The 144,179-nt window shown below is 42.3% G+C and overlaps 1 protein-coding gene across 2 annotated transcripts; it reads left to right on the top strand.

Annotated features, from left to right (window-relative positions):
- The first annotated feature begins 24,951 nt into the window (after positions 1-24,951).
- ORAI2 (ORAI calcium release-activated calcium modulator 2) lies at positions 24,952-117,354 on the top strand. Of its 2 annotated transcripts, XM_073616666.1 has the most exons (4): positions 24,952-25,200; positions 60,563-60,681; positions 72,166-72,402; positions 106,155-117,354. In XM_073616666.1, the coding sequence occupies exons 2-4, from the start codon at positions 60,679-60,681 to the stop codon at positions 106,701-106,703; spliced, it is 789 nt and encodes a 262-aa protein (XP_073472767.1). In that variant the 5' UTR covers positions 24,952-25,200; positions 60,563-60,678; the 3' UTR covers positions 106,704-117,354. The 2 variants fall into 2 exon arrangements, with proteins under 2 accessions (XP_073472767.1, XP_073472768.1); XM_073616667.1 differs by lacking the exon at positions 60,563-60,681 and having other exon boundaries at positions 24,953-25,200.
- Positions 117,355-144,179: the final 26,825 nt, after the last annotated feature.

Here is a 144,179-nt window from a genome sequence, read left to right on the forward strand (position 1 = left end):
TCTCACATGGAACTGGAGTGAGCACTTATTCTTATTCAGAAGGTATGTGGAAAGAAAAAATATGCCACCACATAGTGCAGATAAAAAAGGGATGTTTTTTATTGCTAAAAAAACTTTACAATAAAAACGTGATCACAACAAGATAAAAAAGAAATGGGCAACATGGAAGAGGATAAAATGTCCCAGAATTACGGCTCTCGCAGACCTTTTTTCTTTAAGAAGCTCTCTTGTTTTCCACTCATTACCTGTATTATCTGCACCTGTTTGAACTTGTTACCTGTAAAAAAGACACCTGTCCACACACTCAATCAAACAGACTCCAACCTCTCCACAATGGCCAAGACCAGAGAGCTGTGTAAGGACATCAGGGATAATATTGTAGAAATGCACATGGCTGGGATGGGCTACAGGACAATATGCAAGCAGCTTGGTGAGAAGGCAGCAACTGTTGGTGCAATTATTTGAAAATGGAAGAAGTTCAAGATGATGATCAGTCTCTCTTGGTCTGGGGGTCCATGCAAGATCTCACCTCTTGGGGCATCAATAATGATGAGGAAGGTGCGGGATCAGCCCAGAACTTTACGGCAGGACCTGGTCAATGACCTGAAGAGAGCTAGGATCATAGTCTCAAAGAAAACCATTAGTAACACACTTCGCCGTCATGGATTAAAATCCTGCAGTGCATGCAAGGTCACCCTGCTCAAGCCAGCGCATGGCCAGGCCCATCTGAAGTTTGCCAGTGACCATCTGGATGATCCAGAGGAGGAATGGGAGAAGGTCATGTGGTCTGATGAGACAAAAATAGAGCTTTTTGGTCTAAACTCCACTCGCTTGTGTTTGGAGGAAGAAGAAGGATGAGTACAACCCCAAGAACACCATCCCAACCTTGAAGCATTGAGGTGGAAACATCATTCTTTGGGGCTGATTTTCTGCAAAGGGGACAGATTACAGACCTCTACATGCTTTGTAAGTAGGAAAACCTGAAAAATCGGCAGTGCATCAAATACATGTTCTCCCTACTGTATTTATCTTAATACAGCATACTGTTTATTTGCAACACCTCTCCTGAAGAAGCCTTTGGTGGCGAGATATGTTAAGAAAACTAATCTGTGTAGCTGTTACTAAAAAGAGACATTAGACCTTATGCTGTAATTTTGTGATGTCAGTGATTTTATATGGTTTTATGTGACCCAATAAAATTGTTATATGTTTTAAGAAATTGATTGTTTAGGTGGGTGAGTACTTAAAAAGTCCCACTCATTTTTTGTTGTACTCTATATGTCTCTTTAGGAAAGGCAATGAACCATTGAGATTCTGATATCTGCTTACATTCATGTTATTCTGATATTTTTGATAGTTATGGTTTGATGTATTGTATGCTGTTTTTTTTTTTTTACAAAAAAATACATACATACAGAAGAAAAAAAGATACTGAGAATTATAGCAAAGCTACAAAAAAAGAGAAGTGTTATTATGCAGTGTCTACACATACTGAATAAGAACATGTACTGAGAAAATACAGTAGATATACACTGTATACAGTATATGCTCAAAAAAGTAAAACAAATGTATGTATAGAGTGTATACTGTGTGTGCGTGTGTATGTGTGTATATATATATATATATATATATATATATATATATATACATACACACACACGGTATCTCACAAAAGTGAGTACACCCCTCACAATTTTGTAAATATTTTATTATATCTTTTCATGTGACAGCACTGACGAAATGACATTTTGCTACAATGTAAAGTAATGAGTGTACAGCTTGTATTACAGTGTACATTTGCTGTCCCCTCAAAATAACTCAACACACAGCCAATGTCTTTTATTTTCACTTTCAATAATAATGGTACATAGGACAAATAGAGAGGATGAATCTACTTAACAGGGACACAGACAGCAATAAAAACTGACAGGTGCCTCTAATCCCTCTCCACTCTATCCAAAACTAAAAAAAAAGTTTTGTCTTTAGTATTTATGTATGCAATAAATAAACTAAACAGTTACTCAACTTGGGCTTTCAGTTGATGAAACGTCTTCATGGGTAAAGCATATAACATAGATTGATGCGCTCTGATACAAAGTTCAATCAATGTGAGAAAATAATTTTTTGTGCTAAAAAACCAATGTGAAAAAAATTGCTACCAAATCGCTAAAAAATCGCATATATATAAAATTGCAAATATATGAAAAAATCGCAAATATTTAAAAACTGTGTTCCTCCAGTTATACAAATCCACTGGAAGTGGTGCGATATCTCCAAAGTAAACTAAGCAACAATTGTGTATAAATATACTAAAAATGCGTTTACAAATAGTAATCAATCCAAATTAGTGCCAATAAATAAATAAATTAGATATATTCCCTGTGATAAGTGTTGAATCCTCCGTAATAAAAAATAAATAAATGATAAACTTATAAAGGTGCAATATAAATACAATTGATGAGTATAAATAGATAAATAGTGCCAATAGAATCTGATTAAATATAGATGATTAAATTCATGAGATAGGATAAGTAGCAGGTGACAGTTCAATCCTCAGTAATCTGGGATATCTGGATTTCTGCAGTACTTATTTGTTCATCCTCTGAGCTATTTCTTCCACAGCCACAATGAATGGTAATTTTCTCAGTATCAAGTGGTTTTATGTAAAATAAACAAAGAGAGAAAACATTGCGCAATATTGTTACAATAAAAGTTCACAGGCAAAACAGCACAGGGATACACTCACGTGTGCCTGACTTGTTTTAGGCATGCATAAAAGCAGATAGGCAGATCTCAGCTGGCTTGTATGGACAAGGCTTGCTATGCAAGCTGCTGCTGCTTGATACAATGTATTCAGCAGACTGTGTCCTAGGCTCCTCCCACGCGTTACATCACTGACACGTCTTCATGGTTCTTTGCTCAGTCCAACAACTTTCTCCAAAGATGACAGCCCTGCAGACCAATTTGATGCAGCGTGCGGAGTATGGTCTGAGCACTGACAGGCTGACCCCCCACCCATTCATCCTCTGCAGCAATGCTAGCAGCACTCACACAACCTTTGTATATGATGCTGAGCACGTGCACTCAACTTCTTTGGTCGACCATGGCGAAGCCTGTTCTGAGTGGAACCTGTCCTGTTAAACCACTGTATGGTCTTGGCCACCGTGCTGCAGCTCAGTTTCAGGGTCTTGGCAATCTTCTTATACCTAGGCCATCTTTATGTAGAGCAACAATTCTTTTTTTCAGATCCTCAGAGTTCTTTGCCATGAGGTGCCATGTTGAAATTCCAGTGACGAATGAGAGCGATAACACCAAATTTAACACACATGCTCACCATTCACACCGAGACCTTGTAACACTAACAAATCACATGACACCGGGGACGGAAAATGGCCAATTGGGCCCAATTTGGACATGTTCACTTAGGGGTGTACTCACTTTTGTTGCCAGTGGTTTAGACATTAATGGCTGTGTGTTGAGTCATTTTGAGGGGACAGCAAATTTACACTCTTATACAAACTGTACACTCACTACTTTACATTGTAGCAAAGTGTCATTTCTTCATTACACACACACACACACACACACATATATATATATATATATATATATATATATACACACACACACATATACAGACATCCCAACATGACAAAACTCATTTCAGGGAGGTGGCAAACCAATTTCAGGGAGGTGGCGCCCTTTCGCGCCGTTCCCCTCCCCCCCCAATTTAACACATCTAGAGGATGATCGAATGAAATGGAATCAGTATACACAGGTTTACTTCTTCTGAGAGATATTAAAGGAACACTCTAACCACCATGACCACTTCAGTGATTTGAAGTGATCAAGGTGGTAGGAGTCAGTATGTGGGATGGCATGAATATACTAAGGTGGTCTAATGATTGGCTTCTAACAGGGAGGGCTACACAGAGATCAAAATTTAGCCGTTCCCTGCTAAACTGAATTTTGATGTGTGTGCACCCAACTTTACCGAATTCCTTGCTTCAGCTGGCTTTTTACAGCGCTGACTGGTTCCCCACAGCGCCTGTGTATGTTTTACTGATTATGGTCACACCCCATAGTCAGACAGTATGGAGTCTTTCACTTACCTGTTCCTGGAAACAGGTAAGTGAAAGACTCTATTCCCCCCCCCACACACACCTCAAGATTGGATTTTTATTTTTTTGATTGCTGGAGTTGGGCTGTATTATGGAACCACATCCTTTGCTGTTATTGCTCAAATTCCTGAATATGTTAGGAATATACTGGGACTTTTCAGGTGCTACAGAGATATTCTACATACACATATATTAAACAGAATGATTTTGTGAAATGCATCCACCTGAAAAGCCCCATTATATTCCTAACACATTCTGGGATTTTACTTTCACTTTTCACCATACATGTCCTGCTGAGGTACAGGACAAGTTTTCAGCACAGATTTATACAGTGTGGAAGGCAGAACAATTGGGACTCAAAGGATAAGAATGTCATCTGTTATCCAGCCTGTTATCTTGCCTTGGGAAGAGCTCTGGTGACTGTGTTCTTCTGCTTGCTCTGTCCTCCCTGGGGAGGAGAGAAGATGGTGCTGACAGGAACACAAGACAAGCAGAGATCAAGCTTCTCCTTTCTGGACATTACTCTGCAATGCTCTCAAGCCGTTCCTCCTTATCCATGGACCCGAGGGGATGTGTTATCTGAACAGTGGCATGTCCAGGCTCGTGGTGTGACACTCTCCTCCTCTCTTGCTCGCTCAGCCGTGTGACAGGCTCAGTGTCCAGTCCGCACTAGTTGTCAGTGCTGTGCTGACATTTCACATCCTCGGCTCCAGCTCCTCTTCTCTCTCGGCGCCGAAAATTCAGAGCTTCTCAAGAGCCAATGAGAGAGGAGGGGTGTGGATTGAAGGCAGAGAAACCAACCAGGATCGGAAGATTATACTACAGCAGACAGCCTGACACCGCCCCCACCCTGTACTCTCACTGAGGATCGGCCCTGCCGGGAGATTGCAGGGCACTCGTGGGTGTCCAGGAGCCGCTCCTGAAATGCGGGAGTCTCCTGCACCTCGCGGGAGACTTGAGATGTCTGTATATATATATATATATATATATATATATATATATATATATATATACACACACACAGTTGTGCTCAAAAGTTTGCATGCCCTGGCAGAAATTGTGAAATTTTGGCACTAATATTGAAAATATGACTGATTGTGCCAAAAAAAATTATTTTATTTAAGGATAGTGATCATATGAAGACAGCAAATTTACACTATTATACAAGCTGTACACATTGTAGCAAAGTGTAATTTCTTCAGTGTTGTCACATGAAAAGATATAATAAAATATTTACAAAAATGTGAGGGGTGTACATACCCTGGAATATTTGGCCTTGGTACAGACAAAGTGACACACACCAGTTAAAATGGCAATTAAAGATTAATTTCCTACATCTGTGGCTTTGTATCACAGTGTAAATTTGCTGTCCCCTCAAAATAACTCAATACACAGCCATTAGGGTCTAAACCACTGGCAACAAAAGCGAGTACACCCCTAAGTGAAAATGTCCAAATTGGGCCCAATTAGCCATTTTCCCTCCCCGGTGTCATGTGAATCCTTAGTGTTACAAGGACTCAGATGTGAATGGGGAGCAGGTGTGTTAAATTTGGTGTTATCGCTCTCACTCTCTCATTCTGGTCATTGCAGGTTCAACATGGCATTTCATGGCAAAGAACTCTCTGAGGATCTGAAAAAAAGAATTGTTGCTCTACATAAAGATGGCCTAGGCTATAAGAAGATTGCCAAGACCCTAAAACTGAGCTGCAGCACGGTGGCCAAGACCATACCGCGGTTTAACAGGACAGATTCCACTCAGAACAGGCCTCGCCATGGTCGACCAAAGAAGTTGAGTGCACATGCTTAGCGTCATATCCAGAGGTTGTCTTTGGGAAATAGACATATGAGTGCTGCCAGCATTACAGCAGAGGTTGAAGGAGTGGGGGTTCAGCCTGTCAGTGCTCAGACCATATGTCTCACACTGCATCAAATTGGTCTGCATGGCTGTCGTCCCAGAAGGAAGCCTCTTCCAAAGATGTTGCACAAGAAAGCCTGCAAAGAGTTTGCTGAAGACAAGCAGACTAAGGACATGGATTGCTGGAACCATGTATTGTGGTCTGATGAGACCAAGATAAACGTATTCAGTTCAGATGGTGTCAAGCGTGTGTGGCGGCAACCAGGTGAGGAGTACAAAGACAAGTGTGTCTTGCCTACAGTCAAGCATGGTGGTGGGAGTTTCATGGTCTGGGGCTGCATGAGTGCTGGCAGCACTGAGGATCTAAAGTTCATTGAGGGAACCATGAATGCCAACAAGTACTGCGACATACTGAAGCAGAGCATGATCCCCTCCCTTCAGAGACTGGGCCGCAGGGCAGTATTCCAACATGATAACGACCTCAAATACACCTCCAAGACAACAACTGTCTTGCTAAAGAATCTGAGGGTAAAGGTGATTGACTGGCCAAGCATGTCTCCAGACATAAACCCTATTGAGCATCTTTGGGGCATCCTCAAACGGAGTAAGCTCTCTAACATCCCCCAGATCTGTGATGTCGTCATGGAAGAGTAGAAGAGGACTCCAGTGGCAACCTGTGAAGCTCTGGTGAACTCCATGCCCAAGAGCATTAAGGAAGTGCTGGAAAATAATGATGGCCACACAAAATATTGCACTTTGGGCCCAATTTGGACATTTTCACTTAGGGGTGTACTCACTTTTGTTGCCAGCGGTTTAGAAATTAATGGCTATGTGTTGAGTTATTTTCAGGGGGCAGCAAATTTACACTATTATACAAGCTGTGCACATTGTAGCAAAGTGTAATTTCTTCAGTGTTGTCACATGAAAAGATATAATAAAATATTTACAAAAATGTGAGGGGTGTACTCACTTTTGTGATATATATATATATATATATATATATATATACAGTAAGAGGCAGACTTGATGGGCCACTTGGTCTTTTTCTGCCATCACTCTTCTATGGTTCTGTTTTACTGAGCACTTTGGCTGCAGCATGGGTGCAGTGCAGTGTACCCGCAGTTCTGGTTCAGATTAGCTGTGCCTTGCCATAGACTTCCATTATGTCCTGCGGTTTTGGTGCAAAAGTGCTGCATACCAAAACACAGCTGTTCAATGTGAAGCTGCCCTTAGGCACCGGAGAGGTATTACAATGCAGTACATGCACATACAAAATCAGAAGAGATATGAGAATTTCACCCAACCTACACAATAAGGGAAGTATTGCTATGCAGTGTCTGTACATACAGAATCAGAAGCGATACTGAGAATTACATCTACATACCAAGAGAAGTGTTAGGGCTCATTCAGATGAGTGTTGACACACATTCTGCATGCTGATCCACTCTTTACTGCCTCTACATCTGCTTTGGAGTAGCCTGTCCTGTGGAGGTCCATACATATACAGAGGCTGCATGGCTATAGTCAGACACAGCCCCCTGTCAAAATTTGACTTGTGTACAGGAGCAGGTGCATAGATCTGAATGCAGACAGCGTGCGTTCGGATCCGTGCACCTGCTCCTGCCTGCATGTCAAAGTTTGACATGTGGTTTTGTCTGCATTCACCTCTATAAGCTGCCTGCACGCAGCTCGAAAGAGGATGTAAATGCAGCAAACAGGAGATCAGCATGCAGGATGGGTGTCATCGCCTGTCTGAATTAACCCTTACTATGCAGTGTCAACACTGCTGGATTACCAGATAGGCAGAGTAGGTTCCGGCCTATGGGCCCCATGCTAATTAAGGGCCCCCGCAACAACGGTCCTAGGGGGTGAATAAGGTTCAGGGGGGCAGTGTTTTCAATATGAAACCAAAATTAGGAACACGGGGACATGACCTCAAACTAACTGTAGGAAAGTTCAAAACTAATCTTAGAAAGTATTATTTTACTGAAAGGGTAGTTGATATTTGAAATAAACTTCCAGCAGAGGTAGTGAGATAGTCAACAGTAAATGGCTTCAAACATGCTTGGAACAAGCATAGATCTATATTAAGACAAAAAGTTGACAAAAAACAAAACACACAAACAAACAAAAAAAAAATGGGCAGACTTGATTGACTACTTGGTCTTTTTTTGGCCATCACTTTTCTGTGTTTCTATGAATCAAAATATTATTGATTTGATCTTGAAAGAAACTTACAATGATGCCTTCTTAAAGCAGAGTTCCACCCAAGAGTGAAACTTCTTCGCATTTGTCTCCTCTCCCCCTCCGGTGCCACAATTGGCACCTTTCGGGGGGGAGGGGGGACAAAAGACAGGTATCCTGTTCCCACTTCCGGGAGTCCGGGCCATGGCCCACTCTCCCTGTCGCCGGGCCATTAGGAGAGAGGAGCGGGGCCTCGCGCATGCGCAGTAGGGCTCCCGGCGTGATGCCGTAAGGTTACACTGTCGAGGACCCTCACCCACAATGGCGGCAGCAGCACCCGACAGCTGATGGAAACATCAGCTGCAGTGCCGACATCACTGGACTCCAGGACAGGTAAGTGTCCTATTGTTAAAAGCCAGCAACTGCAGTATGTGTAGCTGCTGGCTTTTATTTTTTTTGGGGGGCGGAACACCGCTTTAAATTGTTTATAAAAGATAGAAACAATGAATCATCTTAGAGAAACTAAAACATTACATTAAAGACTTAAAGACTACTGTAATAATGTAATGTACCCAATAACAACTTAACCGGTTCCCGACTGGCACACGCCGATGTACGTCGGCAGAATGGCACGGCTGGGCAAATGGGCGTACCTGTACGTCCATTTGAATTGCCCGCCGTGCCATTGCGTGCGAGCTACCGGCGGCGCGCGCGCACGCGCCGGCCGGGAGCTCCGTGAGTCGGGTCGCGGGTCCCGCGGACTCGATCGCCGCGGGGATACCCGCGATCGCCTCACGGAGAGGACGAACGGGGAGATGCCTTTGTAAACAGCATCTCCCCGTTCTGCCTAGTGACAAGTGTCACTCGATCTCTGCTCCCTGTCATCGGAGCAGAGATCAGTGATGTCACACATACAGCCCATCCCCCCACAGTTAGTAATCACTCCCTAGGACACACTTAACCCCTCCCCGCCCCCTAGTGGTTAACCCATTCACTGCCAGTGCCATTTACACAGTAATCAGTGCATTTTTAATTGCACTGATCGCTGTATAAATGACAATGGTCCCAAAAATGTGTCAAAAATGTCCGACATGTCCGCAAATAACATCGCAGTCACAATAAAAATCGCTGATCGCCGCCATTACTAGTAAAAAAAAAATTATTAATAAAAATGCCATAAAACTATCCCCTATTTAGTAAACGCTATAACGTTTGCGCAAACCAATTATTAAACGCTTATTGCGATTTTTTTTTACCAAAAATATGTAGAAGAATACGATCGGCTTAAACTGAGGAAAAAAATTTTTTTTTATATATTTTTGAGGGATATTTATTATAGCAAAATGTAAAAAATAATGCGTTTTTTTCAAAATTGTCACTCTTATTTTGTTTATAGCGCAAAAAATAAAAATCGCAGAGGTGATCAAATACCACCAAAAGAAAGCTCTATTTGTGGGAAAAAAAGGACGTCAATTTTGTTTGGGAGCCATGTCGCACGACCGCGCAGTTGTCAGTTAAAGCGACGCAGTGCCGAATCGCAAAAAACGTTCTGGTCAGGAAGGGGGTAAAATCTTCCGGGGCTGAAGTGGTTAAAATACATAAACCATAGATATCAGGTTCACATTACAGTTTATCTCTTAATAGCTCATCTTCTTTCCGCTGTCAGTTTGTAAAAACATGTTGGTGCAACCTACATATGTGTAATGTACAATTGTGAAGGTCATCTCCATCTAGTTGCTGATACTGAACACTACTTAGTTCAATGTTATCTCACCAGAGCACATGCATGAGAAACCTCCAGAAAACTGTGAGGGGGGGGGGGGGGGGGGGGGCAAGGTTTAGATTGTCTAGGTGCCTCCACAGAGTTTAATCCAGGACTGAGTATCTATAACTAAAAAATCCAAAAAGAAAGCGCCTCTTAGGTATCAAAGATTTATTCAAGTGATAAAAGCATTATAGACACTTACATAAAGATTGACGATTGGCAGCTTCCATAGAGAACTAATCCCGGTGTTCGTCAATTAAATCCTAATAGTGTGGGGCTAGATGGATACCGTGCGGATGGCCGCGGACCTCCGCTCGGAAGCGCCGACTGTGTGTGCGGTGTAGTGAGGGAATCACTTCCGCGTTCCAACAGGTCACATGGGCGATGACGTCACTTGGGTAGTTCAGATTCGCTGGGGACCACTACGCGTTTCTGAGCATGCGCGAAGCTCGTAACGGGCATGCGCGCTCCTTTTTCAAGTGTATTTTGGGACAGCAAACCAGGAGGCTTAAATAGCTGAACGATACTGATAAAGACCAATCGAAACGAAGAGGGGGAGGGAACAGTATCCGGATAATAGAATGAAAATTATAGGAATGAATTCTCTATGGATTGCAGACTAATATAAAAAGTGATAGTATATAAATTAATTAATAATGCTGATAGAGTTTATCCGAAGACATGAAGATATAAAGTTGAGGAAATTGGTAATAAAATGGATAATTTATACAATGCATAAATAGTGATCGAAAAATAAATCGAAAAATTAAATAAATAAAATAAAAATCAAAAAATAATAAAAAAAAAAATATATATATTAAAAAATAAATAAAAAAATATAAACGTAATCAAAAAATAATAAAAATAATAATAATAAGAAAAATTAATACATGAATAAAATTTAAATGATGGACATGGGAGTTTTATACAGTAATTCATGTTGTATGGAAAAATATCTATATAAAAACCAATATATATTCTGTAATGTGTCAAAAATGAAAACTCAAACCCACACGCCCTTCTTGAGTTCTCACCACTGCGCTCAATGCCAGACAGAGGGATGTTAACCCCCTATAAAGGATGTGAAAAAGAATGTAAAAAAAATGTGTGTAAAACAAATATGTGAAAAAAAAAAACTAATGGAGTGAATCCAAAAGCTGCCACTTATTATATAAACAGTGCAAAACTTCCTATTGTTTCCAAGAGCCCAAATGCGACCCCTGTGAATCAATATAAGTGGCGCTAAATGACAGTGATTAAACCATCCAATGCTCAAAAGTGATCTAGTGCATCTATCTAAAAAAGGGGGAAATTAATACGTAAAGCAATCTATATCAGAAAAAGCACTATTCATTATACAATATAGCAGTGAAAATTATAACAGTGTATATGAAGGTATGCCATACACAGAGCAATTTCAATTGCAAATGAAATCAAAGGTGAGACCAGGTAGTATAGTCCATAAAAAATCCATAGACAGACCACCGTGCAGGAAATGTGATATATCTGGAAACAGTCCACCAATTCACTTAGTGTCAGTGACTCCACTCCCCTTGAATTCAACACTCACCGACTCAAAATGCCTCACACTCTCGTGTTTTGGCAAAAAAGCATGGGTGTATAGTTGGTCAGCTGAGGGTGTAAGCTCCGAATTCCTTATTTCTCCCAGTGTCACCTCAATGCATAGAAAAACTCAACATAGTGTGATACCGTAAAACATATAAAATTTATTAAACTTAAAAATCTTCAATCATTGCACTCACAAAAAAAGCTCTTGAATCAAACCAAAATGACACTGCAAAACAAATTCCAACTCAATCCTCCTCTGTGAAACGCCCAGCACCACTGTGGAAGAGGGTCGCGGCGGACCCCAAAGAAAAGGGTTGGATGGGTTCTCACCCCTCTCACTGACGCTTTGCTGGTGTGGATCTCCTGCTGACCTGCAAGCCCAAGACGCAGCTCCTCTAACGCCTTCAAATGCTCTCGCCGGTGTCCGGAGATGCACCGCAACGTCCCGTCCTTCACTGACTGTTAATAGTGGATGCCGTACAGCCACGCCCCGACATGTTTCGTCATACCTGACTTCCTCATGGGATTGGCTGTACGGTACGGCACCTCCCACTCTTGTACCCCTCACGTCTATCGACGTAGCAGTATGCAAATCTCCCTTCACGTTCCCAGGTGTCCCCGCAGCCTTCAACGCAGCGGCGCTGGGCCGATCACATTCCCCAGAGGGCACTTTTGTTACAAAATATCCCAAAGAATGTCGGAACAAGTATAGCTAACCATGTTACATAAACTGGGTTACAAATAAAGATCGCAAAAGAAGCTTTCACTCAAAGCGCTATTCCTGAGATCATAGTTAACAATATGTATTCATCGTAGTTCTAGAACATACCCCACTTACTAGTATAAAAATTCATCCAGAGGTGTTGTACTTAAAAGCTCAACCTGACATACTATATTAAATGATCAAACAGTGCAGCCCATACAGTGCCCGATCAGAGCTATAAGTTGGGCTATTTCCCTAAACTCCCCCCCCATTATTCCTAAAATAAACTAAGGGTGAAAAAGTGATAGTGATATATTCTGTAATATAGACAAAAGTATTAGGAAAAAAAATATATATATATATATACACACAAAATTCAAAAAATGACAAAAAATTATACTTATGTATATATATAAGTATAGAAAAATATATATATTAATAAGATATGGACTGAGGTTTTTCTACTGGGGGGGGGGGGGGGGGGGAAGCCTCAATAAGTTAATGAACTGATAACAGTAAGAATAAAAAATAAAATGATATAATAGATAAAAATTATTATTAAGGATTATATAATAAAACATAGAGTGTAAAAAAAATATATATATATACATAGGCAGGACACCCTAAGTTATTCCAGTGATATGATAAAATGAATATCCCTCCATAAAGAGTACCTGTCACCACATATTACTGTCACAAGGGATGTTTACATTGCTTGTGACAGCAATAAAAGTAAAAAAAAAAAAAAAAAAAAAAAATTTTAAACACAATTTATAAAGTACAAAAATAAATAAATTAAATTAAAAAAAAAAAAAAATTTTTAAAGTGCCCCTGTCCCCGCGAGCTCGCGCAGCAAAGAAAACGCATACGGAAGTCGCGCCCGCATATGTAAACGGTGTTCAAACCACACATGTGAGGTATCGCCGCGATCGTCAGAGCGAGAGCAATAATTCTAGCCCTAGACCTCCTCTGTAGCTCAAACCTGGTAACCGTAAAAATTTTTTAAATCGTCGCCTATGGAAATTCAAAGGTACCGTAGTTTGTCGCCATTCCACGAGTGTGTGCAATTATAAAGGGTGACATGTTTGGTATCTATTTACTCGGCGTAACATCATCTTTCACATTATACAAAAAAATTGGGGTAACTTTACTGTTTGGATTTTTTAAAATACATGAAAGTGTCACTTTTCCAAAAATTTGCGTTTAAAACACCGCTGCACAAATACCGTGTGATAAAAAATATTGCAACAATCGCCATTTTATTCTCTAGATTCTCTGCTAAAAAAATATATATAATGTTTGGGGGTTCTAAGTCATTTTCTAGCAAAAAATACGGATTTTAACTTGTAAACACCAAATTTCAAAAAGAGGCTTAGTCATGAAAGGAATAAAACTCCCATGTCCATCATTTAAATTTTATTCATGTATTAATTTTTCTTATTATTATTATTTTTATTATTTTTGATTACGTTTATATTTTTTAATTTTTTAATTTTTTTTTTTTTTTTTATTATTTTTTTATTTTATTTATTTAATTTTTCGATTTATTTTTCGATCACTATTTATGCATTGTATAAATTATCCATTTTATTACCAATTTCCTCAACTTTATATCTTCATGTCTTCGGATAAACTCTATCAGCATTATTAATTAATTTATATACTATCACTTTTTATATTAATCTGTAATCCATAGAGAATTCATTCCTATCATTTTCATTCTATTGTCCGGATACTGTTCCCTCCCCCCTCTTCGTTTCGATTGGTCTTTATCAGTATCGTTCAGCTATTTAAGCCTCCTGGTTTGCTGTCCCAAAATACACTTGAAAAAGGAGCGCGCATGCCCGTTACGAGCTTCGCGCATGCTCAGAAACGCGTAGTGGTCCCCAGCGAATCTGAACTACCCGAGTGACGTCATCGCCCATGTGACCTGTTGGAACGCGGAAGTGATTCCCTCATTAAACCGCACACACAGTCGGCGCTTCCGAGCGGAGGTCCGCGGCCATCCGCACGGTATCCATCTAGCCCCACACTATTGGGATTTCATTGACGAACACCGGGATTAGTTCTCTATGGAAGCTGCCAATCGTCAATCTTTATGTAAGTGTTTATAATGCTTTTATCACTTGAATAAATCTTTGATACCTAAGAGGCGCTTTCTTTTTGGATTTTTTATGTATACACGGAGAATTGACTTCACTCAACAGGAAGCTGCCCTTGGTACCCTGGTTGCACAGATCTCCCTGGCTCCCTTATCCATTCATATTACGGATGATCTACATATTATAGACTCTCTTTTGGACTACTTTTATGGACCACTGTCACTTATTATTTTTAATGTTATTTTATTGTTATATCCACGGACTTTAGCGCTGTTACTCATATATTTTACCTGAGTATCTATAACAGCCTTTCTCAGCCTTTTCAATACAGAGGAATCCTTGAAATAACTTTTCGGTCTCAGGGAACCCCTACTAAAAGTTACTATAACTACAACTCATGATACATTAGTGTGATGGTCAGTGGGAAGAATGCTCCTTATACTTGTGGTCATTGGGAAGAATTCCCCCTTACAGATAGCTAAAAAGAATAATGGTGTCAGTGGGTACTTATCTGAGAGTTAGGTTGCTAGTTAACTAGCACATTCAGGGCCCTGATGCAAAAAAAAACAGGGCCCTTCCCTCTGAGTCCAGTGGCAGAACACCAGGGTCCAAACGCAAGTGCGAACTTTGTGACCATGGTAGTTCCGCCACCAGTGTCAGTCGTTTTTTATTTTTGCTTTTTTATCATTTTTTCTTCTTTCTTTAGAATATTATTATTTTTATCATTTTTTACATTTTTGTTTAGGAGCTCCGTTGGGGGCCTTTGGTGAAATAACAGGGGTCTAAATGGACCTCTGATGTTCCACCTTTGGACAGGAATAGCTCTGTACAGAGCTTCCCGTTCATTCACAAAAGGAAGCATAGTAAACACAGTTTACCATACCTCAGTTATGAATGGACAAAGTCAGTGATTGGTACGGATCACTGACTCTATTCATTCAGACAAGGAAGGGGCCTGTTCTGTAAATGTCACATTTACCGGTCCCTTCCCCGCTCTCCATCCTCCTTCCCTCTCTCTCATCAGCCGGAGGGAGAAGGGAGGGGGAAGCCAGCAGAGCTTCCGGAGATGAGGGGGAGAGCAGGAGAGAGCACAGGGAGGCTGGGAAAGAACACACAGGGGTAGGACAGCACACAGACGGGCAGCAGAAAGAAACTGCATAGGAGGAGTGGTGGGGGCACCTGCATACAGAGATACTGATCTCTCCATTTTCCTCCTGCAGCCGCTGAATCCCTGCGGGAGAGAAAAGAAGAGAAGTAAGGATTTAGCAGCTGCAGGAGGAAAATGGAGAAAATGGAAAATGGTTCCGCTATATGCAGCCGCAGCCCCCACTCCTCCTATCCAGGTGTACAGGGGAGCCCTGTCTGAGAGGTGTAGGTACGCCCCTGTCTGAGAGGTGTAGGTACGCCCCTGTCTGAGAGGCAGAAGATTCTCATTGTTCAAGGAATCCCTAGCAACCTCTGGAGGAACCCAAAGCTTCCATAGAACGCTGGTTGAGAACCCCTGCTCTATACAGCCATGGCCAAAAGTTTTGGGAATTACACAAATATTAATTTTCACAAAGTTTGCTGCTTTTTTGTCAGATGTTACTATGTTATTCTGAAGTATAATTACAAGCATTTCATAAGTGTCAAAGGCTTTTATTGACAATTACATTAAGTGTATGCAGAGTCAATATTTGCAGTGTTGACCCTTCTTTTTCAAGACCTCTGCTATTCACCCTGGCATGCTGTCAATCAACTTCTAGACCACATCTTGACTGATGGCAGCCTATTCTTGCATAATCAATGCTTGGAGTGTGTCAGAATGTGTGGGGTTTTTTTTAGTTCACCCGCCTCTTGATGATTGACCAAGTTCAAATAGGATTAGGGTCAGGGGTTTTTCTTGGCCATGGACCCAAAATTTTGGTGTTTTGTTCCCCGAGCAACTTAGGTATCACTTTTGCCTTATGGCACAGTACTCCATCATGCTGGAAAAGACATTGTTCGTCACCAAACTGTTCTTGGATGGTTGGGAGAAGTTGCTCCCAGAGGATGTTTTTGTACCATTCTTTATTTAAGGCTGTGTGGCAAAATTGTGAGTGAGCCCACATCCTTGGCTGAGAAACAACCCCACACATGAATGGTTTGAGGTGCTTTATTGTTGCCATTACACAGGACTGATGGTAGTGCTCACCTTTTCTTCTATGGACAAGGTTTTTTTCGGATGCCCCAAACAATCGGAAAGAGGATTCATCAGAGAAAATGACTTTACCTCAGTCCTGAGCAGTCCAATCCCTGCTAGGGATGGGCTGAACACCCCCCGGTTCAGTTTGCACCAGAACATACTGAACAGGCAAAAAATTTGGCAGAACACACGAACACCGTTAAAGTCTATGGGACACGAACATGAATAATCAAAAGTGCTCATTTTAAAGGCTTATATGCAAGTTATTTCATAAAAAGTGCTTGGGGACTTGGGTTCTGTCCCAGGGGATATGTATCAATGCAAAAAAAATTTTTTAAAACGGACTTTTTTTTCGGGAGCAGTGATTTTTTTTAATGCTTAAAGTGAAACAATAAAAATTAAATATTCCTTTAAATATCGTGCCTGGGGGGTGTTTATAGTATGCCTGTAAAGTGGCACATTTTTCCCGTGTTTAGAACAGTCTGACAGCAAAATGACATTTCTAAAGGAAAAATTGTCATCTAACCACTTACAGACCGCCCGCCGTCATTATGCGGCGGCTATTTGAAGGAGAATATTGTTGTTATGGCAGCAGCTAGCTGCCGTAACCCTGGTATCCCTGTCTTCAGCAGGCGGTCCGCTATAAGATAAAAGTGGCCTCTGTGGTGGATTCGCCGCAAGATTACTTTTATCGGTGGCGGGATAGGGCCCCCCTCCTGCCGAGATCAGGTGCCCTCCGCCGCTTACCGGAGCCGTTGGCAGCGGCGGAGGTGATCGCGTCCTGTCAGTAGCTGGGTATGGAGACGAGTGAGGGGAAGATGACCCCCACCCATCTCCATGCAATTGCTGGGCGGAAGCAATGTCAAAACGTCACTTCCGCCCACAGCTCTTAAAGGGCCATTTTTTTTTTTAATATTTTTTTTTTAATTACAATTTTTTTTTTTTTTTATTGCATTTTAGTATAAATATGAGATCTGAGGTTTTTGACCCCAGATCTCATATTTAAGAGGTCCTGTCATGCTTTTTTCTATTACAAGGGATGTTTACATTCCTTGTAATAGGAATAAAAGTGACATTTAAAAAAAAAATAAAAAATAAAAGGTAAAATAAATTAATAATAAAAAAATAATGTAAACGTGCCCCGTCCCGACGAGCTCGTGTGCAGATGCGAACGCATGTGTGAGTAGCGCCCGCATATGAAAACGGTGTTCAAATCACACATGTGAGGTATCACCGTGATCGGTAGAGTGAGAGCAATAAAGCGTATTTTTTCCAAAAAAGTGCGCTTGTAAGACCGCTGCGCAAATACGGTGTGACAGAAAGTATTTTAACGACCGCCATTTTATTCTCTAGGGTGTTAGAAAAAAAATGTATAATGTTTGGGGGTTCTAAGTAATTTTCTAGCAAAAAAAACTGTCTTTACCTTGCAAACAACAAATCTCAGAAAGAGGCTCGGTCCTTAAGTGGTTAAAACTGATCGCGGCTGTAATGAATTGTCGGGTCTCAGCAATATAGATAAAACTCATTGAAAAAAAGAGCATGGGATCCCCCCCAGTCCATTACCATTGTGGGCACGAGAGGCAGAACAGTGACGTGTGTGTGAAAACACACAAATCCCTGTTCTGTGAGGAGAGACAGATCGTGAGTTCCTAATAGCTAGGAACCATGATCTGTCATTTCCTCTAGGTCAGTCCCCTCCCCCCTACAGTTAGAAACACACACAGGGAACACAGTTAATCCCTTGATCACCCCCTAATGTTAACCCCTTCGCTGCCAGTGACATTTTTACAGTAATCAGTGCATTTTTATACCACTGATCGCTGTATAAATGCCAATGTTCCCAAAATGTGTCAAAAGTTTCCGATGTGTCCGCCATAATGTCACAATAAAAATAAAAATAGCAGATCGACACAATTACTAGTAAAAAAAAAAATAATAAAAATGCTATAAATCTATCCCCTATTTTGTAGACGCCATAACTTTTGCGCAAACCAATCAATAAACGCTTTTTGTGATTTTTTTTTTTTTTTTTTACCAAAAATATGTAGAAGAATACATATCGGCCTAAACTGAGAAAAAATAGTTTAAAAAAAAAAATGGGGATATTTATTATAGCAAAAAGTACAAAATATTGTTTTTGTTTTTTTTTTCAAAACTGTCGTTCTTTTTTTTTATAGCACAAAAAATAAAAAACGCAGAGATGATCAAATACCACCAAAAGAAAGCTCTATTTGTGGGAAAAAAATGACATCAATTTTGTTTGTGTACAGCGTCACACGACCGCACAATTGTTAGTTAAAACGACGCAGTGCTGAATCGCAAAAAATGGCCTGGTCATTCAGCAGCCAAATCTTCCGGGGCTGAAGTGGTTAAAGTTCTTGATGATCTGATAAATGGTTGATTTAGGTGCAATCTTAAGCCTCGTACACACGATGAGATTTTTGGACAACGGTTCGTCCGTTTTTTGTTGCATGCTAGTCTCATATCGAAAGTAAATAGGGTAACTCACCATATGAAAATTCTCGTACGTCAGAATTCAACTTCAGAAGTGACGTAATGTGTTGAATAGTTTTGTATGTATTCTTTTGTTTCTGAGCATGTGTAGTCTTGCGCTTACAATTTTTTTCGGATGAAAACCGTACTAATTAAACGAAAATCGGACGTTGAGTTCACGTATGACAAATATTTTATAGTCTGAACATCCAGCTTTTGTCGGACGAAAAAACAGAATCAGCTGTCGCGAGCACCATACTAACGATCCGAAAATCGTCAGATCGTTCGCCAGTCAAACTTTTACTTCCGATTTTCGTATTGTGTTTACGGGCCTTAAGTAGCAGCAATATCCCTGCCAGTGAATCACTTTTTGTGCAAAGAAATGATGACGGCACGTGTTTCCTTGCAGGTAACCATGGTTAACAGAGGAAGAACAACGATTTCAAGCACCACCCAACTTTTAAAGCTTCCAGGGGTTGCTGGAAGGCTTACTAAAGGCAAATCCACTTTGCACTACAAGTGCATTTGGAAATGCCTTTGGAAGTGCAGTCGCTTTAGATCTGAGAGGAAGGTCTAAAACGAGGGGAAGCTCTGCTGATTTTATCATCCGATCATGTGCAAATGCTGTTTTTTTATTTTCCTTGTATGTCCCCCTCAGATCTACAGCAACTACAATTCCAAGTGCACTTGTAGTGCAAAGTGGATTTGCCTTTAGTAAATAAACCCCTAGGTCTATTATTCTAAAGCTACTTCCACACTGGGGCCGGCGGGCGTTGGCGGTAAATCGGCACTATTTTTAGCGGTGCTAGTGGCTGAAAAAGGGTTAAAATCGCTGGCAAAGCACCGGTAGGTTAGTGGCGCTGCCCCATTGATTCCAATGGGCAGGGGCGCTTTAGGAGCGCTGAATAGACCGCTCCTACAGCGCTGCAAAGATGCTGCTTGCAGGACTTTTTTTACCGTCCTGCAAGCGCACCGCTCTAGTGTGAAAGCACACAGGCTTTCACACTGGAGAGACAGGAGAGGCTCTTTACAGGTGCTATGCAGGTGCAATTTTTAGCTCTGTACAGCGCCTCAGTGTGAAAATAGCCTAACTCAACCAGCTTTGTCCTCGTCAACACTGATACCTGTCTTAACGAGAGAATCACTGACATGAAGTCAGCTGGTCCTTTTGTGGCAGGGCTGAAATGCAGTGGAAATGTTTTTTGGGGGATTAAGTTCATTTTCATACCTCATCTGATCACTCTTTATAACATTCTGGAGTATATGCAAATTGCCATCATAAAAACTGAGGCAGCAGACTTTGTGAAAATGTATATTTGTGTCATACTTAAAATTTTGGCCATGGCGGTACATACAGAACAAGAGGAGATACTAAAGCCTCGTACACACGATTAGATTTTATGCTGACAAAACCTTGGACTTTTGTCCGAAGACGTGTGCCTGGATTTTGTCTTGCATACAAACGGCAAGGAATTGTCCTGCAACAAACACGAACGTAGTGACGTACTGCGTGGTTTTTCAGCTCTTTAGCGCCACCCCTTGGGCTCCTGTTAGTAGAAGTTTGATGAGTGTTGATTCTAGCTTTTCAGTTTGCGCTTTTCATTTAGCGTTTTTCAGTTTGCGCTTTTCATTTCGTGCTTTTCATTTAGCGCTTTTCTGTTCATTTCTGAATAGCCGTTCGTCAAACCAGACATGTTGCGGAAGCGGAGGAGATAACGTGTTATTTATTATTGGCCTTGTAGTTATTGCTTTGACCCAAGTCCAGTCCAGGAACAGGAGGAGGAGGATTTTTTGAACCAAAAATTGGTTGCTTTATTAATCATGACCAATTATGTCATATGCCTTTGCTGCGGGAGCTCCAGGAGAATAATCCAGATGATTTGCGGGATTATCTCCGGATGACGAACCCCTGCTTTCACTAACTCATGGCATTGTTCACCCCCTATATTAAGAAGCTGGACACATGCATGAGGCTTTTATTTTATTTTTTAGTTGAATAATAATGATTTGATTTGGTATATTTTCTATATTTTTGGATGCATAGAATGCACTTTTTGGTAAAGTTCTATTGGCAGATAGCATGTCTAATTTTATTTGTTTTCTTTTTTTAGTGCACAACAAAAAAATTGTGTAGAATAATACTTGGCTATGTGTTTTACTTCAAATGACAGTTTGGGAGTAGGCAGTTACATTTTAACCACTTCCATACCGGGCCTATTCTGGCACTCCTCTCCTACATGTAAAAATCATAATTTTTTGCTAGAAAATTACTCAGAACCCCCAAACATTATATATATATATATATATATATATATATATATATATATATATATATATATATATAATTTCATTAATTAAAAATAACAAAACAGTAAAGTTAGCCCAATTTTTTTGTATAACGTGAAAGGTGATGTTCCGTCGAGTAAATAGATACCCAACATGTCACGCTTTAAAATTGCGCACACTCATGGAATGATGCCAAACTGGTACTTAAAAATCTTCGTAGGCGACACTTTATATTTTTTTACAGGTTCCATGTTTAGAGTTACAGAGGAGGTCTAGTGCTAGAATTGTTGCTCGCTGTGTAACGCACGCGGTGATGCCTCACATGTGTGGTTTGAACAGCGTTTACATATGTGGGCAGGACTTACGTGTGCGTTTGCTTCTGAGCGCGAGCTACTGGGGACAGGAGCGTTTTAATTTTTAATTTTTTTTTATTATACTTTTTTTTAATTTTTATACTTTCTTTTACATTTTTTTTATCACTTTTATTCCTATTACAAGGAATGTAAACATCCCTTGTAATAGGAATCGTTTGTGACAGGTCCTCTCTATGGAGAGATGCGGGCTCAATAAGACCCCACATCTCTCCTCCAGGCTGGAAAGCATGAAATCGGAAAAAAAAATCTATGGTCTCATACTTACCAGCCGCGATCGCGGCTTTGTTTACATCCGCGGCCCGGACGCGTTTTGGCGGCGGACGATTCTTTCTCCGGGTCCCCAATGACATGGAACCGCCGCTATGATCATTCTTATGGTGCAAAGAATCACCGTCTGAAAACAAGGATATCTGAATGATGCCTGTAGCTGCTGGTATAATTCAGATATTCCCACTGAAATTCAAAGACGTCATATGACGTCTTTGCGCGGGAAGTGGTTAAAAATTACATTGTAAAATTAACAAGGGACACAACATTGTTGTATCTTTGATCTTAAAAACTACAGGATAATGGTGTTGTGGTAAGTTGACCCCCCCCCCCCAAAAAAAAAACAAGCATAATAATATTATTCTTGATATCACAAGAAAAAAAAGCCTTGGAAAATTTGTTTGGCAGAACTCCATCAGTATCACCAGCAAAGCAGCTTCATTATTATCCTATTAACCGCTTGCCGACTGGCTCACGCCGATATACGTCGGCAGAAGGGAACGTACAAGCAGATTAACGTACCTGTACGTTGCCCTTTAAGAAGCGGTTTGCGGGCCCCCCCCTGCGACCTCCGTGAGTGTGATCGCAGGTCCCGCGGACTTGATGTCTGCCGGGTGCCCGCGATCATCTCACAGAGAGGAAGAACGGGGAAATGCAAATGTAAACAAGCATTTCCCCGTTCTGCCTAATGACAGGACACTGATCACAGTTCCCTGTAATCGGTAGCGGTGATCAGTGTCGTGTCACACATAGCCCCTCCCCCTCACAGTTAGAATCACTCCCTAGGACACACTTAACCCCTGCAGCGCCACCTAGTGGTTAACCCAGTCACTGCCAGTCACATTGACACAGTAATCAATGCATTTTTAATTGCACTGATCGCTGTATAAATGTGAATGGTCCCAAAATTGCGCCAAAAGTGTCCGATCTGTCCGCCATAATGTCACAGTCACGGTTAAAACCGCTGATCACCGCCATTACTAGTAAAAAAAAAAAATATTAATGAAAATGCCATAAAACTATCTCCTATTTTGTAGACGCTATAACTTTTGCGCAAACCAATCAATAAATGCTTATTGCGATTTTTTTTTACCAAAAATATGTAGAAGAATATATATCGGCCTAAACTGAGGGAAAAAAAAAAATTTTTATATATTTTTTGGGGATATTTATTATAGCAAAAAGTAAAAAATAATGCGTTTTTTTCAAAATTGTCGCATTATTTTGTTTATAGCGCAAAAAATAAAAACCGCAGGGGCGATCAAATACCACCAAAAGAAAGCTCTATTTGTGAGGAAAAAAGGACGTCAATTTTGTTTGGGAGCCACGTCACACGACTGCGCAATTGTCAGTTAAGGCGACGCAGTGCCGAATTGCAAAAAGTGCTCTGGTCTTTGGGCAGCCAAATGGTCCGGGGCTGAAGTGGTTAAAGAAGAAGAAAATCTGCGCTACATTTCTAGATTTCATAATATGCTGCGTCACGAATATTAATTCTCCATTACGAATGATAGTTTACAAGACTGACCGCTTATGGCTCGTCCTTGCTTCCGAGCATGCGTGTTTGTACTTTGGACTTTTGTCCAATGGACTTGTGTACACACGCTCGGAAAATCTGACAACACACATTTGTCAGCTGAAAATTTATAACCCTGCTATCCAACATTTGTCTGCAGAAAATCCGACAACAATTGTCCGATGGAGCGTACAAACGGTCGGATTTTCCACCAACAGCCTGTCATCACACATTTCCTGTCGGAAAATCCGATCGTGTGTACGAGGCTTAAGACAGGTTTCGTCAACCAGGGCTCCTCCAGAGGTTCCACCAGTGCTCCTCCAGGGGTTCCTCCAGGGGTTCCACCAGGGCTCATCCAGAGGTTCCACCAGGGCTCATCCAGAGGTTCCACCAGGGCCCCTCCAGAGGTTCCACCAGGGATCCTCCAGAGGTTCCACCAGGGATCCTCCAGAGGTTCCACGAGGACTCCTCCAGAGGTTCCACCAGGGCTCCTCCAGGGGTTCCACCAGGACTCCTCCAGGGGTTCCACCAGGACTCCTCCAGAGGTTCCACCAGGGCTCCTCCAGAGGTCCCACCAGGGCTCCTCCAGAGGTTCCACCAGGGCTCCTCCAGAGGTTCCACCAGGGCTCCTCCAGAGGTTCCACCAGGGCTCCTCCAGAGGTTCCACCAGGGGTCCTCCAGAGGTTGCACCAGGGCTCTTCCAGAGGTTCCACCAGGACTCCTCCAGAGGTTCCACCAGGACTCTTCCAGAGGTTCCACCAGGACTCTTCCAGAGGTTCCACCAGGACTCTTCCAGAGGTTCCACCAGGACTCTTCCGGAGGTTCCACCAGGACTCTTCTGGAGGTTCCACCAGGACTCTTCTGGAGGTTCCACCAGGACTCTTCTGGAGGTTCCACCAGGACTCTTCCGGAGGTTCCACCAGGACTCTTCTGGAGGTTCCACCAGGACTCTTCCGGAGGTTCCACCAGGGCTCTTCCAGAGGTTCCACCAGGACTCCTCCAGAGGTTGCTAGGGGTTCTTCTGTAGATATAGTTTTTTTAGCAGGGGTTTTTCCTGAAACCAGAAAGTTATGTCAAGTTCCTCCATGTTGAAAAAGGTTGAGAAAGGCTGTACTAAGAATGCCACCCAATCTACAGAAGAGAGGTGTAACAACAGGTACCCTGTATTAGTATCATCCAACAAAACGTTTTATCGGAAACTTCCCCATTGGAAGAGTGTACAGAAGGGGGGTGTGAGTGTCTGAGGGGACCCTGAGATCTTCAGGTAGCTCTCCTAGGACATGAAGGGTTAAGCTCTGAGCCTGCCCTGTGTACACCATGAAGAACACTAATAATGAGAAGAATGGGCTTTGTGCTCTGACATGCTAAGGTGACTGTAAAGCAAACACTCTGTTCTATAAGCAGACAAAGGGCCGCGCTGGGAGACGGCCAGTAAGAATGCGGTGTAGCCGACTGCTCAGTGTGGACAGTGGGTGATAACAGCGAGCACTCAGCACTCAGCACTCAGCACTCAGCAGTCACTGGGCTGTCACTGGGAGAGACACATCATATCACAGGGGAGGAGACAGGCCGTACTGAGGAAGACGCTCCTCCAGCCAATCAGCGCTCAGCTTACATGACACTACACAGCTGGAAGGAAGCGATGTGTGTGCGGTGTGCCCGGTGTCAGCTGATCGCCTCCATCCCTCCCCCGATCACACCTGGTGATGGTGATGTGCCCGGAGTGTAGCCGGGGAATACAAACACCCGACCCCCCCCTCCACCGGGATCCGGCCTCCGATCACTGCTGACGAGGGTGTGTCCGGTAAGTCCGATCACTGCCAGCACCTACTATTGGGGAAGGATGGACGTTACCATCTTATGTATACCTTGTACTGGGGGGATGGAGATTATACAGTATATACAGTATATATTCCCTGTACTGGGAGGATGGACATCACCATTATACAGTATATATAGTATATATTTACCCTGTACTGGGAGGATGGAAATCGCCACTATACAGTATATATAGTATATATACCTTGTACTGGGGGGGTGGAAATCACCATTATACAGTATATATAGTATATATTCCCTGTACTGGGGGGTGGAGATCACCATTATACAGTATATATAGTATATATCCCTTGTACTGGAGGGGGTGGAGATCACCATTATACAGTATATATAGTATATATCCCTTGTACTGGAGGGGGTGGAGATCACCATTATACAGTATATATTCCCTGTACTGGGGGGTGGAGATCACCATTATACAGTATATATAGTATATATACCTTGTATTGGGAGGGATGGACATTGGAGATTCTAAACATGGCAAGGTAATAGCCAATCAGAACCTTGACGTAGCAGCAGTACATAGAATACAGAAATCTATTGGAGAGTTACAATTTAGGGTAACTACACATGACACACATCAAAAAATGAACCAATTACTCTATTTGATCAAATCCAATATAAAGTCTAAATCGATCGTAAAGGAATTTTTGGCTTTTCCATTGTACATTTGATCATTTCTTTTATGAAATCTTACATTATTCAGATAATAAAGTCAATGTTTGTGTGTGTGGTCACCATTAGAGCTACCAACAACCATGTAGTGCAAGGGCCTGTCTGATTGGATACAGATTAATTGGACAGTTTAGGTCGGTCTTCATATGACAGTTTTGGTAGATCTAAGATTAAAGTGATTGTAAAGGGGGAAAAAAAAAACATTGTTCTTAACTACTTGACCTCCAGCAGGTTTTACTCCCTTCATGTGCAGGGCATTTTATGCTATTCAGCACTGCACTAGTGTAACTGACGATTGCGCGGTCATGCAACACTGTATGCAAATGACATTTTTATAATTTTTTCACACAAATAGAGCTTTCTTTTGGTGGCATTCAATCACCACTGGGTTTTTTTTCATTTTTTTTGCTATTTAAATGATACAATACTAAAAATTTTGAAAAAAAAAACCTATGTTTTTCTATTTGTTTATTTCACAAATAATCTTTCTTCATAAATTTAGGCCAAAATGTAGTCTGCTCCATTTCTTTGGTAAAAATAACCCAGGTACCATGTGATGGCTATGAGCCAATCACAGCATCACAATAGTAAGCAATGTGCTGCTTTCTTTAGAAACGCATGGGTGACAGTAATTTTTAATGGCATCCCAAATGCATCTACCAAATGCGTGTGGATTTGCGTCCACCAAAGCGCATGGTACCACAGTATCATAATTTTTAAAATTGTGCCTGTTATACTTTTTGCTTGGGTTGTGGTGTGAACTGGCCTTAAAACTCAGCTTTATATAGCAATTATAAAAATAATATTTTTTTTCCCCAGAGTTTAGCTTTAAATGATTTCACTTTATTCATCGTTTTTTTGGTAGTTGTGTAACCACTGCTTTTCTGCTTCATACAGCAGCTGTGGGTGGGATTCAGCGGTGTCAGGAAAGTCCATTCTTGTGTCGATGACTTCAATTTCCTGCTAGACCTTTTTTTCTGCACTCTCCAGGGTTGTGTGATGGTACAGTGGGAGTGACGCTCCCACACAAAAGACACCTGTAGTGTCACGGCTGGGTGACAACGCTGTTTATATTTCCAAAGCTTTACTTACAGTATTGTTGTCCATTTGCAGGAAGTGGCTTAAAGCGGAGTTCTACCCAAAAGGGGAAACTCCACTTGTTGGCACCCCCCTCCTCCACTGCCACATTTGCCACTTTTTGGGGGGGGGGGTGGGTACCTGGTTTTGACAGGTACTTCCTGGTAAGATCGCCGCATGGCGATATCCGTCATTTCCGGCCCCTCTTCCTCCCCCCCTACTGCCTTCTGGGACCTGTGTGTGTCCCAGTAGATGACGGGACCATTCACAAAGCGCAGCGCGACTGGCGCATGTGCAGTAGGAAACCTGCTGTGAAGCCTGAAGGCTCCACTACCGGTTTCCCTTACTTGCAATGCCGGCGCCTGCACTCGAAGCCAATGGACAAATCGGCTTGGGGTGCTGACATTGCGGGATCCCTGGACAGGCTATTTTCACACTGGGGCAGGTAGGCGCTGGCAGTGAAGCGACACTACTTTTAGCGCTGCTTTACTGTCGTTTTAGCGGTGCTAGTAGGCTGCTAGCGGGCGGTTTTAACCCCCTGCTAGTGGCCGAAAAAGGGTTAAATCCGCCTGCAAAGCCAATGGTTTGGTGGCAGTGTGCCCCATTGTTTTCAATGGGCAGGGGCACTTTAGGAGCGGTGTATACACCGTTCCTACAGTGCTGCAAAGATGCGGCTTGCAGGACTTTTTTGACTGTCCTGCAAGCGCACCGCTCCAGTGTGAAAGCCCTCGGGCTTTCACACTGGAGACACAGGAGAGGCTCTTTACAGGCGCTATGCAGGTGCTATTTTTAGCGCTGTAGCGCCTGTAAAGCTCCTCAGTGTGAAAGTAGCCTAAAAGTCAGCAGCTACAGTATTTTTAGCTGCTGACTTTTATTTTTTGTACAGGCTGGAACTCCGCTTTAGGCCCCTTTCACACTGAGGCACTTCTTAACTGCCAGTAAAACACTGAGCGCCTTTGAAGAGCTTTTCAGGCGCTTTCAATGGAGAGGGATGTTTTTTTCTCCGCCCCGCCAGCGAACTGCCCCAGTGTGAAAGAATTCATTGATTTTAATGGAAATACATTTTCGTGAGGTTTTTCAGGCCCTTTTTTAAGCTTGAAAGCGCCTCAGTGTGAAAGGGGGCTTAAGGAAGAAGTATCAAGGCAAGAGGTAAGCGTTGGGAAGAGGAATTCACCAGCAAGAGGGCGGGGATAAGGCCCCTTTCACACTGGGGCGGTGCGGGTGCTATTTTTCGCGCCGCTTCACTGTCGTTTTATCGGTGGTATTCGGCTGCTAGCGGGGCGGTTTTACCCCCCTGCTAGCGGCCGAGAAAGGGTTAAAACCACCGCAAAGCGCTGCTGCAGCGGCGCTTTTCCGGCGGTATAGCCGCGCTGCCCCATTCATTTCAGTGGGCAGGAGTGGTGAAGGAGCGGTATACACACCGCTCCTTCACCGCTCCAAAGATGCTGCTAGCAGGCCTTTTTTAGTGTCCTGCCAGCGCACCGCTCCAGTGTGAAAGCCCTCAGGCTTTCACACTGGAGTGTGAGGAGCGGCTCTTTCAGGGCGCTTCGCAGGCATCTGCAAAGCGCCCCAGTGTGAAAGGGGTCTAAGTTTCAGGCCTCATGCACACTGGACGTTTTTTTAAATTTTTACAGCAGCCGTTTTTGGCTGTAGGCTGTTTTTTCTACAGTCATTAAACTCTCCATCATGTTATCCTATGTGTCCATGCACACATAGGCTGTTATCAGCAGTTTTGGGCAGTGGCGTTTTTGAGCAGTAAAAAAACCCCAAAACTAGTGGGTTCTGAGAGACATTTTCAGCTGTAAAAACGCTCTAACATTGATAAACTTCGATAAACGCTCAAAAACATCGCTCACCAGCGTTTTTTAACCTTTTTGATCCTTTGAAAAAAAATAAAAAAAATTTCTTCAACGCGGAAAAACGCTAAAAACGCTAAAAAATGCTATTGCAAAAACGTTGAAAAAGTCGAAAAACTCACTGCAAAGCTACTGACGTTTTTATAACGTTATTTTAACGTCCAGTGTGCATGAGGCCCGAGTGCCCTGTCCCTCTCCTCTGCTTCCTCTTGCCAGCTTAGTCAGACAGCCATGTGCCAGGTGTGTGAGTGTGGGTGGGGGGGGGCATCACAGGTAGCGTTATAGTGCACTTCGGATGATGGTAGAACATAATACATGTATTTTGTCCAATCCGGAACGAAATAATGTAGAAAAAATATAATGGCAATTCTTTTATAAGCTCCATAATACTGGCAGGATCAACAGGAATGAATAGGGAGCTAGACAGGGACATGGGAAATGGCACTTTTGTTATTGAAGGTGACATAGTGATTGGACATAGATTGATGATTGTTATGCCAAAGTGTCTGCGGACATGTGGAAACAATTGAAACTGTGCTTTATTTCTGGACAGTTCATAAAACATTGTGACAGTGCTTAGGATTTCTCATTTTGGCTTCCTGCTGTTTTCAGTTGTTTCTGTGTACATTTATGTCACTCATCCAGTATAATAAAATGTCTCCTGGCCCCTGACAGAAATCCTTCCTCTATAGACACATCCTGTGTTTTGCACAAATCTCTCTATTCGTATGAGCTGAAAAAAGCCCTCTGCTTCTTGGATGAGCCGTAATAAACAATCAGTCTAAAGTTATACAGCATCTTGTCAGCTCCTCACACCAACCCGAGAGCCTTCCTCTTCCTGCGCCTGTTTTGCATGACATATTGCTGTCCCCACAATCGCCCTGTGTCAGGGTTTCCTAGTCAAATTTAGAATACATATTCACAAACTCAAATACTCACCAATATCATTCTGCGCTCATAATGTACTGCTTCATTAACCCCTTATCCCATTATGCTGTAAAAATTGTGACAAATACTCAATTTTGTTTTGCAGAAGTCATTTTGTGCCGTAAGGGGTACCTCTTTATTCCTTTAGAGCAGGGGTCTCCAAACTATGGCCCTCCAGTTGTTCAGGAACTACAATTCCCATCATGTCTAGTCATGTCTGTGAATATCAGAGTTTTACAATGCCTCGTGACGTGTAGTTCCGCAAAAGCTGGAGGGTCTAGAGCAGGGGTCTCAAACTGGCAGCCCTCCAGCTGTTGCGAAACTACAAGTCCCATCATGCCTCTGCCAGTGGGAGTAATGCTTGTAACTGTCAGTCTTGCAATGCCTCATGGGACTTGTAGTTTCACAACAGCTGGAGGGCCGCCAGTTTGAGTCCCCTGGTCTAGAGTCAGTCCAACCAAAACTGATTTCATTTTTTTTGTAGATGCTGGATAGTTAAACCATTTTTTATCCACTGCCGGGATCTAAATGCTTAAGGCCCATTGCCAGGAAAAGTACAAATCCTTCCTTGCAGCAGAGCTGCTCCCACACTGCAAGGGTCAAATGCTGTTTTAGGTCTAAGGAAGTGTTTCTCATCTGCAGGACCACAGCCTTCCTTCTTTCCTTCTGTTGGGCTTGATAGTGGTTGCAGTGTATTTTAAGAGCCAGCCAGCACTGACTGCTTTCCCTGCCAAGCCATGGTTTGATAGCTACTGCTGTCTGTGTAGCGAAACTCTGTGCTAGCCTAATAGGCAATGCCTGCTTTATAAGCTAGATAGCTACCCATAAGTGAAAGGGAGAGGGGGATTCTGACTACTCTAGCCTCCATGCCTTACATATGATGCTTGGTGGCTCTCTGGGTCCACCATTGTAAGGGGACACACTGACCACCAACATAAGGGGGCACACTGACTACCAACGTAAGGGGGCACACTGACCACCAACGTAAGGGGGCACACTGACTACCAACATAAGGGGGCACACTGACTACCAACATAAGGGGGCACACTGACTACCAACATAAGGGGGCATACTGACCACCAAAGTAAGGGGGCACACTGACCACCAGCGAAGGGGGGCATGCTAACCCCCAGTGTAGGGGGGAATGCTCAGGAGGGGGAGTGGAGGGTGCTGAGTACTCTGCCCTCTACGCCTCACATCTGATGCTTGGTGGTTCCCTGGGTCTGCCATTATAATGGGGCACACTGACCACCATGTCAAGGGGCACACTGACTACCAGCTTAATGGCCCGTACACACGATCCGAAAATCGGATGATAAATACCGCTTTTGAAGCAATCGTACGATAATCGGATCGTTAGTACAGAGCTTTCGAGAGCCGATCACTACACTTCATCCGATATTATCCGATTGGACAAACACAACATTTTTTCTCATATGATACCAGATCGTAGGATTTTCATTTAATCAGTACAGTTGTTGTCCAAAAATACAATAGAAATACACTACAACACATACATCACTTCAGATTTTTTTAATTCTATCGTACGAGAATTTTCATAATTTAAGTAACCTCGCCATTTTTGATATGCAACTAGCATGCAAAAAACCCCCCCTAAAAAACGGACGATCTGTCTGTTTTTCAGATCATGTGTACGGGCTATAAGGGACTTTCTGGCTTGTGGTGCCACTCAAATAGCTAATGTATCCACTTCAGTGATTCACGAGGCTGTGGGTCCCGGCGTCTAAGATAGGCATCCAGGAATCATGATAATCTGTGTAATGCAGAGACACCGTACTCCCAACAGCCCGATGTGTGATATGGGTATAGAACAGCCTCAGCTCCTCCCAAGCCAAGCCCGCTGATGCATTTCACCCCACCTTTGGGGCTTAGTTATAGAGGTCTGCGTCCAGGGCTGATCATTCGCAGGTAATCTGCTCCAGATTCCTTAAAGTGGTTCCAAAGGCTTAAGGTTTTTTTTACTTTCATTATTTTATTTTATTTTATTTTATTTTTTTTCAGGTACTTATATAGCGCTGTCAATTTACGCAGCACTTTACATAGACATTGTACATTCACATCAGTCCCTACCCTCAAGGAGCTTACAATCTAAGGTCCCTAACTCACATTCATACATACTAGGGACAATTTAGCCAATTCCAATTAACCTACCAGCATGTCTTTGGAGTGTGGGAGGAAACCGGAGTACCCGGAGGAAACCCACGCAGGCACAGAGAGAACATGCAAACTCCAGGCAGGTAGTGTCATGGTTGGGATTCGAACCAGTGACCCTTCTTACTGCTAGGCGAGAGTGCCGCCCATTTTGTGCATGAAGGTAAAAAACCTTCTCTGTGCAGCAGCCCCCCCAAATACTTACCTGAACCCCATTGGGATCCAGCCAACCTCAGCTCTCTTGGGACTCTCTCTCCTCTTTGACTGCTGCCACTGCTTGGGTGCCCCTATTGCAAGCTGCTAGCTCTGGGGGCACTCGGCAGAAAGAAGGGGACAGGAGCACCGATGAAGATTTTAGTGTTAAGGTGGACTTATCTTTTAATGTAACTTTAAGTCTTAGCAAATTTCCCCCAATTTATATAAACATGTATACATTCAGAGGATCATGTGATCGTTAGCCGATCCTCTTGGCTCATGATCGTTAGTATGAGACTAGGAACTGCTGGTGACAGCTCAGCTTCCATTCTGGGAGCGTGCTTCCAGCACAAACACAAGCGCTCAGATATGTGGCACCTCGGGAGAAGGGCCACCTCTGTGCCACTGCATATATGTGTGATATTAGCATCAATATTAAGGGACTGACTATAAATTTTATAATCAAGTTAATGTTACAGTAATGTCATTTGGCATCAAGAATATCTCAATGAAATACCATTATATTGTATTTGTTTTGTATCGGTAAGCAGCCATTATAATTGCAAATATATGTATTCATATAGAAATGACCATTTGTGTAACGAGCCAAACTCAATAAAGAACTATAGAGGTATACTGTATGTCTACATGGCAATAAGATGCATGGGGGGTTATTTACTAAAGGCAAATCCACTTTGCACTACAAGTGCAAAGTGCACTTGAAATTGCACTGAAAATGCACTTGGAAGTGCAGTCGCTGTAGATCCGAGGGGGACATGCAAGGAAATTAAAAAAACAGCATTTTAGCCTGCACATGATTGGATAAAAAAAACAGCAGAGCTTCCCCTCATTTCAGATCTACCCCTCAGATTTACAGCGACTGCACTTCCAAGTGCACTTTCAGTGCAATTTCAAGTGCATTTTGCACTTGTAATTTGCACTTGTAGTGCAAAGTGAATTTGCCTTTCGTAAATAACCCCCATGTTTTCATTGGTTTCTGTGGAGTACGTTGTTGGTAAATGCGGCAGGACATGCAGATTATTGGTATGTGTTAATCTGATGAAGTCTTGAGTCGTTCTCAGACAGAACATATCAGTGTCTAATGAGGTCTCAGGCCCAGTTCACACTAGTGAAATGCCAGACATCGCATGTGATTCACACCACATTGCTGTGCACATCCCCTGCAATGTCTGTGCGATGCAATTTCAGCCATACAAACTGTATGGCTGAAATCGCATCTCATTTGCACCAAAAAAAGTGCAGGACCCGTTTTTTCACACCCATGCGATCCGATTCCTGCACCATTTTTCAGTTCGCACTACAATCTGCAAACCAATCTGGGGGTGTCGTTAACTTTACATTGACACCCAGATCGGTTCGCCGCTGTGCGATTCAGGTGGGAACCCGCACTGGATTCGCAGGGTTCTCGCATCGCACTAGTATGTATGCCATTATGGTCTGTGATGGATTATCTGCATGCTCTGCCAAAACTGTAGCTACCGATGTTTAGAACAAACATTGTTGAGCTGCAGGTTTCACCAGCCATGCATGAGCTGAACTATTGAGTGTGATAAGGTACCAGGTGATGGGATTGTTAAGTGGAATTTTAAATACAGATGGAAAAGGGGTGACCAGGAGACCTTTTGTTGCAGACATACTAAAACTGAATGGTGGTAACAAGCCCTTAGATTTTAGTCTGAAGGTTATGTTTATTTTCAGTAATCTATTTGATGGCCTACCTTTGTCAGCTGTGTCCACTGATGGAAGCAACTACAGCAAAGGCTACAATCTGTATATGGACAGTGTGTGTGCATGGCCAAAGGAACATAAAATACATTTTTGCGTTTCCATTGTGAAACCTAAACACCAGGCAAAAGCTAAATACACGGCTGAATGACTGATATGAAAGCTGTTTTACCTGCCAAAGAATTTGTATTTTTGGCAGGTACATGGCTCTGCCTCTCAAGCACAGTTCTACCTAACAGGGGAAAGAAAGGGTCTGATCTTTCTCTGCTTCAAGTGGTTGTAAAAGCTGAAGGTATTCTATGCATGAGGGTAAACCCCCCCCCCCCCATATGTACCTGAGCCCGATGTTCCTCAATCACAGCCGGTGAGCCAATGTGGGGGGGGGCTCCTCTGCGTACAGGTACGTGATTTTGCACTTACAGGTCTGCGACCTGCTCCTGCTTGGACACAGTGGGAGCCAATCAGCGTGTCTGGCGGACCCGATGTCCGCCGGGAACCGTTCCCTAGAGGCAGAATGGCGGTCTGCCTATGTAAACAAGGCAGATCGCCGTTCTGTTAGTAGCGAAGACAGAGATCCTGTGTTTCTGCTAAGCACCTCCCCCACACAGTTACAAAGCATTCCCTAGGGACACATTTAACCCTTTGATCGCCCTTGATGTCCCCTTCTCTGCCAGTATCATTAGTACAGTGACAGTGCATATTGTTTTAGCACTGATCACTGTATTAGTGTCACTGGTTGGCAAAACAGTATCAAGTGTCCTATTTGTCCACCGCAGTGTCGCAGTCCTGCTATAAGTCGCTGATCTTCGCCATTACTAGTAACAAAAATAAAAATTCCATAAAAATATCCCATGGATTGTAGACGCAATAACTTTTGCGCAAACCAATCAATACAGTATACGCTTTGTGATTTTTTTTTTTTTTTAACAAAAATTTGTAGCAGAATACACATTGCTGTACATTGATGAAGAAATTAGATTGTTTAATTTTTTTTTTTATTGGATGTGTTTTATATCAGAAAGTGAAAAATTTTTTTCAAAATTGTCACTCTTTTTTTTGTTTATAGCGCAAAAATTAAAACCCGCAGAGGTGATCAAATACCACCAAAAGAAAGCTCTATTTGTGGAAAAAAAAGGACATCAATTTTATTTGTGCACAGTGCCGCAGGTCCACGCAATTGTCCGTTTAAAGTAAGGCAGTGCCATATCGCAAAAAATGGTCTGGTCAGGAAGGGGGGTAAACCTTTCGGAGCTGAAGCAGCGGTTGTATACTCCAGTTGGACATTTTTATCTACAGCTAAGCCTATAATAAGGTTTACCTGTAGGTAAAACAAATATCTCCTACACAGTTTAGGAGATATTCACCCTGCATGCAGCCGATGACGTCAGCGACGCATTCGCAGTGAAGGTCCGGCGCATCGTGCGGAACTTGCCAGAACTGAGGACTCACAGCGCCGGAGTCAGCGACCTCGGAAGAAACGGCGAGGCAACATGTCAGTCCCCACAACGCTGACCGGGTGGGGCTGCGGGAGCTTCGTTTTAAGGTAAGTATTTCATAATGTGCTAGTGTACGATGCATACTAGCTCATTATGCTTTTGTCTTGCAGGTTTTTTTTTTTTTCTTCAGCGGTTTACTCCTGCTTTAATATCAATTTCAGTTCCACTCTATCTACAGGTTCTGGACAGTGAATGAAGGCGAGTTACACTAATGCGTGCTGTCATTCTGCTTTCCCCTCCTATCAGCATGCTCCTTGCACTGCAGCACACCTCTTTGACTCCTTGTGCTGCTTTTCCCCCTCTCTAAGCTCTGCTGTGCAGTAGACTGCAAGAGGGTGATACCAAGTCTAAAGTACACTATTTACATTTAAAAATACATTTAATGATGCATTATTGGTAAAGGAAAAGGTAAAGTGTACCCAATGCCACTTTTATCCTTTCTAATGCCTAGTACACACTATGAGAAAATCAGGCGAACGATTGTCCGATTTTCCAAGAAGGTGTGTATCACGATGTAACCGAGAATAATGTTAACGAAAAACGAGAAAGGCGAATGTAGCTATGTACTAGCATCTTCCAGGTCATTCTTTGCTTCCGATCATGTGCGGTATTCTCTTTTTTATTCTTTCCATACGATTACTGTACACATTGAATAATTATCAGATGTTGTGTTCACTTAGGTTCAAAATTTTCTAGCTTGCGCCTTCATTTTTTTTTGTCTGAACAGTTGGAATCGGCTGTCGAAAAGCACTTACTAATGAACAGATAATCCACCGTTCGTTCCTCTTACTGAAATGTTTATCCGTTTTTCTTATTGTGTGTACTGGCCATCACCCTGCAATGTAACACCTCCAAACATGGATCGCTCTTCAGAGGGCACCACGTGTAAACGAGCATTAATAGGTAGAAATAGTGGAAGCATCTGTGCCCTTCAATTACTACTCAAAGCTTTTACAAAGCTTTTACTTTACAAAAGCAAAATGCAAAGTATTTACTCTAGAGCAAAGATTGGAACGATGGACACTTTCTCCAGTTTCAGGCAACCGAGCATTTCTATGAACTTGAAAAAGTGATAAATAATCAGTGAAAGACAAGTATAGTTAGTTTTTCCTAAAGTGGTTGTAAAGGCAGAAGGTTTTTATCTTAATGCATTCTATGCATTAAGATAAAAAGCCTTCTGTGTGCAGCAGCCCCCCTCAGTCCCCCTAATACTTACCTGAGCCCTATCTTGATCCAGTGATGTTGCACAAGAGACTTGGCTGTCCAGCACTCCTCTTCTCATAGGCTGAGACAGCAGTGTGGCGCTATTGGCTCCCGCTGCTGTTAATCAAAGTCAGTGAGCCAATGAGGAGAGAAAGGGGGCCAGACCGCGGCTCAGTGTCTGAATGAACACAGGGAGCTGCGGCTCAGGTGCCCCTATAGCAGTGATGGCGAACCTTGGCACCCCAGATGTTTTGGAACTACATTTCCCATGATGCTCATTCACTCTGCAGTGTAGTTGAGCTTCATGGGAAATGTAGTTCCAAAATATCTGGGGTGCCAAGGTTCACCATCACTTCCCTATAGCAAGCTACTTACTATAGGGGCAATCAACAGGAAGGCGGGGCCAGGAGCACCGAAGAGGGACCAGAGAAGAGGAGAATTTGGGCTGCTCTGTGCAAAACCAACTGCATAGAACAGGTAAGTTTAATATGTTTGTTATTTTTAACAAAAAAAACAAGACTTTAGTATCACTTTAAGTTTACTAAGTTTTTACTTTTTGTTTATAAGTGAAACAAAGATATTTCATAGCAATCTAAAGCAAAGAATGACCCTTGGCTCACTTTGGCTTTGCAGCAAGACCATAATAGACTTGAACAAATTGGGGTTGATTTACTAAAGGCAAATATACTGTGCACTGTAAGTGCAATTGCTCCAGAGCTTAGTAAATGAGGTAAAGCTTCACATTGCAAAGAATACCCAATCACACACAAGGGGAAAAAATGCATTTTTCTGGCACATGATTGGATGATCAACAGACCTTCCCCTCATTTACTAAGATCTGGACCAAGTGCACTTGCATTTAGTAAATCAACTCCTTTGTATTTTTGATAGACTGAGAATCCAGAAGAATAATTTCAGGGTTGTCATTTAGGGTTCCCAGCCAAATGGCTTATCTGAAGTATATAGTATCCTGGAACAGAAGCGTAACTAGAACCTTCAGGGCCCTGGTGCAAAGAACCCCCCTGACACCCCCCTTCCCTCTGAGCCTGGATCCCTTTACTCCCATCGCAGGGTCCTTTATTACGGTCCTGCGGCGGGAACCATTCACATGTTCTGCAGCAGGCCCCATACCTGCCATCTTGGGTAAGGTTGCCACCTTTTCTTCAAGCCAAACCTCAACACTTTGTATAAATAACCTCAAAATATGGGATTTTATGGGCAATAAAAAATATACAAGATGCAAAAGATTGTATTTATTTATAGAAAATTAGTTAAAAGCCCAACACTTTGGCGGTGCACGCCAAAAAAAAATATTATTATTTTTTTGCTGTAGTAAACACTATACATATATTTTGTGATTAAATAGCATTGCTAGTCATATGGATTTAATCACAAGAGTCCCCTTTTACATCTAAATCCAAAGAGTCTCCTTTTGCTGGCTCTGGGCTGTGTGAGAGAGACACTCTCAGCTCAGAGCCCTGCAGCCAGCAACTCTGCTGGTGAGCCACAGTCCCAGCTCCTGGGGGCCCCCTACAGTGGTCGGAACACCAGTGCCCGGTCAAAAGTGAAACCTTCGTGGCCCTGGTAGTTCCAGCACTGATCTCTTGTATTAGAGAAAATGTAAGCAGTGCATGCAAAGACAATGACACTGACCCACAGCAAACCTTCATATAAGGACATCTGCCTCGCCTCCAACTATTCTGATCTCCAAACCAGTTCTGGGTCATTGATTCACAAGGTATTGAAGCTAGTGGGTCAAAATAACAACTAGCATTTTCAGAAGAATTTATGTTCCTAAATTTCTCTCACAATAGGTTTATTTTTAAAGTGGAAGACAGGCTACACAACAATATACTTGGTAAATGTTGCTTCCCCATAGCTTTGATACTCCTCACAGATCTTTTCAGTAAATTGCCTCCTAAATACAAGTTATTGTAATAGGATACAGTCTAGATATACACTATATTACCAAAAGTATTGGGACACGCACATGAACTTTAATGGCATACCAGTCTTTTTTTGTAGGGTTCAATATTGAGTTGGCCTGCCCTTTGCAGCTATAACAGCTTCAGCTCTTCTGGAAAGGCTGTCCACAAGGTTTAGGAGTGTGTCTATGGGAATGTTTGACCTTTCTTCCAAAAGTGCATTTGTGAGGTCAGGCACTGATGTGGATGAGAAGGCCTGGCTTGCAGTCTCTGCTCTAATTCATTCCAAAGGTGTTCTATCGGGTTGAGGTCAGGACTCTGTTCAGGCCAGTCAAGTTCCTCCACCCCAAACTCGCTCATCCATGTATTTATGGACATTGCTTTGTGCTCTGGTCCAAATCATTTGGTGGAGGGGGGATTATGGTGTGAGGTTGTCTTTCAGGGGTTGGGCTTGGCCCCTTAGTTCCAGTGAAGGGAACTCTTTAGGTGTCAGAATACCAGTAAATTTTGGACAATTTCATGCTCCCAAATTTGTGGGAACAGTTTGGGGATGGCCCCTTCCTGTTCCAAAATGACTGCGCACCAGTCAGTTTGGGGTGGGGGAACTTGACTGGCCTGCACAGAGTCCTGACCTTAACCCGATAGAACACCTTTGGGATGAATTAGAGCGGAGACTGCGAGCAATGCCTTCTCGTCCAACATCATTGCCTGACTTTACAGATGCGCTTCTGGAAGAATAGTCAAACATTCCCATAGATACACCCCTAAACCTTGTGGACAGCCTTTCCAGAAGAGTTGAAGCTGTTATAGCTGAAAAGGGTGGGTCAACTCCTGTCTTTTCAGCACTTGAATGTATGGATTGCCTCACTGAATCTCCTCAGGAATCCAGTTGTTATTTTGTGCAGCTTTACAGTAATTATACTGTCCTCCCTGAATTTCCTACTTATTTCTATGACGCATCCCAAAACTGGGGGAGAGTAACAACCATTCATCAATCTTTTAAAGACCAAATTAAATAGTATTAGCATAAAGGTTATAAACTCCTCAACATTCAAACTAAAATGAGCTGGTTTTCTCAGAGTCATAGAACTGATATATGCTGTGTCTCATTATTCAAACACGCTTGTCGCAAAATAAATATCTCTGGAATACATTCCCGTCATGTACACATTTTGTATTTAAAGTAGAGCTAAAGACATTTTTTTTTTTACATTTTTGGATAGCGTAAGGGAGGGTTATAAACCCTGTCAGTTTCCCTTCACTTCCTGTCTCATAGCCAAAACAGGAAGTGAGAGGAAATCCTTTCAAAGTGTCCCTACTGGAAGAGTTCCCCTCTATTCCTGTTCTGGTGACAACCCAGAGATCTCCCTAACCCGTGGTACAGACGGCAAAAAGATCCTGTCACGTGTTCTAATATTTCTCCACTCTATCCAAAACTTAAAGTGATTGTAAAGTCTCGCTTAAATAAATAAATAACACGTTATAATGTGTATAAAATGGTGCACTTGTTCAATTGACTATAATCAAGTAAATATTGAGCAAAGATTAATATACTTAAAGTGGTTGTATACTATTTTTTTACTTTATTACCTACAGGTAAGCCTATAATAAGGCTTACCTGTAGGTAAAATGAATATCTCCTAAACCTATACGATATTCACCTTGCATGCAGCCGCTGACATCAGTGGCGCATGCGCTCTGAAGGTCTGGCTGAAGGTCCAGCGGAAAAAAACAGAAGTGACTTCACAAGGGTGCACCCGATGCGTTGCGGCGCTAGTCACGTGACTTCCTCAGGGATAGGCATTCCCTATCCCTAAAGAAGTCACGTGACTAGTGATGCAACACATCAGGTGGAGCCTTGTGACGTCACTTCCGGTGTCCACAGAGTACGGAAGTGTAGTGAGGAGGCGATTGTGTTCCTACTCCTATTTGTACTGCAGATGTCACCAAACTTTTATGTATACGTGTAAACTTTTATGGAATACATTTTGTTATATTTTAATGGGAATATTGCGTTATGGGTATTTTTGCTCTGTGTGAGGGACGTTCGTTCAAGAGGCACGATATTGGAGTGTTTATGCAGACGTATTGGAGCCTATACAGCGTGGATCTGAGCAGCTATCCACTGAGATTTAAAGCTTTGTCTGACCTTATGGTCATTCCTGGAGGTGAGCGGCCAATCTATTCATCAGTGGCGGTGGTTTCTGTTTGACCTTTTGCTTCACTAGATATTTTTTTCTCTACAAATTACGATACAGACTGAACAGTCATTCCTATGTCTTTGCACTTGGACTTTTTATATTTTACTCTTTTATATTTATTGTTTTTTTGTTTTTTCACTTGGATTATTTTGTTACTTATTTTGATTCATTAAGTGTATTGATCTTTGCTAAATATTTACTTGATTGTAGTCAATTGAACAAGCGCACCATTTTATACACACTTATTACATTCACGTCAGTATTCTTCTGAGTGCACTTCCAAATGGTTGCAGCCGTTTGCTTCATTTGATACACTATTATCACCTGTTTGAGGTTTTTTTTCACATAGCAGCGCACAAGTCCCACAATATACAACAAACATGTTATGCTTAACTTCTCTGTGCGGTTGGTTTTGCTCAGAGCAGCCCAGATCCTCCTCTTCGGTGCTCCTGGCCTTCCTCCTGTTGAGTGCCCCCACAGCAATCAGCTTGCTATGGGGGCACCCGAGCTGAGCTGCAGCTCCGTGTGTCCTCTCTCCTGATCGGCTAACTGACTTTGATTGACAGCTGCAGGAGCCAATAACGCCGCTGCTGTATCTCAGCCAATCAGGAGGGAGAGCCCCGCATGGCTGAGGGACTCGTGGACATCGCTGGAGAGAGATGGGGCTCAGGTAAGTATTAGGGGGTGCTGGGGAGGCTGCTTCACACAGAAGGATTTTTATCCTAATGCATAGAATGCATTAAGATAAAAAACTTTCTGCCTTTCCAACTCCTTTAAAATAAAACGTTTTGCCTTTTAGTTATACTTTTTAAATGATACTAAAGTCTCTTGTTTGTTATTTTTAACTAAAAAAAAAAAAAAAAAATGTCATACTTACCTGCCCTGTGCAGTGGATTTGCACAGAGTAGCCCGGATCCTCCTCTTCTCGGGGTCCCTCTTCGGTGCTCCTGGCCCCTCCCTCCTGTTGAGTGCCCCCACAGCAAGCAGCTTGCTTAGGGGCACCTGAGCCGAGCCACAGCTCCTATGTCCATTCAGACACGGAGCCGCAGCCTGGCCCCGCCCCTTTCTCTCATCATCGGCTGACTGACTTTGACAGCCAATAGCTCCGTCCTGCTGTCTTAGCCAATGAGGAGTCCTGGGCAGCTGAGACACTCCTACAACATTAAAGGATCTAAATGGGGCTTAGGTAAGTATTAGGATGGCTGCTGCAAACAGAAGGCTTTTTGTCTTAGTGCATAGAATGCATTAAGATTAAAAAACCTTCTGCCTTTACAATGGCTTTAACTCCTTCACGACTGCAATATAGCCTAATGATTGCTACAGCACAGTCGCACATTGCCGGGAGGGAATCATAGGACGTCCTCTCGTGCTTGTGATTCCTGTGTGCCCTCTGCCCTTCAGACACAGCTGATCACAGATCGGTGTAAAGAGCCAATCACAGCGGCTTTTTAGCATGTGACCAGCTGTATCCAATCACAGCTGATCACAGTATAAACAGGATTTGCCGGTTATCGGCAATCCTCTCCTCACGCTGAGAGCGGATCAGCAGCAATCCACACAGGGGACATCTACACTGATAATCAGGGCACTGATCGTCAGTGTACTGATGATCAGTGCAGCCACCCAATCAGTGCCCACCATTGATGCCTGTCAGTGCCCATCAGTGCAGCCTCATCAGTAATGATCAATGCAGTCTATCAGTGCAGCCTCATCAGTAATGATCAATGCAGTCTATCAGTGCAGCCTCATCAGTAATGATCAATGCAGTATATCAGTGCAGCCTCATCAGTAATGATCAATGCAGTCTATCAGTGCAGCCTCATCAGTAATGATCAATGCAGTATATCAGTGCAGCCTCATCAGTAATGATCAATGCAGTCTATCAGTGCAGCCTCATCAGTAATGATCAATGCAGTATATCAGTGCAGCCTCATCAGTAATGATCAATGCAGTATATCAGTGCAGCCTCATCAGTAATGATCAATGCAGTCTATCAGTGCAGCCTCATCAGTAATGATCAATGCAGTATATCAGTGCAGCCTCATCAGTAATGATCAATGCAGTCTATCAGTGCAGCCTCATCAGTAATGATCAATGCAGTCTATCAGTGCAGCCTCATCAGTAATGATCAATGCAGTCTATCAGTGCAGCCTCATCAGCGCAGATCAGTAAATGAGAAAAATTACTAATTTACAAAAAATTTTTTACAGAAAATCCCTTTTTAGTTTTTTTTTATTCTAGGTCTTTTTTCATTTGTTTAGCAAAGAATAAAAAGCCCTGTGGTGATTAAATACCATCAAAAGGAAGCTCTATCTGTCTCACAAAATGATAAAAATTTTGTTTGGTTACAGTGTTGCATGACCGCGCAATTGTTATTCAAAGTGCGACAGTGCTGAAAGCTAAAAAATGGCCTGGGCAGGAAGGGGGTGAAAGTGCCCAGTAGGCAAGAGGTTAAAGTACAATTTACATGAAACATATATTTTGATGATTTCTTACGTGCTTATACCTTGTACCCAGATTGATGGGCTCTCCATGTAGAGGCTATCTCTCTATATCAGGCATACACTCGACTCGGTCTACCTGCTGAGCTGAAGAGATAAAGGATAAGCCACCAAGAACTTGGTGAAGGAAAGGAGCAGTAAAGTAAAACCACTGTGCAGCACTACTAAGCAGTATATAAGCGTTGTAAGAAAATAAAACTTCCTCATGTATTTATACATAGAATTCCAAATTCCACATAAATAAATTTTTAGAACATTTAGACACCTCTGTATAGCCCAGGCTAGACACTGCTATCAGTAGGACATTGCAGTGTTACTCCAATGGAGTACATTTATACTGTGTACGTTGTATGCATGAAAACGTTAGCATAAATGTTTACAACGTAAAATACAGTCCATTCGCTGGACCTCAGATTCAAATCTTTCTTTTGTATTTAACCACTTCAATACTGGGCACTTTCGCCCCTTTCCTTCCCAGGCCAATTTTCAGCTTTTAGCGCTCTCGCACTTTCAATAAGAATTGCGCGGTCATACAACACTGTACCCAAATGAAATTTTTATCATTTTGTTCACACAAATAGAGCTTTCTTTTGGTGGTATTTATTCACAAGCCAGTTTTTTATTTTTTGCGATATAAGAGAAAAAAGGAGCGGAAATTAAAAAAAAAACAATATTTTCTACTTTCTGTTTTAAAAGAAATCCAATAAAATCTAATTTTGTCATAAATTTAAGCCAAAATGTATTCTGCTACATGTCTTTGGTAAAAAAAAATCCTGTTAAGTGTATAATAATTGGTTTGTGTGATCACAGACATATGTGTGCAGATGATCATTGGCACATGATTTTACTGTTACATATGTGGGGGACAGGTGTTTTTGCTGTGTGGGGACTAGGGCTGCAACTAACGATTATTTTCATAATCGATTAGTTGCCCGATTATTGTTTCGATTAATCGGATAATAATCTGGAAAAAAAAAAAAAGTGTGGTGTATATTTTAGTTAATATGTAAAGTTTTAAAAAAAGGCAATTTATTCTTGTATATCTCTATGCAGTGGTAAATATAAATAACCAGCTATATGGTTAGGGAGCAAAATATCTAATCCACTCTGAGAATAACAGACAGAAGAGATATACTGTATATACTATTAGAGGAGATATGCTGTATATACTATTAAAATGTGAATCTGGTAAATATCATCAGACTCCAAGATCAAATTTTTTTATTTAACAAACCATGTCTTCCTTCAAAAAAAATTGTTATTTTAAGAATGTTCGTTTGATTTTCTAATCGTTAGTGGGGACAAATCGATGTTCATTTTCAACCACAGTGACGGGAAAATTTTGAAATAATAGCAAACTTCTTGGTCAAAGGAATTTTCAGACCGTGTATGTGGTTTTCGTTCAGAAATTACATTCATTTTAAAAACAGAATGTTAAAAACCAAGTGAAAATTTCAAACAACATTCTTTCATTCAGCGAATGTACAAAGATTTTTCGCCTGGATATTCTCGTCTGAATATTTTGTCTGAAAATTGATCGGTGTGGCCAGCATAAGGCTCGGTACACACCTATGCAGTTTGCTTTTGAACTGTTTCTGCAGTGCTTTTTGCTGTGCGTTTTGACTTTTGCGCACGTGATTGTGCTGCGATTTGCGTTTTTGCATTTATTTTTAGCCAATTTGTTGTTGGGAAGAATAAAAAAACAAAAACTGCTGCAATAATTACATGCTTTTCTGCGTGCGCGATCCCCCACCTTCTGAGGGACGTTCCTGAATGTCCACTCAGAAGGAGGAAGCATATGTGTGCAGTGGCCAGGTGGGAGGTGGTTAAAGCCCAACTCCAGAATATCAAATTCCAGCATGTAAAATTTTGATATGTAGCTGTGTCTGCATCCACCTACATAGGCTGCCTGCACACAGCTCGGGGTGGATGCAACAAGTGTGGCCTGCATGCAGAACGGGTGTCGACATCTGTTTTATTAAAGCCTTAGAAGCAAAAATAACTTTTATATATATGCGTTACTGGAATACATTATATTCCAGTGTTTCTAGCTCCTGTCTACCTGATAATAAAACTTGGAAGGAATTTCTCAGTGATCCACATTATGGCCTTTCTCATCATTAGTAGATAGAAGTTCTGCATGTTGCCTGTGTGAGTCACATAATTACATATCCAGACTCATCTTGATAGTTGACAGTGTCAGATGAGGACCATTTATAAATAGTACAGAATAATCTGTTGATAGGAGGGCCAGGTTTTCCATTGCTATAAAGAGGCAAATATTCAGTGACCTTTATGATTTAAAGAAGAATTCTAAGTATGGATATTTTTATATAGTTAGATGTAACCATCCATGTACCATACCTGTATGATCCCTCTACAAGCTGGAAATCACTGTAGTAGACACCGTGACCACAGTGGTCTCCACTAGCTTCCAGGTCCTGCTGAATGAATGCAAAGTGTTCTCTGATTGGACGATGAAGGGGGCGGGTGGTGACCTCTTGCTCTCCACCTTGTCCAGTCGTGGTTCCGAGTGACCGACCAACCTTCTGTGTTGTTAGTGGAGATCACTGGAGTAGTGGTGTCTACTACAGTGATTTCCAGCGTCTAGAAGGATCCCCACAGGTATGGTATATGCATAGTTACATTAGACCAATATAACTCTGTAAAAGTATCCATACCTGGAATGCCTTTTTAAAGTGGAACTTCATTCTCTGAATCAACATTATTTATTTGTATTCCTTATTATGTTTGCATTAGTAAACAGATAGGAAAGTATATCATATTTACTTTTTTAAACTTTTTTTTTTTTTTTAGTTACTTCCTGGGTTTCTTGTCTAGATAAAATGATGTCATACATCACAAGAGTCTTGAGGAGGGGAGGAGATGAGGAGGGGTTGTCTCAGCTAAGCACACTCTCTTGCATGCACACCTGAGCTAAGGGCAGATGGCTTCCAGGAAGTAAATGTTACATGAATCATTTGCCCTTACTCAACTAAAGTGGTTGTTAGACCACTATAATCTGTTCATGCCATCCCCTCTGTTATATAGCAATATGTGTCCCAGTGTCTGATCTATATAAAAAAAAATGCCGATTGTGCCTTATATCAGAGTGTCTCCTGGCGCTCACGTGACTCCTCAGCTCTCTCCTCTCATTGGCTGACAACTATAGCCAAGAACTCCCACTGACATCAGCCGGGGGGGGGGAGCCAAGGAGTCACATGAGCGCTGGGAGACACTCTGATATAAGATATAATCTGCATTTTTTTTTATATAAATCAGAAGCTGGGACACATATTGTATAACAGAGGGGATGGCATAAATATATTATAGTTTTTAAAACAGCAGGAGGGGGAGGGGTGTGCAGTGTATCGAACTGACAGGCAGGGAGGGAGAGGGTAGAGAAGGAAAAAGCAGGGCTGCGGATGATGGAGGCACGTAAACTGACCACGATGTCAGGGCTCAGAAGCTATGATTACCGTGGTCAGTTTACAGAGGGGAGGACAGAACCAGGCAGGATCAGCCAGGTTTTTTAGAAGATACAGGGGGCCAAATGACCCCTTTAGATCCTCTTCAGATTTAACCCCTTCAGATCCGCGCCATAGCCGAATGACAGCTACATCGCAGATCTGCTTTGTCGGGAGGGCATCAATAGATGTCCCCCCCTTTGCAAGCTGGCCACACCGAGTCAATGAGATCCCGACCCCTTACCACATGATTAGCTGTCAGCCAATTACAGCTGATCACGTGATGTAAACAGAAAATCTGTAATAGTTTTTTTTTTCTTCTCACACTGACAGCGTGAGGAGAAAAAAAAGCCAATCACTGGCTTCTGTTGAAGGGACATCAGTCCCGAAGAGGAAGAGGCGAAGCCACCTCATATGTGCCCACCAGTACTGCCTGCCAGTGCCACGAATCAGTGCCCACAGTGTCCACCAATCAGTGCCCACCAATCAGTGCCCACCAGTACATAAGTGAAAGCAATCAGTTCCACCTATCAATGCCCACAAGTGCCACCTATCAATGCACACCAGTGGTGCCAATCAATGCCTCATCAGTGCTGCCTATCAGTATCACCTACCAGTAGGGATGAGCTTCGAGTTCGAGTCGAACTCATGTTCGACTCGAACATTGGCTGTTCGCAAGTTCACCGAACAGCGAACAAATTGGGGTGTTCGCGGCAAATTCGAATGCCGCGGAACACCCTTTAAAAGTCTATGGGAGAAATCAAAAGTGCTAATTTTAAAGGCTAATATGCAAGTTATTGTCATAAAAAGTGTTTGGGGACCTGGGTCCTGCCCCAGGGGACATGGTTCAATGCAAAAAAAAGTTTTAAAAACGGCCGTTTTTTCAGGAGCAGTGATTTTAATAATGCTTCAAGTCAATCAATAAAAGTGTAATATCCCTTTAAATTTCGTACCTGGGGGGTGTCTATAGTGTGCCTGTAAAGGGGCGCATGTTTCCTGTGTTTAGAACAGTCTGACAGCAAAATTACATTTTGAAGGAAAAAACTCATTTAAAACTACTCGCGGCTATTGCATTGCCGACAATACACATAGAAGTTCATTGATAAAAACGGCATGGGAATTCCCCAAAGGGGAACCCCGAACCAAAATTAAAAAAAAAAAATGACGTGGGAGTCCCCCTAAATTCCATACCAGGCCCTTCAGGTCTGGTATGGATATTAAGGGGAACCCCGGCCAAAATTTTAAAAAAAAAATGACGTGGGGTTCCTCCTAAATTCCATACCAGACCCTTCAGGTCTGGTATGGATTTTAAGGGGAACCCCGCGCCAAAAAAAAAAAAAAAAAACGGCGTGGGGTCCCCCAAAAATCCATACCAGACCCTTATCCGAGCACGCAACCTGGCAGGCCGCAGGAAAAGAGGGGGGGACGAGAGTGCGGCCCCCCCTCCCTCCTGAACCGTACCAGGCCACATGCCCTCAACATTGGGAGGGTGCTTTGGGGTAGCCCCCCAAAACACCTTGTCCCCATGTTGATGAGGACAAGGGCCTCATCCCCACAACCCTGGCCGGTGGTTGTGGGGGTCTGCGGGCGGAGGGCTTATCGGAATCTGGAAGCCCCCTTTAACAAGGTGACCCCCAGATCCCGGCCCCCCCCCTGTGTGAAATGGTAAGGGAGTACATAAGTACCCCTACCATTTCACGAAAAAAGTGTCAAAAATGTTAAAAATGACAAGAGACAGTTTTTGACAATTCCTTTATTTAAATGCTTCTTCTTTCTTCTATCTTCCTTCATCTTCTGGTTCTTCTGGTTCTTCTGGCTCTTCTGGTTCTTCCTCCGGCGTTCTCGTCCAGCATCTCCTCCGCGGCGTCTTCTATCTTCTTCTCCTCGGGCCGCTCCGCACCCATGGCATGGGGGGGAGGCTCCCGCTCTTCTCTTCTTCTTTTCTTCTCTTCTTCTCTTCTTCTTTTCTTCTTTTCTTCTCCGGGCCGCTCCGCAATCCATGCTGGCATGGAGGGAGGCTCCCGCTGTGTGACGGCGCTCCTCGTCTGACAGTTCTTAAATAACGGGGGTAGGCGGGGCCACCCGGTGACCCCGCCCCCCTCTGACGCACGGTGACTTGACGGGACTTCCCTGTGACGTCACGGGGAATGCCACAGGGAAGTCCCGTCAAGTCACCGTGCGTCAGAGGGGGGCGGGGTCACCGGGTGGCCCCGCCCCCCCGTTATTTAAGAACTGTCAGACGAGGAGCGCCGTCACACAGCGGGAGCCTCCCTCCATGCCAGCATGGATTGCGGAGCGGCCCGGAGAAGAAAATGAAGAAGAGAAGAAGAGAAGAAAAGAAGAAGAGAAGAGCGGGAGCCTCCCCCCCATGCCATGGGTGCGGAGCGGCCCGAGGAGAAGAAGATAGAAGACGCCGCGGAGGAGATGCTGGACGAGAACGCCGGAGGAAGAACCAGAAGAGCCAGAAGAACCAGAAGAACCAGAAGATGAAGGAAGATAGAAGAAAGAAGAAGCATTTAAATAAAGGAATTGTCAAAAACTGTCTCTTGTCATTTTTAACATTTTTGACACTTTCTTCGTGAAATGGTAGGGGTACTTATGTACCCCCTTACCATTTCACACAGGGGGGGGGCCGGGATCTGGGGGTCACCTTGTTAAAGGGGGCTTCCAGATTCCGATAAGCCCCCCGCCCGCAGACCCCCACAACCACCGGCCAGGGTTGTGGGGATGAGGCCCTTGTCCTCATCAACATGGGGACAAGGTGTTTTGGGGGGCTACCCCAAAGCACCCTCCCAATGTTGAGGGCATGTGGCCTGGTACGGTTCAGGAGGGAGGGGGGGCCGCACTCTCGTCCCCCCCTCTTTTCCTGCGGCCTGCCAGGTTGCGTGCTCGGATAAGGGTCTGGTATGGATTTTTGGGGGGACCCCACGCCGTTTTTTTTTTTTTTTTTTGGCGCGGGGTTCCCCTTAAAATCCATACCAGACCTGAAGGGTCTGGTATGGAATTTAGGGGGAACCCCACGTCATTTTTTTTTTTTAATTTTGGCCGGGGTTCCCCTTAATATCCATACCAGACCTGAAGGGCCTGGTATGGAATTTAGGAGGACTCCCACGTCATTTTTTTTTTTTAATTTTGGTTCGGGGTTCCCCTTTGGGGAATTCCCATGCCGTTTTTATCAATGAACTTCTATGTGTATTGTCGGCAATGCAATAGCCGCGAGTAGTTTTAAATGAGTTTTTTCCTTCAAAATGTCATTTTGCTGTCAGACTGTTCTAAACACAGGAAACATGCGCCCCTTTACAGGCATACTATAGACACCCCCCAGCTACGAAATTTAAAGGGATATTACACTTTTATTGTTTGACTTTAAGCATTATTAAAATCACTGCTCCTGAAAAAACGGCCGTTTTTAAAACTTTTTTTGCATTGATCCATGTCCCCTGGGGCAGGACCCAGGTCCCCAAACACTTTTTATGACAATAACTTTCATATAAGCCTTTAAAATTAGCACTTTTGATTATTCATGTTCGTGTCCCATAGACTTTAACGGTGTTCGCATGTTCGAACGAACTTTTTTCCTGTTCGCATGTTCTGGTGCGAACCGAACAGGGGGGTGTTCGGCTCATCCCTACCTACCAGTGCCGATCAGTGCCCATCACTGCCACTCATCAGTGCCCATCACTGCTACCCATCAGTGCCCAGTGCCACCTATCAGTGCCACCTATTAGTGCCCTTCAGGGCCATCTATCAGTGCCTACCAATGCCACCTATCAGTGCCCACCAATGCCACCTATTAGTGCCCACCAGTGCCTCCTATTAGTGCCCACCAGTGCTGCCTATTAGTGCCCATCAGTGCCGCATTATCAGTGCCCATCAATGCAGCCTATCGGTGCCTATCAGTGCCCATCAGTGTAGCCTCATGAGCGTACATCAATGAAGGAGAAAAATTACCTGTTTGCAAAATTTATTAACAAAATATAAAACGTTTTTGTATTTTTTTAAAAAATTTGGTCTTTTTTAATTTGTTTAACAACAAATAAAAAACCCAGAGGTGATCAAATACCACCAAAAGAAAGCTCTATTTGTGGGGAAAAAATTATAAAAATTTAATTTGTGTACAGTGTTGTATGACCACGCAATTGTCATTCAAAGAGTGACAGCGCTAAAAGCTGAAAATTGGTCTGGGCAGGAGGGGGGTTTAGGTGCTCAGTAAGCAAGTGATTAAGGGATCAGGATCTATTTTTCTGACGTACCTCGCCGCGGCAAGGTCTGACAAATGTGGCACCGGAGGGGGGGAGGAATCAGATAAGCGGAAGTTCCACTATTGGGTGGAACTCCGCTTAAGGCTGGGTTCACACTATTGAGAATTGGATGCGGATTTTTCTGCATCCAATTCGTACAGCAGGAGATTGTAACTCGCTCTCTGTGGAGCCGGTTCACATACCTCGGCAGCGACTCTGGTGCGATTTGCACAGGAGCCCTGTGCGTCTTTTGGTCTGTTTCAGGTCCTAATTCAGCCAAAAATTCGGCCTGAAATCGGACCTAAAACAGTCAACGGGGACGCACTGGACTGCTGTTGTGCTCATATGTGAACCCAGCCTTAAAGTCACTCCTATTGCTCTCAGCTCCTCCAAATCTCCAAATTCCTTTTTTTTTTACTGCTGTAATCTGACTTCCTGTTAGAGGAAGACTACATTCATTCTCTATGGTCCCATTATCTATAGGGATGTAGCCACCCTCTTTTGCTCACTCATGAGATGGACTATAATAGGATTTGTAGTGGATGGATATGGACTAATTTTAAAAGTATCGTTTAGGCTCGGTTCACAATACTGTGATGCGATTTTCAGTGCAATTATGTGATGTGGTTTTGGATGTGGTTTGCAAATTCTATAGAGCCAAATCACACCAAAGCAGCATTTTCCCACCTTTTCCAAAATCCCAACACACAAAATCGCATTAATGTGAACGGGCACCATTGAAAATAATGATTTTCCTTGTCATGCGATTCTGTGCGACTCAAATTGCATGAGAAATTGCACTTGTGTGAACCGCCACTTGGTGTCACTTTATTCTGAACTCGCATACAGACCAAGGCAACATCTACTCCAAATTTTCTAATGTAGGCCTAAACCTGCTGAATGGTTGGTGGTATATTTACCAGCCATTACAGTAAGTTCATTGTGAATGGACTGGACTTTTGATGGACCTTTGATGTCTGATATTTCTCCAGCTTGTGACACTTTGGCTGCTCTCATAAATGCTTTGGTCTGTGAATCACTGCTGACAACAGGAGACAGGTGGAGACTGAACAAATCAGCTTGTGATACAGTTTGGCTGCTCTCATAAATGCTTTGGCCTTCAGTATAGATGAGTGAAGTTCACCGGTATGAAGCTCCTGCTTTATACATGTTCATTTTTTCAAGATACAAAAACATATCAAGCCTCATCTAAGCCACTCAGACAAGGTCTGCCTTTCTTTGTAGCCAGGAATCTAGACAATCACAGATTGTTTGTTTGTTTGTTTTTTTTTTTTGTTTTTTTTTTTATAAAAACAACAAACATGTTATACTAACCTGCTTTGTGCAATTGTTTTGCATAGAGCAGCCCCGATCCTCTTCTTCTGGGGTTCCTCGCCGGCGCTCCAGGCCCCTCCTCTTCATCGGGTGCCGTCAGAGAAATCCGCTTTCCCTGGGGGGCACCCTTGCGGGCTCGCTCCCGAGTTCCGCTTCTGCGTCCATTGACACAGACAGTGGGACTCGCCCCCCCCCCCCCCCCGCTCCCGTGTCACTGGATTTGATTGACAGCAGCAGGCGCTAATGGCTCCTGCTGCTATCAGTCTGTCCAAGGAGGAGAGTCTGGAGTCGCTGCGTTTGTGCACATTGCTCGATCGGATTGGGTCAGGTAAAAGAAAGAGGGGGGGTCGGGGGGGGGGGGGGGGGCAGCTGCCGCACAGAAGTTTTTTTAACATTAATGCATAGAATGTATGCCATCTAAACACCTGACCCCGAGGACTGAATTGTGTGACTGCCTTTGGTCTGTGAGTCACCATTAAAAACATCAGGAGACAGGTGGAGAACAAATCAACTTGTGATAGTTTGGCTGCTCTCATGAATGTTCTGCTGTGGCCTTCTATACAAATGAGTGAAGTACACCAGTATAAAGCTCCTAGTTATACATATTCATTTTTTTCAGGATAAAAAACATATTAGGCCACCCAAACCCTAATATTTGTTCTTTACATTCCCTCTCTTGGCAGGGTCAACTTTATTTCGTGTCCAGTAATCTAGACATTTACAAAATCATTTTTGTATACACTTATTGTTGTTATGATTGTTTTTGCTTGTTTCAGTGTTCCGGATGCGTTTCTGCATCTGTGTTTTTTTCTGCATTCTGGTGCTTTTTTGATGTGTTTGCAATGCGTTTTAGTGCATTTTTTCCCCACTTTTTTTTTTCCCCAAAGTTTCCTTTTTTTGTTTTTTTTTTGTTGTTGTTGTTATTGTAAAGCTTTCTGGTGCATTTTTGATGTGTTTTGCTGCTTTCCAGTGCATTTCCTTACAGAAAAAAAATGCAGCATGTTCTACTTTTGTTGACTACTGGAACGCACTGTACTGGTGGGAACTTTGTTATTGAAATCCATATAACTTACTGTCCATGTGTTTTTGATGCAGAAAAAAAACACACTGGATTGCATGTGGTATGAACTAGCCTTTAAAAAAGCAAAAAAAAAAAAAAAATTATAGTTTGTTATACAATTTTGTAAAGAGGTAATTTTTCTCCTTCACTAATGTGCGCTGATGAGGCTGCACTGATGGGCACTAATAGGCTGCACTGATAGACACTGCTGGGCCCTGATAGGCGGCACTAATACAGTAGGTGACACTGATGATGAGGAGGCACTGATAGGCACTGATTGGCAGCACTGATGAGCACTAATTGGCAGCACTGGTGGGCACTGTTGGGACTGCACTGATAATCAGTGCCGATGTCCCTTTAACACAAGCCAGTTATCAGCTCTCTTCTTGTCTGATAACAGGCTTGTGTTTACATCCGTGATCAGCTGTCACTGGACACAGCTGATCACGTAGTAAAGGGCCACTGTGATTGGCCCTTTACCCCCGATCTGTGATCAGCTGAGTCCAAAGGACTCAGCGATCACAGAGCGTGCCGTTTGCGCACTGCAGGGAGTGCGCTGGCAGTGCGATCATGGGAAGACATCTACGGATGCCCTCCCGGAAAGGTAAGCCCGCGCTGTAGACGTCTTTCGGCTATAGCGTGGGCGTGAAGTGGTTAAAATTATAAAAAAAGAGTCTAGTGATAATATTGTCACATTGATGGGCAGAAAAAGTGCTGGATGTACTATAGAGCTGCATGATTAATTGTTAAACAATTGCGATCTCGATTCAACCCCCCTCACGATCTTAACCTGACATTTCCTCAATTCTATGTGACAAGTGCAGAGCCGTTCTCTGCTCAGAGCTGTCAAACATTTGTTGGCTTTTTTTTTTTTTATCAACATTCCTCAGTGCTGGGAGATAAAGAGAAACATTGTAACCTTTCTTTCTTTTAGATCAAAGGAATGAACTTGGGTCTGTAAATGAGGTCAGCTTAATCACTTAAAGACTAAGCCTTTTTCTGACATTTGTTGCTTACAAGTTAAAATCTCTATTTTCTGCTACAAAATTCTATATATTTTTTTTATATATAATTTATATATAAATTATTTGGGGACATTTGGGGCCAACTACAATTTCTGGTAGGCGATTCATTGGGGTCTCCTGTGAACAGGAAGCATCATACAAAGCAATGAGAGGCTGGCAGCACCCACAGCCATTCATGGCAGTTGGACATGTGAACAGCCTGTGATTTGCTGACCCTGCATACAGACTTTGTGTCCAGGGTCAATCATACACATGTAATTGCTGCAAGTTAGATTACATGCAAACAGCTGTTCACATGTAACCCCCTAAAGCTGGCCATACACTATACAATTTTCTTATTCAATTTCCTTTAGATTTACCTTCAACTATGTAGTGCAAGGGCCTACCTGATTGTATACAAATTGAAAGTGTTTAGGTTTGACCTCATATTATATGTTTTTGGTCAATCTAAAGGAAATTGTACAAGATAATTGTATAATGTATGGCCAGTCTAAAACTGGATACACACTTTACAATTTTCTGTGATTTTTTTAGGGCTACGGAAATTAATGATTAATCATTAATTTTTTTGATTGGTAGGCTGCCTGCTCTGGGGCCGCTTTGGGCCAAGCTGTGGTTGCAGCGCAGCGCTCCACTCCCTCCTCCTCTTCCTCCACTATACGTCATACACAGTCAGCGGGTATCTCCTGCTGTGTGTCTCCGAGCTGAGTGTGAAAACTTTGGCCGGGCTGTGAGCAAAGTCCCGCTCTCCTCCTAGATCAGCTTGTGTGATAGACGCAGTGTTCTGTCTATCACACGAGCTGATCTAGGAGGAGGGCGGGACTTTTGTCACAGCATGGCCAAAGTTTTCACACTCAGCTCCGAGACACACAGCGGGAGATACACGCAGACTATGTAATCCAGGCACAGGCACTGACTACAGTGAGGCTGCGATTATGGGCACGGTGAGACTGCATTATGGGCACGGTAAGACTGCGATTATAGGCACGGCGAGGCTGCCATTATAGGCACGGCGAGGCTGCGATTATGGGCACGGTGAGACAACATTATGGGCACGGTGAGACTGCATTATGGGAACAGTGAGGCTGCGATTATGGGCACGGTAAGTCTGAGATTATGGGTACAGTGAGACTGCATTATGGGCATGGTAAGGCTGCGATTATGGGCACGGTGAGGCTGAGTTTATGATGTGTGACGTCCTAGCCATGCCCCGCTATGTCTGGCTTCGGCCGTTGCTATAACAACGGTGCTAAATTTAGCTAGAAGTAGTTGGATCTGTATAATTAATCAAAATTAGTCGATTAATTGATTTAAAAAAAAATCGATTAATCGAACACGAAAATTTTAACCACTTGCTTACTGGGCACTTAAACCCCCCTCCTGTCCAGACCAATTTTCAGCTTTTAGCACTGACGCACTTTGAATGACATGCTACACTGTACCCAAATGATATTTTTATCATTTTTTCCCCACAAATTTCTTTTGATGGTATTTGATCACGTCTGCGGTTTTTAGTTTTTGTTAAAAAAATTGAACAAGATAGAATTTTTTTTTAAAAATTATATTTTTTTATATTTTGTTATAAAATTTTGCAAACAGGTAATTTTTCTCCTTCGTTAATGTACGCTGATGAGGCGGCACTGATGGGCACCAATGGGTGGCAGTGATGGGCACTGATGGGTGGCAGTGATGGCCACCGATGGGTGGCAGTGATGGGCACTGATTGCTTAAACTGATGGCCGCACTGCTAGGTGGCACTGATTGGCACCACTGGTGGGCATTGATAGGTGGCACTGTGGGCACTGGCAGGTGGCAATGACAGATGGCACTTGCAGGCACAGATGAGGCATTGTGCCTCCTTCCTCTCTTCGGGACCGATGTCCCTTTGACATAAGCCGGTGATCGGCTTTTTTTTCCTCCTCACGCTGTCAGCGTGAGGAGAAAAAGAAACCGATCACAGAGCTTTTGTTTACATCATGTAATTAGCTGTCATTGGCAGATCTGTGATCATCCGAGTCTCCGTGACTCGGCGATCACAGCGCGCGCCCTGCACGTGCACAGGGGAGGTTGTCCCATGACAGCCTCCCGGAAATTGAGGTCCGCTCTGTGGCCGTCATTCGGCTATGGCCCGGACCTCAAGTGGTTAATCAGTAACAGCCCTTTTTGTATCGTGTGTACACAAGTCCGTCACACAAAAGTCCAAAGTACAAACATGCATGCTCAGAATCAATGCTCCCCAAACACGACATTAGCAGAAGGGGCCCAAAGGGTGGCGCTCAAGAGCTGAAATTCCACGTAGTACGCCACTGCGTTCGTGTTTGCGGCATGACAATTTGTGTACCGTTTGTATGCAAGACAATTTCCTGGCACACGCCCTTCAGACAAAAGTTTGACGATTTGTTGGCCAACAATCTGATCGTGTGCACGAGGCTTTAGGCCTCGTACACACGGTACGATTGTTGGACAAACGAGCGTCTGATTTTTGCCAAAAGGGCGTGTGCCAGGAACTTGTCTTGCATACAAACGGTACACAAATTGTCGTGCCGCAAACACGAACGCAGTGGCGTACTACGTGGAATTTCAGCTCTTGAGCGCCACCCTTTGGGCCCCTTCTACTAATTTCGTGTTTGGTAAGCATTGATTCCGAGCATGCGTGTTTGTACTTTTGTGTGATGGATTTGTGTACTGTCCATTCTAAAATCTGACGTGGAGCTGTCGCTTGACGAAAATTTACTAGCCTGTCATCCAACATTTGTTGGCTGAAAATTGGAAAACAATTGTTGAAAGGAGCGTACTAACGGTAAGGTACAGCCTGTCAAACGACAAACCCCTTCTGATTTTCGTACCATTTGTACGAGGCTTTAGTCTGCCAAAGGAAATCGTAGTCCATCCCAAATGCAGGAGTAAGGCCTCGTACACACGGTCAGATTGTTGGACGACTTTTTGTCAAAAGCCCGTGTGCAGGATTTTGTCTAGCATACTAACTATGCGCAAATTGTCGTTTGACAAACACGAACGTAGTGACGTACTATGAGAGTATAAAGAGGAAGTTCATTTCTCAAGCGCCACCCTTTGAGCCCCCTCTGCTAATTTCGTGTTAGTAGAAGTTTGGTGAGCGTTGATTCGCGATTTTCAGGCAAACAAATGCCTTTTAAAATATGTTTGGCATAACTACATCAGTATCACCAGCAAAGCAGCTTCATTATTAGTCCAATAACCGCTTGCTGACCAGTGCACGACGATATACGTCGGCACAATGGCACAGCTGCACAAATGGGCATACCTGTACGTCCCCCTTAAGACGCGGCACTGTGGGTGCGTGTGTGCCGCCGCGTTCTCCGTGACCGTGCCTGCGAGTCCCGCAGACTCGATGTCCGCCGGTGTCCAGCGATTGTGTCACGGAGCGGCAGAACGGGGAGAATCCTATGTAAATGCCTATGCCTAGTGACATGACAGAGATCACTGCTCCCTGTCATCGGGAGCAGTGATCGCTGTCATGTCAGTGGTAGCCCATCCTCCCCACAGTTAGAATCACTCCCTAGGACACACTTAACCCCTTGATCGCCCCTATTGTTTAACCACTTCGCAGCCAGTGTCATTTATACAGTAATGAGTGCATTTTTATAGCACTGATCGCTGTATAAATGGCAGTGGTCCTAAAAATGTGTCAAAAGTGTCGCCGCCATTACTAATAAAAAAAATTAATAATAAAAATGCCATGAATCTATTCCCTATTTTGTACAGTGTTACATAGTTACATAGTAGGTGAGGTTGAAAAAAGACACAAGTCTATCAAGTCCAACCCATGTGTGATTATATGTCAGTATTACATTGTATATCCCTGTATGTTGCGGTCATTCAGGTGCTTATCTAATAGTTTCTTGAAGCTATCAATGCTCCCCGCTGAGACCACCGCCTGTGGAAGGGAATTCCACATCCTTGCCGCTCTTACAGTAAAGAACCCTCTACGTAGTTTAAGGTTAAGCCTCTTTTCTTCTAATTTTAATGAGTGGCCGCGAGTCTTGTTAAACTCCCTTCTGCGAAAAAGTTTTATCCCTATTGTGGGGTCACCAGTACAGTATTTGTAAATTGAAATCATATCCCCTCTCAAGCGTCTCTTCTCCAGAGAGAATAAGTTCAGTGCTCGCAACCTTTCCTCATAACTAAGATCCTCCAGACCCTTTATTAGCTTTGTTGCCCTTCTTTGTACTCGCTCCATTTCCAGTACATCCTTCCTGAGGACTGGTGCCCAGAACTGGACAGCATACTCCAGGTGTAGACGCTATAATTTTTGCGCAAAGCAATCAATATACGCTTATTGCGTTTTTTTGGGGTTTTTTTGTACCAAAAACATGTAGAAGAATACATGTCGGCCTAAACTGAGAAAGAAATGTGTTTTTTTATATATTTTTGGGGGATATTTATTATAGCAAAAAGTAAAAAATATTGCTTTTTTTTTCAAAATGTTCGCTCTTTTTTTGTTTATAGTGTAAAAAATAAAAAGGTGATCAAATACCACCAAACGAAAGCTCTATTTGTGGGAAAAAAGGACGTCAATTTTGTTTTGGTGCAACGTCGCACGACCGCGCAATTGTCAGTTAAAGCGACGCAGTGCCGTATCGCAAAAAATACTCTGGTCAGGAAGGGGGTATATTCTTCCGGTGCTGAAGTGGTTAAAGAAGATGAGAATGGGCACTGCATTTCGACATTTCATCAGCTGCCACGTCACGAATGTTAATTCTAGATTACGAACGCTAGTTTACAAGACCGAACTCTTCCGACTCGTTCCTTGATTCTGAGCATGTGTGTTTGTACTTTCGACTTTTGTGTGATGATTTCTGTACTGTCCATCCCAAAATTAGATGTTGAGTTCACATCCGACAAAAATTATATAGGCCGCACATCCAGCTTTTGTCTGATGAAAAAGTCAAATCGGCTGTCGAAAGCACCGTACTAACGATCCGAAAATCCGCAGACAGCTCGTCTTAAGGCTTTTCCCTTCTGATTTTCGTACTGTGTGTACGAGGCCTAAATGAGGCCTAAGCCTGCTCTTTGACATGGCACATAGTCTGTTCATGTACCTAGTCTGTTGTTACTGCGCATGCAGCATGTGGATGATCATGGACCAGTGTTGAGCAATCATGTGAGACTCAAATAAAAGTGGAATCAATGTTCAAAAGGGCCACTTTATATCTCTATAGGACCCCACGTACTTCATTTCATCAAAAATATTATAGCACTTTATCAATTGACATCAAAGCAACAGTTGCAACTTACAAGATATTGTACCAGAGAAGTGGCTATAAATCATTTCTAGAAGTATTGAGCAGCAAAATTACATAGAGAAGTGTAGCTTTTGTCAAATGAAGAGCAGCTGGGCCCTCTTTCAGTTAAAATTCCTGAACTTCTGAGGGTTGCAAAAAAAAGAAGCAAGAGGGCTGCTTGTGATCTAAAAAAACACCAGTTTTACATGTATAACATATAACCACCTAAGCTCCTTTAGAGCAGTGGTCTCCAAACTGCGGAGTGCGGGTCGGATGCAGCCCTTTGCTTGCCTTTATCCAGCTTTTGGGGCACGATGAGACCCTGTTCCTCCCACTGACTCTAAGGATAAGGCATTATTCCTTCCACAAATACCAACATTGGTGCATAATTCCTTTTAATGACACCAACAATGGGGCAATGTTCCTTGCACGGACGCCAACAATGGGGCATATTTCTGCTCACTGATATAAATAATAGAACACTATTCCTCCCACTGTGACACAAACATGGGGCAGTATTCTTCCCACTGATACCAAAGATGGGCCACTATTCCTCCCACTGACGCCAACTAGTGGGCACTGTTCCTCCCATTCATACCAATGATGGGTCACTATTCCTTCTCCTACTGGCCACAGGCACCATTTAGTTTTTTTTTACTCCCACTGACCATTCCTGAGGCATTTTCTATTCCCACTGGCCACAGTCCAATCCCACTGAAGTCTGAAGGACAATAGACTAGCCCTTTGCTTAGAAAGTGTGAAGACCCCTGCTTTAGAAGTATAACTGACTTACATTTGACCTCCTTCTGACCAGCAGTGTACCTTATTCAAGCTGTTTTTGCATTCCTATTGACATGTATGGAGGGAAAAATAGCAAAAGCCTGTGCACATAGGCCCTAACACATTTAAAGCTCCACTCTGCCAGCTTCTAAAATGGGGGACTCTTTGTTTCTTATTTTAGTGCTCATGAGGGCAAAAACAGCAATAAATACGAATCACCGCATACAAGAACGGGAAAATGTTTGCTAACTTCGGCTAAGATTGCAGTGGAATGAATCGTGGGTAACAGCCACCTCTATGGTCAGTCACATTTTTGCTTATTCTTTTTAGGTCAATATATTTTTTAATGCAAAAGATTATTATTATTATACAGGATTTATTTAGTGCCAACAGTACTTGCAGCGCTTTAAAAAATAAAGGGAGATGATAGAATTATAATACAGTTCAAGACAAGTGGATTAGGAGCCCCATATGAAGAAATGTTTGCTTCCTGTGTTATTTCTGTTATAAAACCACTTTGAATTCTCTCTTTTTTTTATTCTTATTTTTTTACTGAAAGCATTTCTGAAAAACTCATAAAAAAGTGTATGTGCTCTCCTGCTTGGTGTGGTCAGTTTGAAATAGGAAAGCAGAGGGACTGACAGGATCACCAGGTTGTTCACACAAAGAGACCAATACAAAGAGAACAGGATGATTTTTCAAACAAGTACAGGGGGTCCCCGGGTTACAAACAAGTTAGGGACTGTAGGTTTGTTCTTAAGTTGAATCTGTTTGTAAGTCAGAACAGGTACCTTTTTTAAGTGTAGCTCCAGCCAAAAAAACTATTTTTAAGCTTTTTGGATAGCATAGGGAAGGGTTATCACCCCTGTAACATTTGTTTTGCTGTCTGTGCCCCTGTTCAGATGATTTCACCTGACTTTCTGTCCCAATGACAATTGGATTTTGAAAATTTTGGGGTGTTGTGGAAACAAGCCTTGGTGATAAAGCATCAGTGGAGGTACCTTTTCCCCATATTAGCTCTTACAGGAGTTTATTTCCCTTCCTAGGGGTAGATTTCCTCTCACTTCCTGTTGTCTCCCTCCGTTTGTAAGTAGGAGTCGTTTGTAAGTCGGATGTTTGTAACTAGGGGACCCCCTGTACATGGTACAGCATATCCGGAATATAAAATGTTGAGGTAACATTATTCTTTAGGCCCCTTTCAGTAGTGGTGGACTCCGTTTTGATCAGCAGGGTCCGTGTCTGGTCAGTTTCTGCAAGGCGAACACACACAGACCCCACTCAGCTCTATGGGCGGCCAGGTGTAAATGGATTGCACTGTCTGTTTACACCCAGCTGCCCTCCATTCTGCCTAGACGGAGGGAGACGGATCCCCTTCTGTTTGTCTTTAGCGGATCGTATCGGAGGTAGGCGGATGTAAACGGAAAAGTCCGTCCACACCCGCCGGACCATAGGGGTGAATGGACCGTCTAAACAGGTCCGCCTGAAAAACTGACAGGCGGACCTGATCAGAACAGTTATGCCAAAGGGGCCTTAAGCTCTGATGCTGCCACCTTGCCTGCTGCTCCAAAGTACTATACATTTTGACTTGTAGTACTGCCCCCCTAACTGTGGTTGAAGAAAAAAAAGAATGGCTGCACATCCAGAGGTTCCAAAAAGCCTTTATTTGAAATCACCGTAATGACACCAAGGACACCAAAAATGCAGTCACGTATATGCGTTTTACACAGACAACTTGTGCTTAATCGTTACGGTAATGATTAAGCACAAGTTGTTTGTTTGAAACGCATCTACGTGACTGCATTTTTGGTGTCCTTGGTGTCACTACGGTGATTTCAAATAAAGGCTTTTTGGAACCTCCTGGATGTGCAGCCATTGTTTTGTTCTTCAATTATCCTACGGAGGCGAGCCGGGGATGGCACTCCTATCAGGTCCCAATTGGGGTATTACACACACCTGGAGCAGCAGATCCTTTTTTTTTGTCCTGATCCCCCTAACTGTGGTGCTGTGTCCTTACAGCCCTTTAACACAAGCAGCATTCATTGCGATTAACAAGCGATCCAGTAGTCTGATGAATCAGAGCCGAATGGTACAGATGTCACTTTATATCCTTTACCTCCAATCCATCAGGTTTAGGTCCCAAAAGATACAGAAAAGGAAGCAGACCTTTTCCCTTTTTTTTCTGACCTAGACAGACTCACATCCACCTGACTATAGACTAACATGAAACTCCTGTTCAGATTCACATGAAAACAGACGAATGTGATCGGAACACCCTTGTGAAAGAGCCCTTAAAGTGATCGTAAAGTCTTGTTTTAAAAAAACAACAAACATGTTATACGTACCTCCTCTGTGCAGCTGGTTTTGCACCGAGCAGCCCGGATCTTCCTCTTCTTGGGTCCCTCTTTACTGCTCCTTGCCCCTCCCTCCTATCGAGTGCTTCCACAGTCAGCGGCTTCCTATGGGGGCACTGAAGCCAAGTCACAGCTCCCTGTATCCATTCAGACACGGAGCCCCAACCCAGCCCCTCCCTCTCTCTCCCCTGATTGGCTGACTGACTTTGACAGCCGTGGGAGCCAGTGGCGCTGCTACTGTGTCTCAGCCAATCAGGAGGAGTGTCCCGGACGGCTTACACATTCGTGGACATTGCTGGAGAGAGAGGGGGCTCAGGTAAGTATTAGGGGGTGCTTGGGAGGCTGCTACACACAGAAGTTTTTTTTTTTTTATCCTAATGCATAAAATGCAATAAGATAAAAAAAACCTTATGACCTTAATTCCTTTAATCTTTTTGCTGCCAGAGCCATTTTTTTGCACACATTTTTAAAAAGTCACCCCCAAACATTATATATTTTCTGAAAGCAGACACCCTACAGAATAAAATAATGGTAGTTCCAATTTTTTTATGTCACATGATATTAGCGCAATGGTTTATGAAACACAAAATTTCAGTAAAAATACAGTAAAGTTAAAGCGGCAATACAAGTATGTTGCCCAGTTTTTTGGTAAAATATAAAAGGAGTCAAGGCTTAAAATTGGCTGTGACAAACTTTGGTACCCTATATTTTCCATATAGCGACAAATTATTAGCCCCTACAGGTCATTAACTTAGAGTTAACCATGATGGGTTTAGAATTATCACTCTCATCTCGGTGAGCGTTGATATGTATCACGATTTACATTTTCGTACAGAGGCACCACTGATGTGTCCATCTATGTTCACGTATGTGGAGGGTAGGGGGCTCCAATAGCTTCTTGGGGGGGGGGGGTTTAATTTTTTTTTTTGATGTGATGATTTTTTTATTGACAGGTTCTTTTTAAAGAGACATTAGGGGTCTAAAAGATGTGCTCTATTAGCTTCTTCCCTGGACATACAACCAGAAGTAAAGCTTTACATGTCGCTTCCAGGTCATTAGCAGGAAGGGGAGACCTCTCTGATTTTTTTTTAGTGGGCCTGATCGGATCTGGAGGTAGGTGGGTGTAAACAGACACAAGTCCGTTAACATGTGCCTGTCCACCTGGACTTTCTGATAAGTTCTGTCGGAAAAACTGACATGTGGACCCGATCGGAACGCCCGTCTGAAAGGGGCTTTAGAGCTGATACGTGGCCTTGCAGTTATTAGCATTACAGTAGTACCTTGGATTACGAGCATAATCCGTTCCAGAAGAATACTTATAATCCAAAGCACTCGTATATCAAAGCGAGTTTCCCCATAGGAATCAATGGAAACTCAGATAATTCGTTCCACAGTGACTGCTGGTGTATGCAGTACTGTATGAGACCAGAGGTGCGGGGGTGCTGGTGTATGCATAACCGCATGTGGCCAGAGGTGCGGGGCGCCGGAGTCACTTGGGAACCGAGTGTTTGAGTGTCTCCGAGCGTCACCAGCGCCCCCGCACCTCTGGCCCAAAGCGGTACTGCACACCTCAGCGTCTTGAATCCTGCTTGTCTTGAGAGACAACGCTCGCAAACCGAGTCAGGATTAAAGAAAAAAATAGCTCGTATTGCGAAACGCTCGTAAACCGCGTTACTGTCAATCCGAGGTTTTCACTGTATTGTTGAAATTACTATAAAATGTGGCAGCACAGACATCTATACTATATCCTTGAATACAGAGCTTAACGCAGTTGTAAACCGCTGTACAGTTTTTTTTTTTTACAGGCATAATGTGCTAGTTCGCATCGCACACCTTAAAATTAAGCCCCCCTCGCCGAGATGTCAGATCTGGAGGCTGCTTCCATCTTCATCCGTCTTACTTCCGTGTTCGCGGACTCCGGCTCTGTGACTGGCTGGAGCCACGATGACATCACTCCCATGCATGGGCACGGGAGCCCCCTGTCACGGCACGGGGCTCTGAAGAAATGGCACGGGTGGCTGTTCCTTCAGAGTGCATGGACCAGTGATGTCACTGGCTTGCATGTACAGTAAATATCTCCTAAACGACGCACGTTTAGGAGATATTTACAATACCTATAGGTAAGCCTTATTATAGGCTTACCTATAGGTAAAAGTCATGCATGGAAGTTTACTTCCACTTTAATATGGTACTTAAAAGGACTTTATGGCAGCCAAAACACGCATTCAGTATAAATGCTGTAATTTGGTCAGTGAGCAGGAGATGGGCCTATAAAGCGATCGTTTACCCCGAGCTGGGAACTGGTGTACAGCAGGTTCAGTCGATAAGGTCAGATCTTCGAATTACTTTTCCTGCTGTTGCATGTGACTGGCTTAAAAATCACTAACCTTTACAAATTGATTTAGGTTTTAATGTTCTGGAATCCCAGAGAATATCAGAGTGTACAGACTTTGTAATAAGGTTTTTTTTTGTTTTTTTTTTTTTTACACTCAGTTCGGAATCCTGTGACTTGAATTTTAATAGCCTCATTTCCTGCATGTGGTAAGAAAGTTTCTTTAGGAGAGCTTTTAGTGATTTAACCCGCATATCGCTTTTCAATGTCAGATAAGATTAAAAAAATATGAACAGTCTACAGGGGCTCATAAAGGACAGAGCTGGCTCCCCTGACATTTATTTTGTAGTGGTGATGGATATTTTACAGATAGTGGGGGAGAAACGGAGATATATTTGTCTAGGATTCTAAATAACTTTATATTCATGTCTCCTAACTGTCCCTGTTTGGCTGTGACTGTTAATGTTATTGAGACCTAAATATTGGGAGTTTAACCGCTTCAGCCCCGGAAGATTTGGCTGCTGAATGACCAGGCCATTTTTTGCGATTCGGCACTGCGTCGCTCTAACTGACAAGTGTGTGGTTGTGCGGCACTGCACCCAAACAAAATTGACGTCCTTTTTTTCCCACAAATAGAGCTTTCTTTTGGTGGTATTTAATCATCTCTGCGTTTTTTTATTTTTTGCGCTATAAACAAAAAAAGCGACAATTTTGAAAAAAAACACAATATTTTGTACTTTTTGCTATAATAAATATCCCCATTTTATTTTTAAAAAAAAGCTAATTTTTTCTGAGTTTAGCCCAATATGTATTCTACATATTTTTGATAATAAAAATCGCAATAAGTGTATATTGATTGGTTTGCGCAAAAGTTATAGCGTCTACAAAATAGGTTATAGATTTATAGCATTTTTATTATTTATTTATTTATTTTTTACTAGTAATGGCGGTGATCTGCGTTTTTTTTTTTTTTTTTTTTCTTTTATTGGGACTGCGACATTATGGCGGACACATCAGACACTTTTGACACATTTTTGGGACCATTGGCATTTATACAACGATCAATGCTATAAAAATGCACTGATTACTGTAAAAATGTCACTGGCAGGGAAGGGGTTAACACGAGAAGGCGATCAAGGGGTTAACTGTGTTCCCTCTCTGTGTCCTAACTGAGGGGGGGAGTGGGTCTGTCTAGGGGAGATGACAGATCGCTATTCACACTTTGAACACACGATCAGTCTCTTCTCCCCTCAGAGAACCGGGATCTGTGTGTTTACACACACAGATCCCGGTTCTCGGTGTGTCACGAGCGATCGCGAGAGCCCGGCGGTCATCGCGCCCGCCGGGTACTCGCATTGGCTCCGGGGTCGAGCAGCTGGTGCGCACGCGCTCCTAGTGCCCACAGGGCGAAGTGACGTAACATAACGTCGTTTCACCCAGCCGTGCCATTCTGCGGCGGCTGGTCAGCAAGTGGTAAAGTGGTTCTAAAGGCTCAAGGTTTTTTTTAGCTTCATGCACTTATGCATGAAGCTAACAAGACCTTTTAGGTGTAACTCCCCAGCCCCCCTTATACTTAGTCCATTCACTATTCTACACTGTGCATGAGAGCCGAAGCTCTCCCAGGCCACTTTCTCCTCATTGGCTCACACAGCAGCAGGAACCATTGGCTCCTGCTGCTGTTAATCACAGCCAGTGAGCCAATGAGGAAAGAGCAGGGGCGGGGCCGAGCCGTGCTCTGTGTGTGAATGGACAGAGAGTCCAGCTTGGGAGCGAGCCTGCTCGAGTGCTACCATAGCAAGAGAAAAACAATTTGTGGTGGATTGTATTTCAGAGGGCATTTGACATAATGCCACCGCACTGCCTGTTTTAACCCCATAAAGCCTGCATCAACACATGCGCAGATCCAATTTACTTAAATGGGTCGCAATGGACTTGCAGTATTGCCCCCGAAACACAACAGGAAGAGAATTCTTCATCACGATATGATGCATGGCATGTGTATACCTCCATAGAGCTAGGGGGATGGTAAAAATGCCTCCCAACTGCGAGTGTAAACTAGAGGACATTGAAGTATTTACATATTCTTAGCAAGCAGTAAATGAGCTCTAAAACAAGATACCACTGACTTCTTGTAGCTGCAAGTCATTGTGGAGCAATTCTTCAAATTTCACAGCGGAAGCATTGAATTCAAGTTTTTCTCTCAACAGCTCAGCACACCCTGCTCCCCCTCTCAGTGGTGACTCAGCGGCCTTCCCAGTCTTCTGATGTCAAATGTAAACAAACAGCATGTGCTCTGGAAGGGATGAGCGGGTGTACCAAACTGCTGAGAGAATAACTTTAGACCCCTTTCACGCTGGGGTCGCAGCCACGTTAGTGCTAAAGCGCCGCTTAGTTTAGCAGCACTTTAGCGCTGTTTAAGCTGCGCTTTTGGGCCGCTAGCAGGTGCTTTTAACCCCAAAGAAGGGGTTAAAAACTCCCGTGTTGCGGCGCTTCTGAAGCGCTGTCCATTCATTCCAATGGGCAGGGCGTTTTGGGAGCACTAAATACAGCACTCCCAAACCACCCCAAAGATGCTGCTTGCAGGACTTTTCGGAACGTCCCACAAGTGCACCGCCCTAGTGTGAAAAGTCCCATTGAAGTGAATGGGAGGTGGTTTTCAGGCGCTTAGCAGAGACTATTTCCAGCGCTAAAGTGCCTGAAAACTGCCCCAGTGTTAAAGGGGTCTTAATGTACAGAGAGAGATGAACTACAGGGAAGTTGAGGGCATTGGTTTCTCTTTATGGGTAATATAGTCCTTCCAATGTAACCAACTTGATTTCACTTTGTTTTAACTTGGCTGTGAAGAGCTGTACAAGGTGCAGATTTCATCATGTGTATACAGCAGAAACCTTTACACTAAATAATGTTGACCATCTGCTGAGCTAATGAGATGAAATGGTTTAGGCTGCAAAGATCCAGCTTCTCCATTGGGGCCTATGATGAGAAGTAGTATGCCACAGCCTGCCCATTCAAGAAGATGACTGAGGAACCACTGGAGTCGGTGTAGGTTGAAGGAGCTCTCTGGCTGATCAGAGATCTTCTTACTAGGTATAGGAGAAATGAGGAGAGCAAGGACAGAGGACTGGCAAAAGCAAATGAAAAGGAAAGTTATAATTTAAGGCTAATATTTAATGTACTAGAAAATAATGATGAAGAAAAATTATAGGGAAGATGGACAACACTTGTGGTTCTTCCAGTCTTCACATTTTTTATGTTTGGGATTACTATTGTTCTGCATAACAGCATACTGTTGCTTTAGCTTGGCAGTGCTAGAAAGTTAGCATACAGTAGAGCTGCATGAGAATCACAATTTTTTTTTGCTTAGAAGATAGATCACGATTCTCGTGGCGTAACATCATCTTTCACATTAAAACAAAAAAATTGGGCTAACTTTACTGTTTTTTTTTTTTTTTCTTTTATTCATTGAAGTGTATTTTTCCCAAAAAATTGCGTTTGAAAGACAGCTGGGCAAATACAGTGTGACATAAAATATTGCAGCAATTGACATTTTATTCCCTAGGTAGGGTCTCTGCTAAAATATATATAATGTTTGGGGGTTCCAAGTAATTTTCTAGCAAAAAATATTGATTTTAACTTAAGAAACAAGTGTCAGAAAAAGATGTAGACTTAGGCCCCTTTCACACTGGGGCAGTGGGGGCGTCGGCGGTAAAACAGCGCTATTTTTAGCGCTGTTTTACCGTCGTTTTTGCGGCTGTATTTGGCCGCTAGCGGTGCGGTTTTAACCCCCGCTGGCGGACGAAAAAGGGTTAAGACTGCTCGCATAGCGCGGCTATAGCCGCGGTATCGCCGCGGTATAGCTGCGCTGCCCTATTGATTTCAATGGGCAGGAGCGGTTTAGGTGCGGTGAATACACCGCTCCTTCACCGCTCCAAAGATGCGGCTTGCAGGAGTTTTTTTCTTCTCCTGCCAGCGCACCACTTCAGTGTGAAAGCCCTCGGGCTTTCACACTGAACAAACAGCAGCGGCTGTTTTGGGTCGGTTTGCAGGCAGTATTTTTAGCGCAATAACGCCTGCAAACCGCCCCAGTGTGAAAGGTGTCTAAGTGGTTAAACTTCCTGCATTTACACTTTGTTTAAAAACTTAGCAGACTGCTTGGATTTTTTTACACACAGAAGTTTTATCCCTTTGATCTAAGAAGGAAGAGTTCATTACAATGTTTCATGAAAAACTTGGCAGACTGCTCAGATATTTTCTTTTGACAGCTGAGTGAGCAGATAAGTCTCTCCACTTGTTATATGAAAGAATCAGCAAACTCTGCAATAGAGATCGTCAGGGGGTTGAATCGAGATCACGATTTTTTTAACGATCAATTGTGCAGCTCTAGCATACAGTACATACAAGTGGAAGAAAGCCTAACTATTCTTAAAAGTGTCAAACCAACCCCCACCCCACAAAATCCTCCTACCTATCCTGCCTAATCTGTATAAAAAGATGTGTACATACCTATTTTAGTCCGCACCGGTCTAGTCATGTGATCCTGCAGCTCTGGCTCCCCTGTGTCACTGAGCAGCTGCTGCAGGACAGAGGATGGAGCACTGACAATGGCTGGGCTATGGGTGACGTCACAGTTCCCAGAATTCCCAGCCGTTGTTAAGTGCTCCCTGAGTCAGAGCTAACACGTGGCCGAACCAAAGCAGATTAAAAATAGGTAAGTGCATGCATCTTACGTATAGAGGTTAGGTAGGTGCAGGAAACATTTTTAACAATAGTTAGATTTAGGCTTTTCTTACATTTTAAAGTGGAACTAAAGGCACTAAACTGCCTCCTCTCTAAGGGGACTCGCTAGCTTTGGCATTTTCTCCCAGGTGCTGGTCTTCGGGGCATCTCCATTGGCCGGTACTGGATGAGGTAACTTCTGTGCATACAGAGGAGTCAGTCACCCTGGCACGCGGGGACCGTGCTGGCCTTGTAAGCTGAGCTGCGCATTTGCAGCTCAGTTTACATACCACAGAAGACTGCAAGCAGGTAGGTAGGTGTATTTTATTGTAGAAGAGACATTGCAGACATTGCATGTCTCTTCTGCAATAATAGCCTGTGCTCGCAGTCTTTTGTTCAGTGACTTCGGTTCCATTTCACAGAAACCACTGTTATTTCAAATCCCAGAACATTACTGTGACACTTATCGTTTTGCAGCCTAACCTCCTTAACCACTTCCATACCAGGCCTATTCTGGCACTCCTCTCCTACATGTAAAAATCATCATTTTTTTTTTTCGCTAGAAAATTACTCCGAACCCCCAAACATTATATATTTTTTTTTAGCAGACACCCTAGGGAATAAAGTGGCGGTCATTGCAACTTTTTATTTCGCACGGTATTTGCACAACAATTTTTCAAACGTGTTTTTTTTTGGGGGGAAAAAAAAATGTTTCATGATTTAAAAATTAACAAAACAGTAAAGTTAGCCCAATTTTTTTGTATAATGTGAAAGATGATGTTACACCGAGTAAATAGATACCCGACATGTCACACTTTAAAATTGCGCACACTCATGGAATGACACCAAACTTCGGTACTTAAAAATCTCCATAGGCAACGCTTTACATTTTTTTGTAGGTTACATGTTTAGAGTTACAGAGGAGGTCTAGTGCTAGAATTGTTGCTTGCACTTTAACGCACGCGACAATACCTCACATGTGTGGTTTGAACAACGTTTACATATGTGGGTGGGACTTATGTGTGTGTTTGCTTCTGAGCGCGAGCTACCAGGGACAGGGGCGTTTTTAAATTATTATTTTTTTAATTTAATTTTTTATTTTGTAAACATCCCTTGTAATAGGAATTGTTTGTGACAGGTCCTCTTTACGGAGAAATGAGGGTTCAATAAGATTCCACATCTCTCCTCCAGGCTGGAGAGCATGAGATCGGAAAAAAATCCACAATCTTATGCTTACCAGCGGCTTTGTTTACATCCGCGGCCCGGACGTGACGTCATAACGTCGCGCCCGGGCCTCCGACGGTCATAGAGATGACTGTTGACCGTCTGGTCACCGGAAATCTCTATGGTCATCATTCAGCGGCGGCCGATTCTTTCTCCGGGTCCCCGATGGCACAGGGGGAATGTCCCCTCCCATCGCCTATAAGAACGATCAAGCGGCGGAACTCCCGCTATGATCATTCTTATGGTGCACAGAATCGCCGGCTGAAAACAAGGATATCTGAATGATGCCTGTAGCTGCAGGCATCATTCAGATATTCCCACTGAAATTCAAAGACGTCATATGATGTCTTTGGGCGAGAAGTGGTTAGAGTTGCTTCCTGTTCCTTTGTTGGAGGTGGGAGTACAAACCCTGTGTAAGCTCTTTGTTGGATGGTATCAGAGCATGCACAGGATTAGTGAGCCCCTCCCCTTCTTAACTTGTTCAGGGTTGGCAGTTGGCCCTTAGGCCGGAGAACTGAATACTGGGAGAACGGGGAGGGGGGTGACATGCTTCCCCATACACAGAATCACTGGGTATTCCCCAAGGGCTCAAATGTAGCACCTAAGTGACAGAGGAACACTGTAAAAGCAAGTATTAGCAAACATAGGGGGTTATTTACGAAAGGTAAATCCACTTTGCACTGCAAGTGCACTTGAAAGTGCAGACGCTCTAAATCTAAGGGGAAGATCTGAAATGAGTGGAAGCTCTGCTGATTTTATCATCCAATCATGTGCAAGCTAAAATGCTGTTTTTTATTTTCCTTGCATATCCCCCTCGGATCTACAGTGACTTTAATTCCAAGTGCACTTGCAGTGCAAAGTGGATTTTCCTTTAGTAAATAATAAATAGTAAATAATAATAAATAGTGTTGTTCTTTAAGAGAACCTGTCACTTTTCCATAAACTGTAAAATAACAGATTCTCTTTAATGAAGTTCTGTAGATTTTCTCTTTAAATTATGTGAATATATATTTTCAATTCTGTTTTCCCTGTATTTATTAGATATGAGTGGTATTTCACTTGAATTACTGAAAGATTGGTAATGCCAAGTTCCTTGTAATTCCCATGAGACAAATGTTTGGGCAGTGGCATGATGTGTTTGAACTATTTTTGTCATTACAGCGGGAAGCAACCATGAGTACCGAACTGAATATCCCGGTGGATCCTTCCACCCCTGCAGTCTCTGAGCGGGAGAACAAAGGTATGGACTACAGAGACTGGGTGAGACGCAGTTACCTGGAGCTAGTCACGTCCAATCATCACTCTGTGCAGGCCTTGTCCTGGAGGAAACTCTATCTCAGCAGAGCCAAGCTAAAAGCCTCCAGCAGAACCTCTGCTTTGCTTTCTGGATTTGCAATGGTAAGTATTAATATGTAAAAAATAAATGTACACATTATACAGTGTGTGTGTGTATATATATATATATATATATATATATATATATATATATATATATATATATACATGTGTGTGTGTATATATATATATACATGTGTGTGTGTATATATATATATATATATATATATATATATATACATGTGTGTGTGTGTATATATATATATATATATATATATATATACATGTGTGTGTGTATATATATATATATATATATATATATATATATATACATGTGTGTGTGTGTATATATATATATATATATATATATATATATATATATATATATACATATATATATTAGAGAGAGAGAGAGAAACACTTAGGCACGTGTTCCAGTTTCCGGCAACCATTTACCAATGACTTTCTAGCCTAAATATTTTACTAATAACTATTTTTCTTTATCTGTTTTTTTTGTAAAGTGCCAATGCATTGCACAGTGCTGTACAATAAAGCTGTGGATAGTGTAGGGAACAGTTTTTACTGTCTGAGCCTTCACTGGGGAGATGAACCTAGTTGTTCTGGTGACCACTTTCATGGTAATTAAAGAAGTCTAACTTGTTTTTTATGTCTCCTGTCACCCAAGGGACAAAGCATTTGTATCACTTTGTGTCATTTTTCTATGGGCTGTCAAAGGCTAATTGTGTGTTTGTCCACGCAGCTATCAAGGAGATGAAGAATAAATGAGCTTTGATTGATGGCGCTTGTCTCAGTTTCCAAGCATTTGCCGAAAACAAGCGCCATCACTAGGAATTCAGAGGAAGGGTGGTGTATCAAAAAAACTATTTTTGTCTTGTACACGCCAGAGCAAAGCTCACAGCCCTGTGCCTCTTCTACTCTACCTCTGTGCTTTGTACATCGAAAGAAAGACTGAGCCCAGAGCAGCCTGCCAGCTGTTCTGGGGAGAGAGATTAGAGTAGTTGCTGGCATGTGTTGTAGTGGTCTTAGGTTTGTGAATGATGGTGCTCATATCCAGAGGTGCTCATCTTCAGAGCACCGTCATTCGCAACAACACTAGCTGACAGCTACTACTCTAGTCTCCCTTCTCAGAATAGCTGACGGGTAAGTATGGGATGGGTCCTTCCTCCACTGTACAAAACAAAGAAGTAGAGTAGTACAGTGCTGGAAGATTAGATGGCAGAGCTGCAGATGTTAGAATAAAGAGAGAGGTTTTTCTTCAGTGCTATGCTGTAGTTCTCCAATAGGACTGCCCATAAATTGGGCTTCTGCCTGGGATAGAGCTTAGAGCACACTGCACAAATAGAAAAGAAATATTCCGTTATCTGCAAACCACTGCACTGATCTGAACAGGGCCGAGTGCCATCGTTCAAGGAAGAGTTTTAACTTCTGGTGAAATCTTTTTTTTAGCTCTTTAGGGTTGATTTACTAAAACTGCAAAATGCAAAGTAGTCAATCCGCTTCTAACTTCAGCTTGTTCCTTTAAGCTTTCACAGAAAAACTTTGAAGCTTTGTATGTAGAACTGCACCAGATTTTGCACTTTCCAAGAAAGGAAATCAGCCCCTTTGTTTCCGGTGCAATTATTTAATTTTATAGACACAGAAATCTGCATTTTTTGTTAGAAAATTACTTACAACCCCCAAACATTATGTATTTTCTGAAAAAGGAGGCCCAGGAGAATCAAATTATGTCAGTTGCAATTTTTTATGTTGAACAATATTTGTGCAGCTGTTTATCATATTTTCAGGAAAATATATACTAAAATGAATTTTAATGCACACAAACACACTATAATAACTAATTTTGGTAAAATATAAAAGATGGGATTGCATCAAGCGAATAAATACCATGTGTCAGGACTCAAAATTGCAAGAGCCATTAAAACGGTAGAAAACTACAGTACTTTTTCAAAAGTGACTTTTTAAAAGCGTTTACAGGTGATCAGTTTAAAATTAACCATGATTCATGGCTCTAGAATTATTGCTTTCACTTTGACATTTGTGGTAATACCTCACATATGTGGCGCAATCACTGTTTACATACATGTGCGGGATCTACACATGCTTTTGCATTTGTGTGTATGCACAGGGAGGTTTTAATTTTTTTTGTTATTATTTTTATTTTATTTTTTATTATGATTATTTTTTTTACTCTTTTTATTTATTTTTTTCATTTAAAGCTGTATTTAACATTTATTTTATTGTAGCTTACCAGTTAATAGACAGGTGCCTGTTTACACATGTCTGACACATATCAGCCCCCTGCTATAGTCTCTCACCTTGTGATTTTTTAAATTCCAATGTTGCAGTCTGATTACTGGAGGAGAAGAGACAAAGGAAATGCTACCTCTTTCTTGCAGAAGACTGATGACATCATCTCTGAGTTCAGGCAAAGTCACTTGCCTGAAGTATAGGGTCTATTTTATAATAATAAAAAAGTACAGTTTAAAAAAAAAATGATGCTGTTGCTGTATATAGAGGTATGGTTAGAATGTATTCATGCACATTTATAAAGTTACTGAAAGGTCCACTTTAACAGGTATAAAAATACCTCTTGAGCAAATGTTGAATGGTTCAGTTTAGACACTGAGCAGCAGTAATTTAATCTGGAATTTCACAGCCATAGCAATTCGCTTTCCAGTCTCTTGGTCTACGAATCTGAGTAGTCAAAACCCAGAGATCTGATAGGCTGCTTTAGGTCTCTGCAAACACTTAATTATAAAAGGTACACAAAGCTGGAAATAACGTTTTTCATCCACTAAATATACAAAATGATTCTGCGCTACCCCAAAAAAGGAAAAACAAAAGCAGCCAACACGACCAACAAAGTATACATGTGAAAAACAACAAAAAAGTGTAGCGCTAAACAATGTCACACATAAAACGACTATGGACCAGTCAATGTGCAGTGAAAGGGATCAACTGTATCTGATATAAATAGGTAGTCCTCATGTAGACATTATGACTGAACCTTACAGGTAAGTAGTCCTTATAAAAATATGTTATAAACGAAATTATTTTGGCATCCCAAATGCGGACCAGCTCACTCCCACCGAGAGATGAAAAGGCTTACCAGATGAGGTGGACCCAATGGGGCATACGCCGAATTGGGTCAGATAAGGCTTAGGTGGTGAGTAGCTGTGTTGGGCTCAAAGAAGGATATTGTCTCGCGGATTACTGTATTCCTCCAAGTAGCACCCGGATCATGAAGGGTGTAGGCAATCTCACGGATATAGGTGGTCACGTAAATCCTAGGAGGGTGGGGTGTTCCGTAGGTAAACCCCTCAAAGAAACATTCCACGGACCAGGAAATGATGTGGTAGGATAAGGAAAGAAAAGAAGGGCCACATGTAAATCCGAAAAGCAAAAAAATTTTTATTTAAAATAAAAAGATGTACACTCACATGTAGATCCAAAACATAAAACAGCGCTGTGAGAAAAAGTGGCGACAATGGGGTCCTGACCGACGCGTTTCGTCCTCATAGACGTCTATGAGTAGCCCAACACAGCTACTGGCTCAGGCTGCAGTTAAACTACAGTGACTTGTCAGTGTCACTGCAGTTTGAAAATGGCGCAGCCGGAGCCGAAATACATAGCCGTGACTTGCGACGGCTTTCGGCCACTTGCGGCTCTACTCGTAGTCCCGCCCGGGATGGGCGTGACTGTGAGCGGAGCGAGCGCCGCCCATATACAGATAGCCGAGTGTACTCGGCTAGGTTCGGCTAGCTCCGCTCACAGTCACGCCCAGTCCCTGTGTCCATCTATATATGGGTGGCGCTCGCTCCACTCACAGTCACGCCCATCCCGGGCGGGACTACGAGTAGAGCCGCAAGTGGCCGAAAGACGCCGCAAGTCATGGCTATGTATTTTGGCGCCGGCGCCGCCATTTTCAAACTCGGCCATCAGTATATCGGCGGCCAGCGATCGCTCCGCTCGCGGTCAGCGGGGGATCGGCGTATAACACGCACCAGCGATTTTCCCCTGATTTTAAGGGGAAAAAAGTGCGTGTTATACGCCGATAAATACGGTAATACTTACAGTAGCGATTTGCTCTTTTTGTACTATGAAGGGCTACTTTTTTTTTTTTAACCCTATTATGTTACTGGCTGATTAATCGATTATCAAAATAGTAAGCGATGAATTTCATAATCGATTAGTTGCCGATTAGTTGTTTCAGCCCAACTACCAGTTACAGTTAACGTGCTACTAAACCCAATAGAAAAACTATGTGTGTCCACCGTGACCTATATTTCTGTATGTCTATTGATTTTTCTGCCAGTGTTATCTGTACAACTCATGATCAAATTAATTATTCCATAGTTTTGAGGTTGCTCCATTCACTAACAGGGTTTTTGGAGCCACCGTAATGCCTCTCTAAGAAAATAGGGTTTGTGACCTGCCGACATGACTTTGTCGAGCCATCAAAAAGATGTGATTTATTGCACATTTGCAATTCACACGTGGGGAATAATGGTACAGGTAGTCCCACCATCAGCTGTAAATAAGAGAGAGTGTGCACTCTCCTCAAATGCAAGCAAGGCACCCCGAACAGCAAGATGCCGAACACTAATAAAGGTAAATAATATACAGTAAGTATAGAAAAGAATCACCCTCCTTTTAAAATAATCACATTTTGTTGCTTTGCAGCCTGAAATGAGGACAGACACAGTTTTTGTTTTATACAGCTTTATTTACATATCCCAACAGACTAATAGCTGTGATTAAAGAAAAAGGTGGTTCAACAATACTGACACAAGGGGGTGATCCTTTTTCCAACTCAGTAATTCTGTTTTTTATTTTATTTTCTGACATGTTGTTGTCATGTCTTTCACTTGGATGTTATAAATTGCACCGAGTAAATACAGCCGGATAAAACAAAAAAGGCTGCAAAGCAACACAATGTTTTTTCTTTTAAAGGGCGAAGATTCTTTTCTATACCCACTAGGGGTGCAACGGATCGTTGCCGATCCGTGATCCGTACGGATCACCCTCCGCGGATCGGGAGCACTCTGCGGCCTCAGCCATAGGAAAGGCCGCGGCTTCGGCCTAGCTCCGAGGCGGCCATCTTGGTACACCCGGAAGCGGCCGCTGTCTCGACAGGAAGTGACGTTTCGTCGCCGCCATCTTGCTACACCCCACACTCCTGCACAGTACAATAATGATAGAGTGAGAAGGGGGCAAGCGGACATCTTGTTACACCCACCGGAGTTTTAGATTTAAAAGCTATTTTCAACACAAAACCGAGCTTATATGCACAAATACTGTATTTATGCATATAAGCTCGGTTTTGTGTTGAAAATAGCTTTTAAATCTAAAACTCCGGTGGGTGTAACAAGATTTGTGTGGTTTTTTTTTTTTTTTGTTTTTTTTTTTTTTTTGCTGATCCGAAAATGATCCGATCCGTGACTCTGATCCGAGGATCAATCCGATCCGTGAGATTTTTGCACCGCTAATACCCACTATATACACAAATGAAGCAATTGAGAATGAATGGATGGGGAGTTTGTAAGCATTTAATAGACTACTTTAAAGCCGAACTCCAGGAAAATGAAAACGTCTACCCTGCACTGCAAAGGGAAATGCTCATTTAGTCCAGGGGCAGAGGCTCGTAGAGTAAATATACTTACTTTACTCTTCCCTTCAGCAGGGTCCCCTAAAATGTCATTAAACCCACATCACTAAAAACTGTCAGTAAATGCTGTATTATATGCTGCTCATACTCACTCGGTCACTATAAGATTTGTTTTTTTGTAGATTGCAATAAACCTGGCTGATCCTGCTGTTCACTGTCCCTACATCCTTGCCTAAGATTGTGTAGACCAGCCATTGCCACATATGAGCATGCTCCAGTTTCATTTCCCTTCTAAGCTGCTCATTTCCTCCTTTTTCTTATTTGGTCAGCCCACATGACTATAGAGTCACACATGTGGGCACCCGGCGCATTCACTCTGGATGAATCACAGCCCACTCCCTCCCTTCTTCGTCATGCCCACTTGACAGCTCTACACAATGGCAGCAGGATATTACATCATAATTAGTGGAGGCTTCACCTCCCTGTAATTCTAAGCACATACAAACAATAGACAGAGGCCGGAGGGGCATGAAACAGGTGATGATTGGCAGACCCCACACCCCCAGATCGCCAACACCATTTGGGTTCAAATACATATTTGTATGATGAGTGCAAAAATGTATTTGATACTAATTACATATTTGTCCTCTGTATTATGAAGGCTGTTTTTATTTTGAACATGTGACCAGCAGCAGAGAACTAGAAGCTCCTCCTGCTTATGTTTCTCTGCAGATGGGCTGGGAAAGAGCTGGGTCACATGACAACTGTATGTCTATTATGAAAGAAAGTACTTAGATGGTGTTTTTTTGTATTAAAATAAATACTGTGCTAATATCCATATACACACAGAAAAAAGCATAACGTAAATTAAACAGTATGTGTTAACTATCACTTTAAGCGCTGCTACTGGTCCCCTGTAGCTTCTCTGTAAGCTGCAACTGGCCCCAGATGTCCCTGTATTGTACATTATGATGCCAGAGCTTCAGGCAGAAGAGGAGAGCACTGGAGCCAGTCGGAGCAAGATATTAGGATAAGATATAAGATATAGAACCTCTTTTGAAACCCCCTTGTTATAAGGAGCAGTTAACTTTTGCAGTGCAGTGGGCCTTTAAAATTTTGGGTTTTAAAGGATAAGTTCACGTTTTGGGAATGTGTTACATGTTTCACCTGTTTTTAGGTACGAGCATGTAACATGTTCCCACTCCTGCAGCCGCTCCCTGACCCGAGCTCTCTGTGTGGCAGCAGGTGGGGTTCTCCCCGTATCCACTCTCACCATTTGAAATTAGCGCGGCCGCGCGGGGCTCCGCCCACGCGTCGTCGTCATTCGTTCAGAGAGTTCTCTAAATGAATAAACTACAAGTACCGACAGCCTTTGCAGATGTTGGCTTGTAGTTCTCAATAAACTACCAGGGAGCTATTGAGCGCTCTAGGTAGTTCGTTGATGCTTCCTATCTTTGTGAAGCAGCTTACACTGACTAGTCTGTAGGAGTCCGCATGGCACCCACAATCTGCTGATCCAGGGTGCAATGCTTTCCAGGCTCCTACAAAAAAAAAATTGGAAATACACATTTTTTTATCTGCAAAAAAATTTGCAATTTTTTTTTTAAAGTGAACTTATCCTTGAAGCCTACTTTTGAAATAAAGAAAAAACATTTTACAGCACAGGTGCCACGGTGTACACTCCCACTGCCCTTCTGTTGATCCCGTATTATGTGTGTGCTTATTCTGCATGGAATTACACAAAATTCAGAGCTAACTTTCTGACTTTAGCACAGTTGCTGTATTAACTGGATAGAATTATCAGCTCAGTGTGTTTGCTTGTTCCTGGAATTGCTCTTTAAATAAACTCCCATGTACAAAAATAAATTGTACATAGTAGTCTGTACTCTGTGCTCAGTTCAGACTGATGGGAGTTGCTTAAAGGCTTTTAATAAGTTCAAGTTCTGAACAAGAAATTCCGTAATAGTGTTATGGTACTAACAGATGATGGTGTACTGCTGTGTTATGTACGGTATGAACCCATAATATAACCTTCCTTGAACAGAAGATGGGAAAACTCAAAGGTCTGGAAAAGCATTCCCATCATAAACAGGCACAGATGCTAATCTGCATATTTTAATGTTTTTTCTACCCATACGTTTTTGCATCCCAGATGCTGACCTTTACAGCCACTTCTTGTCTATATACAATTGTTCTGGTATCTGTAGCACATGCCGTTTACCCATTGTGACAATGGTGTGCTATGATTGTACAATCTGTTTTAGTAAGGCTGTTTGTAGTCATTCTCAGGAGCACGCATGACAAAATTAAATCACAGCGGAACCATTAGGAGATGGTTGTCACCTCTTAACAGCATAGTTGCCAACATTCTCAGAAAATTTTTAGGGACACTTTTTTGTCTGTAGGCGGAGTATTATTTTAATTAGTAGTGGGACATTCATTTGTAGGCGTGGCCTAGCAGGAGTTGAGAAATGGACGTTGTTTAAACTATGCTAAATATTGGGCATGGCTTAAGTCTGAGATGAAAGAGGGATGGAGGGAGAAGGAAGAGAGGGATGGAGGGAGAGAGAAAGAAAGAAAGAGGGAGGGAGGGAGAGAGAAACAAAGAGAGAAAAGGGGAGAGAGAAAGAAAGAAAGAGGGAGAGAGAAACAGAGAAAGAAAGAGGGATGGAGGGACAGCAGGCCCAGATCCTACAACACAATAGGAACATGTTTATTCCAGAAAGTTTAATAATCAGAAGATAAAAATACTCCAAACTCTATCCCCCCAGGCAGATCCCATTAAACAGGAGATGGTCAGAGACTGTGCGAACATAATACAGGAGATAGTCGGAGACTGTGCGGACATAATACAGGAGATAGTCGGAGACTGTGCGGACATAATACAGGAGGTAGTCGGAGACTGTGCGGACATAATACAGGAGATAGTCGGAGACTGTGCGGACATAATACAGGAGACAGTCGGAGACTGTGCTGACATAATACAGGAGATAGTCGGAGACTGTGCGGACATAATACAGGAGACAGTTGGAGGCTGCGCTGACATAATACAGGAGATAGTCGGAGACTGTGCGGACATAATACAGGAGATAGTCGGAGACTGTGCTGACATAATACAGGAGACAGTCGGAGACTGTGCGGACATAAAACAGGAGATAGTCGGAGACTGTGCGGACATAATACTGGTGATAGTCAGAGACTGTGCGGACATAATAGTGGTGATAGTCAGATACTGTGCTGACATGATAGAGGAGATGGTCAGAGACTGGCAATATTTTTACCTTATTTTTCTCTGTGCAGTCTGCACTTCCTGTCCCGGCCGCCTAGGCAATTTCATCATTAGGCGATTCCCTAGGCCTCTTTGGATATCAATGTCATCTATCCCAGAAGTCCTAGGGACGCCTAATAATGAAATCTTGCTGTATTTCGAGACAGGAAGTTCTGTGTTGATTGAGAGGTTGCCATAACAACAGGGTGGGAAATTCCGCCAACGCTGGCATTGCTATGGGAACCTGTAAACAGCACAGTACCCCACGAGGTGTTATCAATGCGTAGGCGTGAGCCAGCTGCCCGGAATCCCCGAAGCAAATAGGAATGTGCTTCAGATGCCCACATTGTCAATGGTCGCTGCCTGCCTACCGGGATCCTGTGAGTATTGACAAATTTATAATTAAAAAGAAGGATTACGCTTACAACAGTATCCTAGTTTTAATGTACAACTAGCGAGAATCACGGGGTGCTTTTTTGAAAAAATTGCCAAGGAGACTGGAGCTACTCTTTAAACAACTTCTGAATTCACAATACCATGCTAGTACATATATGAGAAGGGGAAAAATGTGAAACTAGTCAGTGAACTGCTATTACTGTCCAACAAACACTGCAACTGTACTAAGGACAAATAATCCTCTCAGTTTACCTTCATTTTAAGTTATATGAAGTTCACTGGAGTCAAATTTCACAAAGCATCACACATGTGGTCCTGATGGGTCTGCTTCCTGAAGTCTGCAGGGTGTCCTTTCCTCTCACTCTACTTAGTATATCACCAGTTATATTTAAACATCAAAAGCAGGTTTGAATCTGTTTTGTGGCTGTGAGAAACTTCTCAGAATCTACGCTGTATACATTTAAAGCTGAATTATACATTTTGGGTACCCTTGATATCAATTGTGTTTATACATACACATTCTTAAAGAGGAGTTTTAGCCAGGTTTCCAAAAATTAAATGTCAGCAGCTACGAAAACTTTGGCTGCTGTCTTTTAGGCTGAGCGTAGCGTCTTTGGGCGTGTTTCCAGTGTTTTTTTTGCATGATTCTGATGCGTTTTTATGCGTGTTTTTATACAGCATTTTTTTCTTATTAACTTATAAAGAAAACGATCAACTGTTGCATCATTTGTTGCTAGGTTTTTCAGCTTTTTTAGCTTTTCCATCAGCTTTTATTTCTTTTTTTTTTTTATTATTCCCTTATTCTTTTTTTGTTAGGGTAAGGGATTAGAGTTAAGGTTAGGTTAGGATTAGGTGTTGGGGTTAGGATTAGGGGTTAGGGTCTGGGTTGGGGGTTAATATTTTATTTATTGTCTTAGTATTAATTTATTTATTTTTGTTAGGATTAGGGTGTTAATACTACTACTACTACTACTACTAATAATAATAATAAATGAATAAATGTAAAATAAATACACTAATAAATAAAAATAATCATAAATAAATACAATAAAATAATACTAAGTAATCATAAATAAATAGTTACCAGAACCCCAACCCTTAAAAAAATAATAATAAAATAACAATAATAAACACCCTAACACAAAATAAATAATAATTATTATTAATAATAATACACATTATTGTTATGATTAATAATATTAATTTATACTTGAAAAGAGAGAATAATTTATTTAATGTATTTTTTTTAAGGTTGGGGTTATTTATTTATTTATTATTACATATTATTTATTTTATTTATTATGGTTTTTACCAACTGTTGGTATTAAAGTAACACGGCCCACCTCTACTTACCACCACTGTGCCATAAAGAAAAAGTTTAGCAAAAGAAAAAATAAAATTTAAGATGAAATGTAAAGCTGTCACTTTAAGGGTTGGAAAATGTAGGTAGTGTTTTTCCTGTAATGTGACTATAAAAATAATATACATAAGAATTGATGAAAACTACAGTGAAAAAAACACTATCCTAAAACAAAATTGTACCTTTAGCCTGGTTTCACACATGTGCGGTGCGAATTGAAGCTCAGGTTTCACTGAGGAGATAACAATCTCCTGTTCAACGGATTCATTGCGTTTTTGCTCAGGATTAGAGAGCAGGGAGAGGGGGAGGGGGGGGGGGGAGAGGGGGAGGTGTAGTGAGGAGAAAGAGAAAATCCTTGTTCAGAACGCAATGCATCTGCGAATCAGATGCGTTCTCATAGGAGATAATAGGCTTGTAGTTCGCACCGCAATGCCCAAAAAACGCACACGTTTTTTGTGCAATGCGCAGTGCGAATGCAACGCACATATGTGAACCAGATACATTCATATGAATGTATTTTAAAATGTCCTGCGAATTAGATGCGGTGTAAGCCGGGGCTTAAACAACACTGAAAAATTGTGTACATATTCAAATCAACAATTAAAACACCATGTGACAAGTGAATTAAATGAGTGAATGAATCAAAAAAAAGTCCACAACTCAATATACACAAAAAAGTCCTTTGAATGGTAGTGTCTTCTTAACCACTTCAGCCCCGGAAGGATTTTCCCCCTTCCTGACCAGAGCACTTTTTACAATTTGACACTGTGTCGCTTTAACTGCTAATTGCGCGGTCATGCAATGCTGTATCCAAACGATATTTGCGTCCTTTTCTTCCCACAAATAGAGATTTCTTTTGATGGTATTTGCTCACCTCTGCGGTTTTTATTTTTTGCGCTATAAACGGAAAAAGACCGAAAATTTTGAAAAAAATGATATTTTCTACTTTTTGTTATAAAAAAAATTCAATAAACTCAATTTTAGTCATACATTTAGGCCAAAATGTATTCAGCCACGTGTTTTTGGTAAAAAAATGTCAATAAGCGTATATTTATTGGTTTGCGCAAAAGTTATAGCGTCTACAAACTAGGGTACATTTTCTGGAATTTACACCCAAATGACCCCATTTTGGAAAGTAGACACCCCAAGCTATTTGCTGAGAGGCATGGTGAGTATTTTGCAGCTCTCATTTGTTTTTGAAAATGAAGAAAGATAAGAAAAAAATTTTTTTTTTTCTTTTTTCAATTTTCAAAACTTTGTGACAAAAAGTAAGGTCTGCAAAATACTCACTATACCTCTCAGCAAATAGCTTGGGGTGTCTACTTTCCAAAATGGGGTCATTTGGGGGGGGGGGGGTTTGTACCACCTGGGCATTTCATGGCCTCCGAAACTGTGATAGGCAGTGAAGAGTGAAATTAAAAATTTACGTCCTTAGAAAGCCTGAAGGCAGTGCTTGGTTTTCGGGGTCCCGTACGCGGCTAGGCTCCCAAAAAGTCTCACACATGTGGTATCCCCGTACTCAGGAGAAGCAACAGAATGTATTTCGGGGTGGAATTTCACATATTTCCATGGCATGTTTGAGCAATATATCATTTAGTGACATCTTTGTCACTATCCCACACCCACATAACTGTCCCTGAGCCACCCCCATCAAATCATTCTGCAGCTATTACCTTTTGTACCACAACCCCCTCCCTTTAGAATGTAAGCTCTATGAGCAGGGCCCTCCTGTACCTTTTGTATTGAACTGTACTGTAATTGTGTTGTCCCCATTATACATTTTAAAGCGCTGCGTAAACTGTTGGCGCTATATAAATCTCGTATAATAATAATAATAATAATAATCTTTGTGCAAAAAAAAAAAATTGTCTCTTTCCCGCAACTTGTGTCACAATATAAAATATTCCATGGACTCGACATGCCTCTCAGCAAATAGCTTGGGGTGTCTACTTTCCAAAATGGGGTCATTTGGGGAGGTTTTGAACTGTCCTGGCATTTTATGCACAACATTTAGAAGCTTATGTCACACATCACCCACTCTCCTAACCACTTGAAGACAAAGCCCTTTCTGACACTTTTTGTTTACATGAAAAACAAGAAAATTAGTTTGAACCCCCAAACATTATATATATTTTTTAAAGCAAATGCCCTACAGATTAAAATGGTGGGTGTTTCATTTTTTTTTTCACACAGTATTTGCGCAGCGATTTTTCAAACGCATTTTTTGGGGAAAAAACACACTTTTTAAAATTTTAATGCACTAAAACACACTATATTGCCCAAATGTTTGATGAAATAAAAAAGATGATCTTAGGCCGAGTAATACCAAACATGAAATGCTTTAAAATTGCGCACAAACGTGCAGTGGCAACAAAATAAATACATTTTTAAAAGCCTTTAAAAGCCTTTACAGGTTACCACTTTAGATTTACAGAGGAGGTCTACTGCTAAAATTACTGCCCTCGATCTGACCTTCGCGGTGATACCTCACATGCATGGTGCAATTGCTGTTTACATTTGACGCCAGACCGATGCTTGCATTCGCCTTAGCGCTAGAGCAGGGGGGGACAGGGGTGCTTTTTTTTTTTTTTTTTCTTTATTATTTTTTTGCTTTTTTATCTTATTTTTAAACTGTTCCTTCCATTTTATTTTTTTTTAATCATTTTTATTGTTATCTCAGGGAATGTAAAGGTAGTGACAGGTACTCTTTTTTGAAAAAATTGGGGTCTATTAAACCCTAGATCTCTCCTCTGCCCTCAGAGCATCTGACCACACCAAGATCGGTGTGATAAAATGTTTTCCCAATTTCCCAATAGCGCTGTTTACATCCGGCGAAATCTAAGTCATAAAATGCTCGTAGCTTCCGGTTTCTTAGGCCATAGAGATGTTTGGAGCCACTCTGGTATCTGATCAGCTCTATGGTCAGCTCGCTGAATCACCGGCTGTTTTCTCAGGTTCCCTGTTGAGACAGGAGAGCCAGAGAAAAACACGGAAGACGGTGGGGGGGCATTCCCTCCCACTGCTTGTAAAAGCAGTCTAGAGGCTAATTAGCTGCTAGGATTGCTTTTACATGAAAGCCGACTGCTGGCTGAAAAGAATGATACCAAGATGATACCTAAACCTGCAGGCATCATTCTGGTATAACCACTCAAAGTCGTGAATGGCATACCTGAAGACAAAAAAATGGTTAACAATAAAACACAGTAAACGGTAAAGTATAAAAAATTGCATACCTGAAAAGCAAACATGATAAAACATAATAACAATAAAACATTGCAGAATAGAATACAGTAAAAAAGAGCAGAACAATAGAGAGAGAATAGAGAGAGAGAGAATAATAAAACGACAACTATTTTTTTTATTTTATATATTTTTTTTGTGGTTTTTTTTTTTTTTTTTTTGCACTTTTTTTTGTAACTAACTTTTATAACTGTAACCGGTTCCAGGTTCGGGTCTCTCAAAATGCGATGGCATCTTGGGAGACCCTGTGTTAGTGTGCCTAGTCTGTGCAATGCTGTACGCTAATACTCAACTAGTGTATGGTAGCGTTCAAAACATTCACCAATGCATAGACCAGGATTGTCAGGATAGGAGGGAAAATAATAGCGGGTGTCACACCTATATCCGCACTTGCTGCAGACACGACATCTTTTTTGGGGGGGGTTCATTGGGTAGGGGTACTCGGGAGGACATAAAGAAAATGCCTCTCATGCAGCCGACTGCATTTGGTTGGGGATGTGAATGGGGGAAGTACGGGCGCTGCAGAAGCAGTGGGTTCCCAATTAGGATTGGCGAATGCAGCAGGATGGGCACGATGGGCCTGTTTGTCTTCTTCTTGGTGGCAGCGGGACACTACTTGTGGTTGCCACCTCACCAGCTTGAACTGCACTTATGGGACTCGCCACGTCACCAAGTGTTACTGCAGTGCTGGTTTGACTACGACCGGGGTGTACTAGGCCGCTGGTGCTTGCCAGTTCCCCAAAACGCTACCAAAAAACTGTTAACGATCGCAGGGATCAGGCCTGACTCTGCGAACGCTGCAGTTATGCGTTTAGTGTTTTGTAAGTGACAGTGATCGATCGATACTGCATTTGGGTGGGCTGGGCTGGGCCGGGCGGAGGGGCAAAACGCAGGTGCTAGCAGGTATTTGGGCTGATCCCGCTAACACTGCGTTTTTGGAACCCTAAACTGCTGGGGACGCTAGTATAGATCTGATCGGATCAGATATTGACCCGTTCAGATACTACACCACTAAGGGAGGTGTACGGTGCGTGCGTGGGTGTTAGCGGTACTGGCGCTAACCTGACGCTGCTTGGGGCTGGTGCTTACCAGTTCACCAAAATGCTTCCAAAAAAACTGTTAGCGATTGCAGGGATCAGGCCTGACTCTGCAAACGCTGCAGTTATGCGTTTAGTGTTTTGTAAGTGACAGTGATCGATCGATACTGCACTTGGGTGGCCTGGGCCGGGCGGAGGGGCAAAACGCAGGTGCTAGCAGATATCTGGGCTGATCCCGCTAACACTACGTTTTTGGGAACCCTAAACTGCTGGGGGCGCTAGTATAGATCCGATCGGATCAGATATTGATCCATTCAGATACTATACCACTAAGGGAGGCGTATGCTGCGTGCGTGGGTGTTAGCGGTACTGGCACTAACCTGACGCTGCCTGGGGTGACGCATATCACCGCCGGGCGATCAGGGGGCTAAACCTTTATTCGGTAATAAACGGCGGGTGCCCTGACACTATAAAAAATAAACTAACTAACCAGCGTCACCCGTAACAGTTATACGGAGATCACTGGTGAAAGGGTTAACTAGGGGGCAATCAAGGGGTTAAAACCTTTATTAGGTAGTATATGGGGGTCCCTGATGCTATAAAACGCTGATGGCGAACCTAAATATTTACCTCCCTAACTAGCGTCACTAGTGACACTAATACAGCGATCAGAAAAATGATCGCTTAGTGACACTGGCGACGGGGGGTGATCAAGGGGTTAAACCTTTATTAGGGGGGGTTAGGGGGGTACCCTAGACCTAAAGGGGGCTAACACTAACTGCCCTACCACACTGTCACAAACTAACACCAATGCAGTAATCAGAAAAAAAAAAACTGCTTGGTGTCAGTGTGACGGGGGGGGGGGGCTGATTAGGGGGTGATGGGGGGTGTATTGTGTGCCTGGCATGTTCTACTGTATGTGTGTGTGTTTGTGCACTCACATCGATGTCTTCTCTCCTCGTCGCCGGAACGGAAAATACCGAGCCGAAGAGAGATGACTTCATTTCCTCTGCTGCTGTTTACCATACAGCAGCAGAGGAATGATCCCATTGGCTGGGAGCGATCGGGGGGGGGCCACGAATGGATGGCCTCCCCCTCACCTCTGATCATCGGGGAACAAATGCCGACCGCCTCGGGCACCGGGGGGGGGGGTCCGACCGGACCCCCCGCCCGCGGGAGGCAGATCAAGTACAGGTACGTGATTCCGCCTGCCCGTGCCATTCTGCCGACGTATATCGTCGTGAGGCGGTCGGCAAGTGGTTAATAACTTCCACCACACCCAAGTGCTGAGTGATCCCACTCCCTTTAGAAATGCACTCACCGACTCCAAATGCCTACACTCGCGTGTAAGGCTAAAACGCTTGTATAACCATACGGAAAGGGTTAAATCAGCAAACCAAAAATCCAATACTGTGTGCAGAAATCGTTCCACATGTAAATGAAAATAGTGCTCCAATAGTGTAAAACAGTATAACCAGTTTATTGTAAATACTCACACTCCTCAATTATTAAACTCAAATTTTGCAAATCTAAAATAAGCAGAAACAGCTTCAAAATACAGCACGCTGAACACTTGGATCACACAGTAAAAAGGCTGCGGTCGCGGCGGACCCGAGGTATACAGGCGTCGGATATCAAATCTCACCCACTCCTCGATGCCTGGCCTCTCTAACAAATAACCACTTCCTTGTTTGGCTGAAAAGCATCACACATCACTGGTGAAGAACGTTGTACAGCCACGCCCCCGACATGTTTCGTCACACACTGACTTAATCATGGGATCTGTCCAAACGAGGAAGTGGTTATTTGTTAGCGCGGCCAGGCATCAAGGAGTGGGTGAGATTTGATATCCGATGCCTGTATACCTCAGGTCCGCCGTGACCGCAGCCTTTTTACTGTGTGAGCCAAGTGTTTAGCGTGCTGTGTTTTGAAGCTGTTTCTGCTTATTTTGGATTTGCAAAATGTGAGTTTAATAATTGAGGAGTGTGAGTGTTTACAATAAACTGGTTATACATACTCTATTGGAGCACTATTTTCATTTACATGTGGAATGATTTCTGCACACACTATTGGATTTTTGGTTTGCTGATTTAACCCTTTCCGTATGGTTATACAAGTGCTTTAGCCTTACACGCGAGTGTAGGCATTTGGAGTCGGTGAGTACATTTCTAAAGGGAGTGGGATCACTCAGCACTCGGGTGTGGTGGAAGTTATTAAGAAGACACTACCATTCAAAGGACTTTTTGTGTATATTGAGTTGTGGACTTTTCTTGATTCATTCACTCATTTAATTCACTTGTCACATGGTGTTTTAATTGTTGATTTGAATATATAAACAATTTTTCAGTGTTGTTTAAAGGTACAATTTTGAATATATACACAATTTTTTAGTGTTGTTTAAAGGTAAAATTTTGTTTTAGGATAGCGCCACAGTTTTTTTCACTGTCGTTTTCATCAATTCTTATGTATATTATTTTTATAGTCACATTACAGGAAAAACACTACCTACATATTATGTTTTTTAGTTATTTGTGTATTTATTTTACATTTATTTATTCATATGTTATTACTATTTATTTATTTATTTTTTTGCATTTGAACAGAAAATCATGCAAAAATGCCAGACAAAATACGCAAAAGTGCACAAAAATGCTCAAATCACGCTTTTCCATTCTTTTCTATAGGGGAAAAAACGTGCCAAAAAATGCGCATATCTGCCCAATTTGAGCTACAAAAAAAGCTCCAGAACTCTTTTGAGCTACAGGCATTTGGCTTCCGGAGAGTTGGAGTGAAGATGTGAACCATCTCCATAGAGAATAATTGACTTTTTAATAAACAGACACTGCCCTATCCCAAGATCCAGCAGTGTGCTCACCCTAGCTGTTCCTTCCCTCGACCCTCTGTCCCCCGCTGCCGTCATCTCAACTGTGGGCACCCGGCTGTGACCGCCTGCAGCTTCACAACAGGGTGCCCACTGCGCCTGCGTGAGCCACGCCGCACATTGTGAGTGGTCCTGTAGTCTTCTGAGAACTGTGACGTGTCCCAGAAGACTACAAGAAGGGTGGGGGAGAGGAAAACTTCTGCTCGGGAAAATTCTACAGTTGTCCCATGAACAGAAGGTAAGGTCTTTGTATTATGACTTTGGTTCCAGTGACCACTATCTAAGAGGTGTTTCCTCCTCCCTTACTTCCTTCTGTGTCTTTGGGACAGGGAGTAGGACAGGAAGTGATGGAAAATCTCCTCAATGGTACACAGATAGAAACCAAGATTATATAATCTATCAAAAACTAAATAAAAAAAAAGGTTTTGCCTTTAGATACAGTGGGGAAAATGATTATTTGATCCCCTGCAGATTTTTTAAGTTTGCCCACTTACAAAGAAATTAAGGGTCTATAATATAAATGTTATAAACTGAGTTGCAGTTCAATAAGTAATATAGATATTTGATCCCTAAGCAAAACATGACTTGGAGAAACCCTTGTTGGCAAGTACAGAGGTAAGACTTTCTTGTAGATGGTTACCAGGTTTGCACACATCTCAGGAGGGATTTTGATACACTTTTCTTTACAGATCTTCTCTAAATCCTTAAAGCGGAGTTCCACCCAAAAGAGGGACTGCCGCTTATCTGATTCCTCCCCCCCTCTGGTGCCACATTTGGCACCTTTTGGGGGGGAGTCTTTGACAGGTACCCTTCCCCCACCTCCGGGGAGACCGGGACGCGGCAAAGTACATTACAGCTTGGTCCCCTTCCTCCCTCTCCTTCTGCCGGGCCATTGAGAGAGTGCAGTGCGCTTTGTGCATGCGCAGTAGGGACCCGGCTGTGAAGCCGAAAGCCTACACTGCCGGGTTCCCTTACTGGCTAAGGAGGCGGCGGTACTGACACCAAAAACATCAGCTGCGGTGCCGACATCGCTGGACTCCAGGACAGGTAAGTGTCCTAATGTTAAAAGTCAGCAGCTATATGTGTTGTTGCTGATTTAGAATTTTTAAAGGGGCGGGCAGACATCCACTTTAAGGTTTCTTGGCTGTCACTTGGCAAAGCAAATTTTCAGCTCCCTCCAAAAATGTTTTCGATAGGATCAAGGTCTGGAGACTGGCTAGGCCTCTCCATGACCTTAATGTGCTTTTTCTTAAGTCATTCCTTTGTTGCCTTGGTGGTATGTTTTGGGTCATTGTCATGCTGAAAGACCCATCCATGACACATCTTCAGTGTTTTGGCTGAGGACAGAAGGTTCTCATCCAAGATTTTACAATACAGGGTTCCAGTTCATTGGCCCCTCAATGCGGCAAAGTCGGCCTGTACCTTTAGCAGGGAAACAACCCCAAAGCATCATGTTTCCACCTCTGTGCTTTACTGTAGGGATAGTGTTCTTAGGGTCATAGTTAGCATTTTTCTTCCTCCAAACACGGTGAGTCAAGTTAATGCCAAAGAGCTCAATTTTGGTCTCATCTGATCACAGCACTTTCTCCCAATCCTTCTCTAAATCATTTAGATGTTCATTGGCAAACTTCAGACGTGCCTGTACATGTGCCTTCTTGAGGAGGGGGACCTTGCGGGAGCTGCAGGAATTCAATCCGTGGCGGCATATTGCGTTAACAATGGTTTGTTTGGTGACTGTGGTTTCAACTGCATTGAGATCATTCACAAGCTCCTCCCGTGTAGTTCTGGACTGATCCCTCACTTTTCTCATGATCATCCTTACCCAATGAGAAGAAACCTTGCATTGAGCTCCAGGCCGAGAGCGATTAATGGTTATTTTGTATTCCTTCCATTTGCGAATAATCGCTCCAACACTTGTCTCCTTTTTCACCAAGCTTCTTGCTGATGGTCTTGTAGCCCATTCCAGCCTTGTGCAGGTCTACAATCTTGTCCCTGGCGTCCTTTGACAGCACTTTGGTCTTGCCCATGATTATGGGTTTGAATGGAAGAAAGAGATTCTGTGGACAGATGTCTTTAAGCCTAGGTTTACATTGGTACAATTTGGCATGTGATTTCGCATGCCAAATCGGCGGCTATTGCCTGCAATGGCACCACCTGAATCGGTGCGGCGCCAGCTTTTTAGCGCCGCACCGTTGACCAAAAGCAGTTCCTGTACTACTTTTGGTGACTTCGGGAGGCGATTTTGTATAGACACCTGTGCGGGTACCCACATGTCTGTAAAATTGCCCCCTGCATTGGTGGGTTGAAATCGTGCGGGTTCAGCTGAACTCGCACAATTTCTATCCCGCAGTCAATGTGAACCTAGGCTTATACACATAAAAAGTTGTCATTAGGAGCATCTTCTTAAATTGATAGAACTAATCTGTGTACCACATGAACACATATTGTAGCCAGTGTGTGGGAGCCAGAATTATTGTTGGTTTGTATGGGATCAAATACTTATTTTACTCACTGAACTGCAACTCGATTTATAACATTTGTATCATGTGTTTTTCCTGGATTTTTGGTTGATATTCTGGGTGTTATTTACTAAAACTGAAGAGTGCAACATCTGGTGCAGCTCTGCATAGTAACCAATTAGCTTTCAAGTTTTATTGTCAAAGTTAAGTTGAACAACCTGAAGTTAGAAGCTGATTGGCTACTATGCACAGCTGCACCTGATGCTGAGTGCTCCAGTTTTAGTAAATCTACCCCAGTGTCTCTATCATTTAAAATACACCTATAACGCTTATAGACCTTTCACTTCTCTGTAATTGGGCAAACTTACAAAATCTGCAGGGGATGCAATAATTATTTTCCCCATTGTATGGTCAACCCCCATACATTTTTTTTTAGACTCGTGTGGAATTAAAATGTCTAAGCATTTTATATTTGTATAAATTGCTTGGATATTACCAATGTTTTGAGAAGTGGAATTTTTACAGTCAGAAAGCAGCTTACATTTCTCACTAAATAAGGAGAATTTTCTTGTCTTGGAAAGTAATATTTTAAACTTGAAAAAGCAAACAAATCCTCAAGGAATGTTTTGAGGTGGTAAGATTTACTACAACATTCTGCCAAAAACGACAATAACATTTCTTTTGTTGATAGATCAGCAGGATTCATTCAAAATTCATAGTTAAATGTCAGAAGTAATGTCTCCAGGAACCTTTCATCCATTCTACTATCTTTGATAAAATGCTTTGTGAACACTTGTGTTTTATTTAAAAAGTTTTTTCAAAATAGATTTATTACTAGACAGTGAAGCTATAGGGTTAATGACATATCTTCTGGAGTCTCCTAGACATGGAAAGAAGGATGATGTAGGATTAAAGTACAGTGTATATAAAAAGTCTACACACCCCTGTTAAAATGTCAGATTTCTGCGATGTAAAAAAAATTTGTCAAAGATAAATTTCAAAACTTTTTCCACCTTTAATGTGACCTACAGTCAGGTCCATAAATATTGGGACATCGACACAATTCTAATCTTTTTGGCTCTATACACCACCACAATGGATTTGAAATGAAACAAACAAGATGTGCTTTAACTGCAGACTTTTAGATTTAATTTTAGGGTATTTACATCCAAATCAGGTGAACAGTGTAGGAATTACAACAATTTGTATATGTGCCTCCCACTTTTTAAGGGACCAAAAGTAATGGGACAATTGGCTGCTCAGCTGTTCCATGGCCAGGTGTGTGTTATTCCCTCATTATCCAATGTACAAGGAGCAGATAAAAGGTCCAGAGTTCATTTCAAGTGTGCTATTTGCATTTGGAATCTGTTACTGTCAACTCTCTATATGAGATCCAAAGAGCTGTCACTATCAGTGAAGCAAGCCATCATTAGGCTGAAAAAAACAAAACAAACCCATCAGAGAGATAGCAAAAACATTAGGTGTGGCCAAATCAACTGTTTGGAATATCCCTAAAAAGAAAGAACGCACCGGTGAGCTCAGAAACACCAAACGACCCGGAGGACCACGGAAAACAACTGGGGTGGATGACCGAAGAATTCGTTCCCTGGTGAAGAAAACACCCTTCACAACAGTTGGCCAGATCAAGAACAGTCAACAATCAAAAGAAGACTTCACAAGAGTGAATACAGAGGGTTCACCACAAGATGTAAACCATTGGTGAGCCTCAAAAACAGGAAGGCCAGACTAGAGTTTGCCAAACAACATCTAAAAAAGCCTTCACAGTTCTGGAACAACATTCTATGGACAAATAAGACCAAGATCAACTTGTACCAGAGTGATGGGAAGAGAAGAATATGGAGAAGGAAAGGAACTGCTCATGATTCATGATTCAAAGCATACCACCTCATCAGTGAAGCATGGTGGTGGTAGTGTCATGGCGTGGGCATGTATGGCTGCCAATGGAACTGGTTCTCTTGCATTTATTGATGATGTGACTGCTGACAAAAGCAGCAGGATGAATTCTGAAGTGTTTCGGGCTATATTATCTGCTCATATTCAGCAAAATGCTTCAGAACTCATTGGACGGCGCTTCACAGTGCAGATGGACAATGACCCGAAGCATACTGTGAAAGCAACCAAAGAGTTTTTTAAGGGAAAGAAGTGGGATGTTATGCAATGGCCAAGTCAATCACCTGACCTGAATTCGATTGAGCATGCATTTCACTTGCTGAAGACAAAACTGAAGGGAAAATGCCCCAAGAACAAGCAGAAACTGAAGACAGTTGCAGTAGAGGCCTGGCAGAGCATCACCAGGGATGAAACCCAGCATCTGGTGATGTCTATGAGTTCCAGACTTCAGGCTGTAATTGACTGCAAAGGATTTGCAACCAAGTATTAAAAAGTGAAAGTTTGATGGATGATTGTTAATCTGTCCCATTACTTTTGGTCCCTTAAAAAGTGGGAGGCACATATACAAACAGTTGTAATTCCTACACCGTTCACCTGATTTGGATGTAAATACCCTCAAATTAAAGCTGAAAGTCTGCAGTTAAATGACATCTTGTTCGTTTCATTTCAAATCCATTGTGGTGGTGTATAGAGCCAAAAAGATTAGAATTGTGTCAATGTCCCAATATTTATGGACCTGACTGTATAAACTGTACAACTCAGTTGAACAACAAACTGAAATCTTTTAGGTGGAGGGAAGTAAAAATAAAAAAATAAAATAATATGGTTGCATAAGTGTGCACACCCTTAAACTAATACTTTGTTGAAGCACCTTTTGATTTTATTACAGCACTCAGTCTTTTTGGGTATGAGTCTATCAGCATGGCACATCTTGACTTGGCAATATTTGCCCACTCTTCTTTGTAAAAACACTCCAAATCTGTCAGACTGCGAGGGCATCTTCTGTGCACAGCCCTCTTCAGATCATCCCACAGATTTTCAATCAGATTCGGGTCTGGGCTCTGGCTGGGCCATTCCAAAACATTAAAGGGTAACTTTACTTTCGTGGGGAAAAAAAAAATAGCAAATAAAGAAAAAATAATATAGCACATATAATTTGCGATCATATTGTTGTTGAATGTTATTAAAAATGACCTTTCCTTTTCAATCTGCAGCCGCTGTCCTTTTCTGAGAATGCATTGCAATATGGCTACCTGGAGTTGTTCTGTACACAGAGTGTTTACTGGACACTCCCCAGAAACATAAATTCCTGCTTGTTTGATTGGCTCAACAATTTTCCCAGAAGTCTGCCTAAGATACAAGTCAGATTTCAGGCATCCCCTGCAACAAAAATGTCATTTTTGGAGAGATACTTTCAATAGGAGCACGTCTAAAGGGATGTAAACCACTCCCATTAGACTCAGTACAGAGACACAGACAAACACACATGGATTTCTTCAGAATAACAAAAGGTTGGAATCTACAACAAAGGTTGTTATAATCCTTGCAATGTACATGGATCACCCAGAGGGGAATGTTTTTTCTCAACAAAAGTGGAGTTACACTTTAATCTTTTTCTGGTGAAGCCATTCTTTTGTTGATTTGGATGTATGCTTTGGGTTGTTGTCATGCTGAAAAATTTCCTCTTCATCTTCAGCTTTCTAGCAGCAGCCTGAAGGTTTTGTGCCAATATTGACTTGTATTTGGAACGGTTCATAATTCCCTCTACCTTGACTAAGGCCACTGTTTCAGCTGAAGAAAAACAGCCCCAAGCATGATGCTGCCACCACCATGCTTCACTGTGGGTATGGTGTTCTTTTGGTGATGTGCAGTGTTGTTTTTGTGCCAAACATATCTTTTGGAATTATGACCAGAAAGTTCAACTTTGGTTTCATCAGACCATAACACATTTTCCCACATGCTTATGGGAGACTTCAGATATGTTTTTGCAAAATGTAGACAAGCTTGGATGTTTCTCTTCGTAAGAAAAGGCTTTCGTCTTGCCACTCTACCCCATAGCCCCCATAGACATATGAAGAATACAGGAGATTGTTGTCACATGCACCACACAGCCAGTACTTGCCAGATATTCCTGCAGCTCCTTTAACCACTTCCCGCCCTGACCTATAGCAGAATGACGGCCGGGCAGTGGTTCAGTTATCCTGACTGGGCGTCATATGACCTCCTTCAGAATAACAGTTGCCGCGCGCCTGTGGGCACCGCTACACTGATCTTGGTAAAGAGCCTCCAGCGGAGGCTCTTTACCACGTGATTAGCCGCGTCCAATCACGGCTGATCATGATGTCAACAGGAAAAGCTGTTGACCGGCTTTTCCTCACTCGCGTCTGACAGACGCGAGTAGAAGAGAGCCAATCGCCGGCTCTCCTGACAGGGGGGGTCTGTGCTGATTGTTTATCAGCGCAGCCCCCCCTCGGATGCCCGCACTAGACCACCAGGGAAGCCGCCAAGACCACCAGGGAAGGGGGCAACATGTGGATGGCCAGGTATGTACCCCATGGCCATCCACGTGCAAATTATACCCAATCAGTGCCCACAAATGGGCACTGACTGGCACCATTATATAACATCAGTGATGCCCAGCAATGCCACCCATCAGTGTCATCAGTGCCACCCATCAGTGTCACCTATCAGTTCCCCCATTCCGTGCCCACCTATTAGTGCCCATCCATGCCACCTATCAGTGCCACCCATAAGTACCACCTTCGAGTTCCCACCAGTGCCACCTATGAGGGCCCATCAGTACCGCATAGCAGTGCCCATCAACACCACCTATCAGTGCCCATCATCAGTGCCACCTCATCGGTGCCCCATCAGTGCCGCCTTATCATTGCCCGTCATTGAAGAAGAAAACATACTTATTTACAAAAATTTTTAACAGAAACAAAGAAAAACATGTTTTTTTTTGAAAATTTTCGGTCTTTTTTTATTTGTTGCGCAAAAAAAAACAAAAAACGCAGAGGTGATCGAATACCACCAAAAGAAAGCTCTATTTGTGGGAACAAAATGATAAAAAAAATTGTTTGGGTACAGTGTAGAATGACCGCGCAATTGTCATTCAATTGTCATTCAAATTGCGACAGCGCTGAAAGCTGAAAAATGGCTTGGGCAGGAAGGTGTCTAAGTGCTTGGTATTGAAGTGGTTAATGTTGCTGTAGGCCTCTTGGCAGCCACCCTGACCAGTTTTCTTCTCCTCTTTTCATCAATTTTGGAGGGACGTCCCGTTCTTGGTAATAGTACAAAATATTTTCCAGCGCACACATACAAGAATGACATTTCCTGCAGGGCTAGTTAAAAACACCTGAACATATTCAAAAAATACGGGGGTTTGGTCATACTATATGGTCATATAGTGCTAAGCCCACTTACTGCGACAAAGTACCCCGAATTAGTGGGTCCTACACTAGTAATAGAATGGAAGATCCTTTGTCTCAACCATGGGAGCTGAACTCCTCTATGTGGGAGAACTGAAGGGGATACATCCTAAACACTGGTGGCTGAAAATTGGCTTGGGCAGGAAGGTGTCTAAGTGCTTGGTATTGAAGTGGTTAATGTTGCTGTAGGCCTCTTGGCAGCCATCCTGACCAGTTTTCTTCTCCTCTTTTCATCAATTTTGGAGGGACGTCCCGTTCTTGGTAATGTCACTGTTGTGCCATATTTTCTCCACTTGATGACTGTCTTCACTGTGTTCCATGGTGTATCTAATGCCTTGGAAATTCGTTTGTACCCTTCTCCTGACTGATACCTTTTAACAATGAGATCCCTCTGATGCTTTGAAAACTCTCTGCGGACCACGGCTTTTGCTGTAGGATGCGACCAAGAAAATGTCAGGAAAGACCTACTACATCAGCTGAACTTTATTTGGGGTTAATCAGAGGCACTTTAAATGATGGTAGGTATGTACTGACCCTAATTTAACATGAGTTTGAATGTTATTGCTTAATTCTGAACACAGCTACATCCCCAGTTATAAGAGGTTTTGTACACTTATGCAACCACATTATTTGAGTTTTGTATCTTTACTCCCCCTCCCTAAAATATTTCAGTTTGTTTCTCAATTGAGTTGTACAGTTTATAGGTCACATTAAAGGTAGAAAAAGTTCTGAAATTATTTATCTTTGTCCCATTTTTTTACATCACAGAAACCTGACATTTTAACAGGGGTGTGTAGACTTTTAATATCCACTGTATATCTAAAGCCCAAACATTTTTTTATCTGGGACAGAGTAGGGAACAATAAAGTATAACTAAAGGCAAAACTTTTTTTGTTTTTTTTTTTTTTGGGTAGAGTGGAGAGGGATTAGAACACTTATCAGGTTTGTTTTGCTGTCAGTGCCCCTGTTAGGGAGATTCACCGTCTCTATTTGTCCTGTTTACTGTTATCACTAAAAGTGAAAGTTAAAGAAAATCCTTTGGGTTGTCCCGAGAAAAGTAGTAGAGAAAAATTTATCAAATGGGAACACTAGTTCTGGTTACCTGGGGGTCCCGAAGAGATGCCTTAAAGTGGTTGTAAAGGCAGGAGGTTTTTTATCTTAATGCATTCTGTGCATTAAGATAAAAAGCCTTCTGTGTGCAGCAGCTGCCCACCTAATACTTACCTGAGCTCCCTCTCTATCCAGTGATGTCCACGAGTGCCTCGATCATCCGGGACTCTCCCTCCTAATTGGCTGAGACACAGCAGCGGGGCCGTTGGCTCCCACTACTGTCAATAAAAGTGATTTAGCCAATCAGGAAAGAGAGGGGGCAGGGCTAAACCGGGACTCCATGTCTGAATGGACACAGGGACCCAGAGCTCGGCTCGGGTGCCCCCATAGCAAGCTGTTTGCTGTGGGGGCACTCGACAGGAGGGAGGGGCCAGGAGAGTCAAAGAGGGACCCGAGAAGAGGAGGATCTGGGCTGCCCTGTGAAAAACCACTGCACAGAGGATGCAAGTATAACATGTTTATTATTTTTATAGAAAAAAAAAACAAGACTTTACAATCACTTTAATTTGCAGAGATTTCCTCTCACTTCCTGTTTTGGCTATGGAGCAGGAAGTGAAGGGAAACCCTCCTTTAGTTTATCTAAAATGGAAAAAAGGTTTTGCCTATAGTTCTACTTTAAAGCTGAATTCTGGGGAAATACCAAAACTACCCTTCCATGGGGCTCCCCGTGCACTTCAGTGGGTGACTATTAGGAAGTAGTTTTACTTACCTTATCACTTGCTTCCCCAAGCTTCCTCCCCTGTGCAGCTGGTCCCCTAAAGCTGCTTCTGTTTGGCGCTCAGACATCAATAGGTACAATGTAGGCCCGGCAGTCCTATATTGTTAGTGAGGACACTGATAGCCAACCTACAACCCCTAAGCATTGGAGGGAAGAGTGCCAACTGCTGGGGAACGAGTGGTAAGTTGAATAAAACTGCTTTTTAATGATACCCTAGACAAAAAGGAGCATTTAACCCTTACAGTGGGGATGAGGTATATGCCACTGCACAGCAAGTACAGGTTTAAACCCTATTGGGTTCTTTTTACCTGTTTGTTCCCCACTCAGGACGTTTTCTTTCCCTTTCTATCCTGTAGATACAATAGGAAAAAAGGTAACTCCCCTCTTAAATAGTTGCTGCCGGAACAGGTGTCCCCATTGCAAAATTCTCCATCTAATTCTTGTTCTAGTGACAGCTTGTGTTGGATTTTCCCTCATTTTCAAACCTGGCAACAACACTTATCAAGACAAATAGAGTGAATCTCCTGGGATGATGGGAGACTGCAATAAAAACCTGACAGAAGCTCTAATCCCTTGCCACTCTATCATAGAGACAAGATGGTGGGTACAATATTAAAAGGTAACTCTAATGCCTAGTACACACAAGCAGTTTTATTTATTTTTTGTTCAACCCAGAAGGCTGAAAAAACAAAACTCAGAGGAGCTTGCTGTATTAAAAATGCAATGTTAGTACACCGATTTATTACGCCAAGCTATTGAGTTCTGACAGGGGGACCACCAACCCCCCCCCCAGCAAAGCACATTGGCCATTGGCTGCAAGCACCGATCAGATGCAGATCGCCTGCTAGTTTTTCAGCATGTCTGTTCGACATAAGCCGGAGTGGAAGTAAACTTCCATCGATTGTTTGTACCTATAGGTAAGCCTATAATAAGGCTTAACTATAGGTGCTGTAAATATCTCCTAAACATACACGGTTTAGGAGATATTTGTTATGGAACGTCCCACACTCCGCTTGAGTGCTTCCGTCATATACCGCTTCCTCCAGTCTGAATTTAGATATTAGATATTATAGCTGCATATTACAACCAAGAATTAGGCAGGACTCGTTTGGCTGCAAAGCTGGAACTCTTTATTTGAACAAGAATACAGGCTTTTATACACTTGAGAAGGAGGTTCTCCCTTCTGCTCATATTACCCTAACAATACAAAATGTAACCAGAAACATAAATTAACATGCACTAATTAACTAGTCATTGAACCAGCCTAAGTGACTCAGAGCTCTGACCTTCCAGGTCAGACTTGTCGTCTCCTAGCTCACAAACTACAATGCACATTATAAGTATAAACACAGGACACCTTCACTAGCAGGGGAGACCACCAGTAGCAGACTATCCGTCTCCTATATTGTACAGAGGCCAATGTGATCAGCTCTTTCAATTAACATGTATAGTTCAGAATCAAATAAACTAGGAATAGTCTTTTGTATATTTCCTGGGAGATATTGTGGATAAATATTGTCCCATTTGCTTGGTTACCCTGTGTCCCTAATAGACATAGGGTGACTTAGACATAAGAGGGCATGGAGAGCTGAAACAAAGGTTTCCCTTAACAAACCAGGGCCCATAGTCAGAAGGCAAGAGGCTAGCATTCAGTCCCCTCCAAGAGCCTCTGTCATGGTTGAGTCTGTTACAATATTTACTGCATATGCAGCCGATGACATCATCGGCACATGCGCTCTGAAGGAACAGCCACCGGTGCCGTTTATTCAGAGCCCTGTGCTGTGACCGGTGGCTCCCACGCGGCTCCGCCCAGTCACACAGCCAGAGTCCACGGACCCAGAAGGAAGCCGGGTGAAGATGGTTGCGGCCTCCAGCGGTGACAACGAGGGCTTCGCTTGCGGTTAAGTTTCACATAATGTGCTAGTATGCAATGCATACTAGCACATTATGCCTTTACTTTGCAGGTCAGGTCCAAAAAAAAAAAAAAAGTTGGCTTCTGTGGAACAGGCTGCTGTACACACTGGCCGAATGTTGGCCGGTTCAATGGAAGCCGATGTCAGTTCGTGTGTAGAGGTGATAATAGAGTGTGGCGCTAACAGGTGACAGAGTGCATGTTATTGGTCAAATAACAGTGATATTTAAAAAGGAGGTATCACATCCTGAAGTGTATACCTATTGTGTTAGTGATAAATATTATGGAAAGATTATCTATATAAAGCACCATCAAAAAATAAAACCACAAAAATAAATAAAATACGGAAGCTCTAAAAAACAATAAAAAGTGGGTATACAAAAATACGTGTAGGTGATGAATGGTATATCCTGAACCTATGTATCAATTAAGTATAAATAGTGTATATAGGATAACACATTCTAGAGTGACACAAAAAATACAATGTAATAAATCTAAAAAATATCAAAGTGTACTGTGTGTATGACTTAGCACAAATTGTGTTCATCAGGGCAAAGCCAGGATATGGGCACATAAGTCCATAGAGAAGTGAGTATATATGAATACTGGAAATCCATTAATAAGTAATTGGGGTGCTTGCAATTAATCCCATGACAGTCTAAAAACAAGCAGTCTGCAGTCTTTATGTAGGGTAAATAAGAGCCGTTTGAAAGGATCCTTAATTGGAGATGGATTATTCACTCATTACGATGGTATCAACCCAAAGGGATAAGCAAAAAAATGCCCTTACCAGACAAGGTGGACTCACAGGCCCTTGGCGGTGAGTCAAACGAGCTTGTACCGTCAAGCGGTATGGTACGGCAATCCGTGTGGTGGTCTTGTGCAGAGTCTCGTCAGATGTTGTCAGATGGTATATCTCTGGAAGTGCCAAACCAGGATCCGGTGCCCCCAAAAAATTCCGCTGCGGTCATCAGGCAATCGCTTCCTCAGCGACCCATCACATAGACAAGCAAACAAAGGGAAAAAAAGACTTCCACATAGTGTGTGAATCCTTTTTTTAGAAAACGTTATAGCGTTTTATTGGTATCAAAATTATTTTCCAAAGATTTTTAAAAAATGGGCGGTAAAAACTTGGCTCAAAACCGACAAAAACAATATAAAATTCAGCGCAGTGTGTGATGGTAGGGTATAACCATAAGAACCCTATTCTGTGGAAGTCTTTTTTTCCCTTTGTTTGCTTGTCTATGTGATGGGTCGCTGAGGAAGCGATTGCCTGATGACCGCAGCGGAATATTGGGGGCACCGGATCCTGGTTTGGCACTTCCAGAGATATACCATCTGACAACATCTGACGAGACTCTGCACAAGACCACCACACGGATTGCCGTACCATACCGCTTGACGGTACAAGCTCGTTTGACTCACCGCCAAGGGCCTGTGAGTCCACCTTGTCTGGTAAGGGCATTTTTTTGCTTATCCCTTTGGGTTGATACCATCGTAATGAGTGAATAATCCATCTCCAATTAAGGATCCTTTCAAACGGCTCTTATTTACCCTACATAAAGACTGCTTGTTTTTAGACTGTCATGGGATTAATTGCAAGCATTTGTGCTAAGTCATACACACAGTACACTTTGATATTTTGTATATTTATTACATTGTATTTTTTGTGTCACTCTAGAATGTGTTATCCTATATACACTATTTATACTTAATTGATACATAGGTTCAGGATATACCATTCATCACCTACACGTATTTTTGTATACCCACTTTTTATTGTTCTTTAGAGCTTCCGTATTTTATTTATTTTTGTGGTTTTATTTTTTGATGGTGCTTTATATAGATAGTTTATCTTTCCATAATATTTATCACTAACACAATAGGTATACACTTCAGGATGTGATACCTCCTTTTTAAATATCACTGTTATTTGACCAATAACACGCACTCTGTCACCTGTTAGCGCCACACTCTATTATCACCTCTATACACCTACAACAGTCAGTTTGTTGTGTTGGCTGCGTCACTACACATATTTTTGAGTTGGCGCAATTTCTACACCTTTTATTTGTCAGTTTGTGTGTACCTGCCGTGAGTGTGCTAAGTGTAGTTACTATGAAAGTGCACATACAAATAACACTCTGCTGTTTTTTTTTCAACATTTGACATCAGAAATGTGGTTGCTGTAAGTAGCTAAACAGTGCAATAAAGAGGGGAGAGCAGGGGGTCATTCATTTTTAAAGGCCGAATGACCTATGCACACCAACCAAATGATGTGAAATTCAGTTTATCTTGCATTTCACATACCCATGCCACACTTCACAGTTAGAAAGGGGACTTGTTTTCTGGTTGGGCACCTATGCTTTGCATTGAGTATGTGTCACACAGTGCACACACACACAGCCACGTACATTATGTGTGTCATTACTTTTTGGTACCTTTAATAGGATAGAAACTCAACACACTAAAGGCAATGCACCTGCATTATAGCACATCACAACGCACAGTAGCATGCTACCACGTGTTAACATGTTTCTGTGCCACCTGTCCGCTTATTGGACAGAGGTAATGATGCTGAGTCATTATCTATTTAAGTATAAATCCAGTCAAAAACGGTCTAAGCTTAAATCTGCTCCCACCCCATTCTAAGCCCTATATTAATTACCCTGTAGAGAAGAGCTGTGTATACTTAGTTATTCTCTGTGCACTCCAGTCCAGTCACACTATCTCCTCGGTGACCGGCTTCAGTGAAGAGAGATCACCGGCAACAGCTGGAATGCCTATGTAGTGTTGTCATCTATAGGCTTACTATGGGGGGCATCCATTGTCGGCTGTCCCTCCTCTACAATAAAGGCGGCACTGGGAGTGGATCATGTGACCGAACAGGAGCGACGTCAGAATAGGTAAGTATAGACATCTTTCCTCTACAGGGTAGTTAGTATAGGGCTTAGAATGGGGGTGGGAGCAGGTTTAAGCTTTGATAGGACCTCTAATTTAAGTAATCTGAAGGCAGAGAGCCGACCATAGAAGAAGCAATGTTGAATTGGGGAATAGGTAGTCATCTGCCTGGCTGTGCAGTTGGACATAGGTGTGTGTGATTCACTAGAATGGATGAACAGAATTACAAATGTTTTGACAGGTAAAACATTTCACTAATTTTTGCCTATAGTTCCACAAAGCACAGATTTGTATAAAAGGTTCTCATTCTTTCAGACAGGAAAATTAGTTATTTTATTTTTAGCTGAGTGCCTCATTTGGTCTAATGTCATCTTCCATTGGAGTTTGAGGATAGGGTCAATATAGCACTCTTCAATGGGACTCTGTAACATTATCATTTTATCTAGGGTGTATCTTTGTACCTACTAATCCGTTAACTGTCAACAACTGCATTTTATAGATGATACTTCATCATACCTCCTGTATAAGTTAAACAATTCAACTAAAAGAGGCCTAAGGCCTCGTTCACACTGGGCGGATCCGCTAAATGGACACCACTAGCTCAGCGGGGGGCAGATGACAGGTCCATCTAAGTTCACTGTGCGGGGATGGACCTGTCAAAGCCCCACTGTTCTCTATGGGGAGATCAGATGAGAATGGACCGCCTGTCCGTTTTCATCCGATCCGCTAGACGGATGGCGAACATATCGCCATCCGTCTGTTTTGAGCGTTTTTTATCGGATCAGATGGCAGGCAGGTGTCAGCGGACACATCTCCGCTGACATCCGCCTGCCCATAGAAGTCAATGAGTGGCCCGCTTGGATCCGCCTTAAGGACCGTGTCCTATTCTCTTCACTCATGCATGCAATATGTGCTCTTTATGATGAGTGAAATCCAGGTCATTTGATTTTATTTGAAATGCAGGTCATAGTACTTGGACACAGAAATATGAGTGATGTGTACACGTAGGCCATCAGGTCTTTTTATGAAAAAACCCTACCCCTATACAAAGTATGATTAAAGTAATTTTTATCTATCTCCATATATCTCTGCTCCCCTTTTTAAAATCTATAAATTGCCACATTGTTCTGGCACCACGTCTACCGCAGAAACCAGTGTAGCGCAACACACATTTGTAAAGCAAATTTTTGTACTATGCAGCATAGCTTACTTATAGATGAAGTGTTGGTATTTTTACATGTTGTGACCCATATATATATCTATATATAGATCTCTCTCTCTCTCTCTCTCTCTCTCCAGTGTATATAACCTTTATCCTGTATTTACTTAAGTCAGGGCATCCCAGTTTGTATCATATTGTTTTGTCTGAGAGGTGTGTTCTGAAAAATCATTACACCCCCACCCCCCACCCCCATTTATATATAGATTTTTATTATAAAACAGGAAAATATGAGTATTCATGGTAAAATAAAGCAGGTTTTGCTTTTTATATCTGTTACCTGTAGTTGTTTTGCCCTTTAAAAGCTTTATAATTATAATTTATATGTGTTGTTCTTTTCTAGGTGGCAATGGTCGAGGTCCAACTAGAGATGAAATATGACTACCCTCAGCCATTGCTCGTGGCATTTAGTGCCTGCACTACTGTACTGGTGGCTGTTCACTTATTTGCACTTCTGATCAGCACATGTATCCTTCCCAATGTCGAGGCTGTGAGTAATATCCACAACCTGAACTCTGTCAACGAATCCCCACATGATCGCATGCATTACTATATTGAGCTAGCCTGGGGCTTCTCCACAGCTCTCGGGATTCTCCTCTTTCTGGCTGAGGTGGTTCTTCTGTGCTGGATTAAATTCTTACCCATCGACTCTCCCCAAGTCCGCAATGAAACAGCCACCCCTCAGAAACCAAGTGGAAATGCGGGATGGAACTCTGCACTAGTCTCCACCATCATCATGGTCCCCGTTGGTATCATCTTTGTCATATTCACCATTCACTTTTATCGCACATTGGTGAGGCACAAAACTGAGCGCCACCACCGAGAAATCGAAGAGCTCCACAAACTGAAAATCCAGCTTGACGGACATGACCGGGGCATAAATGTGGTGTGAAGAACGGGGAGCGACAAAGTTATTCAGCAAATGCCACTGATCTACCCATCGGTCTGTGTTGCTGCGCAGTTTGGAAAGCTTGGGCTTTTTACAGTGCCCAGACTTATAGCCAAGTGGCTAAAAGATTGAATTGCTCCATGCTGCAGCTCATATGTATATTCTTACACCTACTACTGAAAATAGATATAGGAGAAAAGGGAAAAATCTACATTTTTGTTATAAGAATGGAAGCATCTGTATACAGTTCTAGGCAAATACTATACAATTGCAAAAATTGAATAAGTGCCATAAACATTTTTAAAGTAAACCTGTGTTTTGCCCCCTAGGGCAAAGAAACAGGTTACATTTAATGTAGACCTCCTTAGCAATGTATACTTACCTTCCTTTCACTTACTCACTACTCCGTTCAACCTCCATGAGTGAAGGAGAGACCTATGTAAGCTACAGGTTGTTCTAGTCATAGAATACAAAAGGCAATCAACTCACCATGTGGCAGAGCTGTAACATGGAGTAAATCACAAGCTCTTTTATACCTGAAAGTGCCATGTATTTTAATCAGCTCCTGGTGCTAAACGGAGCAGTAGGGGATTCAAGAAAAGGTAATTATATGTTCTGGGACTTAGAGCAAAGCATATGTTTGCTTTAAAGAGTGTCCAAACCCAAAATCAGAAATGTAATATATTGTAGTTTACCAGTCCTTAGATGCAGTGGCTGCATTAGTTTTATTTTTTCCAGCTTTATTGTCTTTTATTCTTTATTGGTAATCCCTGCAAATAACACACTTCCTGTCCCTTGGTTGTTAACGTTCACTCATTTCACTGTATCTGTGGAGGGAGTCAGGGTTGTCACATAAGCTGTGACTTCAAACATGTCTGCCCTTGTTCACCTTTATAACTTGTTTAAGCCTTCTAGTTCAGATCAAAGGAACTGACAAAGACATTGCAATTCTGGCAAAAACAGGTGTTTTCTGTACTTGCTGAAAATGTTCTTAGCCTGAAAACCTGAAAAGGAAAACAAATGCAGCCAACATATCCAAGGACTGTTAAGCTGCAATATATTACACTTCATTTTTAGGTTTAGTTATACTTTAAGGCACTAAATACTGTACCATCAATGTCCTGACTTGTGTTTAATTAACTTTTCACTGTACGTAGAGCCACAGTTCTGCATTTTAGGCAAGTCTTTTTAAAAGGCCAGTACATTCAAAATTGCTATTCATTTTTTTATAGGTGCAAGGTACTCTGCTAATTTCTGCCAGGTCTGCTATGACAATTATGAGGAGTCCCACCTGCTGTACTTGTTTACAAAATTATTTTTTAATGTGGAGCATAAAACAGAAGGCGTGAACATGCTCTTGTTCTAGTAGCAGATGTTGAGCAACACTGGGAACTGCCCTCTGCTGGAGTACCCAAGAGATACAAGAAAACAGAGAGGGTGAATTAGGTCACTAGTCCGTACCTGCAATTAAAAACTCACTTCTTGGGTACTCTAGCACTTTAAATATGATATATATATATATAATACTCACTAAACAGTCCAATATTTTTGCCTGCTGTTTTTACAGTCCATAATATTTGATGCTTAATATATATTCATATATTCAAGTATAACTGTTTATAACAAATAAATCTATAAGTGCACAAATATTGGTACATAGAATTAGATCCAGTATGCAGGCTATTTCAAAGATTATATATTTATTTGAAACACATGAAGACAGAAAAAGGGTTATTCCATTCAGTGGAGTCAATGCAATGCCAACATGAACCAATCAAATGAGGTTCTTATGGTTTGATATTTGTCATTTGCTAGTTTGGGAATGGCAGCACATGCATTATTGTTGGGATTTCCACTTTTATAGAATACCTCTACAATAGGTCCTAATGTCTACAAAGGTTAAGGGTTCACCTTAGCTAAAAACATGGTGCCTTGTATTATAATAGTAGATAAAGCTTTCATAGAGAGGAATTATTTTATGCGTTGCCTGTTTTTTACATTTTTTTTATAACATTGCATTGTATCCTGTAGTATGTTAAATGTAGATTTGCAGAAGAATTTATCATAGGTTTGTAGTAAAGGTACCCATAGACGTGAGATAATGTCTCTTGAATTATGATCTTTGTGAGCTAATGAAACTGATACACCTTCGTACTTCAAACATCAGTATCAGTCTTATCTGTTGTAATAGCTTGTGCCATGTACCCCGTCCAAATATTGAGAAAAAGCATAAAAATTACATTTATAGAAAATCAACAGAGATCATTATCTAAGAGTCTATGGAATGTACTCTTTACTCACAGAAGAAGGGCTAGACCACCATCTATTTTTAATTACTTTTCAGTAGCTTATTCATTTTTGCTGTGGGAAACAAAGAACCTGATTTATTATTTATCGCAGTCTGTTTATGGGGTTGCATAGCTGAAGACTAGTCAGGGTGGCCATGCTGACCCGAGTCCTCAGCCAAAAGTGCCTACAATGGGCACATGGGTATTAGAACTGGACCACTAAGCAACGGAAGAATGTGACCTGGCCCGATAAATCACGTTTTCTTTCTGCTTTTAACACATGTGGATGGTCGGATGCGTGTCGCTTACCTAGGGAATAGATGGCACCAGGATGCAGTATGGAAAGTTTGCAAGCTGGCTAAGGCAGTGTGATGCTTTGGGCAATATTCTGTTGGGAAACCTTGGGTCCTGACATTCGTGTGGATGTTACTTGACACACACCACCTACCTAAACACTGTTACTGACCAAGTACACCCCCTTCATGGAAACGGTATAGCCTGATGGCAACGGCCTCCTCCAGCAGGATAATGCGCCTTGCCATACTTCAAAAATGGTTTAAGAATGGTTGGAGGAGCACAACAATGAGTTCGATGTGTTGACTCCAAATACTCCACAGTATTCCCTATGACATTGGCCACCAATTCACCAGATCTCAGTCCAATCGAGCATCTGTGGGATGTGCTGGAGAAACAAGTCCAATCTATGGAGGCCCCACCCCATAACTTACAGGACTTAAAGGATCTGCTACTGAAGGCTTGGTACCAAATACCACAGCATACCTTCAGAAGTCTAGTGGCATCCATGCCTTGACAGGTCAGAGCTGTTTGGCTACAAAAGGGGACCTACTCAATATTATGTGGGTTGTCATAAAGTTATGGGTGATTGGTGTTAATGGGAGCTGTTTTACATGCCAAAGGACTTGTATTTTTGCCCATCTAGTCCTGAGAATTATACAGTTCTGTCACGCAGCACAACCCTGTCTGTCAGGGCAGGAGACCTAAACTTTCTCTGCTGCAGTTAAATAATGCTTATAGGTTGTGTCTCTCCTCCACCCTGTGACTGGTTTGTGAAATGAGAAGTAGCATACTGATGAGACAATTTCTCTATAACTCTGCACTCCTCTTCTAACAGCATGTTTCATGTTAGTTTATGAACACCGCCCCACACCTGATTGGCTACAGTCAGTGTTTGAAGTGAGCACAGGTTCACTGCATTACACCAAGCTTCACAATTTTGTAAATCGGGTCCAGTAAAAATCTGACTGGTTGTAATGGTTATTACCTTAAATTTCTTTCAACGCTAAAAAATTTGCCTCAAGGAAATTGATGCACAAATACCCTGTGAATGTTCTGTCTAAAAATTATAGTAACTGAAGTTCCTTATAGTTGAGTATGTGAAACAAAGTTGTAGGTTAGACACCTAAACCGAAGAGTTATTTTATGTTTTAGCCAAAGATAAGAGAATAATATATTGAGAATATGCAAGATACTTCACTTTGAAGGGCTGTCCAGATGCCTAAAAACACTTTAATGCCCTGTACACACGAGCGGACTTTTCAACCGGACTGGTCCAACGGACCGAGTCCGGCAGACAATCCGACCGTGTGTGGGCTTCAGCGGACTGTTTCTGTCGAAAATCTGACTGACTTAAGATTTGGAACATGTTTCAAATCTTTACGCCGGAACTCCACCGGACCCAGTTCCTATCGAAAAATCCGCTCGTCTGTATGCTAGTCTGACGGACGAAAACTGACGCTAGGGCAACTATTGGCTACTGACTATGAACTTCCTTATTTTAGTCTGGTCGTACGTCATCACGTATGAATCCGTCGGACTTTGGTGTGATCATGTGTAGGCAAGTCCATTCATTCGAAAGTTCTTCAGAAGTCCGTCGGAAAGACTGTGAGACCTTTGTTGCCGAAAAGTCCGCCCGTGTGTACAGGGCATAAGTGTGTTGATGCTGATTAAAGGGTTTCCTTAGCTTTTTACTGTATATGTAGTTGTTTCAATCATTTTTGTAATAGTTGCACTAGTTACTTACTTTGCTAAATTTGATATATATAGTAACTTAGGGGGCTAATGTTAGTAAAGTAGAAATACCGTTGGTTCAGAAATCATAAATTGTATTCATTTGTTTATATTAAAAATGGCAATTAATTGCCACCATCCTTTCAAATTAACTTCTGTAACGATTAATGGAGAAATTTGTGATGGAATTCAGAAAAGTTCTACTTTTCGGAATGAGTGCTTGCGTTCACCATGAATGTCCCTAATCCCAACTTTCAAGTGATGCGAGAGAACTTAAAGGGGTTCATATAGAACAGGGGTCCCAAAACTATGGCCTGTGGGCCAAATGTAGCCCATTTCAAGATTTTATCCAGCCCACAGCTAGAGTCACTGGTGTATGCTCAGTGTAGGCCCACTGTTCTCTCACACTTCGGGTTAGTAGAGGTCCGCTTCTACCCCCTCTAGTCTCCATCTCAGGTTCCCTCTGCCATCATCTCCATCATTGTTTGTTAGGACCACTAGGCCACTGATGAGGACTTCAATAGGAAACTCTGATATAGGGGAGACTCTGATATGAGGAAACTGATGTAAGGGGGACTCTGATGTAAGGGGGACTCTGATGTAAAGGGGGACTCTGATTTAAGGGGGCTTTGATTGGGACACTGATGTAAGGGGGGCTCAGATAGGGAACATAATGTAAGGAAGGATTCTGATGGGGATTGTGATATAAGGGGGAATTTGATTTGAAGAAGATGCAGACTGAATTTATTTTTGTTCAACCTTTATTAATAGCTCCTGTTTATTTGGAATTTCTATGTTTTTTTGTTTTTCTGACTTTCTCTGTTCTAAATCATATCAAGCTAATCTATGTAAAACACGTTCATTCATTTACAATTTATTTATTTCTTTATAAAACAGATATTTTTTTTCAGCCTATGAATATTTTTAAAATATATGGTTTGGCCCTTCGAACTGAAAAGACATAACAAAGCACCCCAGTTTTTGAAGCTTCTAGAACACGAGTAGCATTAGGAATGGTAGTTTAAGACATTTAGATTGAAGGTTTTCCCTTAAACCCTGCACAGTGTGGATGTTTACAATGCCAAGATATGGTTTACTTTTCTAATATATACTTTAATGTTTTGAGATTTTCCTTACAACTGCCTAGGGATAAGGATCCTTTAATAAAGAAAAAAAAGTTATTTTCAGCAGAATCCAATGAGATTTGATAATTAGTTTAAAGCTAGATGAGATAACCTTATCCTTGTGTTGAAACTTTGTGAATCGGGCCTATTTTTTTAAAAAGCAACCCTGCCTGTAAAATGTGTGCGTGTGTATGTGAGGGGTGAATTATTTATAAAGCCCGTGGAGGGTGAAAACTGACAGTTTATGTGCCCTATGCATAAAGTGTATGTATTCTTTCAGGACATACACACATACATAGAAATTCTCCAGTAATTCTTTAAAATCTATGACAAATGTATCAAGATCACAAGATGTAAAACTGAATTGAAATTTATGTTGCAACACCGCAGGATCTGGATAATAAAGTAGGTCTTTTTTAACAGCTGTTCTAGAAGACTAGTCCTTTTAACATGAAACAAAACCGAATGGAGGCCTATATGATAAATCCAGTGGAAAAAAGTTAAACTTGGTCAGTTTTATATTTATGAACATCAGGCATTACAAAATATATATTGTCTTTAGGATTCTATGCTATGTGTCTTTCCACCTGCAATGAAATCATAGTTTTCAAAATCAGAATTTGAGAAGGTCAAAAGAATATTCATTTCAAATTCTCAACATTATATGGGTGGCACCAATAGTAGCCAAAGCCAGAGAGCACATTGTGGAAGTTTATTTCAAATAATAGAATATGACTTAACCAACTTATGCATTCTCAATTAAACAAGGTACAGAACTACATTTTCATAATTTGTATTTTTTTTTAAAGTAATTTTTTTCATATTTCCGATTTAAAATTATTAAATAATATTTAGCTTTAAAAGGGAAATATATTTACTGCTGATGCTATATAATTGACAGGTTTTTATGTCTTGTTTTCTTCTTGCATTCCATTTTGTAAATAACGTGCAATATTGAATGCAGCATGCATTTTGTGGGACTGGATTTTGAAATGGTTCTATATTTTGTGTGTTGGTTTTTGTACTTAAAAAGCTTTTTTTTCATAATTTGAGACTGGCAGGAAAGATCTTTCCTTAGTGTGCAGGTTTGTGAGTCTACGTGAAAATGCATATGACAGAAAGCAGTAGTTTCACTTTAACCGCTTCCCGACCATCTGCCGCAGTTATATTGCGGCAGGATGGCACTGCTTCGAGAGCCGTCCTAGCTATACGTTGGCTCTTTAAGACGCTATAGCAGATGTGCACACAGCATGTCCCCGGAGCCGAGGCGCAGGCGTGATGACCGCCAGGCAATCGCTCGTGACAGAGCGAGAACCAGGATCTGTGTGTGTAAACACACAAATCCCAATTCTGTCAGGAGAGAGGAGACAGATTGTGTGTTCCTACTGAGTAGGAACAACGATCTCTCTCCTCCTCCAATCAGCCACATTCCCCCTCACAGTTAGAACATGTATAGGGGACACATTTAACCCCTTGAGCACCCCCTAGTGTTAACCCCTTCCCTGCCAATGACATTTATACAGTAATCAGTGGCTATTTTTAGCTCTGATCACTGTATAAATGTCACTGGTCCCAAAAAAGTGTCCGATGTGTCCGTGGCAATGTTGCAGTCCCGATAAAAATTGCAGATCACCGCTATTACTTGGAAAAAAAATAAAAATAATAATAAAAATGCCATAAATCTATCCCCTATTTTGTAGACGCTATAACTTTTGCGCAAACCAATCAATATTTGCTTATTGCGATTTTTTTTTTATTTACCAAAAATATGTAGAAGAATACATATCGGCCTAAACTGATGAAGAATTTAAAAAAAACAAAATTTATGGGATAATTATTATAGCAAAAAATACAAAATATTGTGTTTTTTTCAAAATTGTCGCTCTTCTTTTTGTTTATGGCGCAAAAAATTAAAAACGCAGAGGTGATCAAATACCACCAAAAGAAAGCTATATTTGTGAGGAAAAAAGGACGTCAATTTTGTTTGGGTACACTGTTGCACGACCGCACAAATGTCAGTTGAAGCGACGCAGTGCCGTATCGCAAAAACTGGCCTGGTCAGGAAGGGGATAAATTCTTCCGGGGCTGAAGTGGTTAAAACAATTGCCTTTACTTATATTACACTGTTATATTAGTTCTGTCAAATATTTTTATGATGGACAGTCATTAAAATTTTTCTAAAATTGTTGTCTAAGTCTAGTCCATAAAGGTTGCATACAGGCTGGGAAGTTGCAATGTGAGCTGAACCTATTCTAGTTCGTTGACCTGTTGTTTATTTACAATACTTACCCTGGAGGAGCTACCTAGTCCTGACATACATACGCTTATTTAGTCAAAGTCAGTAGTACTGTGCTATGTTAGCTATCAATTAATGTAAAAAGCTTGGCGTCTAAGTATTGCAATTTATTGGCTAAAACAAATGTTACTTAATAAAGGTAACAAGAATAAATGGATGATTTAGTGCTTCAGATTTGAGTTGTTTTCAGGAACCTTTCTTCTTAAAATTTGTGATGGTGCAATGGTGGAGTTGGGCACAAAGGCAGCCGGTTTCCCACTGATTTACTAGTATTTGAAAGCAGGGAGGGCACAGACATCAAATTAAATAAAGGATGTTTGACTTAGGAGATCAGCTCTCCCCACTCCAGAAATAGAGACAACATAGAGGTTATATTTAGAGATCTAAACCACACTGTAATTGGAAACACTATTGGAAATATTTTGTTCATACCAGACATAATAGAAAAAAAAAGTCATAATGTCTGTTCTATCAGAAAATCGAAAAATGGGAAGCAAAGAATGTAAAATATGTGTTAAAATGTAACTAAATGATGTATGGAGCTGTGAATAGGTAATATGTGACTGTTTGCACCTGTGTGTTTGAAATGTGGCAGCACAAAATAAATAAATATATATATATATATCACATATATATGTCACATATGCATACATGTAAAATTACACATAGCAATTATACCGTAAATGTTCTTGCTTTTTCACAATGTGCTTTTTATATAGTACAGAATTTGAATTTTATATGAAATGCATCATATATATTTAATTTTTCTTAATTTTATACTACCTTGCAATATCCTTCCTGGATTTGCATATGCATTTCTAATACTAAATGTATTGGACAAGGGTCATTGCAGAATTTATATGCGTGGATGCTAGTAACTTTGGTTATAAATAGTTTGTCTGTCTTTGTCATTTAAAAAGGCTTTCTAAAATTTCTGTTACAATGTCCCCCCTTTTGAAAAGGATGTGACTTATGTGACTTAGATGAATAGATCTTAGCAGTAGGCAGATGGCAAAGATAAATAGCTGCAAACACTTCCTTATGAGCCAAAGCAACCACACGCCTGACACGGGACACGACTGCACTTCATTGATTCAATTAAACATATTTGTAGTGCTCACGATGCTTTTCTCTACACTAGCATAGTTCTTATGAACTAGTACCCATGCTTTCTAGCTGTTTGCATCAAACTAAAAAATCATGACAAATTTTATCTTTCCAGTTTATTTTGGATCTGTTACTGGTCCTGGTTATTGTATCATTATCTAATTTCTTCAGGATCGTTGTGTGGGAATCTCAGCATATATGGGTTACAACTGGAACGGGATCTCGGGACATAGATGTTACACTGATACTGCACTGGTCAAGGTGGTGGCACACAGCTGACCAAAGACTGGACAACACTGTTGTATAAATTTGTATTGCTCTTCTGGTTTAAGCAGACCAATGCTGCTGCTCCACAAACCTACTTTTTCAATTACTTTGCTGCTAAATCACGGAGTGGTAACATACAATAAGAGGAATTCATAGGATTCCGTGTCTCCACATGGCAAATGTCAGTGTGGGCAACAGGTTCATGTACATGAATCTGGGGCATGCACCAAGTGTGAAGATGTACTAAGACCAGAGTGCCATGAGTGCATCTGTGCTTCTTCCCTTCCGCATTTGTCAGCAGAGTTGCAATGGCATTTTGTACCTGGTGGGGAATGGCCTGATGGGGATTTACAAACACCATTTCCCCATCAGGTCTGCTCCCCTTGTGATTGACAATGGGCTGAGATTGTCTTTAGAATTTGCCCTCTACCTGCTTTCAATTACAAGGTGAGAGCAGACCTGATGGGGAACAGATGTCTCGACATTTCCATAAGGCTCCGCCCACAGCAGCGTCACAGGTCGCTAGGAGGCGGTCGGCTGTGATACAGATCGTGTCCTCAACAAGCAGTGGCAGGGAGGGGATAGCCGTGGCAAATATGCCAATCTGCTATGCTGCAAACGGACAGATACTCTGCCTGTTTCTGTATATCAAGTAAAAGAAGACCTACCAGAATCTGCCACAGGTGTCAATAAAGTTACCAAAACGGCAGTAGGGAATTTTTAACCTGGCACAGGCCATTTTAAATGGTTAAAGCTCCAGAAAACTGGTATATGATGTTTTTGCTGAAAAGTGTTTTGTTGCATTTCCAAGTTCATAGGGGGAGATTCATCCCTATATATGTACTAATGACCATTGTCACTGAGGAAGAAAGTGAGGGGAAATTCAAAATGTTAGCATTGTCCCCAGAATAAGAGGTAAGGGGAATTCCTCTAATGGGGAAATTAGCTCTGGGGACAATTGTCTAAGAGGGGAACTCCCTTTACATTTGGATATTTTACTAACTTCCTGTTGAGTTGGAACATTTTTACTATGGCCGTTTAGAGCAAGGGAAGAGAAATGCATGATAAAGCAGTGAAAGGATTTCATTTATCATCTACCAATTTTTATCATCTATCATATTTATCTTCTCAAATTTATCATCTATCATTCACCCAACATGCATTCCTGTTCTCACATCAGGTACACAGACCACAAAAGGAGAGGCGACAATGGAAATTGGTTGCATGCATGTGCATATCATTTTTACTTTTAGGTGTTTTGTATTGAACAGTTGCTACCAAAATGTAAAGATGTATTTAATGGATTATTGCTTTATTTTTTTATTTAGATATTTTACTCCTATGACCAAATGTGTACTCAGTACTGTCCATTCCTGTTTTCAGTCTCACTCTGCTTTAAATATGTTACTTTTTAATGTTGTTGTGAATTTGCACAACTTGTATTTTTTAAGTGCAAGGATGACTGGTTGTTTATTCAAGCTTGTGTTCACTTGTTATGTACTTGTTTTCAAATGTTATATAAAGCTTATTTTAAGACATATGAAGTGGATGGCTCTGCTTTTTCTGTTACATGTACTGTTTTATTGGGTAATCCGATAACCATCATCTATTCAATATATACTGTGCAGCACTGGAAGGGAGGATTTTCCTTCACAGGCACCCAATCTGATTAGAAGTCTGCCTTCTCATTTACTAATCTGTGTACTTGCAGCTCGACCCCCAGACTGCAGTGCTCTGATCATCTGGTGGGCCCTCAGGATTATTAAAGAGGAACTGCAGTCTGCTCACATAATTTGTAAAAAAAAATCTTTGCCATTCTGAAGCTTCCCTCCAACCACGTTGCATATTATTTTATATTTACTGTGATTCTGCACTTGCCAAATATGCTGCAGAAATCTCCCTCCACTGAGTCTGGCTGCAACCATTTTAACTGTGGGCAGCTGAAGCTGCTGCCTGTTCACTTCAGGATTTACACAGAGGCACACCTCCAGCTCTCATTGGCCCTGTTATGACTCATCTACCCCCCTTTCCTGGCAAACTCTCACAAGAGTGAGAGAGCTGTGCATGATGTCATAAACTAGGCTAATGACCAGACAAGAAACAGGAAGTGGGCTCTATAAGGTATTTACTGGCAGAAACAAATGTTTTACTATCCAAAATTAAAACAATAAGGGCAGAAGATTTAATAGATGGAAAGTTGAAAAAATTACTGAAGGTCTGCTTCAACCTGACACAGTTGTCCCTTTTGCCCTTAGGCATTGCGTACACGTGCGGAGCCTTCTGAAAAGCATTCAACGATGGACAGTTGAGAATTGCGCACATTAGATTGAGTTGCGGCACAATCCCATTCTGTTGACTGGTACCACCTTCGGAATGCAACTTGCGTTGGTGGCATGTATACCACCTCCTCTGACCACCATGTTAGGTGGAGGTGAGTGGTTGGAGGGCTGTAAAACCCTACTGTCCACTAATATAATGTATACAAGGCCTTATTGTTAAAGCATTTTTTTAACCCAAAAAAAAAAAAACAGATCTTGTTCCCTTAAAGAATGAACACAGTGCTTGTGTTATGTCATTTTTGCCCCCTGTAACACCTAAAAAAAACCTGGCTGATCCTGCCAGTTTCTACCCTCCTCTATGTAAACTGACCTTGGTGTATCATGGCTGCTGAACCCTGACACCATGGTCAGTTTACGTGCCTCCCTCATCTGCAGCCCTGCTATCTGTCTCCTCTCTGTTCCTGTGTCCTCCTACCCCCTCCCCTCTCTGCCTGTCAGCTCGTGACAGTGCCCACCCCCCTGCTGCTTGAAAAACACTAACCTGTATACACCATTAGCACTGCCTCCTATTGTAGTGTCCACCTCTGTGTGTGATTTATAAATATAAATGCTGCAAATACCTCATTTCAGAGCCGAGATCCCGATCACGTGACCGGCCGGATCTCTCCTCCTCTCCTCCTCCCCTCCCGACTGATGTCAGCAGGGGTATCTCGGCCCCTCCCACTGCATCTGTCAGAGGAGGAAAGGAGAGAGCTGGCCAGTCATGTGATTGCAATCTTGGCACTGAAATGAGGTATTTTCAGCATTATTATTATTAATTATACACAGAGGGAAAAACTACAATAGGAGGCAGTGCTGATGGTGCATACATGTTGGCGTGGCTTAACAACCACTTTAACCCCGGACCATTTGGCTGCCTAAAGACCAGAGGACTTTTACAATTTGGCACTGCGCTGCTTTAACTGGTAATTGCGCAGTCCTGCAATGTTGTACCCAAACGAAATTTGCGTCCTTTTTTTCTCACAAATAGACCTTTCTTTTGATGGTATTTGATTGCCTCTGCCATTTATATTTTTTGCGATATAAACGGAAAAAGACCAAAAATTTTGAAAAAAATGATATTTTCTAATTTTTGTTATAAGGAAAATCCAATAAACTCAATTTTAGTCATACATTTAGACCAAAATGTATTCAGCTACATGTCTTTGGTAAAAAAAAATGTAAATAATCTTATATTTATTGGTTTGCGCAAAAGTTATAGCGTCTAAAAACTAGAGTACATTTTTTGGAATTTACACAGCTATTAGTTTATGATTGCCTATCTCATTTCTTGAGGTGCTAAAATGGCACAGCAGTACAACCCCCCCCCTCCCCCCCAAATGACCCCATTTTGGAAAGTAGACACCCCACGGAAATTGCTGAGAGGCATGTTGAGCCCATTGAATATTTTTTTTTTTGTCCCAAGTGATTGAATGACAAAAAAAAATTTTTTTTACAAAAAGTTGTCACTAAATGATATATTGCTAAAACATGCCATTGGCATATGTGTAATTACACCCCAAAATACATTCTGCTGCTTCTCCTGAGTATGGGGATACCACATGTGTGGGACTTTTTGGGAGCCTAGCTGCGTACGGGGCCCCGAAAACCAATCACTGCCTTCAGGATTTCTAAGGGTGCAAATTTTTGATTTCATTCCTCACTACCTATCACAGTTTCGAAGGCCATAAAATGCCAAGATAGCACAAAACCCCCCAAATGACCCCATTTTGGACAGTAGACACCCCAAGCTATTTGCTGAGAGGCATGGTGGTTATTTTGCAGCTCTAATTTGTTTTTGAAAATGAAGAAAGAAAAGAAAAAATTTTTTTTTTTTTTAAATTTTTAAAACTTTGTGACAAAAAGCGAGGTCTGCAAAATACTCACCATACCTCTCAGCAAATAGCTTGGGCTGTCTACTTTCCAAAAGTAGTCATTTGGGGGGGGGGGGGTTGTGCCATCTGGGCATTCCATGGCCTCTGAAACTGTGGTAAGCCGTGAGGAGTGAAATCAAAAATTTACACCCTTAGAAAGCCTGAAGGCGGTGCTTGGTTTTCGGGGTCCCGTACGCGGCTAGGCTCCAAAAAAGTCTCACATAAGCTTTGATGCCGGTTCACCCCTGCTCTCCCTTCCAGTCCCTCTCACTGACCCACGAGGCGACTCCTGGGGATTTCCATCATGGGATATGATGACACTCAGCTTCCATAGTTTGCCTTAATGAATTATTGAAAATGGTTCCTGATAAATGCATCACCTACAGTTCACTTCTTTATAACCAAATAGTGAAGGCTCTTTTTCATTTATGGATGGGAGGAAAACAAGAATTCCGCTTATAAGGAAATGATTCATCTACAGTTGTGAAAGTGAAATCACGCAGAGCAACTATACAGAGACTCTCTGGAAATCGATGTCATAAACTACAACAACCCAGGAGAGGTAAGCACCTATGAAAGGTGAACTCTCCGTACCTTTTCATAATTATAGCGATATCATAAGGACTAGACTTAACATCACTCTGTGCCTAATTAAAGAGTCTCAGCTCTTACACCCCGCCTGTCATATCAATGAACTGAATTGTGTGGAGGAATGTTATTAGCTAATAAAGAGACTTCTTTCTATTTACGGCTTTGTCACACTGTAGGTGATTCACCTGTAACTTACATCTCTGAGTATTAAACCTGGCTTGGGGTGTCAGTGAAAAGGAAGCAATTGGAATCACTTATTTACAGAAGACTTGTCCTTCACCAAACTATGCAGCCAGTCAACATTGCAAAGTGCTAATTCCCCACAGCCTCAAGCACAAGCATTACCATCAATATAAGGCTTTTTTACGGAACTGTTTCCTTATAAATCCTATGTTGATTAAGGCAAGCAATGGAACAATTTCTACCAGGACCCTTGCTGTAGAAATCAGTGGTTGGCCCTCAGCCAATGGGAACTGATGGCTATACATGACATGTTAAGTAATTAAACACTTGCCAGACTTCACCACTGGACAGCATTGAGATAACTGTATAACCTTTTTGCAATACGGAGGGTTCATCAGTACTCCCCTTTATTCGTGAGGGGGAATCTGGGTAGTGGAGTTAATGGGGAGAATTTTTGAGTTTAGTGGTTTTTAAGATTTTATGTTATTTTATGTTATTTGTGTTTCAGTTTTTTAATTGTTGTCTGATACTATGAGAGAGTGCTACATCGGTGGTCGGGCACCTAATTCTGCCACCTCTGATGTACCTTACGCTTTTTAAATATTTTTTCACCAATAAAGTCTAACATTGTGTGCAATAGACTGCGGTTACCGTTCTGGGGACATTTTTGTGTTCTCAATTCTTTTTAGTTTTGTTCAATCATTGGTACACAGGAGGTATCCCATCTTTAAGACGAACCAGCCATTGCTCATTAATTGATTGATTAGCGGTGTGGATTCAACTGGGTTTTTATCTTTATATGTGGAATTACACCCCGAAATACATTCTGCTGCTTCTCGTGAGTATAGGGATACCACATGTGTGGGACTTTTTGGGAGCCTAGCTGCGTACGGGGCCCCGAAAACCAATCACTGCCTTCAGGAGTTCTAAGGGCGTAGATTTTTGATTTCACTCCTCACTACCTATCACAGTTTTGAAGGCCATAAAATGCCAAGATAGCACAACCCCCCCCCCCCCCCCCCAAATGACCCCATTTTGTAAAGTAGACACCTCAAGCTACAGTTGCAATAAAAAGTATGTGAACCCTTTTGGAATGATATGGATTTCTGCACAAATTGGTCATAAAATGTGGTCTGATCTTCATCTAAGTCACAACAATAGACAATCACAGTCTGCTTAAACTAATAACACACAAAGAATTAAATGTTACCATGTTTTTATTGAACACACCATGTAAACATTCACAGTGCAGGTGGAAAAAGTATGTGAACCCCTGTATTTAATAACTGATTGAACCTCCTTTGGCAGCAATAACTTCAACCAAACGTTTCCTGTAGTTGCAGATCAGACATGCACAACGGTCAGGAGTAATTCTTGACCATTCCTCTTTACACAACTGTTTCAGTTCAGCAATATTCTTGGGATGTCTGGTGTGAATCGCTTTATTGAGGTCATGCCACAGCATCTCAATCGGGTTGAGGTCAGGACTCTGACTGAGCCACTACAGAAGGCGTATTTTCTTCTGTTTAAGCCATTCTTTTGCTGATTTACTTCTATGCTTTGGGTAGTTGTCCTGTTGCAACACCTATCTTCTGTTGAGCTTTAGCTGGTGGACAGATGGCCTTAAGTTCTCCTGCAAAATGTCTTGATAAACTTGGGAATTCATTTTTCCTTCGATGATAGCAATCCATCCAGGCCCTGACGCAGCAAAGCAGCACCAAACCATGATGCCCCCACCACCATACTTCACAGTTGGGATGAGGTTTTGATGTTGGTGTGCTGTGCCTCTTTTTCTCCACACATAGTGTTGTGTGTTTCTTACAAACAACTCAACTTTGGTTTAATCTGTCCACAGAATATTTTGCCAGTACTGCTGTGGAACATCCAGGTGCTCTTGTGCAAACTGTAAACGTGCAGCAATGTTTTTTTTTGGACAGCAGTGGCTTCCTCTGTGGTAGCCTCCCATGAAATCCATTCTTGTTTAGGGTTTATGTATCGTAGATTCGCTAACAGGGATGTTAGCATATGCCAGAGACTTTTGTAAGTCTTTAGCTGACACTCTAGGATTCTTCTTCACCTCATTGAGCAGTCTGCGCTGTGCTCTTGCAGTCATCTTTACAGGACGCCCACTCCTAGGGAGAGTAGCAACAGTGCTGAACTTTCTCCATTTATAGACAATTTGTCTTACCGTGGACTGATGAACAGCAAGGCTTTTGGAGATACTTTTATAACCCTTTCCAGCTTTATGCAAGTCAACAATACTTAATCGTAGGTCTTCTGAGATCTCTTTTGTGTGAGGTATCATCCACATCAGGCAATGCTTCTTGTGAAAAGCAAACCCAGAACTGGTGTGTGTTTTTTATAGGGCAGGGCAGCTGTAACCAACACCTCCAATCTCATCTCATTGATTGGACTCCAGTTGGCTGACACCTCACTCCAATTAGCTCTTGGAGATCTCATTAGTCTAGGGGTCCACATACTTTTTCCACCTGCACTCTGAATGTTTACATGGTATGTTCAATAAAAACATGGTAACATTTAATTCTTTGTGTGTTATTAGTTTAAGCAGACTGTGATTGTCTATTGTTGTGACTTAGATGAAGATCAGATCACATTTTATGACCAATTTGTGCAGAAATCCATATCATTCCAAAAGGGTTCACATACTTTTTATTGCAACTGTATTTGCTGAGAGGCATGGTGAGTATTTTGCAGCTCTCATTTGTTTTTGAAAATGAAGAAAGAAAATAATTTTTTTTTCTTTTTTCAATTTTTAAAACTTTGCGACAAAAAGCAAGGTCTGCAAAATACTCACCATACCTCTCAGCAAATAGCTTGGGCTGTCTACTTTCCAAAATTGGGTCATTTGGGGGGGGGGGGGAGAAGGGTTGTGCCATCTTGGCATTCCATGGCCTCCAAAACTGTGATAGACAGTGAGGAGTGAAATCAAAAATTTACACCCTTAGAAAGCCTGAAGGCGGTGCTTGGTTTTTGGGGTCCCGTACGCAGCTAGGCTCCCAAAAATTCTCACATAAGCGTCGACGCAGCTGACGCCGGCTCACCCCTGCTCTCCCTTCCAGTCCCTCTCACTGACCCACGAGGCGACTCCTGGGGCTTTCCATCATGGGATATGATGACACTCAGCTTCCGTAGTTTTTTCAATTTTTAAAACTTTGCGACAAAAAGCGAGGTCTGCAAAATACTCACCATACCTCTCAGCAAATAGCTTGGGCTGTCTACTTTCCAAAATTGGGTCATTTGGGGGGGGGGGGGGGAAGGGTTGTGCCATCTGGGCATTCCATGGCCTCCAAAACTGTGATAGGCAGTGAGGAGTGAAATCAAAAATTTAAACCCTTAGAAAGCCTGAAGGCGGTGCTTGGTTTTTGGGGTCCCGTACGCAGCTAGGCTCCCAAAAATTCTCACATAAGCGTCGACGCGGCTGACGCCGGCTCACCCCTGCTCTCCCTTCCAGTCCCTCTCACTGACCCACGAGGCGACTCCTGGGGCTTTCCATCATGGGATATGATGACACTCAGCTTCCATAGTTTGCCTCAATGAATTGGACCACTATTGTGAATGGTTCCTGATAAATGCATCACCTATCACAGCTCACTTCTTTATAACTAAATAGTGAAGGCTTTTTCATTTATGGATGGGAGGAAAACAAGAACTCCGCTTATAAGGAAATGATTCATCTACAGTTGTGAAAGTGAAATCGCGCAGAGCAACTATACAGAGACTCTCTGGAAATCGATGTCATAAACTACAACAACCCAGGAGAGGTAAACACCTATGAAAGGTGAACTCTCCGTACCTTTTCATAATTATAGCGATATCATAGCGATATCATAAGGACTAGACTTAACATCACTCTGTGCCTAATTAAAGAGTCTCAGCTCTTACACCCCGCCTGTCATATCAATGAACTGAATCGTGTGGAGGAATGTTATTAGCTAATGAAGAGACTTCTTTCTATGTACGGCTTTGTCACACTGTAGGTGATTTCACCAGTAACTCACATCTCTGAGTATTAAACCTGGCTTGGGGTGTCAGTGAAAAGGAAGCAATTGGAATCACTTATTTACAGAAGACTTGTCCTTCACCAAACTATGCAGCCAGTCAACATGACAAAGTACTAATTCCCCACAGCTGCAATCGCAAACATTACCATCAATATAAGGCTTTATTACGGAACTGTTTCCTTATGAATCCTATGACTTGAGTTGATTAAGGCAAGCAGTGGAACAATTTCTACCAGGACCCTTGCTGTGGAAATCAGTGGTTGGCCCTCAGCCAATGGGAACTGATGGCTATACATGACATGTTCAGTAATTAAACACTTGCCAGACTTCACCACTGGACAGCATTGAGATAACTGTATAACCTTTTTGCAATACGAAGGGTTCAACAGTACTCCCCTTTATTCGTGAGGAGGAATCTGGGTAGTGGAGTTAATGGGGAGAATTTTTGAGTTTAGTGGTTTTTAAGATTTTATGTTCTTTGTGTTTCAGTTTATTAATTGTTGTCTGATACTGTGAGAGCGTGCTACATCGGTGGTCAGGCACCCAATTGTGCCGCCTCTGATGTACCTTACGCTTTTTAAATATTTTTTCACCAATAAAGTCTAACATTGTGTACAATAGACTGTGGTTGACCCTCCGAATTTTACAGTTCTGGGGACATTTCTGTGTTCTCAATTCTTTAGTTTTGTTCAATCATTGGTACACAGGAGGTATCCCGTCTTTAGGACGAACCAGCCATTGCTCATTAATTGATTGATTAGCGGTGTGGATTCAATAGGGTTTTAATCTTTATATGTGGAATTACACCCTAAAATACATTCTGCTGCTTCTCCTGAGTACGGGGATACCACATGTGTGGGACTTTTTGGCAGCCTAGCCGCGTACGGGGCCCCGAAAACCAATCACTGCCTTCAGGATTTCTAAGGGCGTAGATTTTTGATTTCACTCCTCACTACCTATCACAGTTTGGAAAGCCATAAAATGCCAAGATAGCACAAAACCCCCCAAATGACTCCATTTTGGAATGTAGACACCCCAAGCTATTTGCTGAGAGGCATGGTGAGTATTTTGCAGCTCTCATTTGTTTTTGAAAATGAAGAAAGAAAAGAAAATTGTTTTTTTTTCTTTTTTTTTAATTTTTAAAACTTGTGACAAAAAGCGAAGTCTGCAAAATACTCACCATACCTCTCAGCAAATAGCTTGGGCTGTCTACTTTCCAAACAAAATTGGGTCATTTGGGGGGGGGGGGGTTGTGCCATCTGGGCATTCCATGGCCTCCGAAACTGTGATAGGCAGTGAAGAGTGAAATCAAAAATTTACCCTCAGAAAGCCTTAAGGTGGTGCTTGGTTTTCGGGGTCCCGTACGCGGCTGGGCTCCCAAAAAGTCTCACACATGTGGTATCCCCGTACTCAGGAGAAGCAACGGAATTTATTTTGTGGTGTAATTTCACATCTGCCCAAGGCATGTTTGAGCAATACATCATTTAATGACAACTTTGTGCAAAAAAAAATATTGTCTTTTTCCCACAACTTGTGTCAAAATAAAAAATATTTCATGGACTCGACATGCCTCTCAAATAACTTGGGGTGTCTACTTTCTAAAATAGGGGTTATTTGGGGGGGGGTTTGAACTGTCCTAGCATTTTATGCACAACATTCAGAAGCTTATGTCACACATCACCCACTCTTCTAACCACTTGAAGACAAAGGCCTTTCTGACACTTTTTGTTTACATGAAACAATAATTTTTTTTTTTGCAAGAAAATTACTTTGAACCCTCAAACATTATATATTTTTTTAAAGCAAAGGCCCTACAGATTAAAATGGAAAAAACACACTTTTTTAAATTTTAATGCACTAAAAACACAATATTGCCCAAATGTTTGATGAAATAAAAAAAGATGATCTTATAAGCGGAGTTCCACACAAAAATGGAACTTCCGCTTTTAGGAACCCTCCCCCCCTCCAGTGTCACATTTGGCACCTTTCAGGGGGGAGGGGGTGCAGATACCTGTCTAAGACAGGTATTTGCACCCACTTCCGGCATAGACTCCCACGGGAGTCTATGCCTTTTCCTGTCCTTTTCCTGTCCCTCCGCGCTGTCTCCTGGGAAACACACAGGTCCCAGGAGATAGCGGGGACCAGTTATGATGCGCAGCGCGACTCGCGCATGCGCAGTAGGAACGTTTCACTTCCTGATTCCCTCACTTAGGATGGCGGCGGCAGCTGCCGAGAGTCGAGCGAGTGATCGGTGTCGGCTGCCGACATCGCTGGACTCCTGGACAGGCCATTTATTAAAAGTCAGCAGCTGCAGTATTTGTAGTTGCTGGCTTTTAATATTTTTTTTTTTAGGTGGACTCCCTCTTTAAGCCAAGTACATGGATACCAAACACGACATGCTTTAAAAATGCGCACAAATGTGCAGCGGCGACAAACTACATACATTTTTAAAAGCCTTTAAAAGCCTTTACAGGTTACCACTTTAGATTTACAGAGGAGGTATACTGCTAAAATTACTGCCCTCGATTTGACCTTCGCGGTGATACCTCACATGCATGGTGCAATTGGTGTTTACATTTAACGCCAGACCGACGCTTGCGTTTGCCTTTGTGCGAGAGCAGGGGGGACGGGGGTGCTTTTTTTTTTTTTTTAATTATTTATTTTTATTTTATTTTTAAACTGTTCCTTTCATTTTTTTTTTTAATCATTGTTATTCGGAGTCTCCTTTTTTTTTTTTTTTTCCTCGGAATGCCTTGGCTGGATCTATGGAAGTGTACATCTACTGCTGTATTGTAATTGCCTCCTGGGAATGCATCATTTAAGGTGCCTCTTGTTGCTGCTGATCGGCTATCCATGAAGGAAGTTGGTGGGACTCCAGCAGTGTTTCCTTTCCTGTGGCTCCGATTACTCCACTAAGCCTGTTTTGACCCCCCTGAATAAAGGTGGTCGCAGGCTTTCCGGTAAGCCTCCATTGCTTTATTGTTAGGCGGCGGGCAGCACTAGCAGTGAAAATACAGACCCAGGGTCTTCCATTGGACATCTCACTTTTGGACTTTATTTCACTTTATGAACCGTTTTCCACACTATTTTTTATTTAACTATGTTTTTGTGATATTTTTACCTGCACCACCAATTGATTATTTTTCATTAGATGTTATTATCTATAATTTTTATTTGATGCTATTATTAATTATTTATTTGAATTTATTAGATATTATCAGTTATTTCTGTACGTTATTGATTCATTGCTATATCACACACACCATTTGTGGTATTTGTCCAGCGCTGCACTCTTTTTCTCTATCCATATTTCTTGTGCCCTTATACTTGTATTGCCCATATCGGGGGTATTTTGTGACCACAGTGCTCATGATTACAAGGCTATAAGATGGATACACACATTAGCCTCGTTTTAAAGTATAAAAGTGGTTTCAAAGATAGCCTTGTTCATGTCCCCCTTAACATAAAGAAGTTTCCATTTACGGGACCAGACAGACAGACACTCAGCTGGAACTGGTAGGTCAAGTTTATCCACAATTAATGTGTATTAATTCTGTTTATTGACAAGCACAAATGTAACTCACCACATATGGCCACTGGAGGCCTGTAGAGACACATGACTACTGTACTGAAAAGCTGGCTGCTCCTTAGACAGAACATGCTCCTAAAAGACATAAAAAAAAAAAAAAAAAAGAAGAACAGTCCGACTATATAAAGAACACACATAAATAGCAATATCAAAACAAGTTACACATATCTACATTGTCTTTATGAATGTTCATGAGCAGTTACCTTACTCCAAGGCCCCATTTTCACCTGAGCATAGTGTTGCTTAAAGCCAGAAAAAGCACATGAGCTTCTTCTGAGCTACAAGCTTCAGGCATATTTGGCCCAAGAGACCTTAATGAGAGCACCTCAAAAAGTGTGAAAAAACACATGCATTGCAAGTTTTTTTCCTAGTTGCTAACTTTCCATTGGTCAAAAAAAAAACAACTCCTCAAACCTGCAAAAACCTAAAACATCACTAGTAGACACTCAGCAGTTGCTCTTTTGCCTAGAACTTTTCTGTCATCTATTTTGCTGTACTGTGTAGATTCAAGGAAGCTACCATATTCATGAAGGTGCAAGCTATCACTAGGTAGCAATCTCACCCGTTCCAAGTTCCAGCCCCCTGATAATGTCAATCCAGCGATCCCAGAGGTAGTAGTGGGCTGGATTCTTCTGAGCGAGATATAAAAAAGTAAAGGAATGTTGACATGTAAATGTTGTATCTTGGATTACAGTACAGGCTTGATATTCACAGACCCTGTTGTATAGGCTGGTACCTTCAGGTGACTGGACACTGACCAAACTTTGAAGACTTGTCCCCTGGGTAACCCTGCTGCACTGTAAGAATCCACAGTGGACTCACTGTAGTAAGCAATACAAAAAAATGGGACGTATATCGAAATTTTGGCTGAAAGCGGTTTTCGACATGCGGTATATCACCTTCATTAATCTGTATCAGGTCCAGGAGGTTCTTTGTGATTGCCCTAGAATGTAATGCAACCAGTACAGCAAGGTGTGGCGGTCCATCTTTACTTCCTAGGTGACGCTTCTCTGAGAGAACCTGCAGATGGTAAAAAAAACATAACTCATATAAGAGATAAACGGCTTGGCCTATAAAAACAAGTTTAAAATGCAGTGCTTCTTTAACCAGTTAACAGATCATAGACATAATAGGTGCGCCCCCCAAAATATATGAACAAAAAACACCTAACATGCACAAGGCTTCCTTCCCGGACACGGCTGCTGTGCTGTTTGAAACCTCCAGGTGTCACTCTGCTTCAGAAGTGCTGGCAGCAGCTCCAGCATAAACCACACATGCAAACAGTTTGCAGGTTTCATTGAAAAATACATCGCAACAATATGGCTACTTTCACACTGGGGCGTTGGGGGCGTCGGCGGTAAAGCGCCGTTATTTTTAGCGGCGCTTTACCGATGTTTTTGCCGAGGTTGTCGGCTGCTAACGGGGCGCTTTTAACGCCCGCTAGCGGCCAAAAAATAGTTAAAACTGCCCGCAAAGCGCCACTACTGCAGCACATTGCCGGCGGTTCGGCGGCGCTGCCCATTGATTTCAATGGGCAGGGGCGCTTTAGGAGCGGTGTATACACCGCTCCTACAGCAGTGCAAAAATGCAGCTTGCAGGACTTTTTTGACTGTCCTGCAAGCAGGCCGCTCCAGTGTGAAAGCCCTCGGGCTTTTACATTGGAGTGAGAAGAGAGGCTCTTTCAAAGCACTTTGCAGTTGCTACTTTTAGCGTCATAGCGCCTGTAAAGCGCCTCAGTGTGAAAGTAGCCAATTGGTTATGATGTGTTTAACCACTTGTCTAAAAAATTTTGGCATATGTTAAAATCTGCATTTTTTAGCTAGATTTATTGTAAACTCCCCAAAATATATATTTTCTGAAAGAGGCCTGCTGACATGTGAGCAACCATCCCGTAGACCTGAATAGTCATATGTGCCCCCCCCTCGTGAGGAACACTCACAAGGTTGCCCATCGTCCACACCGGGATGCCACAACCAACCCAGTGCAAAGTTAAATGACTGTATACGCTCATAAGTCAAGCTGGGGTGACTATTGGATCTATTTGATCTAACCTGTCGCCCAGCTTGAGAGAAGATCTAAAAGGCTTAAAGAAAAAAAAAAAGAAAAAAAGGATTTCCCTGTAAAAAAAGTGGACCAAGATTCCCAGCAGGGAGCTTAGGTCCTTACGCTGTGTTTCTAGGCTAAAAAAACAGATGCCTATACCAGGGTGAGGGCTTAGCCTCTGGCAGGGTGGATATAAATCAATGATTTAAAAAAAAAAAAAAAACGGATTTGCTTTATTTAAAATAGATTTTTTTTATTTCTATCAAAGTTTATTTTAATAAAATGCTTTCTATTTAAGATACCTTAGTAATTTAGTCCATTCAGCATGGAATGGAGCTAAGTTATGTAGCATGAGGCTATATATTCTGCAATATTTACATTTTTGGTAAACTCATTCAATGAATCCAAGCTCTGCAAGCTGAGATAACATGCACTGCATTAATACATTCACACGATTTCACATTAACTATGAGATAAACCTTCAGGAATATTCCTTTATCCCATTGTTTTTCAAATCTATGTACACTGCAAGCTCTATGATTGAATTGGTTCTGATATTGCTGTTTTCCTAACCTGACAGCTTGTTATTCTAAAAAGGAAACCTTCATTTTGTTTGCAAATATTAAAGATTCTAACTACCAGCAAGACCTTGTTGTGTCACTGCCGCATCACCAGCTGTCCAATTAACCACTTCCGGACCGCCGCACGCCGATATACGTCTTATCTTTGATATGGCAGCAGCTACCTGCCATAACCCCGGTATCCTCTTCTTCAGCGGGCGGTCCGGTTTCCGATACTAGTGCTCTGGATTGGCCGCAAGATCACTTTTATCGGCGGCGGGAGAGGGCCTCCTGCCGCTCTCCGCTGCTTACCGGAGCCGTCGGCGATCGGATCCTTCTCCTTCCTTGGTAAGGAGACGAGTGAGGGGAAGATGGCCCCCACCTGTCTCCATACCATTGCAGGGCGGGAGCGACGTCAAAACGTCACTTCCGCCCATAGCTCTTAAAGGACTATTTTTTTTTTTTTTTAGTGTAAATATGAGATCTGAGGTCTATTTGATCCCAGATCTCATATTTAAGAGGACCTGTCATGCTTTTTTTTCTATTACAAGGGATGTTTACATTCCTTGTAATAGGAATAAAAGTGACACATTTTTTTTTTTTAAAGAACAGTGTAAAAATAAAAAATAAAAAGTTAATATAAATAAGAAAAAAATAACTAAAATTTTTAAACTTGCCCCGTTCCACCGAGCTCGCGTGCAGAAGCAAACGCGAGTAGCGCCTACATATGAAAACGGTGTTCAAACCACACACGTGAGGGGTCGCCGCGATCGGTAGAGCGAGAGCAATAATTCTAGCCCTAGACCTCCCCTTAAGTAATAAACATGCAACCTGTAGAATTTTTTAAACGGCGCCCATGGAGATTTTTAAGGGTAAAAGTTTGTCGCCATTCCAGGATCACTGTATTGGGGTCCTTGGTCCCCAAAAAGAGTCACTTGGGGTCAGATTTGTCTTCCACAATGTCGCAGTCCCGCAAAAAAAACGTAGATGTACAGCCTGCCAGTGCCCGTGTCCTGCCAGTGCCCCGTCATGTACAGCCTGCCAGTGCCCGTGTCCTGCCGCCTGCCAGTGCCCCATCATGTACAGCCTGCCAGTGCCCGTGTCCTGCCGCCTGCCAGTGCCCCGTCATGAACAGCCTGCCAGTGCCGTGTCCGCCTGCCAGTGCCCCATCATGTACAGCCTGCCAGTGCCCGTGTCCTGCCGCCTGCCAGTGCACCTTCATGTACAGCCTGCCAGTGCCCGTGGCCGCCTGCCAGTGCCCCATCATGTACAGCCTGCCAGTGCCCGTGGCCGCCTGCCAGTGCCCCGTCATGTAAATGGGGAGTACTCAGAATGGTCTGGGGTGGGTAGTGGGGTTCCCCAAGGTTCTGTGCTGGGACCAATCCTATTTAATTTGTTCATAAACGACCTGGAGGATGGGATAAACAGTTTAATCTCTGTATTTGCAGACGATACTAAGCTAAGCAGGGCAATAACTTCTCCGCAGGATGTGGAAACCTTGCAAAAAGACCTGAACAAATTAATGGGGTGGGCAACTACATGGCAAATGAGGTTCAATGTAGAAAAATGTAAAATAATGCATCTGGGTGGCAAAAATATGAATGTAATCTATACACTGGGGGGAGAACCTCTGGGGGAATCTAGGATGGAAAAGGACCTGGGGGTCCTAGTAGATGGTATGCAATGCCAAGCTTCTGCTAACAAAGCAAACAGAATATTGGCATGCATTAAAAGGGGGATCAACGCCAAAGATAAAACGATGATTCTCCCACTCTACAAGGCTCTGGTCCAGCCGCACCTGGAGTATGCTGTCCAGTTCTGGGCACCAGTCCTCAGGAAGGATGTACTGGAAATGGAGCGAGTACAAAGAAGGGCAACAAAGCTAATAAAGGGTCTGGAGGATCTTAGTTATGAGGAAAGGTTACCAGCACTGAACTTATTCTCTCTGGAGAAGAGACGCTTGAGAGGGGATATGATTTCAATTTACAAATACTGTACTGGTGACCCCACAATAGGGATAAAACTTTTTCGCAGAAGAGAGTTTAATAAGACTCGTTACAATTAGAAGAAAAGAGGTTTAACCTTAAACTACGTAGAGGGTTCTTTACCGTAAGAGTGGCAAGGATGTGGAATTCCCTTCCACAGGCGGTGGTCTCAGCATTGATAGCTTCAAGAAACTATTAGATAATCACCTGAATGACCGCAACATACAGGGATATACAATGTAATACTGACACATAATCACACACATAGGTTGGACTTGATGGACTTGTGTCTTTTTTCAACCTCACCTACTATGTAACTATGTAACTATGTACAGCCTGCCAGTGCCCATGTCCTGCCGCCTGCCAGTGCCCAGTCATGTACAGCCTGCCAGTGCCCGTGTCCTGCCGCCTGCCAGTGCCCCGTCATGTATAGCCTGCCAGTGCCCGTGGCCGCCTGCCAGTGCCCCGTCATGTACAGCCTGCCAGTGCCCATGGCCACCTGCCAGTGCCCCGTCATGTACAGCCTGCCAGTGCCCGTGGCCACCTGCCAGTGCCCCGTCATGTACAGCCTGCCAGTGCCCGTGTCCTGCCGCCTGCCAGTGCCCCGTCATGTACAGCCTGCCAGTGCCCGTGGCCGCCTGCCAGTGCCCCGTCATGTACAGCCTGCCAGTGCCCATGTCCTGCCGCCTGCCAGTGCCCCATCATGTACAGTCTGCCAGTACCCGTTTCCTGCCGCTTGAGAAGACCCGACATGAGGAGATAGTTCATTGGAGGTGCAATCTTGGTCAGCTTGACATGGCACGGCTCCAGTAACATTTAACATGTACTATCTGCATGGGAGCACATGAATAGAACATGCTGTGTGCCCACTAACTTGTGTTTAACCAATGGGTGGGTTGGAAAGGTCTACAAGTCCTTATTCACACCTATGCAGGTTGCAGTTTGCATATTGCTGGTGCATTTTGCGTTTTTCAATACACACTTTTGATCCACTGAAGTCTGTGGAACCAAAAACAAGTCCCTGGCCCTTTCCATAAAATGCACAGATGTGACTACTTTCATAGGAAACCATGTTAACCACTTCAGCCCCGGAAGGATTTACCCCCTTCCTGACCAATGCGTTTTTTGCTTTTCGGCACTGCATCGCTTTAACTGACAAGTGCCTGGTCGTGCGACGTGGCTCCCAAACAAAATTGACGTCCTTTTTTTCCCACAAATAGAGCTTTCTTTTGGTGGTATTTGATCGCCTCTGTGATTTTTATTTTTTGCGCTATAAACAAAATAAGAGCGACAATTTTGAAAGAAAAAGGCATTCTTTTTTACATTTTGCTATAATAAATATCCCCCAAAAATATATAAAAAAACATTTTTTTTCCTCAGTTTAGGCCGATATGTATTCTTCAACATATTTTTGGTAAAAAAAAAAAAAATCGCAATAAGCATTTGATTGGTTTGCGCAAAAGTTATAGCGTTTACAAAATAGGGGATAGTTTTATGGCATTTTTATAAATTTTTTTTTTTTACTTGTAATGGCGGCGATCAGCGATTTTTATTGTGACTGCGACATTATGGCGGACATGTCGGACATTTTTTGGGACCATTGTCATTTATACAGCAATCAGTGCTATAAAAATGCACTGATTCCTATGTAAATGACACTGGCAGTGAAGGAGTCAGCCACTAGGGGGCGGGGAGGGGTTAAGTCAGTACTAGGGATGTGTTCTAACTATAGGGGGATGGGCTGTGTGGGACACGTCACTGATCTCTGCTCCCGATGACAGGGAGCAGAGATCAGTGACACTGTCACTAGGCAGAACGGGGAGATGCTGTTTACATCAGCATCTCCCCGTTTGTCCTCTCCGTGAGGCGATCATGGGTACCCCCGCGGCGATTGAGTCCGTGGGACCCGCCCCACGGAGCTCGCAGCAGGCGCGCACGCACGGCGGCAAATTCAAAGTAACGTACGGGTACGTTACTTTGCGCAGCTGTGCCATTCTGCCGACGTATATCTACAGGAGGCGGTCAGCAAGTGGTTAAATGGACTGTAGTGTGTTTCTGCAAAACTGAAAACGCACTAAAAAAATGCATAGATGTGAACAAGGCCTAAAACCTCATCCTACTTAGTCCAGCATTAAGGCACATTTACAGTTCTGTGGTTTTCTTTGGTCATGGTGATATTTATTACATGATAACATTAACCCTATGGAAAATACACTTTTTGGAATTCATACTTATGCTTTGCTGAATATACGTTGGGCAAATGTAGAGCTGTGTTTCAAACCATCTGACATCACTCTAGTAGCAGCTAATGAAATCCGGCACTTGATGACCAATTATACAGATTTGGAGGTGGAACACACACTTAAAGGGGTTGTAAAGGCAATTTTTTTTTTTTTAATCTTAATGCATTCTATGCATCAAGATAAAAAGCCACCTGTGTGCAGCAGCAGCCCCCCTAACACTTACTTGGGGTCCCTCTCTGTCCACGAGTTTCTCAGCTGTCCGAGATCAGGAGAGAGAGGGATGGGGTCGGGTCAGGGCTCCGTGTCTGAATGGACATGCGGAGCTGTGGCTCGGGTCGCGTTTCCCACAGCAAGGTGCTTGCTGTAGGGGCACTGAACAGGAGGAAGGGGCCAGGAGCAACGAAGAGGGACCCGAGAAGGGGAAGAGAAGGGGAAGATCCAGGCTGTTGTGTGCAAATCCACTGCAACAGAGGAGGTAAGTATAATATGTTTGTTATTTTTATTGGGGAAAAAAAACAAGATTTTACAATCACTCTAATGCCACATAATTTGATTTGCACTTCAATTTAAACTCTTCTATTCAAAGCCTAATTCCATCTTTCCTTTCACTTTAGGTTTTTTTGGATCAAGCTGGCCCAAACTATTTCCTCCAGTGTGCAGAGCTCTGTTCTGGCAGCGGTAGGTGGACTCATCAAGTCAGGCTGTGTGCTTGACAGCCATTCAGAGGAAGCCTTGTATTGTTTTCAGGGTGTATATAAAATCAATGATTAAAAAAAAAAAAAAAATCGATATTTTGGATTTTTATCAAATTTTATTTTAATAAAGTACTTTTGGAGCAAAAAACTATCTAAAGATAGTTTTCTATTTAAGATACATTAATAATTTAGTTTATTCAGCATGAAATTGAGCTTAGTTATGTAGCATGAGGCTGTATATTCTGCAATATTTACATTTTTGGTAAACTCATTCAATGCATCCAAGCTCTGCAAGCTGGAATAACATGCACTGCATTGATGCATTTACACAATTTCACAGTAACCATGAGATAAACCAAAGTTCAGCAACATTCCTTTATCCCATTGTTGTGCATATCTATGTACACTACAAACTGTATGATTGAATCGGTTCTGATATCGCTGTTTTACTAACCTGACAGCTTATTATTCTAAATAGGAAACCTTAATTTTGCTTGCAAATATTAAAGATTCTAATTACCAGCAAGAATAAGAGCTACCTGTCATTTCAGATTCATCATGGCAGCACCTGTTAGTGGGCATCCACTCACCTTCTGCCGTCACGTTCCTCACCTTGTTGTCACTCTGGTGCATCACCAGCCTTCCTGTTAAAGTGAATGAGACTGTCGGCGAGTCAACAGTGGGTCAGAAGAGCTGCCGCTGCAGGACAGAGATGACAGTTGCTCTATAAAAATGATTTAAATCAAGCCTTTTTACTAGCGATTTAAATAGACTTGATTTAAATCAAATCCACCCTTATTTATATCAATGAATAGAAAGTGTCCTTTGAATGGTAGAAGTGGAGATTGTGAAGTTGTCTGCCCACCTCTCCACCACAGCCAATCACAGGAGGCCTTGTATTCACTGATTCACTCAGCCTGACTTGATTTTGATCTGGTAGTAGACAGGGATTCCTTGCCTTGACACTGCTGCCAGTGAACAGTGCTGGATGTTGTACATGATGCTACATGCAGTTTAGTGCTGACAGCAGGTACAATAATTAGTAAAGGAAACATTTCATTTGGGCCAGCTTTGTCAAAGCTACAGTGGAAGGAAAGTTAGACTTTAAAGTGATATTAAACCCAAAATCAAACATGCAGATTGCCAATTCTTATAGGCATAAGGCACTGAATATTGTCATCAGTTAACTTGAAGGCTATGCCATCTTATGATTATCAAATGCTACACTCTGTAAGAAAGTTACAACACATTCACATCAAGAAATGTATTGCTTTATTCAAAAAAAAAAAAAAAATTCCCAAAAGGCTCTGATGTTTCAGGAGGATGTGTGATCGGGACAATACCTGCAGTGTAGGAAATTAAATATAAAGCAGCAACTTCAGTGTTCAGCAGGGGGAGGGACACACATCCTCATCTCAAACTAAACAAAAAGGGATGTCTGAGGATAGGGATATGACAAATAGCTTCCTGTTCATAGTCTGAGACACAGTCTGATGAGAACAGTTCAACAAAGTGCTTTTCAGTCAAGGCTGTGCAACATCACTACCAATGAAGACCAGATGGGGGCGTCTTTTCATCCTTGTTACTCTCCAGAGAGAAAGGAGGAATCCTGACATCAAAGTGTGATCCATCAGGTCGCTCAAAGCGGAAGGTTCCCCTGAAGGAAAAATACAGGATGTGCTTGAGCAAGTGCACATTTATTCCCAAAGCAAACCTGTGCTAATGCAGGGGTGTTCATGCAGAAAGTGCTAGATATTTGTCATCATTCTAATGCTCTGGCTTCACTACTATCTTAGTTAAAGCGTTATTAAACCCAAAAACAAAAATATGTATACTGCAGCTTACCAATTTTCTCAGATGTGGTAACTACATTATTTTTTTTGGTCTTTTCCCTTTATTTTCACTTGGTGATCCTGCCAGCAAGTCTTTTTTTATCCTCTAAGACCCGGATCAGCAACTCATCGCTCACGACCACCTGACAGGTAGACCGCAACCTGACGCTGCTCCCTGCCATAGCTCAGATAACAGGAACATTCTACATTACAGCCAAGGCAAGTACTAGGTAAGGGGCGGGCCAGATGGGAACAGGAGAGACAGCACCAATCAAGGAGCAGAGTCCCGCGCCCAGCAGATCCCAGAGTGGTGTCTGTGTTAAAGCAGCCACAGCAGAGATTAAGGAAAGAGGTGCTGTAAAATAGATAACTTTAGGGGGTCAGTGCCACAGGAGACAGCAGGCGCATGACAGGTCCTTAGTGCTGGGCTGGCAGTTTTATAAAAGGCTGCTACTTACAATGCCAGAGATATCCAAATGTATTTGGTATTGTTGTGGTAGCTGTCTGAGAAGGGGAATTGGTAAATGGCTAGGGCTGTAGATACTTCTTAATGGCACCCCACACATCATAAACGGTGTGCGTTTTCACACACTTCAAAACACATGGTGCCCAGCACCCTGTGATTCAGGGCAATTTTCCAGAAGGCCCAGAGAATTCTTTCCTCATGTTTCTCGTAGGTAGGACAGCCCATTGAAATGAATGAGTTGCCCTAGACAGCACGCAGTAGTGTGAACCAAGGCTTAGGGCCCATTCACCCAAATCAGAGCATTTTAGTGAGCAGGCAGAAGTGCACCAGGGAGCGGTATGATGCAGGTTATCACATTAAACAGCTCCCTTTTTTTTATTTCACTTCATTCATGTCACCACAAATCAGCGCAGTGCGTTTCACCTGCTGTGCGGTGCCATATTATGAAGCATGTCTGCATTTTAATCACACCTCACTGCACTGCACCTCCAGGCTGTGTTGAAGCGGTTTTCTGTGTGCTATGTGCCTTAGCAGTGACTAGCTTTCTTTCAGTGCGGAAAAAAGCCAAATCACTGCTCCAGTGTGAACAGGCCTTTACGCACCACTGACCTCTACTCTGTTACATTCCACTGAACCTGACCTCTGTGTTATTTACTACTAACCCCTGAATTCTGATTTACATACTATTGATCTCTGAACTCTGCACTACTCATGCCTGTGCTCTGCATTATTTACTCTTGACCTCCCGAGTTACATACTACTGACCCCTAAACTGTACATTACATAGTACTGACCTCCTTAACTGCTGCATTATATATTACTGACCTCTGCACTACAGGTTACATAATACTGACCTCTGAACTCAGCACTACTTGCTACTGCCCCTAAACTTTTCAAACCTTCCTTTTAATGGGGCCATGTTAGGTTATCTCCTAAATAAATAAATAAATATATGATTTCTGTCAATTACTGACAAAAAGGTTACATCAGCTGCATTCACTATATCAAGTTAACCCATTGACCCCTTCTTCATGAATATCTGTATAAATCTAAACTATCTGACGGATCACCTCAGCTGCAGGACACCCTTCACAGTTCTTTTTTAACATTTTTAATTTTTTATACTATTCACGCAGCTAGCGCAATTCTTTCTTTTATATTTTGTGCACGTTTTTGATATTTAGTTTTTGCAGCTGGTGTTTCCATAATGGATATTTTTAATTATAGATCCCAGGCGGTTACTGATACCACGGGAGTTTTTGATGGTAAGGACGATCTAAGGGATGATTTAGCAGGATGCTTCCTTAGGCTAAAAAATCTTACCATCACTGAGGTGCATATTAGATGGGACATTGCATATCTGGAGGAATATGTGAAAGAAAATATGGTCCTTAGGAGGTTAATCCCCAGACAGAGGACTATAAACTGGCTGAGTGGTTCAAATGAACTGGCTGAGTGGTTCAAATATTTTAATGAGGCAGGGGTCAGTTTTTTACAATTTTTGGTAGCTAAGAAGAAACGTAAATTAACAATGTTGGATTTAGAAATGAATAGCATCAAAAGTAAACTAACCCCCTTCAAAGCTGAACAGGAATATATCCGTAGATCGGAGGCTTTAAAAAACATACTGATCAAAGAAGAAACTGAGCAAAAGCAAAAGAAAAGGAGAAAATACTATAGGGATGCTAAAGACTATAGGGAGAATTTGGTCTTCAAGTGGCAGATCCCTCCTCCTGTTGATCCTCCCTCTACTACCACCACCAATGGTTCTCAATCCATGTCTGCAACTCAGGAGACACGGGGAGTTAACCATTCTGATGCATATTATATGCGTCACCCTTCTCCCCGTCCTTCTAGGGGTAGGGGTCCTCAACGACATCCCAACCAGCCAAGAGGTAGAGGGGGCAGTAGAGGTCCTTTCTCTCGACCGTATTACCACTCACCTCCACCCTGGAGACAACAGGAGGATCATAAGGCCTATCAGAACCACAGTAATGGGCATGACCATCATGATAATAATGGTGGACAGGGCTAGCATGTGGTTAATATCAACAGTAGGAACAGATTTTCTCCTCTGCTTAATGTCACCGGTGAGTGTGCACCTGGTTCAGGTGGAAATCGGAATACCCCCTGTCCCCCCTCAAAGCCAACATACAGGAGAAAACCGTTTTAGATGGGATTTTCAGTTGGCCAGCAGGGGAAGAAACAAACGAAACGGCAATGCAAGAGAGGGAGCAGAGGGGGGAGGAACCTTCACCCCAAAAAGGAGAATATAGACATAAATGGCATCATAAACCTTAGCACCAAGGAACTTTCGAAGGAAGAACTGTCTACTCTGAATAAAGGTCTGAAGTTTGCCCCACCTCGGAATCTCAATAAATTTCAGACTTTTATAGACGTGCAGAAATACACGCGTAGACTTAACATTCAAAGGTATGTTTTGAGCAACCCGGCTAGACAGCTAACTAGGGAGGCATTTGTGGTTGTTCATTCCGGGTTGTCCAATGCTTCGCTCTTCAACCCTCCAGGGAATTCAGCACCTAATGTCAATGTCTTTCGGGATTTGGTGCTAAATGATTTGGCTAATTTGAGAACAAGATTGGTGCAGCCTCAACATGATAACAGGGCTGGAATGGAGGCCTTGTGCAATAGGAAGGACATTATCATACGCCCCGCTGACAAGGGCGGTGCCATTGTCATCCTGGATAAAGATTCCTACTCTAAAGAGATGTTAAGGATTCTTACTGATTTAGATACCTACTCCCCTTTTACCGTCTGACCCAACCCTCACGTTTAAACGGGAGTTAAGTGTTTTGGTCGACAAAGGATATAACATGGGGATTCTCAATAAAAAGGAGAAGGAGCATTTGGTCCCGATTGCCGGTTATGTATTTACTGCGGAAAATTCATAAGACTTTGACCAACCCTCCGGGAAGACCCATCATCAGTGGTATAGACTCCATCACTTCAATTGTGGGTAAATATATTGACCATTACCTACAGCCACTGGTGATGAGTACCCCTTCTTTTCTTAAAGACAATAAACATGTCCTTAATTTGTTGAGTGAAATTGAGTGGAAGGCCACTTATATGTTGGTGACCGCTGATGTTGCGTTGCTTTATACGTCGATATCTCATAGGTTGGGTCATGAGGCTGTGCGACATTTTCTCTATGGAGACTCCAGTATCTCCACCATGCAATGCAATTTCATGATGGAGCTATTGGACTTCTCGATGGAGCACAACCACTTTTGGTACAATGGCGCTCATTATTTGCAAACGAAGGGAGTGGCCATGGGAGCTAAATTTGCTCCCAGTATGGCCAACCTCTTCATGGCCAAATGGGAGGAGGATGTGGTTCTACATGACAGGCCACCGCAGCTTGTCATGTGGAGAAGATTTATAGATGACGTCCTGTGCATATGGGACGGTGACTCTGAATCCATTAAAAGGTATGTTTTGAGCAACCCGGCTAGACAGCTAACTAGGGAGGCATTTGTGGTTGTTCATTCCGGGTTGTCCAATGCCTCGCTCTTCAACCCTCCAGGGAATTCAGCACCTAATGTCAATGTCTTTCGTGATTTGGTGCTAAATGATTTGGCTAATTTGAGAACAAGATTGGTGCAGCCTCAACATGATATCAGGGCTGGAATGGAGGCCTTGTGCAATAGGAAGGACATTATCATACGCCCCGCTGACAAGGGCGGTGCCATTGTCATCCTGGATAAAGATTCCTACTCTAAAGAGATGTTAAGGATTCTTTCTGATACAGATACCTACTCCCCTTTACCGTCTGACCCAACCCTCACGTTTAAACGGGAGTTAAGTTTTTTGGTCGACAAAGGATATAACATGGGGATTCTCAATAAAAAGGAGAAGGAGCATTTGGTTCCTCTAGCTCCCCGATTGCCGGTTATGTATTTACTGCCGAAAATTCATAAGACTTTGACCAACCCTCCGGGAAGACCCATCATCAGTGGTGTAGACTCCATCACTTCACTTGTTGGTAAATATATTGACCATTACCTACAGCCACTGGTGATGAGTACCCCTTCTTTTCTTAAAGACACTAAACATGTCCTTAATTCGTTGAGTGAAATTGAGTGGAAGGCCACTTATATGTTGGTGACCGCTGATGTTGCGTCACTTTATTCGTCGATATCTCATAGGTTGGGTCATGAGGCTGTGCGACATTTTCTCTATGGAGCCTCCAGTATCTCCACCACGCAATGCAATTTCATGATGGAGCTATTGGACTTCTCGATGGAGCACAACCACTTTTGGTACAATGGCGCTCATTATTTGCAAACGAAGGGAGTGGCTGTCACGGAACGTCCCACACTCCGCTTGAGTGCTTCCGTCATATACCACTTCCTAAGTTCTGGAACACGAGTCCAATGGATCTGGCTATAGGAACCCCCAAGAACTAGACAACACCAGTCTTGGAGTACATCAGGACTCACTCGGGACAGAGGCTATTGGAGGGGACTGAACGCTAGCCTCTTGCCAACAGATTATGGGCCCTGGCATTTGGGGGAATGGTGCTCTCTGTGAGCTGTATGCCTGGGGACCCTGAGGTTGGTGTTACTTTGGATTCAGCTCCATGTCCCCCAAAATACACAGACTCTGGGGACCCTGTATTTGCCATAGTAGCAATAGTGACTGAGTCATACTGTTGGGACTCATACTGTGAGAAGATGCTAATGTCATCAACTCCACTCACCTGTCTGATGTCAGCTATAATGTGTTTAGTGTAAATGAGTTTAGTCTGGCTTACCACAGGTTCTAAGGGTATTCAACTCATTGTTGTTTGTTCTAATTAACCCTGTGTTGATGTTTATGGTAATGTGTGTTGAATAGTCATTGAGCTAGGAGACGTAGTCACTTAGTCTGGGTAAAAGGATTAGTTCATTAGCTCATGTTAATTAGGTTAATTAGGTTACATTTGTATTGTTAGAGTAATATGAGCAGGAGGGGGGAACCTCATCTTCTCCTGTATATAAGACTGTATTTTGATTCTAAATAAAGTCAGTCCATGTTAGCAACAAGCGTCGCCTTGTTTTGTGCTCAGAGAGGTTGGAATATCTGATATCTGTATACAGACTGGGAGGAAGTGGTATATGACGGAAGCACTCAAGCGGAGTGTGGAGCTTTCCGTGACACTGGTGGCAAGCAGCGGGAAAGCTTCCTGCAGTCTGGGAAATCTAAACCTCCACCTGGATCCAAGATCAGGATAGCAGACTTCAGTCACCCCAGCGGAGATACGGACCTGGCATCAGAGTTCCCGGGGCTGCTGCGGATCATCCTTTCAACATACACCAGGACTGTGTCTGAAGATGAATACCTGGAGCTCAGGCAGCAAATTCGGGTGGAGCTCTGGATTGGAGCCCTCCAGCTCACTGGTATAAAACAAGGCAAGTGCTTTCCAACCCAAGAGCAACGGGCCAGTGACCAACGGGCATTGCGGATGGCATTCCTGGGAGAGCGGCCCCAGGAGCAATGGGTGACTGAATTGGACAGGCTGGTCCAGCAGGAGATAGAGCTGGACAATTGTTATCGGGCTCTGCAATGGCACGCAGAGGAGGGACATTTAGGGGAGACAACAGAATGCTCTCCGGAGGGATATGACTTTGGAGGCCCTGGATTGCTGTGGGAGAGCCTTACAGATCATTTTGTGTTTGGCAATGAAGGGGAACTTGACCTTGAGGACCTGCAAGAATATAGAGAGGCTATGCTCGGTCTTGCAGGGGTCTCAGAGCTCAAACCTGATCTGGACCATTTGCTAAGGAAGGAACAGCATCTGGAAAGGGCATACAAGAAACTGCTAGAACACATTCAGCAGCATGCCAGAGAATCGGCAGTGGAAAATCCGAAGATTGCCGTTCCCAAACCTGAAGTGCTGACCACAGGGCAGAGCTCTGCTAACCTCTGCCCAGCACTGATAACATCTTCTGGGTTCCATGGACAG

This window comes from Aquarana catesbeiana, linkage group LG02 (genome assembly GCF_042186555.1).
Source record: "Aquarana catesbeiana isolate 2022-GZ linkage group LG02, ASM4218655v1, whole genome shotgun sequence".
In the NCBI taxonomy this organism is placed as follows: Eukaryota; Metazoa; Chordata; class Amphibia; order Anura; family Ranidae; genus Aquarana; species Aquarana catesbeiana.

Bases quoted from the DNA above. Each gene is read 5' to 3' on its own strand.
- ORAI2 (XM_073616666.1), top strand. The intron at 72,403-106,154 runs GTAAGTATTAAT...GTTCTTTTCTAG, and splicing joins TGCTTTCTGGATTTGCAATG to GTGGCAATGGTCGAGGTCCA.